Source organism: Emys orbicularis, chromosome 7 (genome assembly GCF_028017835.1).
Source record: "Emys orbicularis isolate rEmyOrb1 chromosome 7, rEmyOrb1.hap1, whole genome shotgun sequence".
Classification (NCBI taxonomy): Eukaryota; Metazoa; Chordata; order Testudines; family Emydidae; genus Emys; species Emys orbicularis.
In genome coordinates this window covers 17,963,205-18,107,383 of record NC_088689.1, presented here as the reverse complement: position 1 = coordinate 18,107,383, position 144,179 = coordinate 17,963,205, and positions in this window count along the sequence as shown.

Here is a 144,179-nt window from a genome sequence, read left to right as displayed (position 1 = left end):
CAATAACAGAGAAACTGGGGTTCCCACACCAGCCAAAGTAACCACTTTCAGTTGTTGTCCCAGGCTAGGCGGGTGGGTGTGCCTATGCAAACAAGATCAGCCTTTGAAGTTCTTTTCCACCCTCGCCATAATTCACCACCAGATGTCAGGGTAGAACTTATCCTGACTCTGCTTACATCCAGATTGGGAATTGAGGCACAGACTTACTGAAGAAATTCATTGCCAAGCCAGGAACTAAACCTAGAACTCCTAAGCCTCAGGCCAGCACCTTAGTTACACAACAATCCTTCCTTCTTGCCTCACTGCACTCATGGAAGTAGAAGGGATGACAGGCCCCCTGGGGATTTGGCTTGGCTTGTATTAAGTGACTATGGCCATTTATAGTTCAACTTTTCTTTTGATCTGGAAATCACTTTTCTGCTTAGAATTAGTGTCATTAAGTATGCTGGGCTCAGTGAGAGCTAAAGGGCAAACCTATTCTGTTTAATATTATTCAGACAGTCAGCTGTAGCTATATCTATTTTAAACTGAACGTAAAGGTATGAGGTCGACAGCAGAACACATCATGCTATTCCAACATGAAGTACACACAGTTCTGCTAGCCCCAACTCCTCAACTTTCTTTCCCACAAACTGCACCTTGTCTGATTTTATGCCTCATCAGTCCCCAAGGCTTTTTGCACTGAATTCATCTTGTAGGATTTCTCAGCTGCAAAACTACTCTCCTGATATGACAAGGATTGCTATCTGGATCGCAAGAGCTATTAACTCCAACCAAAAGTTCTGTATTCCCCATTTAGCTTTCTTTGCCTATTGTCTTTGACAACTTTATTCATTGGCAAATTGACAGCGTTTCCACAATAAACTTCTCTGCTAAAATTCCTCGCACAGCCTAAACTGCAACCACACAGATCCCTGCAATCCAGAGATAATATTGTCCTGAAGACTGCATTACTGAATTTAAATGGGGATGCTATTGTTCTACTGAAAATGGGTTTAACAGGCACAAACAGCTCTGTGGTCCTGTCTTTTCCACTTCACAAGTGATTTGCTGTTGCATCATATGCAACGGACAGTTCAAAATACCAATTATGAAAGGAATGTCATCTTCAGTTTTTCAGAGCCCTCATCAATCTATGGGTGCCTCTGTTGTATAATACAATTGCGATGTTAGCTTTCAGCACTAGCATCACAATCGATACAATGCACGCTCCTTATCTCTTTGCTAATGGCCCCAGTAGCAGATGCTCCTGAGTGGAAGCCCCAAACTGCATCCAAGCACAAGAGAGCAGTGCACCCAATCCAGCGACCAAACTGTCTAGTGTCAATAGTATCCCCTATCCCCTTGCAACTGGATTTTGCTCCCACAATTGGCTCTGTTTCAACCCAACTGGCTCTTGCTCCCTCCAGCATTGGCTAAAGGGAGGCTGGGATTTTTAAATTCAGTTTTAAAAAAGAAGGCTGGATTGACCACCCTAATTGCGAACATAGGTTTGTATAGTACCTCACAAAATGAGATGCTACTTCTGATTGAAGCCACTGGGCATAGCTCTAATATAAATATAAGAATAACTGAGTCTCCAATCCCCTGGGCCCTAGACTCAGCTGGTGACTGCCCTTCTGTTGGATTAAAGCAAGATAACTAACTCCCACGGTAGGACCAGCATGCAAGTCCTAAAATGCACAACTTATGGAGGATAATGGTTATACAAGGCAAAGCTATTCTGGGTAAATGTGTACTCTTACTTTTACCTGTAGCACTTCACCTTCAATAGGAAAACATATCCACCTCTTCAGGTTGCCTGAACAACACTATAATTGTTGACTTGCTTAATCATCAACTTCCTAAACTTGAATGGACTAACTGGCCTCAGCAAAACCCCATCAGCGCAAGGGGTGCAAATTGCAATTCCCTTTGCAAGAGGGGAGAAGGAATTCACCTTCACTGGTGCCTTCCCTGGGGGTACTGCCAGAAGAGGGGAGATCTACCTGAAATACTGCATTCTTTGGATGGCCTGGCCATGTCCTTTCCCCAGCTAGCATTGATCAATGATTGGCTGTCTCTGGGTCCTGGAGGAATAGGAGTTGCAGGTGGTATTATTATTATTTATTTATGTGTTCGTGCACATGCTTATCCCCCTCTTTCTCTGGGGCCCAGTGCTAGCACAGACACATACAGCCTGCATGTGGACTGGGATGGGCAAAGCACTCCCTCTAATGAAAAAGATGCACAGCCCCACGGTGTGAATTGCTGTGGGCACTAAAGTGTCCCACTGTAACTATCCCATGTAGATCCTGCTAGTGCAAACTAAAAGGTACCTTAAAGGTACATGTAGGCAAGCCCTATATCCATCTGTTGTCTCATGCCTTATACCTGGATTGTAAGTCCCTTGGGGCAGGGACTGTCTTTTTGTTCTGTGTTTGTACAGCACCCAACACAATGGGGTCCTGGTCCATGATAAATAAATAATAATAATAATAAGTTAATGTTAGTTAGGCAACTAGTAAACAAATTTTGAAAAAGTGTTGACCTACACCTTTGTCCTCAAGTGTTACTGGGAACCAAATATCCATCACGATCTGCTTCTGATAAACTAGAAAGCGGCAGTGCTCTCATTACTGCACCTGGAATGTGACAGGGAGAAAATGGACCAAGAGGGAGAAATCTTCATCCTTGCCAACATTTGCAAACAAAAAACCCCCAAACAACGAGTGGATTCTATTTCATATAACCGTGCAGACACTTTGCCTGTGTGTCTCATTCACAACCACTCCATGCATGCATTCCATACATTGCAATTTGCATTCATTCCACACCAACTTTCACTCCATCCTGGCTTTCCACCCACACACTCAATACGCCCATATGCCTCCTCCATCACCTACTCCCATTCATTCCCGACTCACCCATCCACTCATTACACACACACACACACACACACACACACACACACACACACACACACACACACACACTCTGTGAATACATATAGACACTCTGTACACTTATCCCACACCCACCCATTCTGCATGCACCCATACTCACTCCACACACCCATCACCCCAGGTGCTGTTCAGCAATCACCATCAGCAAGTCAACCCCTAAGCTACACAAGGGAAGGGAAAGCACTGCCATAAGCCCTACCCTTAATAAGCAAAGCCCAGGAGGATCCTAGAGTTTCCATGTGATAAGTAGAAATCATATGATCATAGGATTAGAAGGGACCACAAAGGTCGTCTAATCTAATCCCTTGCCAAGATGCAGGATTTGTTGTGTCTAAACCATCCAAGGTAGCCATGGTCCAGTCTCATGCTTTCCAATAAGCACCACTTGGTCATGCCTCCCTGCACGTGTCCATTTCTCTCCTTTGCCTGGGCAAGAAATTGCCACAGCTCTAGTCCTCATGCCACTAGCTCTTCCCAGTAACTGGTCTCTCGAGTCTTATGTTTGACTCCCCTTTCTCTGGCCAAAAAAATCACCACCCCCATAGTCCCAATTCTGCACTGTACCTTCTCATTAACACACCAGCTCAGTCTGGTTTCCCTAAAATCCCCAGCACCTACATCTCCCCTCCACCCAAACTCCTAGCTACATCAGGAAATAGTTCCCTGCTACATAGCTACTGGAGGGCTCTGGATTTTGCCAATGAGGCCCCAAGAGCCCACAAACCCAACTGTCAGGTCATTGCTGCCAAGGTCCCCTAACCTATGATCCCCTCCATGTGCCTCTCACCCCTAGTGCTTTTATGTGCTTCCACCACTCTCCCATGAACCTCTGACACACACACAGTCCCCCCTTATATACCCCTGATCCCTAACCCCCCATGTGCCAATCAGAGAGGATTTCCTCATAGACTGGGGGGATTTCCCTGTAGTCCCATAGAGTTACAGAAAACCCAAAAAGTTGGCAGATCTGAATAATTTTCCATGGTAGAGCCATCCTAATCTAAATTCTGTGTGGTAGATTGGGAATTTGAGCTGGAGTCCACTGGGTACTGAACTGAGACATCACAGTTGTTTGATTCATAAAATGGCTCAGAAAAGTAAAAGAGACTGATAATGTATTCAATAAGCTTTACCTTCCCTCACTCTGTATCTGCAGGTGTAAAAATAGCAATTTATTATTGGAAAGAAGCTTTTAAAAAAAGGAAGAGAGTCTTTCATCACAATGAGACATTTAAGCAAAGGCCAGTTTATTTCTGGGGGGGTGTTTAGGTGGCTATTAAAGATCCCATGACATTATTTGAAAGGGATAGAAGATAATCCCAGTGAGCTGGTTAACATTTCCTCATTCTGTTAATACCACCCCACAGATTAAATGAAACCAGTACAGTGTACATGAAAATGCTCTATGTTGGCTGCAGCTACAGTATGTTTGCTTACCATTTCAACTCCTGCACACTGCATCAAAAACTTTAGGGGCTTACTCCATTCTTGAGCCTAGGGCAGGAATGGAGGGGTGAGGCAAAAAGTGTCTTTAAGCCACCTTTATGTTTCCCATATTCTAGGGCCACAAAGGAGTCAGAGTCAGGAAGAGGGGGGTCAGGGAGGGCAATATCCCACATTGCCTCCTTGCAAACTCTGTGTGCTGTCTGTCTATGTTAATGCTCTCACAACACTGTGCAGGGGTGGGGAGCATATAAGCAAAGCCCAGGGGAAGCATGGAGTTTCCATGTGTTAAATGGAAGTCTCATCCTTTCCAATAAGCACCACATGGCCGTGCCTCCCTGCACTATAAACATAGCGTGCATGTGAACCCCAACAGATTTGGTCAGTTGTGTGTTTCCACTTGAGAGTGCATTTGCCCTTTCTTCAGAGCTACTCCCTCTTCAAGACTGTTGCTAGGTTTTAGGCTATGCAATATCTTGTTATTAAGACAAGTCACAATATGGGGTGGGTGGGGCAGGATTGCAACTCATGAAAAGGGCAAAAGCACTTTCTTACATTTAACCTTTACATTTGGTGGGGAAAATTCCAACAGTGTATTTATAATGACAACAAGAAGTGTAAAATAGCTTTGCTTGACCTATCCATTCTGACTCAGAATATTGTAAGCAGATCCTCATCTAGCATAAACTGTCATAGTTCCATTGAAGTCATTCCCACCCCACGCCACAGGGCCGGATGAGCAGGGCAGAAACCCTGGGCCCCAACTTCTCGGGGGCAGTAAACTTTTTTTCCCCCTGCTGATTAGTTGGCATGTTTTTTTTTTGTTTGTTTGGGGGTTTTTTTGTTTGGTTTAGTTTTTGGCTTGGCTGCTTCGAGGGTGGGGGAGAGGCACCAAAAACATTTTCCACCCTGGCAAGGAAAATGGGTTAGGGTCTCATCTGTCACCCCACTCCACATTGTGACTTTTATGGTCTTTTGTGACTTTTATGGAGTTCTGACAAGTTACACCAGCTGAGGATCTGCACCTTTGTACAGAAGTCTAGTGCACAGTGTGTTTTCATATGGACCCAATCCACCAAGGCAGCAAAACTACCTCAACAAACACAAACTCTCATGTAACGATTAGTGGGGCAGTGTACGGTACTTACTGCCCTCTGAATGCCATGATGTTTACTTTTAAGAGATTAGCAACATTTTGTAAATGAGAATGAGCTGCTTTAGAGGTGTTACATAGTCTAGTAGCAAGAGTCAATTTGACACCTACAAATAGCTTAAGGGTTCTTTTCTTAAGTTGTGTGTTAAAGTTGTTTAGGATCAATGTGTTGCTTGAGAAAGATGCTATATCGACAGGCCTAGTAGTTGAACCTGTAAGCTTCCCTACTCTGCCCTGCTAATATGGCTCAGGTTTGTTCTGGAAGGTCTATTTTTTAGAATGAGAAAGTAATTCAGTTAGATTTCAGCATACACAGAGCAACAGATACTCACAGCAAATATGGGGCACATTGCTAGAATCAGCTATATACTATGGATCTTCAAATAGGGGTCCAGTTTAAAACCTTGGGTCAGGGTAATTTACAAACTAATGGCCTCATCCAAAGCCCAATTAAGTCAATGAAAAGACTCCTATTTTATTCAATCGTCTGTGAAACAGGTTCTAAATGTTCTTCAAGGAGCAAATCATTGGGAACCACTTGCAATAAATATGTATTCTAAATCATGAATCCTTTCAGAGGAGGGACAGCAGCAGTGAAGAAAAGAACAGGTGAAAGATTAGCTCAAAAAAATCACCTGGCAGACCATAGAGATGGGACAACCCAAAATATCCTTACATTCTTGCCCTTTAGAGAGCCAAGTTGGTCAGGTAATATTTTGTACTGCACCAACTTATGTTGGTGAGAGAGACAAGCTTTCAAGATTACACAGAGCTCTTCTTCAGATCTGGGGAATGTACTCGGGGGGTCACAGCTACATGCAAGGTGGAACAAATTGTTTAGCATAAGTAGTGAACACATATTTCAAGGGACAATTCAAGGTGAAGTACCTCACCCACCTTGTCTAATGATGGAGTCCGCTTGATCAGTGGGGAACCACAGATAGGAAAATTTCTGTCATAAATTAATCTATCTCAATGCTTCAGGCAAAATTATGGTTGGTGGGAAAGAATATCCATATGGGTGAAATTAGAGCTATTTCGCACCATCAAGAAAACATATGCTGTTAGGTCACTGATTGACACTGATGAGGTTTTGTTGCAAAGTAGATGACTTTGGCAGCATTTTAATCACATCTGTTATCCACGGGTATAAATGTTTAGTCTAACAAATCATATCCGATAGCTGTGTGAATGTTTCCTGAAAGTCTTCATTAACTGATGACATTACGCTAATGGTAAAATAATGGCCTGTGCAGGACTAATGCTTTTTTTTTTTTTCTGTAATGCAATAACCCAAGTATGGGGTATTTTGGATCATTTCTGTATTTCATTTAAATAGTTTCTAAAACTGTTTTGATTCTACTAGTCTTTTAATTCCCCAGAACTTCCAGCTGAAATGATACTGCTGTAAGTTGCCCTTTGCCACAGGCAGTATATTGCCCTTTGGTAAATAGCCTTTTTTGATGGCATTTATGATGGCAGAGCTAGTTCACTGAGTCTCAATTATCTACAAGCCTTAGAAGTTATAGTGAAATGGGACCTACTAGGTGAAGCTGAGCTGCCAGCAGTCCTGCCTTAGTTAAGAGAGTCCTCCTGGGTGCTTAATACTCATCCCATAAATGACTCAGCCAATGCCCTAAAGCTGTAGGCAGCTCCTACTGCCCCTTAGGAAGCCTGACTCAAGCTACTCAAGGGGCAGGCGCAAGCCAAGGAGCAGAGTTGCTTAAGCTGCTAATTGTTTTCCTGGAGGGGAGGAAGCTGCTGCTATAGAGCAGCTCCACTCCAAATTTCCATCAGGCCTTACCTGGAGCAAGACCAGCTGACCTCTCCTCTAGCCTGCTCAAACCTGGCAACTCTCCTTCCCCTTCTCCCAGTCCTCTGACAACCTAGCAAACCGCCTATTCCTTCTTACAGACTCAGCAACCCACAGTAGGCCCTTTCAGTCCTCCTACCCCAGCTCGCACACACACACACCCGCCTTCCCCAGGCTCTCTCTCAAATACACCAAACCCCCTAAGAATGGATCCTCACTGAGATTTCCTTCTACCATTTTCTCCATCCTACTGGTTTTCCCCATCTGGCCTAAACTTAATATCTCTTTATTCTGCATGTCCAGATTTGGCTTGCTGTAGGCTCAATTTGTCTTCATGAGGGGGTTTCCACCAAAATTCTTCCTTTCTAGTGCTGAGGAAATAGCCCTACCCTTGGTTTGACTAACAGTGAACCTCTAATATTAGACTCAGTAATTAATGAATAGAGCCAGAGAGCACAAAATGAGTAAATTGGTTCCATTTTTGATACAATGCATAAACAACATCAATTGGGTGTAGCACCCTTCACAAGAGTCCCAGAACACTGTACAATTAAATACTAAAATAATCAGTAATTAAAAACAGCTAAAAGCAGCAGCAGCAGACTTATGTTTCTTAAATCTTGACACAGACTGAACACTTTGAATGCTAATAGGAAGTGTCTTCTTTAATTACACAAGGTTACTTACTTAAATTAAGTAACCAGATGATCCAGAAGCTAATGAGGATCTGATGAGAGAAAATCCATTAGGTGTACTGGGCTGTATGCAGTCAAACCCTGAAATATAAGAATTTTTAAACAAATGCAGACTCTTGTATAAACAACTAATGAAGGATTACAGAAGCATATTTAAGACTTGCTTCATTTGTGCAATATGGAGCTAAGTCCCTACTCACTCAGAACTCCCAATGGGCTAAATTCTACTCTCAGTCACATCAGTGTAAAGTTGACTGGTACATGTACAGCTGAGGGCAGAAGTTTCCCATTGACTTAAGTGGGAGTTTTGCCTGAGTGAAGACTGAATGAACCTAACTGTAGGGAAATAGGTGCTTTCTGCTGGTCAGCTTTTGTTTATTCTTTTGCACATGTTTAAGATAGGTGTCATGTTCTGTTGGAAATATATAAGAATTTCCTCTTGTAGATTTCCTATAGAAGTATTAACTTTTCCAAACACGTACTGCACATACTGAAAACGAAGCTCGTTCTTTACATTCCAATTACAGATGTGGCTGAAGAATATGAACTATTTTACATCGTGTCTCAACACAATTATAACTAATTAATCCTCTGTATAGGGTCACTGAATGTCATTCTTTCCCATTTTGCCTGAATGGTAGAAGGACAAAACCAACTTTCTCCAAATCCACACCTTCTTTCCCTCCCTCTGCCATTAGAAATCCAGCTCTTGCCTAAATAACAACAATCATCCTCCCTCATATTATTCTATTTTTCCCCACAGAAGATTTCTCTCTGTAATTTGGGTAAGTGTATGTGTTGATTTGATCTTTGGTACATTTTTCCTTGAGTCTCCTTGTTAGTTCCTAAAGGCATTTTCTGATTTTCTTTCATCTGTCACCACCTCTTTGATCTTGGGGACTCTTCCTTTCTCTCTTTTGAAGCTTATAAGCTAGTTTTAGCATTAACTCTGGAACTGTGAAGGACGGTACGGATTAAAGCTGTGAAGTGTTAGCTGAGACCGCACTGTAATGTAAAACATAACATCTAAACAAAACAAAATTACAGTGCAGAAAGGGGCATCTAAGTAGTGGAGACACAAATTACTCCAAATACTGAGCTTTCTTTGCTCTAAAACAGACAAAACAGGAGCCCTTGCAGCCAAAATTTTTAACTCAATGTCTCTTCTTTTATGCGGGCTGCCTTCTACAGAAAGTTGAGCCTTAAATAACTTTCAGAAAAAATGTCTTTTGAAGAAGATTATTTTTTTTCTTGGTAGCAAACGATTAGGCGCTGAGAGCTTTGTCTGATGAGAAAAATTGCAAACTTAGTGGACTTCTTCATATGTTTGAAATCTTCCCAGGAAATGATCCCTTTGAGGTTGGAAATTTGCATTCCATTAGAAATTCCATTTCAGGCAAAGGCATTTGAGTGATGAAGAGTCATCGATTGGGACACAGTGTGGCTGGAGCAATGAGGTCAAGAGACTGCATGAGGATTTGAAATAGAGGAACAGAACTGAAAGAAAAGAGACAGGGACAGAAAAGAGGCTGGGGAAGATACAGAAACAACAGATTGGTGGAAAGGAGATGGATGCTAGGAGGAAGGCACCACAAAAGCAGAGATAGAGAGAAAGAGAATTTTGGGGAGCAAGAGTATTTTAGGAAGAATCAGAACTGAAGGCTTGGTAAAACGGTAAAGAGCTAGAAACTCCATGAAGTCCACTAAGGGAGTTGTACTCAACATTTTCCATACCAGCCCTCCCCCTCTTCCAACAGAAAAATGGTTGTTGTGACCCCCTGAAATTTATTGGGGCTGTGATCCTCAGGTGTAAGCACCATTTACTGGGGATTTTGCTTAGCAAATCTGTTTTATGTGGAAGGTGTTCAGATACTACAGTAATGGGTGACAGTATAAATCCCTGAGAGAGAGAGAGGGAGGGAGGAATAGGTCCTGGCAGAAGACAAGGAGAGAAATTTCTTTAACAACAATCTGGAGTCTGAAAAGAGGATTTGACATTGAGCAAGGCACAGAGGCGATGGAGGGCTTGGTGGAGAGATGAAAGTGCAAAGAGAGAGCTTGGCAGCTGAAACTGTAGTATTAAATCTTTAAATATGAATCGTAACCAACTGAGGACTACTATAGAATGAGGAAAGACCTGGTAGCAGAGAAAGAAATGGGGTTCTGAGGTAAAGGGGCTTGGTAGCAAGACAGAGAACCTGGTAGCAGAGTACCAAATGGGGTGTGAGGTCAGGGGAATAGATGGGTTTGAGGATAATGGTGTGAGGGAGAAAGTTGGAGACAGTGACCAGGGATATATTCTGAAATTATTCAAACCCTGGATATTGAAGCCCAGTGTGAGGAAGAATGAACTCAACTAGCACTCCTACACTTTAGACTGTGACACCTTAGGGTGGGAATTGTGCCCAAGATTTTCAAAAATGTCCAGTGACTTTGGGTGTCTCTGTTTTGAGTTGCCCACTTGAGATGCCTTAAAAGGGCCTGATTTTCAGACAATGGGCACTCAGCAATTTTGGAAGATAAGTCCCTTTTAAGGTGTTTCGTGTTGAACACCCCAAAAACTGCAGCACTCAAAATTTTGTGTACCTTCTGAAAATCCTGGTAAATGTATTTCCTTTTCAGTCTGGAAATTTCCTGGTTCTCTGTGGGTGCTGCCTAAAATAAATAATAACCATACATTGTGTAGTAGACCAGTTAGTTTTTGTAGAATGTCAGAGCCCATTTGTGCAGGGGTGCTGTGTGTCCACAGCTCCCATTAACTTCCATTAGAGTTGTGTGCACTCATCATCTTTGAAAATCAGGCCCTAAGCTTTCTTATAAATAAAGGTTCTTATGATATAAGCTTCTGAATATGACCCAGTGAAATATTATCTTTCTGAATCTGTAGGTGGACGGAACAACCGCTGTATCAGTTTTAAGTTGACTCTGAAGCCTAATGCTGTCACTTTAAATAATAAATGTCAACATTGTTAACTGTTTCACTGTTCACCATTTTAGCAGAAAAATCTGGTATGTTGTTGTTATGCAAGGTGAGGAGGGACTTGGAGCTGTGTCTGGCAAAGAGATCTTTGCCTCTCCAGAATTTGTGGTTCCTTTTCCCCTGCCTCTGTCTCCAGAGGGGGGGAGGAAGGCACCTGTTAGAGTGATATCATGTAGAACTCTGAATAAGCAGGGCTTGGTGGCTGCATTACCGCATAGCCACCTGCCTTGAAATACATGCCCTTCACTCTGCAGATTTTCAATTGTTTCCAAATGAGCTTCACTTTTATACAGCCTGAAAAAATCTATATTTCGAGTTGCACACAGAGAAGTTAGTTATCTCTGAGATTCCGTAATAAATCGCCTTAGTTAATAACTTTTTTCACAAAAATTATAGTCCTCATTTTTAATGCCGTTATGACTATGATTATGTGCATGAGCATGACTATGTGCTCTGTTTACCTCATCGTAAGCCACAAAGATTTGCAAATATTTAATAATTTGTAAAGCTATTTTGACTGTGATAAACAGGACTTTTTATCATCTTTTTATGGTTGGCAGAATAAAAGAAAGTAACTCTTTTTAAGGGCTCTGCAGACTAATATGCTAATATGTGTTTCTGAGTATGCCCAGACTGCAAACAAATAATGTAGCCACACTAAAGACAATGACAAACCTGACAATAAGGCAAGGTAACAGTTTGAAAAATACTTAAAGAAACAAGAAAATAAAGGATTTGAATAAACATGGCATTACATTCTGGAACACGATGAATATTTAAAATAAGATGTTATAGCAAAATCAATATTGATTACTCAGTACACATATAGAGGAGTAAAACTTTTTAAGATCCTAGAAAATTCAGAACAGTATTCACCCAACTATAAATAAATTACTAGAGTTCATTCACTCAGAACGTTACTGAAGGATTCTTATGGATTTTGAAGTCCCCAAAATATCATTTGTATTTGTATTAATACATAATTACACCAATTCAGTGCTCATAGAAAGCACTGGATTCAGGGTGTGTCTACACTTTGAGCTGCAGATGTAAATTCCAGTTCAAGGAGACATACCTGTGCTAGCAGTGATCAAGCTAGTGTACTAAAAATAGACCATAGCGGCCATAGCATGAGCGGAGGGAGGGGCTAGCTGTGTCAGTCCAAGATACTAGGCACATACTCGGTTGGCTAGCTCCTCCTGCCACTTGAGCTACTATGGGTACACTCTACTTTGGGCTTGCTAGTTTGATCACAGCTAGCATGGGTATGTCTCCTCAAGGTGAAATTTACACCTCCTCTCAAAACATAGATATAACCTAAGACTTTGGACGTCAGAGTCCTCTGGCCACACAGTACGGGTACAGGGACAGCACCATCAATAACAATGAAAGCTTACCTACAGCCCAACTCTGATACGCCTTAGCTCTCATCTAGAGGAACCACCTACAAGTGAGAAAGTAGTTCAGCTTCCATGACATATTCCACTCTCGGTCTCTCTGCTGAGTCTGCTATGAGGTGCTACTGTGGTGGTAGGAGTTTATTTGTGTGTGTATGTTTATGTAATAAAGAGTAATCTACAGGATCTCTGGATATGAGATTGAACTTTGTTTCCTGGCATGAGTTATTTGACATGGATCAGAGATACAAAAAGTTAATACTTGTACCAGGAATCAATATCTGCTGACTCCAGCCTCCGTAGGCTACTGTTGCATTGTGTTGTGGATCTCTGTTGTGAAGGAGCTGGACTGAGACCAGAAAACAGGCCTCCAACTGGTGGTGACTAACAAAGTGTTTTTTTCACATGACATTTGGGGAAAGTCACATGATGCTTGGCACATTTTCATAAAATCACAGGTATTGTCTCAATGAATGGTCTATTATTTCCCCTCTGTCTATCTCCACCCCTCGATCGGTTGTGATGTTGCATAAATTGGTGGGAGTCTCCTCTGTAAATCCATCAATCCTAAACTCTCCCCATCTGAGAGGGTCTTCAGGGCCTCTGGTGCCGCAGGCTGTTACCCGAAATTGGGCCAGCTAGTAAGCTTAGGGAGGACTAATAACCCATCAGAGTTTGGCAGAAAGCAGCACATTTATTATACTGATAGTTAAGCTCAAAAGAAGCGGTGGAGGGGGTCACACTCATACTCACATACTCACACTCCCAGGACAGGCATGGCACTGGAGATGTCAGGATCCTTCAAGGTAAGTGTCCTACAGTGCAGCGATGGATGGTGCGATGAAGGTAAGTCTTCCCAAGGCACGATGAAATGCAATGCAGCAAACCACTGGCCAGGCGGTCCGGGCGAAGGGCCTTCACGGGAGGTACAATCTTGTGAGTGCACTCCTGAGCACATGGCCCCTTCCCCTTTTAAGGGCCTGCTCCTCATGGCCTGCGACTACGATGACTTGGCCACATCTAGTTGGTCACACTCCATCTCGGGCAGTGTCCATGCATTGGGTATGTGATCGCTGCCTAATCAGAGTCCCAGACACCTTGTCTACCTGGGAGCTCTTCTGATCTTCCAGCTGCTCAAGCAGCCCATTCATCCCACAAGCATTCCAGGAGGGTGGGGGAGGGCCACTTCACAGGTATTCACAGAGGGAGAGGAGACAAAAAGGGGGGGGGGGAAGGTATAACAGACCTTTTGAACATACAGGTTATACAGAGCATACAGATCACTGCTGCTCCTATAACACTCCACCCCTTGATCTATGATCATTACAGTAGTTGTTGTTGTAGGGCACAGGTGATCTATTGCAAACAAACCAAACAATCATAACCAGATGAATATAACTAAAACCATTACAATGGTTTACAATGGTAAACACCAGATATAACAAACACAAATGCAAACATTCATAATAATTGGGAATACAATAAAACCACCACCATACATTACAATAATTGGGTACATTGACGAACAAAATGAGGCCCAAGTTTGATGCTGCAATAGCCATCATACAATAAAAGTCAACCCTAACCCTTAAGTACACACAACAAATAAGATTTGTAGGAGTACCACAGTTGTTATGCAAGGTTAAACTGATTTGGAAGATACATAGTAACAGAGAAGTTGGTGAAATTCCTAATACTTAAACTAACATCTAGTTGCTAAAATGTTGCAGAATCCCCTATTACTAACAGTTGTTCTCAAGAGGTCTTGGGGGGGGGAGGGGGGGGAACGGACAAATCCAAGACCTGAAAGACAGGGCCCTACAATCACCGACCAAGGTCAAAAATCCCACAAGGGGGTGATAATGCATGTTACAGGTTATGGGGGCCCATGAACTACCCTTCAGGGCTTGGGGAAGTAGAACCAGGGTGCATAAAGGAAAGTGTGGAATTAAAAATACAAGAAAATGTAACTAACAATACAAATGTATCAATAACAAAACTCAACAACAAAATGATTATTAGAGAACCTAACAAAAAATAAACCTGACACACTGGGGACCAAAGTCTTTTGGACAGAGGTGGATGTGATTGATAATTTGGTTGGAGATGGGGGAAGTAGAGAGAGGAAAAGGCATTTACTCTTTCTAGTGTAGTATCTCCTCTCTCTCTGGACCCAATGCTAGCACAGGACAGCCACCAGAGACAGACACAGAGCATGTAACACAGAACATGCAACACAGACTTTGTCGCGACACTATAACCATGGTATTTCTGTAACTCTTCTGCTGGTACCTTCTCTCCTGATGTTCCAGTTCGGAGGCCGAAAGATAGAAGCTTAAAAACAAATTAGTACAGTGCCCCCACCGCAGCAGACCCTGCTCGTTTGAGCTGTCCGTGGTGTACCCATTTTCTGTCTGGAGTTTTATCTATCATATACACTGTTGCTCCTGCCCTGTTCACCTCGGTATAGGGTACCTGCTGTACGTGGACTGGGAGACTTTGGGCGATCAGCCTCAATTCCTCCGGAGGCAGGGCTATTTGAGCTATGGTCGGGGGTACCTGCCCTCCTGCTGTGGCAGCCACACCCCAGCCACACAAGCATGCCAGGAGAACCATTCTCTCTATGAACCGGACGGGGTCTTCCCCAGGCGCAGCAGCCACTGAGACAAACTCTGCCAACAACACGCACGGCCCCACGGCAACATATCAAAGATATTATTGTGTGCGGCATGACCGGCTTGCTACTGAGCCGCCCCTGATAAATCTCCTCCCAACCCGGACGCGGCTTTTAACACCTGTCGGGTCTCAGCTAGGTTCAGTCCCAGATCCAAACACAGGATCACCATATCCCGGGTCCATCCACTGAACCCGGAGCATGAGGGGCCACCCAGGGTTTTTGCTAACTCTATTGCTTGCGCGGGGGTCAACTCAATTTCTGCCACAGTGTGTCCAGTACTTGGGGCTGCCCTGCCTCCTGCAGGCGCAGGCCCATAGTTTCGGACCACCCTCCGGACCGCCACAACACAGTGTCTGGGATCCAGCCATCCAGATATGGGGATCTGGATCATACCAGATCCCCATCCTAATCATCATATGGTCCCACACACCCCTGGGCTTTCACCCCAATGGTGGCAACCCAGGCTGAATAAGCCCCCCAGACCCTGTTCTCCCAGGCGGACCACTCCAGGACCAGATCCTTCAGGCAGGTAACTGCCTGGCTCAGAGCGGCGTTCTCTACTTCCACCCGCTCCCGCTCCTTCTCTGCTGCCGCCACCTGTACTGCGGCTACAGAGAGGGAAGACGCCTGGGCGCTAGCAGTCAGAGCCTGCGCCTTCCACATATCCCGTTCCTTCTCCAACTCATTACATCGGCCCTTGAGTGAGTCTATTTCAGTGGCGAGCTGACTCTTTGCCGCCTGCCATTGCCAGCCTGCTTGCCACAGCAGCCAGGTGGCTGCACGATCCAGTACCGCCTTGTCGGGACCATATATAAGTACATATTTATCCAACATGATCTCTAGTTTAGGAATTGTACTCCCAGGTGGAACCGCCCATTTCTTTTGGAGCCCTTTTAACAACACCCTGGGCGGCGGCGGCGGTGCTTCCCAAGGGCGGGTTGTCTTCTTGCTCGGGCTGCTTTGCCTTTTTCTTCCCCTTGCCCCACAGTGGCATACTTAGCAGCGGTGTCCTTTTCTCCCTGCAGTGGGTTGCTAGCCTACAACTTTTTCACGCAGGCTTGAGCTGGACCCGCTCAAGAAGCTATTAGGGGGCACCAGGGTACCCCTACTCTTGGGTCAAATCCTCCACTAAGCTGCCTGCATTCTCCACCAGTAATGTTACCCAGAAATTGGGCCAGCTAGTAAGCTTAGGGAGGATTAATGACCCACCAGAGTTTGGCAGAAAGCAGCACGTTTATTATACTGATAACTAAGCTGAAAAGAAGGGAGGGAGGGGGTCACACTCACACTCACATACTCATGCTCCCAGGACAGGCACGGTCTGGAGATGTCAGGATCCTTCAAGGTAAGTGTCCCACAGTGCAGTGATGGACGGTGTGATGAAGGTAAGTCTTCCTGAGGCACGATGAAATGCAACACGGCGAACTACTGACCAGGCGGTCCGGGCGAAGGGCCTTCACGGGAGGTACAATCTTGTGAATGCACTGCTGAGCACATGGCCCCTTCCCCTTTTAAGGACCCGCTCCTCATGGCCTGCAACTAGAGATGACTTGGCCACGTCTGGTTGGTCACTCTCCACCTCGGGCAGTGTCCATGCATTGGGCATGTGATCGCTGCCTAATCAGAGTCCCAGACACCTTGTCTACCTGGGAGCTCTTCTGATCTTCCAGCTGCTCAAGCAGCCCATTCATCCCACAAGCATTCCAGGAGGGTGGGGGAGGGCCACTTCACAGGTATTCAAACAGGGAGAGGAGACAAAAAGGGGGCGGGGGGGAAGGTGTAACAGACCTTTTGAACATACAGGTTATACAGAGCATACAGATCACTGCTGCTCCTACAACACAGGCTTGCTTTTCTCCCTCTTTCCCAAAGTCCTTGTCTGTAACCTGAGGATGAGGAATCAAGAATTCACTGTTGTCCTGTGGCCATTTTGACCCAGCTATGCTGGCATAAAAGGGCCACAGTACGGATGTAAGCTCTACTTTGGGAATTCCCCATTGCAAGGGATCTCGACACCCAAAGAAGAACAGATTTTGTCATCTGTGTGCTGCCTCCCAGGTGCAAGGGGCATTGTGGGGCAGAGCAAAGATTGGGTGAGGGCTGGCCAGAGGATGGAGTGGGCAGATCAGGTACAAGAAGGGACATGGCTGGCACAGACCTGTATCCCAGTGATTCCACAGTCATGAAGAGTCCACTGGGGTCATGAAGAATAGATGCAAGTTAGGGATGCTTTCAAGGCTATCCTAAACTATTCTGGGGGCTGCACTGGCCACCTCTGAGTAGGGGAGACACAAACTGTCTCTTCCTTCTATGGCTCAGATTTTCACATTCTCGGTAGCCCTCCCCTCCCCTTTGCTTCTCGTTTTGTTTAAATAGTCAGAAATCAACATTTTGATTACAAACTCCATATAAATTTTGAATTTTGAAACTTTATAGCTGGCCAAAACACAGGGGGAATACAGTCATGAAAATGTTGTATTCTACATCCTCTCCCTTTTTTGGATAAAATTTGAAATGTCAATGAAAAAAATTCCCCCTCCTCACTGCACATCTGTCTTCCCCATTCCAGGTACAGGGAAAAGTCCTGAACCAGGCAATGACCGGGATTTGATTAGATGCTGAAAAGGCTGCATGGCTAGCCAGGAGCTGCAGGGAAGCTGGAGTCAGAAAAGATTCCAAAGGAACTATATGCAGAGCTGCATCTGGAACAGGCTGAGACAACTGGACATTACAGCTGGGTACAGGTCTGTGTGGGACTTATGGGGGAGCCGCAGTAGCTGGGCAGGGAGCCAGTGCAGAGGGGACCCAATGAGAGACATTAACTGTGCCTAGCTTGGCAACCCATAAGCAGCGCTGCATAGAGATTTTGGGGCCTCCATGGCAAAGTCTGAAACCAAGGCCCCCCAACCCTTCCCAAAAAATTACCAATGGTGCAAAACACTCGGGGGTGTGTGTGGGGGGGGGTGTGTGTCTTGGAGAGCAAGCACACTCTGCACTCACCCATCAGCAGCAGCTCCTGTCCCATGGGGCTGGGCCTAACTCCCTGCTCCAGGAGTTGCAACCTGGCACACGGGGTCACAGCACTATTTAGGTTTCATAGAATCATAGAATATCAGGGCTGGAAGGAACCTCAGGAAGTCATCTAGTCCAACCCCCTGCTCAAAGCAGGACCAATCCCCATCTAAATCATCCTAGCCAGGGTTTTGTCAAGCCAGGCCTTAAAAACCTCTAAGAAAGGAGATTCCACCACCTCCCTAGGTAACCCATTCCAGTGCTTCACCACCCTCCTAGTGAAAACGTTTTTCCTAATATCCAACCTAAACCTCTCCCACTGCAACTTGAGACCATTACTCCTTGTTCTGTAATCTGGTACCACTGAGAACAGTCTAGATCCATCAGGTAGTTGTAATTGAAAGCAGCTATCAAATCCCCCCTCATTCTTCTCTTCTGCAGACTAAACAATCCCAGTTCCCTCAGCCTCTCCTCATAAGTCATGTGCTCCAGCACCCTAATAATTTTTGTTGCCCTCCGCTGGACTCTTTCCAATTTTTCCACATCCTTCTTGTAGTGTGGGGCCCAAAACTGGTCACAGTACTCCAGATGAAGCCTCACCAATGGCGAATAGAGGGGAAAGATCACGTCCCTTGATCTGCTGGCAATGCTCTTACTTATACAGCCCAAAATGCCGTTAGCCTTCTTGGCAACAAGGGCACACTATTGATTCATATCCAGCTTCTCATCCACTGTAACCCCTAGGTCCTTTTCTGCAGAACTGCTGCCTAGCCACTTGGTCCCTAGTCTGTAGCAATCCATGAGATTCTTCCGTCCGAAGTGCAGGCCCAGCCAACCCTCAGTCAGTATGAAGGGGCGGCCAGGTCAATGTGTAACAGGTCACATTGCCACTCAGTTTGGGAGCCATCTCAAATGGGGGCTCAGGACAAACTGCCCCTTTTTCTCCCCTGGGCAACCCTGCCTACGAGCTCCTATTATTTATTTATTTATTTATTTATTTATTTTTGAATAAAGACTGGACTGGAGAGGGCATTCCAGGCACTAGGCCCAAAGAGCCCTGGCTTTTGATTGGACTGTGCCAGGGGTCTAAACATTTACTGCTATTGCTCACTTTGAAGTGTAACTGTTTAAACCTCGGTCCTAGGGAATTTTCAACCTTTCCCTTTCTTGAAAGCCCTAGTAAAAAAAACCCTCTCCCTTAGCCATGTGTTGTGTTGCCAACCCTCCAGGATTGTCCTGGAGTCTCCAGGAATTAAAGATTAATCTTTAATTAAAGATAATGTCATGTGATGAAACCTCCAGGAATTCATCCAACCAAAGTTGGCAACCTTATCCATGTGTCTGAGGTGTTTACTGGGACCCACTAGGGCTAGTGCCTACAAGGTCTAACTGCTGAAGCACCTGCCATGCTTGCTTCTGAGTCACAGTACACCTGGCTCGCTACTAGCACCTTAGGGGTTTGGTGTTTCCCATTACTAAGCAGCCCTCGTGTTTACAGTTTTCCTAACTCTTATTAATTTGCTGGGCTAGAATATTTACCTCAATACAGCTTCCTGTCGGTAACTGGAACTGTTGACATGTTACAGTCCAAACTGGGGAGAATTTGTTGAACACAAAGGTCAGCCTGAAAGGGCAGCTGTCGGCTTTCAGTGAGGCATACCATTAGTGGCATCTTTCAAGCAAGCTGAATGGCGTGAGTGGTTTTGCTGCAGATTTGTAATTTTAACAGAATATTGTCAGTATCAGAGTCCTGCTGAGGTGAGTGTTAGCTCTTATGAGATTAGATTTTTTTCCCCCCTGGTACTGCCACTGACTTGCTGTATGACCCTTGGCAAGTTGGTCCTCTCTTTGTCTCTTTTTTTCTCTTTGTAAAATGGTCTCCAATAGATAATGGACTCTAGATAATGTCACTAGTTCTCTGAAAACGTCACCTCAGTGCGCAGAAGCAGGCAAAAAAGCTTACAGAATGTTAGGAACTATTAGGAAAGGGATCGAAAGAAAATAAGGGAGAAAATACCATAATGTCATGGATCATAAATGGTGCTTCCATACCTTGAATACTATGGCCAGTCTGGTTGCCCCATTTCAAAACAGATATAGTGGGACTGGAAAATGTTCTTAGAAGGGCAACAAAGATGATCAAGGGTGTGGAACAGCTTCTATAGAAGTAGAAACTAAAAAGATTAAGGCTGTTCAGCTTAGAAAAGAGATGACTAAGGGGGGATATGATGCAGATCTATAAAATCATGAATGGTGTGGAAAAAATGAAAAGAGGAGTATTATTTACCCTTTTCCACAATAGCCAAGGAAATTAATGGACAGCAGATTTAATAAAAAGAAGGGGAGGGGCTTTTCACACTTTGCACAATTAACCTGTGGAATTCATTGCCATGGGATGTTGTGAAGGCCAAAGGTATAACTGGGTTTAAAAAAAAAATAGATACATTTCTCGAAGATAGGGCCATCAATGGCTATTAGCCAAGATAATCAGGGATGCAACCCCATGCTCAGGGTGAGCTCTAAACCTCTGACTGCCAGAAGTCAGGTGAGGAAGACAGGGGTGGATCACTCCAACTGCCCTATTCTGGACACTTGTCTGAATCTCTGTTACTGTCCACTGTTGGACACAGGACACTGGGCTAGATGGGCCATTGGTCTGATCCAGAATGGCAGTTCTTATGTGATAACACTTAACTATGTTACCACGGTCTTAATTCTTTCCTAGATAGTATATAAACTCTGCTGAGATCCTCAGATGGATAGTAGCATAGGAGTGTAAATGTTAAAGAAAAAACACAGTGTAATATAAAAGATATTCTACAGCTAATGAGAAAAAAAAGCAAGTATTGAAAAGGTTTTTTAAAGGGTCTGCCATACAATAACAGTTAAACAGAAAGCTGCTAATTTGACACTGTCATGAGAATGCTTAGGACTGAGAACATTCAGTTCCTACATGGAACAACTGAAAACTTCAGTTTCCAAGTTGTTTTAAGATAAATCCCAAAATGTGACATTTAAAAGCGTTTTCGGTTAATTTAAGAGCTGGCAACAGAAACACTGAAAAACAAATTCAATGCACAGTAAAGCAAGTTTGTATCTGTCTCCTTATCAGTCCCATGATATTGAGCCTCCTAATGGGAAGGAATATTCTGTACCTTTCAGATGGCAACTCCTTCTAAGACAGTCAACAGTCCCTTATGCCGAATGGTGAAACTGACACTGTGGTGGGACTTTCAAAAACTCACTTCTCAACATACCTACCGTACTTACCCTGTTATTTAGCTCCCTGATGTATAACAAATCAATGCAGAGTTCCTGTCTATAGTGCTTGATTCACATCTGTGAACCTAATTCCTAACCACATGTGAGTGGCACCCTTCCCATATGGAAGAGAAGGGAACCAGCTGCTTTCACAACAGGATCCCATTCCCAGGACCCCAAACACTGTGCCTATGGGGGTAGGATCCCTGTAAGGAGAGTGAGTGATGCTTTCTTGGGTGGGAGCAGGGCCGGGGATAAGGATGAATGTCATTTTCCTTCTAGCCCTGTGGATCTTCCTGGGAAAAGGTAATGTGGCCTGAGATCTTTCCTGAGTAGCACACTTTGCAGTGGGCATTTCCCTTTAAGGAGAGTCCCCACAGCAGGCTGCCAGAATGTGTCCATGGTAGCACACCAACATTGGACCCATGCTGCCAGGGATTGCTGGCAGTCATGGCAGCCAAAGGCACAGCAGCACTGTGAAGATGGCCCTCATCTCCTGTGAATCCCCTGGGATCTCACTGATTCCTCCAAAGTTGGGGATCCGTTCACAACTCATTTGGGCGGGGGAGGAGCAAATACCTCTGATTAAATGATAGGGAAGGGACTATGTGAGGCGATCCTGAGGGAGATCTCTTCCCCAAGTCCCCTCCCATGGGTTTTATCACAGGAGGGGAAAATCTGACCCATAGCCTTATTCATTATTTAGCTTGAATGGCTGCCTGCCTTCTTTTCACTGATTTTTCTGTAATCTTTAAAGAATGTGGTACACGCACAGCACTCGCTAGGGACAGAGTGAGGTTTTTGTATCGGCAGCTGATTTGGGAGTTAGGAGATAGGTACATCATACCAGCAGTAGTGGGTGGGAACCTTCCCCCTGCAGAGGACAGAGGCTGTCAGAGAGCCCCTGAAAATATTTGGCTAGGTTTCAGTTTGCTTGAGCTGTGGGATTAATGTTATCATGACACAATGATAACACACAATGCATAAAGAGGAACCAGTGTCATTTGGGGATATAGATAAGGAGCTTCATAAAAAGGCCCAATCCTGCTTCTACTGAAATCAGAGGCCAAGTTTCCATTGGCTTTATTGGAACCAGATCAGGATTTGATATGTGATTTTCTTTTTAAATGATCAGTTTGATTTGAGATTGTCCCAAACCAATCCCCTAGCTTTTGGGGCTGTCTGAAATCCAACCTTGGATCTGGATTCTTGCAATACCTTTATCATGGACTGAACCAACATCCCAGTTCTGAATTTCTCATGGTATGAGCCCATTGCTAATTTTTATGTAAATAAATTGCCCTCTCTTCATTCAGCTGGTCAGTTTTACAGCAGCCATTTCATTTCATAAACTCCAGGATTTATCCCTAATTGTAAAATACATTATATTGGAACGAAATTTGTCATGTATAAAGCTAATGAGGTAAAAGCAATACATTCCCCCAATCTGTTAATATCCTCAATAACTACTGTATTTTTCTGAGGGTGAAGAGGTAAATGAAAATCAAAGAAGGAACAAGGGAATGTAAGGAGAAAGCTTGAGGGAAAAGAGGTCAGGATTGACAGAGAAAAGCAAAAGAAAGATAGAGGTGATAGAGGAAAAGGAGTTAGAGTGATAAAGTAGAGGTGGAAGGTGAAAGAGGAAAAATTGGCATGTTCAAGGGAGGAAGGGAAAAGATTTAATAGAGAATGGAGAGGAAAAAGGGACGGAAACTAGAATGAAGGACTAAAAATGACCATAAAGTTACATTAAATAAGTGAGAGAAAATACTCGATGGAAAAAAATAAACTAAAGAGAGGAAAATCACAAAAGAAATCAAATGTATTTGAAAGATAATGAAAAGGAGAAGATAAAATAACAGAAAATTTACATAAAACCAACATTTGCCTGAGGGAAAAAATTAGACTCCTAAAAAAGACAGAGTCAAAAATCAGCAAGCATAGAAAGAAAAAAAATTAGAATGAAGGCAGAGAGAAAGAACAGAAAATAAACAGTGTAAGTTACATTTTCATTTTGGAATAGGAAAATGTGTTTACAATATTCAAGGTGTTTTTAGAGTTTAAAACAATTAAAACAAACCTACTTTTCACCAATTTCCATAACAAATTAGAAACATCCTGTGGGCAACCTTTTCCCAGTCACTCGCAGATTAAATAATCCTCAACTCCTGTTGTGAAAGGATCTTGTGTTTCAAAGTTGCTTGTCTACTTTCAGATGATACCATTTTTCACTGTCTTAGTGCCTGGTTAATTGAATTCCAAGCTCTCCAAAATCTAGAGTCCGCTTCTCCACTGCTCTCATTGATATCAGTGTGCCGTTTGTGCAAAGATTGATGGTAAAATATGGCTCAGATTCAACTGTTACAGCATGCACATTTCATCCCCCATTGCTGTGATGCTCTGGTTTGCTGCAGATCTTGCTCCAACATTTTCAATTAGGCTAATAACCTGCAAACACTACAATATATGCCTAATTTTCTTCTCATGTGAATTTATAGAATAATAGCCTAAACAGGCTTTGGTCCTCACTTACACTGATGCAAATTGGGAGTAATTCCATTGGAGTTACATTAATGTAAAACAAATGAAAGGGACAGTCTTTACTCACATGAGTAAGGCTATATGCAATTAGCGCTTGAATGGCACAAAGTGGCAAGACCAGGGGAAGAGAATCTGGCCCAATATTTTATGTATAGGATTGGAAAGTATATTCTTGATTTTTAGTGTATACCAATGGCGGATTCAGAAATGCAATTATAATTATTTATTAACTGATTTACTAGATAGAATTGACAGCAAAAGAGTCCACTAGTTGCTTTATAGCTGCAACATTTAATGGACCAAATTCATCCCTGGTGTAACTCAGAGCTACATCTTCTGTTCAGGCCCTCATGGTATCCTGCCTCAACTGCAGCAACATCCACCTCTCTGACCTCCCAGCTGTGCACACGTCGCTCTTCAGAGGAGATATTTTGGGCTAGCAGATAAATAATAGCATGAATAAAGCAAAGGCTACATCTACACTGCACACTACTGGCAGTGGCATGTAGGATATGTGTAGCTATACGCCACAGTGAAAAGCAGGCTGCATCCACACTGTAGTGCATGCATCAGTGAAAGGCTCTGGCATGGAGAGGCAGGAGGAAAAGGTTACACTGTGACGGGGAAAGACTCCAGCAAATGGGGTGGCAGCAGGACAGTACGCTGCTAAAAACAGCAGTGTAGATGTGGGAGGCACTGCTAGGGCATGTAGAGAGCTATGTAGTGTACATACCCTAAGGGTTCTGGCATGTTTACTTGCCTAAGCAGTGCCTCACCATCTACACTGCTAATTATACCCATGCTAACTAAGAGGGCATGCTGGGTATGTGTTCTACACATCATTGTAAGGTGTGTGCAGTGTAAAAGTACCCAAAGACAATCCACACACACAGTGTTATTGCTGTCTCTCTGGGTTTACGTGCTCAGAAACCAGGAAATTCATAAATATGTCTAGAACATTTTCCTTGGGCAATATAGACAATATGATACCGTACTGGGAAGACAGAAAACCAAGGGTGATCATAGGCCCAGTGGGATGAATTAATGACTGTATTTGAACCTTTACTCTGCCTTTCATTTCCTGGAAATTGTGGGATGACACCTACAAATAGGCTTTTAAAATATTCAACTAGAACTTTTGCTGGCTTATTCTCTAGGGACTATTACTCTCTACCTCAGGGAGGCTCATTTAGTCTGGCAGATTCAGTTCCTGATGGTGACCTCAGAGATCTTCTTCCTCTCTTTGTTCACAGGATCTACACAAATGGAGCTGTTCACGGGTGAGGTGGTTTTAGTGGAACACAAGTCTCTTACTCTAACTCTGTTTCCATTTAAAAATGGTCTGGATGAAACTCTGGAAAATATACAGCCTTCAAGGAGCAATCCACTCTGGAGCAGGGAGACAGACTAGATTACCAACTAGGCTCTAACCATCCCTGACTGGCAGTAGCCCTTCTCTGACTCTAGCCTATCCACAGTTCTAGCTTCACACCTCCCAGTGTAGTGATCAGGGAATGTGAACTTTTACATTTTTGAAAGTTTGTTGAACTTGCATCACCTGGGTGAGCAGATTTTCAGTATATCGCCCACTTGCTCTCTTCAGTTCCCTACTCAATATCAAACTTCTATAGTTCCTTAACTTACGTGGCACATTGGCTTACATAGTCATAGACTTGACTGGTTCCCCCTCAGCCATTTGGCTCTGTAAAGTTGTCACTTGCTTCAAGTTATTTTAATTTTTAATTGCATTTGAAGATTTCCTTTAAAAATATGCCTTGGCTATGGCAGGTGGGTTTATTTAAATATCTAACTGTTGTGTTTATTATTTCCTATTAGCTGTGCAGCAAAATATGCTTTTCAAATAGGATTATGCCAGACTGGATCAGATTAGGTATCCTGCAGGGGCCTTCACACTTCTTAAACTATACAGCAAATGCCAAATCCAACCTTGTGTTACAGCCTTGTAGGATTTCTAAAATGTTATATGAGTGCTGCTCACAAAATGGCATATTTCTATGGTCCATTTTCTATGCAATTAGGCTTTTTCTAATGATGATGGGCTTTCATTCTAAAGCAAAGTGATTATTTTAATTCTGTGGTACCAGCACATATCACTACCACTTGTCTGAACATCTTTTCTCTTTCTGGCTTACAGACAAATGCTTAGCCCCTATATGGGCAGAATCCAACAACACACACATTTAACTACAGAGAAGGATAATGCCTGAGACAAATGAATGCCCAGTTTCACTATATCACTTTGTGCTTGTTTGAATAACCATTCTCATATCACTGCCTGGTACCCCTGCACTGTCATTTAACAACTAAAACAACAACAAACAATCCTTTGTTTGTTTTTTAGTGGCTTCTCTACAGAAACTAATTATCTTATAATGCAGGTGATAAAGATCCTATGCTGAGGAGTTTGTTGGGTTATTTAAAAAACTTTTTATTACAGCAAAATTACAATAAAACATTTGCATCCTACATCATGAATTAGTTATTCAGGGGGAGCTTAATAGTCAAAGTCCCTGACTAAGTATTCTGGCTTGCTGGCTGGGGACCCCTCCTCCTCCTCCTCTGAGTATACTAGTATGCTAGAAAGGATGACCGACCACATTTCCAAATACCTATCCAAATTGTCGGAGAATAACAGAGTTCTCACTTTTTGTTTGGGTACAGCAAATCAGATACTTTATTTTCTTTCTTTCTATCAATTGCATAGAGGGAGAGAGCTAAGCAGGTCTCTCAACAGGTAAACAATTACAGCATGCATTTATACCTTTTGTTACAGACAATAATGAGCAACAGCTGCATTTTGTTTATACATAGGTCATTCTGATATCTTGTTTTGCTCACTAATGTAGACTCTTAGTCTACATTCCATATTATCTACACATTATCTACACAAGGTCGCAACAACTTCTCACACAGTTCTTTCCCACTCGCCTCACACATTCCTCGCTTCTACAAATCTCGCATTATTAGGGTTACAGTTAGCCTAACTCTTGCTAACGAACTGTCATGCATTGCAATCCCCTTCCTGTCAGTTCTTTCTCTGCTTCCACAACCCCCCCTTTTGTACTACTAGTACAACAAACATTTTCAAATCTCTATTTGCATTAAATCTCGGAATTCAGATTCTACATCAGATGCTTCAACCTTAGGGGTTTTGATTGGATGTAATGACAATGCATGATGAGCATGGTCATGAAAGGTATTACTATTATTACGTCCTTTACTACAACAACAACATACTCCTGCACTAGCTAACAACAACACAAGCAATAACATTCCCATAGCGATAATATGATGGGGTTGTTGTACAATCTTAGTCATATAACACAATACATCATACTTAGTACATAAGGTGGATACTCTATAAGCTGTATGAAAGGCATACTTTTTAACTTGATATATATTTTGAAGCATGTGAATTTGCCCTTGTACTTCAGAGATTTTCTGAACCTCTGGTAACAGTGAAAGCAAATTTTGAAATCGATCAGGTACTAAACTAGTCCAATTAAAGGGTATCTTGAACCTAAGGACTACATGCAAAATTCTATCTGCAGGCCAGTAAATAATATGATTGCCTGCAGTGGTAATGAGATTAAAATGTATGTCTTGCAATGTGGTGGCTTTAAAATACACACAGCTATCATTAGCTTGAAAAAATAAGTGTCCTGTCAGGGTAGTTCCTTGTCCCCTACCCTCCCAGCAAACGTAGTCATGAAGAGTAACAACTTCTCCTGGCTTCAGTTTACGGATACACTGAAGCTGTGGGGGTTGTAACGGCCAAAATGTCCATTGACTCCCTAACCCCATCCAAATGTCAGATGTAATCCCGGAGCACTGACTAAAAATCGATTGGGCATACCAGGAGGTCTAATTTCCCAGATATCTCGGTGAATTACCCAATCCCACATGCATCCTCCCCATGGACCCAGCAGGATTCGGTATGTGGGAGCCCACACCCCCCCCCCCCAACCGGTCCATATGCTTGGAAGGAGCACTGAGAATGTCTGCACTTCCACCCAGAAAGTCTCCAAGTATGTCTCCATGGCCACAGATCAGATGGTACTCCTGATGTGTCTGTAAGGGCAGTGGGCCAAGCCTGATGCTCTAGATCATTCCGAATGGCCATTAGCTGGTCATTCAGGAAATCCTGAATTTCTGAACATGCTAGATCCCACTGCAATGCCTTCCCAGCCTCAGTGATATTCAATACCATCTCTGTCAGCAACTTCTGGGTCATTGAACTAAGGGCGGAAATAACATGTAACTCACCAACTCCAGCCTGTACCTGGGTTAGTTGTACTCCAGAAACAAGGCCAATGGCCTTCTCTAGTTGCCCCAATTTCTCATCATGTTCTTGGTTCTTAAAAATATTCCAAACTGCTGCTGCACTATTGGCCCCATCCCAAAGGGATCCGGTCAAGTCTCTCTTTTTTTCTAGAGGAAATAACCCAAGCCCTCTGTTGTGCTAATCTAATGGCAGCCCTCTTTGAACAATTTGGGTATGTAGAGGTAATCTGGAAACTGGATAAGGGCAATGAAAATTTAACAGTCCCTAGTGTAGTGTTAATCACAGTCCATTGATATCCTAATACATTTCTCTTTGGTGTAGTACTATGCCACACCTGTTGGTTGAACACCTTTATGTACTTCCGGGAGGCATTGATATTAATTGCAATAAGGTACAGGTCACATTATTAGTCACTGGAATAATTTCTATGCAGGTAAAATTTCCAGTGGCAAAACAAACTCTGGGTATTCGTTTAATTGTTCGCTAATTGGGTGACCAAATAACAATAAGGGCCTCTCTCATTTAACACAGTGCAAATTCCAGGAACATTCGCTATAGAACCCATCAATTGTAATTACAGCTGCTTGGGGTTCACTGGTAGTGATATCATATACTTTTATCTCCACTGATCCATTCAATTGTTCGCTTATATGGGATATCCTGAACCTTAAAAATATATTTTTTCAAACAATATTTAAATAAATTACTAAAGTGTGAAGTCCTTAGTCATTGGTTTTATCAAATATATGGCATTGTCTGTATTTGGATGTGTTACAGGGGTAATAGTGTAATGGAGGAGATGGCAGGGGCAATGGCAACAAAGTGCCTTTGGTACTTATCATTTAAAATCCAATTAGGGAGGGCAAAAAAAGGCTGAAGGACTTATCCAAAACACAGGGCGCAGCCTGTAGAATAAACCCCAAAATCCAATCAATACCACGTTCCCAAGGATGGGTCCCACAAGTTTCTTCCTGCCAGTGTATAATTCTTTGTTTCTTCACCAGGGTCAGTTCTTAATGTCTCTTGTAGTCAGGAATCCCTGGACTTTGTGTTTTCAATGAAGCAAGTGTTCCTTCTTCTCTTTTCCTGAAACAGTGTGGTTTAGCATCATACAGGGGAGAGGTTACTAGCATATCACCCTGTAATGGTTTTGCTTCTTCTAGGAAAATCCAAAGGCACAGTAGGTCTGTCAGTGGACAAGGGAGAGGTTACTAGCACTTCACCTTGTCTTTTTTTTTTCTTTTTTCTTTTTTCTTTTTCCTGCTGTCCAGAAGACACAGCAGAGCTAGAAGGAGAAATAGGCTTATCATCAGTCGGAGAGTCCTCCCGAGGTGGAGGGGTCTTTTTACAGTGAGAAGCATGGGTCCAGGCAAATAGTCCTTGGCACTTCACAGCGGTGTTGGTGGTTAACAGGACTTGGAAAGGGCCTTTCCAGCATGGAGCCAAAGCAGTCTTTCGTTGATGGACTTTACGTAGACTCAGTCTCCTTGTTTCGATGAATGGCAGGGCTGCTAGGGTCTTTGGGTAGCACTTCTTTTATCTGTGAGAAAAGAAACCTAACACATTTCATTAATGCCTGGCAGTGTTTTGCAGATCTCATAGTTGTTTGGGCACATTCAGGCCCCCCTTTTCTTGGCTGTCAGCCAAGTCTTAGCTGTGGGTAGTATCCTTGGATGGGGCCAGCGTCTTATCTTTGGACTGAGCTTGCTAGCTATTTTTTTCCCTCAGTTAACTCATTCTGTTCTTTTTCCTTCTCCCCTTCTTGGCTTCTTTTAACCTACAAAGGAAACTTCCACTCTTCACTCATACACCTTTTCCCAACAATGAACACATACACATTGCCATTATACAGTACATTAGTCTTATTATTCAATGTATGCCATGTACACCCTTCCAGTAAAATAACTTTATTACAGAGCTTTGGAGCAACAAACCAGGACAAGCACACCCACTTTTGAGGAATCCACTCGGTACAACCTCTGGTGTCCAATAGCTTTCCTCCCTCCCCAGCCCTCTGGCTAGAAATCTGAGGTAGCCGGAAGGATCCCATGGGCAATATGGGGAGTGGGTTAACCTTTCATGTCCTTGCTTCCAAAGACTGTTGGTATGCAAATTTTAACAACAATTTTTTCAATAAAAAAAAAAATCTGGCCAATGAAGTTTCTTTTTCTTACTTATACTAAAGTCTAATACATTTGCTTATCACATTTTCCTGATTTATCCAAACACTTTGTATTCCAAGTTGAATAAAACAAGTATCTGCTTTTTGATTTAACCCTTCTATTTAATTTTGAACTAGACTGTCTTATGAAAATATTAAACCCAACAATTCTGGCCACAAGACAAACACCACAAGACAGGACAAAGAACACAAAAATAATTCCTATTGTACCAGTAAATGCATGGTACATTGAATGCTGTTCAGCTGGCATCCGTTTTCTCTGATGATCTGAAAGACAAAAGAACAGAGGTCTACCCCTTCTGGGTAGTCAGTCATTGCTTAATATATTTCCTTTATATACACATACTCTTGTTGATTTTAGACAAAACAGAGGAATTACCCCATATTTCCTTGTATTTATTTCATAGGCAGCCCAGGTTTCAGTGGCTTCTACCTTATTAGTTAGAAAATTGCTTTAATACAGATGCTTTCTGGCTTGCTTCCAGATCCAAAGCTATCCACAGCTTAAAGATTCTTACTTAAAAAGGGTCACAATTAACTTCCCCAGACTTTTGATTGCCTTTTACTTCAAACTCCTGCTTTCAAACACCCAGTGATCTGAAAGAGACAACACAACCTATATTGGTAGGTTTGCATTTCTTTTACCTCTGCTACAATATACACTGCACATGTTCTGGGGGAAATGCACATCCTATCCACAATTCAATTTCCACAACACTAGCCACATCAATTTCTACACAAGGTGTAACTGTTTCTTTTGTGCTTACAAAATCTCTATGCACCCCTAGTAAAGTGACAGCTCGACCACACAGAGCCAGGGGCACTGTCCTTCTCTCTCTTTTTACCAGATCTTTTATCTGCTATTTTGTTACCCAAAAACAAATTCAAATTTTTTATTCTCCTGGCTTTGACTACCCTGCTGCAGCCACAACCTTTGGTCTTTAGTTAAAACATTTTAAATCTTGTAAAGCATTAAGTCACCTTAAGGATTAAATGCTAAATACCATATTAAACAACACTAGTTTCCTTTGTCTGGCAAAAGTATTCTCGGTTTTTTCAAGTTCAAACAATACCAATTCATCTCAAACTTATAAAACACAGATCCCACAAAAACCAATAATCTACTTGTCCCGGTGCCTGGTTTTCCAGTACCAGGCGCAAGGGAGTTAAGTAAATCGGAATGTAAAAAGATTCGGGCCAATCAGTGCCCAGGGCTGGCCAATCCTGGGTGCAAAGCTGCAACAAGCGTCTCTTCCACATTCTTTCCTGAACACCGGGTAAAGGCCATTTACTTAACATATAATTTAAAGGGCTATCCTTAGAGGGTTTTACCAGAGACCCACCCATCTGCCTGCTGACACTCTAACAGAGAATTACACAGAGAACAGAGGGAATTATGGCCTATTAGGATCCTATTACAGGAATTTCTACTAATACTGACCGCTACAGGGGACGGGACAGAAGGATCCCAATTCAACCTCAGAGCTTCATCGCACGCGATGGCTTCCACTCTGAGGAATTACGAATGAGAGGCTCAGTTCCGTCCACACACCTAACGCCCAAATGTATAAGACAGAAATTCATTAACCGGAGTTGCCAGTAACTGTCACCGAAATATCGGGTCCACCTAGCTGAGAGCCAATAACAGCCAGACAGGGATAAGGAAGAGTTGCTTTATTCAGCAGAAGAAAGGAGAGCCTTGCACCTTGGTACAAAGACTCTGTCTTACACACATTTTACCATTCCAATTATTATCCTGGGGATTTGAAATCCCCATGCTTATAATTACTTACTTCTTTCCTTCCACTATGCCCTCAAAGTTTCCAACCTGTTCTCCAATCTCTCTATCTATTGCCTGCCCGCTTGGGCCCGATCCTGCTTTTCTCGCTGAACCGTCCCTTCCATGGGCACCGGCTTTTTCACTACCAATTTAGATAGGAGGGTGGGCTTCTCAACTAGCCCCCACCCTTCCTCGTCTCTTCTCTTAAACATTCTTACTCACAAGGCTACCCGAGTCCTCCCTCGTGAGGCTTGCCACTTGGGCAAAACGCATGGCCCATTGGCGTTTAACTATTCAATTTTCTCTTGTGGCAAACACACTGCTGTTACAGCATATGCAAACACAAATGGTTAAATTCTGACAAGTCCCTGAAGGACCGGTACTTGCTTAACCAGTGCTTCCTTTTCTGCCTGGAAGTCCTGTCTCAAGGCTTGCAACTTGCCCTGGGCTTAGGTTTGAGTTGCTGCCTGGTTCATGATCTATGCTCTTAATTGCTCAATTCTAGTTATCAAGTACACAACTCTTCCCTTTTCTCCAACTTCTCTATTGCCCAGTCCTGCTACGACTCGGGTAGATCCACCTGACACCCTTCCCGGTCAACCGGGGTGGAGAGAGGAATGCTAAATCCCTCTCCGGTTCTCAGACTTACTGCGGCTGAGAGTAGGCACACTTTCATACTCACACACGTACGTCCAGACTGGCCACGTCTGTGTATAACGTTCAGAGAAGGTGCTGTGCAATCTCCAACTTGCTTCCTCTCTTGGGAGGGCAGTTCTTTTACACCCTGAGGTCTCCTGGGGCATCTTTTCAGTGATTCCAGTCCAGGCCGGCTGCCTGTGGCTTCTTCAGCGTCCCCAAACCACGCCGGCTCCAGAGTCGCAAAGGCAGACTGTTGGATCTCACTGGACAGTTAAGCTTTGCAAATGTAATCTCAGCACTGTAACTTGTATTGCCTTTGGTTTGACTATGTCTATATTTTTTCACAGCCAGCTGGGGCCGAAAGCAGTTCTTCTTTGTACTTAGCCTGGTCTGCCTTGATTCTTGACCTTGAACGCAGATTAACTTTCTCTTTATCTCTGGACCAAGCTGAATTTCAGATTAACCCGTTCCTTTCCTCAATAGACAAATTGCTCCCATTGTGGGTCAGAGGCTTTTTGGTGATTAAAAGCTCCTCTGAGATGTATGATCTTATCTAGATTGAAGGTACCTTCTAGTGGGCATTGTTTAGATGAATTTTCACGCGTGTAATTATTCCAATTCTCTAAATACCTGCAGGTTTTAGGACCATAATGTACGTACATGAAATAAGCTGGGGTACCCTTAGGGGGTGAGAGGGAATCCTTAGACTGTCAGTGGCTCACACGGAGAGGAAAAGGGGAGGGAAGATGGGTTCACACACTCCTAGACCCAGGTAGCCTCCTCGCCGGACGATGCCAGGCCGAGTTAGCCCACCGTGGGTCGGATCTCCTAAAAGATCCTCTAGTTACCGGGCTTGCGTTAGAGTAGTTCTGGTCACAAGCCAAAAGACTTCGCAGAGTACTCTGGGCGTCTTCCGGTAACACTCAATTCACACTGGTGTACACACACACACACACACACCAAGGCCTTATTCCAGGTACTATTCCCAAGTACCTCCAGGTACTATTCCCAAGTACCTCGATGCATCACTCGAGGCGGTAAAAACCCCTCCTGAGGCGGTAACAACCCCTCAACACCGGTGCATACCTATGCAGCTCGCATATGCATACAGGGGGCGGCAACAATTCCCCTAAGCCGCTCAGCATCTGACCTTGCTGCACAGTCAATAAGTTCGGATGGCGTGAGACCAACAGGGACAGACGGCCCCACGGACAGTCCTCCTCCGACACCCCAATAGAGATTTCAAAAGGTCTCCTACCTCTATTGTGGCGCCATGGGGTTCGAAGGGGAACGATCCGTAGCAGCTGCCGGTGCCTCTGCGGGCGTTGCCATCCCGGACGAGCCCCCAAATTGTCGGAGAATAACAGAGTTCTCACTTTTCTTGTTTGGGTACAGCAAATCAGATACTTTATTTTTTTATTTTTTTTATTAATTGCATAGAGGGAGAGAGCTAAGCAGGTCTCTTAACAGGTAAACAATTACAGCATGCATTTATACCTTTTGTTACAGACAATAATGAGCAACAGCTGCATTTTGTTTATACATAGGTCATTCTGATATCTTGTTTTGCTCACTAATGTAGACTCTTAGTCTACATTCCATATTATCTACACATTATCTACACAAGGTCGCAACAACTTCTCACACAGTTCTTTCCCACTCGCCTCACACATTCCTCGCTTCTACAAATCTCGCATTATTAGGGTTACAGTTAGCCTAACTCTTGCTAACGAACTGTCATGCATTGCAATCCCCTTCCTGTCAGTTCTTTCTCTGCTTCCACACAGCAAATGCCAAATCCAACCTTGTGTTACAGCCTTGTAGGATTTCTAAAATGTTATATGAGTGCTGCTCACAAAATGGCATATTTCTATGGTCCATTTTCTATGCAATTAGGCTTTTTCTAATGATGATGGGCTTTCATTCTAAAGCAAAGTGATTATTTTAATTCTGTGGTACCAGCACATATCACTACCACTTGTCTGAACATCTTTTCTCTTTCTGGCTTACAGACAAATGCTTAGCCCCTATATGGGCAGAATCCAACAACACACACATTTAACTACAGAGAAGGATAATGCCTGAGACAAATGAATGCCCAGTTTCACTATATCACTTTGTGCTTGTTTGAATAACCATTCTCATATCACTGCCTGGTACCCCTGCACTGTCATTTAACAACTAAAACAACAACAAACAATCCTTTGTTTGTTTTTTAGTGGCTTCTCCACAGAAACAAATTATCTTATAATGCAGGTGATAAAGATCCTATGCTGAGGAGTTTGTTGGGTTATTTAAAAAACTTTTTATTACAGCAAAATTACAATAAAACATTTGCATCCTACATCATGAATTAGTTATTCAGGGGGAGCTTAATAGTCAAAGTCCCTGACTAAGTATTCTGGCTTGCTGGCTGGGGACCCCTCCTCCTCCTCCTCTGAGTATACTAGTATGCTAGAAAGGATGACCGACCACATTTCCAAATACCTATCCTCTTTTTGCCACTTCTGTTGCATATGTACTTGGTGTGAAAGCTTTTGCATTACAAGGACAGTCCATATTTTACTATACCACAATTCCATAGGAGGAGGGCATCACCCATTTCTAATAATGCACAAGCTGCTTTTTAATTGCAAAGAGATCCTTCTTTACAACTATCGATCCAGCCAAATATTATATCGTTTGTCTTTACAGCTATTTGACTCACAACATTTCTCATGACTCACTCCCACTTTAAATGGCCATCATTGTACTTCAGGGTAGAAGTACTGAAGTAGGAGCTTTCTTGTCATTTACTTCTCTTCAATCTTGCTAACTCAGACCTACTGCATGGCATTGCGATCATGCCAGGCTATCAGAAAAGTGTATAGTCATATACCCGTCCTTGGAATGTAATGGAATTAAAACTTTTGGTTCTAAAACAGGCATATTTGTACACTTCTTTCGCCAGTACGGCCTTAATCCATTGAGTTCCAGTTATTAAATATTCCAGTCAGGGAGGCTGCAAACACTGAGCTTCCGACCCCAATTTCCCTAGAAAACCTGCTACTAATTATGAATAATTCCTTGCAGTGTTTATTTGCCCAGGTTGCCACCCAAAGTAAATCTCATTCTGCAAATATCAGATTGTCATCTTCATCAAGCTGCCACTTAGAATCTGTTACTTTATTTGACAAAAATAAAATGCTTTCCATCCGGCCTAGGAAGGAAACAATTATCCTGCGATCCTCTGCGACTGCTGTTGACAGCAATGCACATTTCATTATTGTTTGTCATCTCCTGTCTCTAGTACATAAACAGGCAAAGTGTTTCTCAGGGGTATATCTATTTCAACTTGTGTTGTTATATTGACAGGCTCAAATTAGTTCTTGATGCGGATTAGCATAAAACCTGGCATTACTCTTCCTCATCGCTAAAAATGAAAATTAATTGAAGAAAGAGGCGGGGCTGGATTTAAACACTTCTCCTTTAAAAACTGTAGTGAGGAACGCAGTGAGGATTTAGATAATTGACTCATAGTTTATCCAGACCCTCAGTGTGGAAGGAGGAAGTGTGGAAGCGGATAGAAGCTGAGGGGTGATAGCAAAGAGGGAGATAATTTAGCAATCAATATTGGTGGGCATCAACAGCAGAAAGCCAGTTTGTCCCAGCAATAGTGGGGAGTTCTGGCAACAGAAAGAGGTGGAAGTGGAAGGGGTAGTAAAGTGGACAAGAGTTAAGGTGGCTGAAAAGGTTTGAATAAAATGAAATCTGACCTACACCTTTGGGGAAAAAATTGTTTGAACCTTTTAAAGATTTGAAAATGTTCATTTCAAGAGGGGAAGAAGGATTTTCTTGTCAGTAAGGGTATTTCTACACTGGAGTTGGAGCTCTAATTTCAGGAAGACATACCCACACTAGCTCTGATCATGCTAGTGTGCTAAAAATAGAAGTGTATCTGCAGCAGTGTGAGCTAGCTGCCGGTGAAAGTATCTATTATCCCACACTGGGTTATACTCGGGGCATTTAGCCCACCCCGCTGCTCATGCCACTGTGGCTATTGTTCTATTTTTATTATGCTAGCTTGATCAAAGTTAGTGTACACAATCTACCCACGCTGGAAATTACACTAGTGTAATGTACCCTTTAGCAAAGGACTATGAGTTAAGAGATCTGCATTCAGTTCCCGACCCTGCCACGAACTTCTTGTTTGTCCTTGGACAAGTCATTATGCCAAAATTTTCAAATGTCAGTGTCCAAAGTTAGGCCATTTACTTAGGTGCTTCATTTTCAGAGGTGATAACTGCCCCCACCCTCTACTGAGACCAAGAGTCACTTGAGGCCGGCACAGGGAATGAGAATTGTCTTCAGTTGCTCATTAGACAAAAAAAGCAGAGACCTCTGCCTACTTGAGACACATTCCTCAACTAAGGGGATTATGAACTGAGCTGTATAAAGCCCTATAGCTTCAATTTGTAAGGGTTCATGGAAGTCCTGTTTTGATTTGCATGGATTTGCAATCTCTGAATTTTATTAAACTTTAGTATGTGAACAGATCCACAAAACTTGAAGTAAAATTTAGCTAGAATTACCAAATTCAGATCCCTGTTTCAGACTAACTTTTGTCTTGCTACATACAGAATATTGCCTGTCGATAACACTGGTCTACAATTTTTGAGAAGTCGTCTGCTTCAGAGATAAAATGTGCTATTTATTATGTATTTTGATGTGCTGAATTCAAATATGACAATTAAAACAACTGATTGGCTACTGTTTCTAAGATATTTAAGTTTTTACATTTTATGTCTATGTATATTGTGTAGATAGTAGAGTTTTAATCATAAATTGTAAACCTAGGTCTTTTCATGTGTTTATGGTTGCTTTACATGATAATATTTCACCTATCCTGTTTATGTAACACTTTAAAAATCAGCAAAAGGGTTATATAAATAAAATTTATTATGAAACAAAAGGCAAAAAACTATTCTGTACATAGTTTAGTCCTATTCAGTGTCTACTCGGTGCTTCCTGGCTTGTCTCTTGTATTCATTAAATGGAGCATCTCTTGTCACTGTCCAGCAATAGTCTGCAAGCATTGATGGGCTCCATTTGCCCTGATAGTGTTTCTCCATTGTTGCAATGTCCTGGTGAAATCGCTCGCCGTGCTCGTGGCTCACTGCTCCGCAGTTCGGTGGAAAAAAATCTAGATGAGAGTGCAAAAAATTTATCTTTAGTGACATGTTGCAACCAAGGCTTTTGTATGCCTTGAGGAGGTTTTCCACCAACAACCTGTAGTTGTCTGCCTTGTTGTTTCCGAGAAAATTTATTGCCACTAACTGGAAGGCTTTCCATGCCGTCTTTTCCTTGCCACGCAGTGCATGGTGAAATGCATCATCTCGAAGAAGTTCACGAATCTGAGGACCAACAAAGACACCTTCCTTTATCTTAGCTTCACTTAACCTTGGAAATTTTCCACGGAGGTACTTGAAAGCTGCTTGTGTTTTGTCAATGGCCTTGACAAAGTTCTTCATCAGACCCAGCTTGATGTGTAAAGGTGGTAACAAAATCTTCCTTGATTCAAGAAGTGGTGGATGCTGAACACTTTTCCTCCCAGGCTCCACTGACTGTCGGAGTGGCCAATCTTTCTTGATGTAGTGGGAATCTCTTGCACGACTATCCCATTCGCAGAGAAAACAGCAGTACTTTGTGTATCCAGTCTGCAGACCAAGCAAGAGAGCAACAACCTTCAAATCGCCACAAAGCTGCCACTGGTGTTGGTCATAGTTTATGCACCTCAAAAGTTGTTTCATGTTGTCATAGGTTTCCTTCATATGGACTGCATGACCAACTGGAATTGATGGCAAAACATTGCCATTATGCAGTAAAACAGCTTTAAGACTCGTCTTCGATGAATCAATGAAAAGTCTCCACTCATCTGGATCGTGAACGATGTTGAGGGCTGCCATCACACCATCGATGTTGTTGCAGGCTACAAGATCACCTTCCATGAAGAAGAATGGGACAAGATCCTTTTGACGGTCACGGAACATGGAAACCCTAACATCACCTGCCAGGAGATTCCACTGCTGTAGTCTGGAGTCCAACAACTCTTGGGTAGTTCCAAATCCCTGACAAGGTCATTCAGTTCACCTTGTGTTATGAGGTGTGGTTCAGAGGAGGAGGATGGGAGAAAATGTGGGTCCTGTGACATTGATGGTTCAGGACCAGAAGTTTCATCCTCTTCCTCTTCCTCGTCTGACTCAAGTGAGAATGATTCTGGTGCATCAGGAACCGGCAGTCCTTCTCCGTGGGGTACTGGGCGTATAGCTGATGGAATGTTTGGATAATGCACAGTCCACTTTTTCTTCTTTGACACACCTTTCCCAACTGGAGGCACCATGCAGAAGTAACAATTGCTGGTATGATCTGTTGGCTGTCTCCAAATCATTGGCACTGCAAAAGGCATAGATTTCCTTTTCCTGTTCAACCACTGGCGAAGATTTGTTGCACAAGTGTTGCAGCATATGTGTGGGGCCCACCTCTTGTCCTGATCTCCAATTTTGCAGCCAAAATAAAGGTGATAGGCTTTCTTAACCATAGTGGTTATACTGCGCTTTTGTGATGCAAAAGTCACTTCACCACAAACATAGCAGAAGTTATCTGCACTGTTCACACAAGTACGAGGCATCTCTGCTCACTTTGGCTAAACAGAAATGTGTCCCTTTGCAAAATCAAACACTGACAAATAAGAGAGCACGACACTGTATGATTTCTAGAGCTGATATAGGGCAATTTGTTCAGCAGAGTGATGTAAGCTTCGTTATGATTGCATCATCCATGACTTCTAGGAATAACACGATGCAATTCATATCATGTATGCCGCAATACCAGCTTCAGATTGCATCATTCATTGTTTTGCCTAAAAAGCAAGTACTGTCCAAACCCAGTCATATATTTATTCATAGATCCAGTCAAAGATGTATTTTAGTCATTTCTGGTTTAAATTGAGATCCCTTCCCTTTATAACTCACTTATCCTCCGCCATTCCCAAGTCAAGGGTCGTATATACTGACCCAATAGCATATCTTGAAAACTAGAGCCAATCAACAATTTTAAGCATCGTTTTCGTTCTCAGTGACCCAGAATTAGTAAAGTTTGACTACATTTATTTCAGAAGCATTTTGGCTGTAGAGCAGTGTAATGACTAGGCAGTTGATAGGCCATAATGCACACACCTTTAGTCTATGCAAAATCATGTTCATGATGTCTCAGGGCTGGTCCACACTACCCGCCTAATTCGGCGGGTAGAGATCGATCTTCTGGGATCGATTTATCGCATCTCATCTGGACGCGATAGATCGATTCCAGAAGCGCTCCCCCGTCGACTGCGGAACTCCTGCTCGCCGAGAGGAGGAAGCGCTGTCGACGGGGGAGCCTGCCTGCGCCGCGTGGACCCGAAGTAAGTACTTTTAGTTCGATATAGGAAACGTCGACTTCAGCTACGCTATTCTCGTAGCTGAAGTTACGTTTCCTATATCCGATCCCCCGCCCCAGTGTGGACCAAGCCTTAGTCTCACTCAATTCCACCCTTACCCATTGGTTGTTTCATCCATCGGTTACATCTTTGCATTAACAAAGGCTGCAAGCTTTGTGAGGGGGCCACCCTCACTCAGCAGAGAGATGGCTAACAAGCTCTTGTGGGTTTAGCCAGCACTAACCAGACACATCTGTATGGAGTGCTCTACCTGGAGGGAGGAAGCTTAAAAAGGGAAAGCCCCTCACAGGAAGGGGTGGTGACTAGGGGAAGACTGCTGTGACTTGATGACAGCTGGCTACAGGGATAGATCAACAAAGCAGTAGACAGTTGTAGACTCTGCTGTCCCTGAGCTGTATGGACCAGATATAAAGCAGGAGTTACCAAAAGGAGGGGCTGGAGACAGACCCTACTCTGAACAAGGCCACTAGAGCCTGCAGATAAGCCAAACCCTGAAGGGGTGGCAGAGACTGAGCACTTTTGTCTTTCTTGTTTACTCTTATTCTCCCTCTGCCCCAGGGCGGGAGAGGGGAAGGAACATTTTTGTTTGGAGAATCTGTTGTATTCACAAGCAGGGCAAGGAGTGTGTAAGCAGCCTGAATTGTGGTCTGGTGGGGAGCTGGATCACTTGATCGTTACCCATTCTGTTCATTGCCTCTGAAGCACCTGGCATTGACCACTGTTGGAAGACAGGATACAGGGCTAGATGGACCTTTGGTCTGACCCAGAATGGCCGTTCTTATGTTCTTATGTTCTTGGTGGGGACTGATGGGGACCCTGACCCACCACAGCTCTTCAGGGCATGGACTGTCTTTTTACTACATGTCAGTTCAGCGCGGTGCCTGGCACAATGTGATCATAGTTACTAATTGGTGCTATTAAGTGTTACTGAAAAAGAAATAGTATCTATTTTTGAGTAAAAATATGTGAATGCACTGAATTTGCATGGCTTCCACCTGAAACTTTAGATTGGGTCTGGTGTGTGCTTGTTGAACTTTGGAGAACTCAGGCCAAGTTTTGGGTTTTTAATAAAAAAAACAGTTTCGGGTTTCAAAAAAATATTATGAGACTGATTTTGTTTGGTCTACTTTTTCATGCCATAAAACATAACCTATTGAATGCGGTTGGAAGAACAGGGCGTTTCTGTATTCAGAGTAACTTTCCATAACAGATATTGCATAAAAAGATTTAAATAAATCTTGGAACAGTGAAGATTTTTTCATTGTTAGTTTCATTAAATTGCTAAACCTCTTAAGGTTTTTCTAATCATAGTTCCCAGAATTCAGCTAGCATTGCATTTCTTATTTTAAATACATTCAGACAGTCTGTCTTATTCCAAGAGTGCAAAAACAGAGAAGTCTCCTAATGTGTAAGTATTCTGATAGCTTTAATTACATAGTCACTTTCACCCACCCACACCCCCCAGGATCACTGTCTCATTCACTGCTCAGGATGGACTGTGCTCTGGGAATAAATGAGGATTGTGTAGTGAGTGAAGCTATTGTCTTCAAGATACCTGCCTCATTGGCATGTGTTGGGTGAATGAGGCAGGGAGCTGCAGGGAGAGAAAAGATGATCCTATGGTTAAGGCAGTTTAATGCTGCTCTGAAGAAATATCTTTTATCCCTGCTTCTGCCACAGAGTTTCTGTGAGATGCTGGACAAATCACGTAAAAAAAAATTCTCACAGATGGACACTGTGTTCTAACTTGAGACACCAGGGGTTTGATTTGCAGAACTGCTGAGCATTCCCAACTGCAGTTGAGATCAATGGGAATTGTGCTATGAAATGCTATATAAATTGTCTCACATATGGCACCCAAAATTAGTTGACACTTGACAACTTTGGCTTTAATTTCTCTGCATCTGCTCCCCATGTGTAAAATGGGGATTAATGCTAGCACATTACCTCACCTCATCGCGGTGCTGTGAAGAGAAATTCAGTAATGTTTGTAAAGATCTGAGAAACTATGAGGAGAGCACCACTGAAAAGCCCACAAGGAAATGCATGATTCTTAATTAGTGCAGGGCTTGGATGGCATGCAATAAATAATGCATGAGGTCACACACAGAATGGGAGAATGAAAAGAAAGACTGAGTAAGCTACCCATTCCGTGAGCACTGTCCATTGAGTGCACTGAATGAAGTAAGGAGTCCTGTGGAAAAAAATCGAAGGAGTTCACATAATTATAGTGTATCATAATGCATACACACAAGGGGGCTGAATTAAAGTTGCGTGGGCGACCTTCATTCGGGCATTTCCTAACTTTCGAGTGCTTGACTTGCAGCCTTAATCTTCTTTTAATGGAGGTTTTTGGGGATGTGGTGTGTATGTGTGTGTCTACACACGTATATATTTATCTATATTTTTCTGCATGCATGCACACATTTATGTGCACATAGACTTACCCCCGTTATACTATTAGTGATGCTTAAGTGTGTGTAAATCATTCTCCAAAGATGAAAGGCTCTGCAAACAGCTGGAGCAATGATAGTCCAGCAATCGAGCAGGAAATCTTTCAGTGAACATTTGCACACTAGTCACACCACTCTGTCTCCCTCAAAATTAACTAGAAAATGCATGAGTGATAAATGCCAGTCACAGCAGGTGCAGCTTTAAGCTACTCGATTGGAACAGAAAGCCTACAGCAAAAGGAATATGAAATATATTACACACTGTTTCTGAGCTTTTTTCTAATTCATTGCATGATGATTTTTATAAATATCCCTATTCGGTGGCATGCTATATATTATCAGCTAAACAAAACAACCAGAGTCATTCTTCCTACTTCACTTTTCCTGAATAACTACAGTTACAACTTCAGGTGGGGAGGATTTTTTTTAAGTGCAATCCTTTTTCATCCATTTGTACAGAAGCGCTGCCTGAAGTATTTTGTCCCATCTCCCTGTTCTTTCCTTAGGCAAAGAAGCCTAATTTTTATGTTAATGTTATCTTGATGTTTTCATTTGACATCACAACACGTAATATGGACAAAGACATTATTAAATTGGGCTTTAGCATATCACTTAGGCTAGGTCTACACTGGGGGTGGGATCGATTTAAGCTACGCACATTCAGCTACGCTATTCGACGTATCCTATTCGACTTACCCCGCTGTGAGGATGGTGGCAAATCAACCGCCACGGCTCCCCCATCGACAGCGCTTACTCCTCCTGATGAGGTGGGAGTACACGCGTCGATTCGGGGATCGATTTATCCGTCTAGATGAGACGCGATAAATCGATCCCTGAGAGATCGATTTCTACCCGCTGATCCGGGCAGGTAGTGTAGACTAGCCCTAAGGCTGGGTGTGAGAGAGGAAGAGTGAGTGAGGGAGCTGCCTGCAAGAGACCTGAAGCAGGCTTGCTAACTGAGCTAGCCAGAGACACGTGATGCGGGGCGGGAACGGGAACAGCAAGCAGCTGGTTCCTTATAAGAGCTGGAGCAGTTGTCTGGAGAGCTGAGGAGTTGGTTCTGAGCAAGACAGCTGCAAGCCACATGCAGCTTCTTAAGTAAGAGCCATGCTTTGGAGCAGATTTGGGGGACTCTGGGTTTTGTTTTTTGAGTTATTGTCTGAATAAACCCGGACCCCTATAAGGGTGACAACTGCACAAGCAAGCATGTGGAGTTTCTGTACAGAAAAGGACCAGGAAGGGAACAGGCACAGAGGGCAGGGCAGAGCAGAGGCACCCTGGCCACAAGGGAGTGCAAAGTCCAGCCAACTCCTTTAAACTGGGGTTTTCAGAAGAGTCGAAGTCAAGTGCCCAAATTCCACCTATCATTTATCACTTTCTATTTTTAATTGGGTGTTTGTTTGTTTTTTTGGTCAGTTTAATCACCTGGTGGCATTTTTACAAAAAATCAAAATGTCATTTTAGCATATTTCTTATTGTGAAAATGGAAAACTATAAATGACATAAACTGACACTTGATTTTTAAAAAATCACAAAACATTTTTAAAAACTTGAGAAAAAATTCTCTGCCAACAAAGGGAAGTTTCAATGGGGAAAAAAGTTGGAAACATTTTACAAAGCTCTAATGGTTGGGCCATAATAGCTGTATAATGACCTGTACTTCAGAATCACCAAATTATAGTAATTAGACATAGGAAGTCACACTACCCACCAGTGCAGTTTTTTCTTTTATATTATATTTTCCAGTGCTGTGGTAACACAAAGGGACCTTTAACTCTGCCATGCCTGGGTTTTAAATGTATCCAAGGATGGGACTTCCACTGATTTCCTAGGCTATTCCTTCATCGTATAAGCCTTATTGTTAGAATGATTTTCTAGCTATTTGCCCTTTTTCCTTCTCTAAATTTCATACAGTTTTTCTGGTTCTATACTCTTACATCAGGCTAAATATTTCCCTCCACACTGGTATTTACATCCTTCCGATATTTGTAAAGGTTGACAGGTCACTAAGCTTATCTCCACCTATTTAGTTCTCTTAATCTTTCTTGTTAAGCCAATTGTTTTTGATAATGGCAGGTTCAAAAAATGCTGTTTTACATTCAGGTACCAGGCACTGAAATCCTCTTCTTAGGAAGGACAAAAGTCTGTGCCATAGCTTGTACTGCTTAATGCCAGAACATTTTTACGTGAGTGATCAAGTGATATTCTTGACATGTCGTATCTTGATGGTCTCATTACTATTGGTGTGAGCCATTAAATACAGTTTTTCCCCCTCTGCAGCTGAAGTTTGTGGACTGCTCATAGAATCATTTGGGTGGGAAATGACTGCTCGTGAAGCACACTGCAACCACCTGTAGTGCTCGTTGGTGTGTCTTGGATATTGTAATGATCAGTGCAGACAGCACCTCCAATATGTGGTGCTGTATCTTTATCTTAGCGTTAAGTTGTCTTGCCTTGCTATGTTGTTAACTTCATCCTAGCTATTCAAAACCAAGACAAGTCCTGTCTGTATGTGCTGGCATTGGTACTTGCAATATCCCAACAAATCCTTTTATTTCTATAAGCAAGTATTGCAACTGGATGCACACATATTTTTCCTTTTTCTTGGCATCTTGTGCCGGACACATTTGTGTCTGGCTTGGACTTCTAAACTATGCTGAACTCAAGGTCCCAGACCCATCCTGTCTATTAATTGCTATTGGATTTGCCCTTGAACAAATTGATGAGCTCAGTTGGTGCACATTGATGACTTTTGGAAATTGCAAATTAAGTGAGGGAAACCAAGTATTTGGCTACAGCACTGGAGTGTCTGATTATATGGAGGGCCTATTGTCCATATTTGCTGTGTTGTGGAATGCATAGTATACACAGACCACAGTCCCCTGCAGTGGCTTGCTATGAAACCCAAACCAGAAGGATGCCTGTGGAGATGGATTCACAAACTGTCCAATATACATTCACATTTCTTCATAAACCTGGAAAGCAAAACATGGTTGTGGATGCTCCTTCACTGGGGGAGGGCACTGAGAATAGACTCCGACTGGTCTTGGGACAACATCTGGGAAGAACAGTCTAAGGACCTGAGTTCCCTGTAGTGCACCAACAGGTCTACTGAAGGAGACCCAGATGGGGGAGGTTGAATGTATTGATCTGGCTACCAACTTACTGGTGCATGATGGTTGTTGCAAGATTGTCTTGCCAGCAAGCTTACAGAGAACAGTATGTTTTTTGGCTGGGCATGGCTACAGACATTATGGACTGGGTATCTTCCTGTCTTTCCTGAAAATAAAGGAAAGCACCATCAAGGAGATCCAGAACTCCTTTAGGGGAAATGCCCCAACCTAGTAAGACCTGGGAGTTCATATAGGTTGAGTTGAAAAGGCCCACTATCAGAAACACCAGTTGAAACTCAGTATTTGTAGGTAGCATATGACACCTTCTTGAAGTATGTGGTGCTGCAGTCATTGAAGGATAAAATTGCTGAGACAGTTATAGATTCATTGATGAAACATGTAGAATTGCATTTTGACCCACCAACCCACATCTGTAACGATCAGGGGAAGGTTATTACATGAGGTTTGCTGACATCTCCAGATAACCAAGATAAAGTCCAGTGTCGCTCACCTGGTGAGTAATGGGGAGTTGAAAGAGTAAACTGTTCCACTGGTTCTGTGTTTAGTCTTGGTCAGTGAACACCCATGAGACCAATAGATGGTGCTGTATCTTTATTTTAGTGTCAAGTTACTTTGATTGATATTATGTTGTCTTGATTGTGGGAGAGGGGGTAGTGCTATGAAAAAGTTAATTCCTGCCTGTGTGCGCTGGAGTTGTTACTTGCAGTGTCCCAATAAATCCTTTGATGTCTATATGTAAGCATTATAATATGTAGGGTCCAGGCCTCAGTTACTATAAACTGGCATGGCTCCATTGAAGTCAACAGAGCTACACTGATTTGCACCACCAGAGGATGTGGCTGTAATGTATGCATGTTACCTTCAAGAAAAATCATCTTTCCCAAAACAATGAACCAGGAGAATGACAGTTAGTACTGAATTTTGCAGCTTTAAATTTCCCATTTATTGCTAGTTCCTTATGTGACAGGGTCAGGCCAGATGGCTACAGGAGAGTGATAGAAGGCAGATATATTAGCCCCAGATTAAGTAGGTCTCTTTTCCCTGGGTAAGGTAACAGGGAAGGTTCCAGAACAATCAGGAACTTTCTGGAAACAATTAAGGCAGACAGGCTGATTAGAACACCTGCAGCCAATCAAGAAGCTGCTAGAATCAATTAAGGCAGACTAATCAGGGCACCTGGGTTTTAAAAAGGAGCTCACTTCAGCTTGTGGTGTGGGTGTAAGGAGCTGGGAGTGAGAGGACGTGCTGCTGGAGGACTGAGGAGTATAAGCATTAACAGACACCAAGAAGAAGGTCCTGTGGTGAGGATAAAGAAGGTGTTGGGAGGAGGCCATGGGTAAGTAGCCCAGGGAATTGTAGCTGTTGTGCAGCTGTTCCAGGAGGCACTCTAGACAGCTGCAGTCCACAGGGCCCTGGGCTGGAACCCGGAGCAGAGGGCGGAACCGGGTTCCCCCCAAACTTCCCAATTGACCTGGACTGTGGGTTCTACCAGAGGGGAAGATCTCTGGGCTGTTCCCCAACCCACATGGTGAATCTCTGAGGCAAGAAAATCCGCCAATAAGCACAGGACCCACCAAGATAGAGAAGGAACTTTGTCACACTTAATATTTCTCATTTGCCTAATGAAAATAAACTATCTAGACAACCTGTAATGCCTGTGTTCTGACAGAGACTTTTGTTCAGAGGGTATGCAGCTACTTCCACATGTTGATATTTTTAAATCCAGAATTAATTACATTAATTCCTATTCAAACAAGCATACACAGAATAAAGCAAAAGCAGGTTGTTTTCCTGTGAAGTGCCTGAAGATGTTTGTTAACTAAATACATGATGAGCCATGATGAGCTAAATACATGATGAGCCAAGACTATTTTTGCTCTTTAGAATGTCTCCTAAATATTTAGGAGCAGATTGTGCTAATTAAAACATACCCACCTAGCAGGGAGAATGTACCTACGTAGGGTGCAGAATATGGCCTTAGGTACACTGATCCCACTTCATGCAAAGTGGATGTGGGGCTTCATCCTCTGGTTTTGTGTACCTCTGGAGTAGCAAAAAGGGGGCAGCCCCCAGAGTTCCCTTCTTCCACTGTGCACTCACAGAAGAGACATGTTGACCCTAACCGTTAATGGCCAGAACTAAACACAGATGGCTCTGCACATTATTAACTAGGGAATTATGTCCCTGATCCCCATCCTCCATTCTAGAGGCAGCAATGATGAGAGCTCCCCTCATAGATACAAAAAGATGGAAAAGAACTCAGCTATACATCTCCTCTGACCTAACTTCATGTGATAAGGCTTTCATTGTTTCCTGTGGGAGGATAGTCCCTGTGTATTACTATTGGGGAAAATTGTCCTGCTCTTCAGCTTTCTATTTGCACAGTGTCATAGGCAGTATAAATACTTGCCTCCACTGAACTTTCTGATTTATTGCATTTGCCTGCTCTTTCAGGACTTGAGCCTGCAAAGTGCTGAGCCCACTACCCCTTCAGTAGGACGAGGCATCTGTGTAAAGACATGTACACGATTAAGTGCTACTCCTGAGGGCATTCTGTGCCACAAAAATAAAAATTCTGCACACAATATTTTAAAATTCTGCAAATTTTATTTGTCAATAAATAAATAAATAAATGCAGAGGCTCCAGCATGGCACTGAGGAGCACAGGCCCCGGGCTGCACAGAGGTGGGACATGGACTCAGTGGTGAGTCTGAACCCAACCCTGATGCAACGCAAGGACTGGGTCTGCCCCAGAAACACCCCAAGGCTCTGCCCCTATGTGTCAGGTGCACCAGGTGTGGGCAAGCAGGCTCAGCAAGGCAGGATCCAACTGTGGAGGGGCTTAGTGTGGGGGGGATCCAGGTGTAGGTTGAGAGGGTTCTGTGTGGGGCAATCTGGGTGTAGGCGGCTCAGTGGGGGATCCGGGTGTGTGTTTGGGGGGATCTGGATGCACAGGGGCTTCTTGGGGGGTTCTGGGTGCAACGGTAATGGGATTCTGCAGGGGGGTCCAGGTGAAGGTGGTTGGGCTCAGCAGGGGGACCTGGGTGTGTGGGGGATAGAGCTTGGCAGGGCGGTCTCGGTTTGGGGGACTTAGTGGGGGGTCCAGATGCTGGGGCAGTGGGGCTCAGTGGGATGGGGATCCAGGTGCAGCTGGTTGGGTCTCGGTGGGATGGGGGTGCAGGTGGTTCATGGGGGTGGTCCAGGGGCAGAGGAAGTGGGGCTCATCGGGGGGATTCTGAGTGTGTATGGTGGCGGTGAGGCTCAGCGAGAGGGTCTGGGTATGAAGGGGTCTGAATGCACGGGGATTGAGCAGATGGGGGAGTAGCTCCCTGTACAGGGATCGCCCTGCAGCTGAGAAGCGATGAGTGCAGGGTGGGAGGGAAGTTTGCATAGCTTCCTGCAGCTGGGGGAGAAATCTTGGCATGTGTCTGACCCGGCCCCAGATGCCGTGCAGGGGAAGAGGAAGTCCTGTCCTCCCCAGCCCAGCTAGGACTAGCAGCTGAGCCTGGTGCAGGGTAGAAGCCACCAGCTGGGTCTTCTCCAGTCCTGCCCTACAGTGATTTACCTCTCTACTGGCTGCCCAGGGCACCTGAAACATAGTGCTGGGGAGGGTCACATGACTGATCTTGTGCCTTCCCTTTGCTTCCTTGTCCGAAAGTCATTTTTCTGTGGGGAAGCAAAGAAATCTGTGGGGGACATAAATTCTGCACATGTGCAGTGGCGCAGAATTCCCCCAGGAGTAAAGTGCTCTGCTGTACCAGGACTGAGCCCTTGATGCAATATAGGCACCTCTCTACTTCCTTAGGCTTCCAGGTAGCGTGATGCTGAAAAGTCAGGAATATTCTGCATACTCCAGCTCCCTGTTGCCCCAGAAGCATCTCTGTACCGCATCAGATATGTCAGGTGATGTTGCTGCACTTGAGAGGGTCAAAGTTTTCTCACAGAGACACAGATCAGTCCCCATCCAACTCACTGAATGTAGGAAAGCTTGATCTGTGCCTACCTGCATTATGCCCCACTCTACCATTGTATATGCTGTTCGTAAGCTTTATATTCACTAATAAATAGCAACAATTAAAGGACTTTATAAAAGGAACAGGAAGAGTGACAGACATATGAATGAGCTAAATCCAAGTGTCCCTTCCCATTCTTTGATTCAGTTAAACATTGCATTGACCCAGGAAGCATGGTAAGAATATTAGTTAGAAATAATTTGGGCACTGGAATTCTGCATTATGCAAGTCCCACATTGTACAGCCGGGTTCTTAGGCACTAGTCATGCGGGTAGGACCAGCATACAGAGTATGTTTGGCATTTTCTGTTCTCAGTATCCCTCATAATGGCCCTGACATTTTAGGTGCTGTGCATACTCATCTCTCATTGACTTCACTGACAGTGAAGTCCACTAAGCACCTGACAGTCCTGGACCCAATGTGCTTTTATCATGCACTTATCAGTGCTATTATTTTTGCATAAACGCACTGGAGCAGCTGCAGCTCTCAGACATCAATTACTAATTAAAAATGTTTACTCCACTTTCCAATGTCTTATTTAACAAGCCTCGCCAGACCTCAGTCATATATAATGTTATCACTAACCATTGCCAACAAACATCAATTAAAAGGAAATGTTTTAACACAGAGAAACAAGTACCAGACCCTAATCTCAGTTGTAATGTACACATAATTATGCATACTGCTGAAAAAATCCACTAACATCCAGATATGTGAATAGATTGCCTTTCTGATACAGGACGCATCAATACTCACCAAGCATTTCAGGGTAGACTGACTCCTGAGTGGCTGTGCGAATGAAAATCAACTATCTTTTTTTATTCTCCCCTCAGAGTGTGTGGATAACTTTCATTCTTATTATTGAGAGTGACAGATGCAGAATATGCTACTAGTGGGCAAATGAAGTGGGTTGTAGCCCACGAAAGCTTATGCTCTAATAAATTTGTTAGTCTCTAAGGTGCCACAAGTACTCCTGTTCTTTTTGCGGATACAGACTAACACGGCTGCTACTCTGAAACCACAATTTGAGGCTCTAATTGCCTATGCACCATATAAGCCCACAAAATTGTACTTAAGTCTTGTGTTGATCTTCTGTGTAAAGGCAATTTTACCCATTCCAAGTGGGGAGAATTGATCCCTTGGGGTTCAGGTCCCATTCAGAAAATAAAAATGGTCTTGTGGTTAAGGCATTGGAGTGGGACATAGGAGATCTGTATTTAGTTCCTTCCTTTGATACAAATTTCCTGTGTGATCTTGGGCAATTCACTTAATCTCTCTCTGACTCTGTCCCCTTTCTGTTACATGGGGATACTAGTAGGGACCACCTTTTACTATTGGTTGAAACCTCATGGTGCAACTGTAATATAAATAATATCTGAATCCCACCTATCTTAAACTCACCAATGCCCAAAGTTGGGGTATAACTTTCAACATGGATTGTTTACTTTGAAGAGTCTCCTTTCAACCAAATCCCGGATTAAATGAATTATTTCCATGGGTGTTGTATTAGGAATGCTGGGGTTATGCTGGGTACAAACACCAGATATATGGTATAGCAAAGTAAGGTGAATGTTTGAAAACGATTTTCAGTAATCAATCAATTAAAAGGTGCAACAGCAAAGAAAAACATATAACAGTTCGACAAGTTCCCCAAGTGTTTTCTGCTAAAGCCATTTGTTCGTTAGGATTTAAGTATGATTGTTGTTGAAAAGGACTGGTATGCAACAGACACATTTGCTTTAGCTCCAACTTAAAGCATGGCTGAATTCATTGAAGATGATGGCCTCAGCAATGAGAAACTTACTAGAAGAGCATGAGCATTTCTACTGTAAAATTCATTTTATCCTGCTCGCTGCAATTTGTCTCAGTGCCTGTATGAAGAAGTTAATCAATAGTTTACTCTTGTTTTGTAACCTCAGCACTGAAGTGAGCTTTGCAAATGCAAAAAGCTCTGTGGTCATAAAACTGCAGAAAAAGACTGATTTATTTTGTTAGTTGGAGAATATATTGAATTATACTAAAGTTTCAAGCCTGCATATTTCCTACTGTAACAGGGAACATTACAATTAACTACAGTGGATTAATGCTCTCTCTCGCTCTCTCTCGCTCTCTCACACACACACACACACACACACACACACACACACACACACACACACACACACACACACACACACACACACACACTGAAACCTGCACTATTGGCCCCTCAGTCAGGCAGTTCCCTGTCTTAAACCAATGAGCCAGACTCAATGGATTGTGCACAGGGAAGTGTCCTTTATATTTCCCTGTGCCTGTGAAATCCTTCTGCTGCATAGCACATTTCCCCCAAAGCTGTGCATGTAATTTATGTGAGAATTGGCTTTGGTAAGAAGTCCATAAACGCCACCTCCAGTTCTGTGAAAAAACAATCAACCAAATTACAATGAACTATAAGGTCCAAGAACATTTTGCTGGGGCTAATTTAAAGACATGGGGGTCATATTCATCCAAGCTTTATGCCAGCTTCTGTTGGAGAAACTCCTGGCAAATGGTCCCCAAGGTGTTCTGAAAGGAGATGGATTGGTACAGTGGCAGGAAGTGGCCTCAACTCTGCCAGAGGGACAACAGTGAGAGTGGCACTGTCCAGGGAGGTGGAACTATCTCACTGTTGTCCCTCTGGCAGAGTTGTAGCCAGTTTCTGCCCCTGTACCAATCCATCTCCTTGGGGGCCATTTGCCAGGCTTTATGCAGCAGAAGCTGGCATAAAGCCTGGGTGAATATGACTCTCCCACCCCAATGTCTTTAAATAAGTTTGAGCAAAATGTTCTTGGACCTTATAATTCACTGTAGTTTGGGTGTTTGTTTGTTTTTTACAGTACTGGAGGTGGTATTTATGGACTTCTTACCAAGGCCAATTCTAACATAAATTAAATGGACATATCACCAATGTCATTCGCTCTTTTATTTATGGGGAAATTTTCCAAGGCACCCAGGGCAAATCCTATGGATTTCAGTGCCTAACTCCCACTGGAGCCTTGGAAAACCTCCCCCTTATTGCTTAATTATGTTTATGAAAAACAAACTGAATTGTTAAGTTATTTTGGGCTCTCACAAACAATCAAGGGATCTTGCAGCAGGTGACAGAGTCCTAAGAGATGACATGGCATGTCTAGAACAGACGGAAGAAATATTGAGTGTCCTCCCCAGTCAAAGACAATCAATTCAGGAAAGCAAAAGGTCACAATTAATACAATCACTTATGTCACAGCTTGTCAGGTAGGAAGGCTATTGGTTTATATCCGGCCATTAGGCTGTTATTTTTGTAACAAAAATACATATGGCCTTCTAATTTCTAAGTGGTTAAAATAATGGCAGCCCAAGTATAGTTTATTATGACATGTGGATATAGTACCTGGTGCATTGAAGCCCTGATCCGAAATTGGGGATCTGTAGGTGCCACCTATACAGAAATCATACTGCAAATAATAATTTAAATATGGTTTTTATCTAAAAACTGTAGGGCTGGATGGTGGCTAGGGATATGACCTCTAGGCAATTAATAAAAAATATTTCATTTTAAAATTTGAGCAAATACTTGTACAGATTTATTTTTCATTCTTTGCCCAGAACTAGTGGTATTGCTCTTGGCAATGCTATGAATTCGCAGTGCAGCAATCTGGTATGCTCAGGAGTACTTAGGTATTTTAGGAGACAATTCAATGATTTTCTACAAAGGGTAATGTTTTCCAGTCCATGTTCATGTTGGTGTTTTATTATTTTAGCAAAACATCCTTTTAATAGTGTAAAAAGTCATTGCTTCATCCAATACTGAGTATTGATAGGATCATAAATGTGGAGATTTAGTTTAATCTCAGGAAGGCATTACTAAATAACATTCACATTTTATTGCATGAAAAGAAGGGAAAATAAACAAATGAACAATACAAAATAAATGACTCAAGAGGTTCCATAAAAAACTGCTCAGGTTATAACTTGTTCTTGTGCAGTTAGTTGCTGGTGAACTGAAAATATCCCATATCACATTTCTTTTCTATATAAAAGTTCAGCACTAGAAACTAGGAATGAACATTTATTTGGTCACATGCATTCTTCTAAAGCTCTTAGCTGACTTGCCCATTTTAACATACAAGTTTGTCTCTTCAGTTCTAGTCAGGACATACAAAAGGCCCTCTCAGGAAAAGAACACAGATGCAACTACAAGATCAGAGTTCTCCTGTGAATCACAAACCCAATTCCTTGGCGTGTTCTTATGATGGTGTGTACAAACCCCACACTGGGGCTTGAAGGGGTAAAAGGAGTAAGGACAATACTGGGCCCAGCTAGCCCTGTCCCTCCAGGCCTCCAGAGCAAGCTGCAGCTGGAGACAAAGCTTAAAAGAGAGTCATTCAGCTCAGAAGGAGGAAGACCTGGTCTGTCTGAGGGCTGGACTGGCTTGGCTGGGGGCTGCACTGGCTGGGGGAGAGTTAGTAGAGCCCTGGAAGGCTGGCTGACTGCTCTTGCTGAGCTATACTTTTTGGGGAGATGGAAGATATAATGGAGAATATTGACACGAATCTAGAAAAAATGATGGTGGAGATAGCAGAGGAGAACGTTGGTCACAGGTTAGGAAAAAGAAGAGGGCGGACATGCCAGAGCTAGAAGAAGAAACAGGTAGAAAGACAGGAAAGAGTAAAGAGAAACATTTAAATGTAATAATAATAAAATCATTAGTCCAGGATGTGAAGCCAGGGGCTATAAACCCTCGGAAAGTGACAGAATGGATTAAAAAAAAGCACTGGAGATGTAGAGAGAGCTAGAAGGCTGCAAGGAGGAGATCTATTAATTGAATGTAAAAGCAAGGAACAAGTAGGGAAATTATTAAAGATTAAATTGTTAAGAAAAGTGAAAGTAAGCTGCCATCTGCTGAAGCATCTGCTGGAAATAAAAGGAGGTTGTACGACTGAAGATGAAGTAAAGCAAGGCCTAGAGGAAGATGAGGTACTATATGCTAAGTGGCTAATTAGGAAGAGGAGGGGAAAGAAAGCCATTAACAGCTGTGCTAGAAGCATTCAAAGGAGAAACCTTCCAGCGAGGGTACCAATAAAATACCAGATTTTTTTGGACAGAACCATATATCCCACCCCCAGTGAGGTACTATAGATGCCAAAGGTTTGGGCATGTGGCAAATAGATGCAGTAAATATGGAGGGGAGCACTCTTATGACCGTTGTGTGGAAGGGACAGAATTAAAGTGTAGCAACTGTGGAGGAAAGCACAGTGCAGCATAGGGGGGTGGTATAGCAGCAAAGCAAGCAAGAGATACAAAAGTTACAACTAACATCATATGTGAAAGCTACTAGGAGACATCTCAGATCAAAAGGTGAAGAGGAAAGGAAACTCGGTAAGGAATAAGAGATAGATATGCAACAGAATAAATGAAAGGATATAATGAATGATACAGGGGAAAATAGAAGAAGATGGATTATGTATAGAGAAAGAGAGATTTATAGCATTTATGACTGAAGTAATAAGCTGCACATCACAGGGAAAAAATAAAATGAAAATTATGGTTAAAGCAGCAGAAAAGTACCTATGCGTTAGCTATTTATCAGTAGAATGACTCCATGCTTTAAGTGAAGGAAATGCTTTAAATGAAGGCTAACGAGAACGGTACTAATTATTTACTGTTGGAGTGCACATAGCCTAATAGCACATGTACAGGAAATAAAGAAAAATATCCTTGATAAGAATACTAAACCTGATATCACTGATATACCAGAAACACAGTTAATAAGAAAACTAGATTTCATAATCTTAGGATATAGCATCTATAGGCAAGACAAAGAAGTGGGGAGGGGGAATTCGTTCATTAAGGAAAATAAATTATCTTGAAATTGAGGCAAAGAAACTTAATATAGTGTATATAGCATTATCAATATTCCAATGCAGAATAAATCTGTATCTTTGAGAATATATAATGTTTACAACCACTGTGGAAAACCAGAGATTAAGGATCTCACAGATAGTTGAAGACGCAACAGGCCCATATATTATATATGGAGTTCTAAACAGCCATAACAGACTGTGAGGAAGTAGAAAAAATTATAAGAATGATAAATGTCTAGAACAATTCATTGATGAAAATAATTTATAATACTGAATTATGGTACACCCACTAGGTATAATGCAGCCAGTGGAAAGCTCTCCTGTCTAGACTTTGGAATTCTGTCAAGTAATATAGCAAGCAAATGCAGCTGGAAAGTCTATAAAGAGGAGGGAAGGGGAAGTGATCACTTCCCAGTACCGATAGTTTATTATGGTAAAGGCAATGTTGAGGATGGAGGAAGGCCCCCCTACTTGAATATGGATATGAAAAAAGCACACTGGGAACTTTTTAGAAGCAAATGTAATGAAAATATTAACAGATAATGTATAAGTGATGACTCTGAGGAGTTTAGTAGCAATATAATTAAGGGAATCATGATGGTAGCAAAATTAGCTATATCTGCAATATAATATCACCCTAAAGGTACACACCCTGTACCATGGTAGAATGAGGAATGTAAAAAAGCAGTTAAAGAAAGGAACAAGGCATATAAAGAAATCAAAAAATACAATGAATAGTGAGGACTTAATGAAATATAAAAGAAAAAAGGCAATTGCCCAAAGGGCTATTAAAAAGGGGGGGGGAACTGGAGAAAGTGTTATGGGAAAATAAATAAAGATACTAAAATATCAGAGGTATGTAGGCAGATTGGGAAAATTAAGGGAATACAGAGTAAGAGCAACTCTATACCAGGCCTCATTGGAGAAGGCCAAGGAATAAAACGCTCAAATGAAGAAAAAATGGAAGTCCTAGCAGAAATATTCCACAGTGTTAGTAATGACGAAAATCAGAGTGTAGAAATCTGCACAAGGGAAACATATTTAAGAGAATCACGAGAGTTGGAAGATTTGAGAGGATGAGGATATGATATTAAAGGAAACTTTCACTATGAGGGAACTTCAAAAAGCTATAGATAAAGTAAAAAAAACATCTGGATGAAGGGAGTCTGAAAATATTACCAAAACTTAAAACAGAGCTACCAGGGTAGTGGACACATGTGGTTGTAGTCCCAAGGTGGAAACCAGGGAAGCTGTGAATGAGACCTGATGTATACAGGCCAATTCCCCTTACATCATGTATGGGTAAAGCCATGGAAAGACTGGTGACTGAAAGATTAACACCATGTCTAGACAAAAATAGACTTATATACAATGTGCAAAGTGAGTTCAGGAGGGGAAGGAGTACAGTTGACCATATAGGCACAAAAAGGTATGAGAAATGAAAAATATATGATGTTAGCTTTCCTAGATATTGAAAAAGCATATGATACATTATAGAGAGAGCTTATTGCATAAAATAGCATCCATGGGTATGAAGGAAGTATATATAGGTGGAAAAGGATTTCTTAAGTAAAAGAACTATGCAGGTCTGAGTAGGGAAAGCATATTCTAGCATAGATAAAATTATAAATGGCACTCCACAGGTGAGTGTCATCACCCCTACCTTATTCAATGTAATGATAAATGATCTCACAAAAGGATGAGTGCAGAAATAGGCATATCCTTGTTTGTAGATGATTGTGCCATATGGGCTAAAAACAGAAACAGAGAACAGAGAAGTGAATTAATGAAGCAATTAGGGAAAGTGTGGAATGGGGAAACGTGGAGAATTGAATTTTCAATTCCCAAAACTAAAGGAATGATATTCATTACAAGGAAAATTTAAAAAGATTTTAAGCTGTGACTTTATGAACAAATAGGTATAGTTAAAAGCTACACATTCCTGGGTGTGACATTTAATAGCAAACTAACATGGAAGGATCACATTGAAAATATTGTAGATAAATGTAAAGATAAACTCAATCTACTTTAAAGTATTTCTGGAATCACCTTGGGTGCAGATAAGAAAGCAATGGTAATGCTTTTTAGAGCATTAATGAGACCAAACATTGAATATGGATGCCAAGTATTAGTTTGTTTTTGATGCTGAACTAAAGGCAGCTAGACTCAATACAAGGCCAGGCATTACACACTGCATGTGGTACCTTCATCACATCAGCTTTGTGTGTAATACAGATAACGCTACATTTCACCTGCAGCTAAGAATGAAGTTATTGGACTTAACTTTCCCCCTGAAAGTTATTGGAAACAGGAAAGATGGAAACACTAAACAAATGTATGAGGAATACTGGGAATTCAGTGAACAAAATGAAGGGCAGGGGAAAAAAACCCAGAAATGCCTCATGTCAATAGGATTAAAGTATGGACAAAAGAATTAAGAGGGAAAAAAGAAATGATTTATGGGAAAATGCATTATGGCTGGAAAATCATGCCCTTTTGATACAAATGTGAACCTATATAATGAAAAGGGGGAAAGGAGAGCTAAATGGATTAAATTAAATGTGATAAATGGGGCAAACCCTGCCAAATATTTACAGATGGGTCTAAAGACGGGGGAAAAATGGAAGAGTGAGACAGCATTCTGTGTCCCAGCACTTGGAATAAAGAAATTCATAAGACTACAAAATTGTGTAGCTGTTATGATGGTGAACTAACTGGAATCATATTGGTGTTATACTGGAGATGTGACCTAGCCCTACTGTCATCTTGTCAGATTCTCTATCGGGACTACTGGCTATCAAAAATGGGAATTCAGATAGTAGAAATGATATAATTAATGAAATATTATTACTAACAACAGAATTGGCACAGATGGGAGTAAACCTTGAAATAGCATGGATCCCAGCACATTGAAATAGCAGAGATAGCTGGAAATAAGGTGGCTGACAAAGTAGCAAAAAAATGCTGTCAACAATGAAAAAAATGACTTAGAGATCCCTCTAAGTAAACAGGAATCTAAAAATCTAATTACAAATGAACTAACATAGGAGTGGCAAGAAGTATGGACAAAAGAAACAAGGAGAAAAATATTTCATGAAGTATGCCCTAGAATTGAAAATGTTGACATACTGCAAGAACCTGAGAGGAGGAGGGAGGTAGCTCTACTCTGAATACGTACTGGATACTGTGGCTCAAATGCTAACTTGGCCTTAATTATCAAACACAAAATTGGGCTTGTGAGTCATGCAAGGTCAAAGACACTGAGTGTAAAACAGATAGGAGGATTTTATATGAAAAACTCAGACACATAAAAGTGACAAAAGTTTACACTAAAATACCTAGCAAGAGCATCAGGAAAATGAGGCACCATTAAAAAAGCAATACTACAGTTTTAAAAAAATACTGAGAAGAGAGAAAGATTGTAACTATATATCATGAGATCCGGCACCTGGCAGTCATAGACTCAGAATGTGAGTCTGCGACGCCATTAAATACAACAAGAAGGGGGGAAGGTTGGGGAGGAAGACAGAGCTACCCTGAGGGGGGCTTCTGAACAAGTGCCGAAGAAGCCTCACTGTGAGGAAGACGACTACCTGCTGAGCTCAGTTGGGGCTGAAGGTTTAGCTGTCTTTTCTTTTGCTATCTTATATTGGACTTGGAGCCTTTGCGGTAGAAGGATGGTAGGAAGTGGCCCAGGGAGGCAGCTCCAGGGCATTCCAGAGAACCTGACATTGTTGTCTCTTATAGGGCCCTGGGTCAGAGCTTGGTGGAGTGGCAGGGCCTGGACTCCCCTACCAACTGAAGAAGGGGCATAAGCCGCATTTCTACTCTACCCCCCTCTAGTAAAGAAAGAGTAAGGATGTTTAGAAACCCTGAGATGAGGATAAGCCACATACCAGATTTAGGAACTGGAGTGAAGGCCTTTCATCTTGGGAGGTGAGAGACTGGACATTGGGTGTGCTAACCTCTAGGCCGCCTGCCCTCTGAGTACTCTACTATAGTTCTATAGACATATTCTTAGGCTTTCAGAGAGACTCTGACCTAACAAAGGTCCCAATTCAACAATTGTTTTTGCTAGCAGGCATCCAGTTGCAGGATTGGGAGCCATATTACAAAACTGCAAAGATTTGGAACCCCCAAAGGATGCTTGTTCAAACATCTTGTGTCTGAAGTTGGTCCGGAAATCTCAGGAGAACAGGTTCTCTTGTGTGACTTCCAGTACATTCTGCTTCTAACCAGGAAAGATGTACCACAAGAGAGATTATCTGGATATGGTTTAGAAAAACATTCAAATCTGCACAGAGTTATCTCAACCAAAACTACAAACCTTTTGTCCACCACTTAAAATAATCCAAGGCCCATTGTAATACTATCATGGGACAGCCACAGTACATTCTGGCTGCCTCGACTTTTAGGCAACCACTGCTATTGACCTCAATCAATAAACCCCCCACTCCCTACACACACACTTTGCTGAGATGAAGGTAAGGTTGTAGACATGTATCAGTGAGTTGCATGAATGTTACCTTTCAGGAATTTTAAACAAACATATTAGAAACTCAAGAAATTCATAATGAAGGTTACATTTACCCAAACATTTGAAACTACAGAAATTCTGTCATGGTAGGCCAAAACGCCTTAACTCTGCCCCTCAGAAAGAGCATTGATAAAAGCTGAAACTTAGACTTAATTGGGTCTTGTTTTCCAGACACAAAATAACTGCCCACAACTTTCCATTTTTACGATCTTTAGAATAGTTTATAACTCATCTCTTGTTAGCTCAAATTTCTCCTTCAGCTTTCTGCAATTTTGTGCCATAGCTTCTAATCTTCTCAGTTGCAAGCACTGCAGCTTTAAGTCACATCCAATATCTGCTGATTCCAGTATGCATAATGAGCAAGTCCAAAGCTCGTTTTCATATAAAGAAAATAGAAATCTTTGAGAAATTTCTGGGGTAAAAAATCAGTGGGAGCTTTTTCTCCAGATCTGTGGAATTTATGTGGAGAGAAGGTAAACTTTATTCCGCTTGGCTCTTACACATAAAACAAAAGCCTGGCTGTTCAAAATGATTTATTAGCTTATTAAATTTAACTGCCTTTGCTGTTGCTTAGACCATGTTTTATAGAAAACTCACAGATCCCTGTAAAATGTGCTGCGGGAGGCCAGTGGTTTTTAGCTGGCAGCCATGTAAACAGCACATTTACCCAGTTTTTTTGAAATATTAATTGGTTTCTTTGTTTTGTTTTAGAAAATAAAATATCAGCTTGTTCCTAACTAGTGTAACGTAAGTACAGCTCAGGAGAAAAACAAAGAACTCTTATCATCTTCATGCTGTGCATATATACAATTAAAACTAAATCTACATTATTTCTTACCATGTCAGAATTATAGCCTTTCTACAAGGTGATGCACACCCAGTCTTTTACAAGGAAACAGAAGGCTATAATGTCAACCTTGTTTTGGAATATGCCAAGGCTGTTCAAGGCAAATTTAAAGAGACCTAAAATATTTTAATAAAAAAATGCAACTCATCCAGAACTTATCCTGTTCAGGGCTGAGACATTTTCATAAGGAGAGACTGATGCTGTCCGTTAGAATGGACGTTATGTCCCAGGCTCGGCAGATGTTTCTGTCCATGTGGAGTCCCTTTGATTTTAGTGTGAAGAAGGATAGTTGTCCATTGCCATGCTATGCATTCTCTCCATTAAGCATGAGCAAATGTGACTGCAGTACAATACTACTGCAACAACTACACTTAAAGTGATTGTCTCTATCCCTGCTATGTCCTCCAAGCAGTTCAGCAGCTGTTGGAATTATTAATAATATTTGTAACTAATATTAATGAGAAACCACCAAAGACCAATTTAACCATAATTCTTTTATTAAGTCCAAAGTCCAAATGGTATTTATATAGTTGCTCTAGATGTGTCTAACAGTCTAAAGATAAGTAGTCAGTATACCCAATACAGTAATAAAGTATTCATAAGCATGTGATCAATACTTACAAACAGGCCAGACCTAGGGAAAACCATCTCATCCTGGTGTGCGCCAACATGATCAGGTGGAGTCTGACAAAAAACCTTCCAATTCACAACTCTTTTTATACCCTTCAACAAACAAATGATGTCATAGCCAATTACCACTTTAGCTAACAACTTATTTGAGACAGTTCACCCTAATTATTAATTTTAATCCAAATAAGATGTACAACCTCCTTTGCCCCCAAGGTCTTTCCTCCTTATTTCTTCCACTCCTTCCTGCTGACCAACAGCTTTTTCGGTGCATCTCGTTTCATGTAGGAGATAACACTGGGAAGGTCCATGTTGGCTCCTTTTAAGACAGATTCTTTTTCTTACTGAAATCATTTGCAGTCAACTCCTATCGGTCAGAGGCCTTGTTTTTAGAAACTTCCCCTTATCTCATTAGTTATTCTTTGAAACCGACATCCTCCCTACTTCATTCCTTTTGGCTTTAACTCATTATTTTCAAGGCCTTCCTTCTACTTACTAGTGTGGGCCTTTCTTTACAACACATATCTACAGTATTTCCTTAACCAAAGGTAAACTAACTCTAATTCTTTAATTTATCCTGCAGCCGCATCTCGTGATAAACAGAGCAGAGTGTTACTTGTAGGGCTACACTTAAAGTGATGATCACGTCAGCATGATTAGTACTGTCTCTGCTGCACACCCTAGTCCAGGGGTCGGCAACGTTTGGCACGCGACTCGCCAGGGTAAGCACCCTGGTGGGCCGGGCCAGTTTATTTACCTGCTGACGCGGCAGGTTCGGACGATCGCGGCCCCCACTGGCCGCGGTTTGCCGTCCTGGGCCAATGGGGGCAGCGAGAAGCGGCGCGGGCGAGGGAAGTGCTGGCCACGGCTTCCCGCTGCCCCCATTGGCCCGGGACGGCAAACCGCGGCGAGTGGGGGCCGCGATCGACCGAACCTGCCGTGTCAGCAGGTAAATAAACTGGCCCGGCCCGCCAGGGTGCTTACCCTGGTGAGCCGCGTGCCAAACGTTGCCGACCCCTGCCCTAGTCTATGTTTGGAATGGGTCTAGAGTGTTGTAAAAGGTGAGCTTTTGTTAACTAGCCACCACCTCCTGGATTCTATTATTCAGAAGAGGGAGGAAGGGAAGTTCTAACCTAATCTAATAGAGTAATTCTAGCTAGCTAGCTTAGGGTTTTATACTACGGCCCATCACTGTTATATCTGAGCACCTTCCATGCAAAATGGATAGCAGCAGTGAAATTCCTATGAATTTAACAGAGCAAACTCCTCCCTTTTGCCAAGATGGCTGGCACTGAGTGATTGCTTGTTTCTTGAACATGCACTGCGTCAATGTATGATAAATTAAATGGGGGAATGCTCTCTTTGTCAATATTTCCCTTAGTGTCACTCTCAGTAGTAGCCCTGTGGTCGCTGTAGCATTTTATAGTTTTCAGAAACAGGTCCAGTTTGCATGTGGTGGGGCACAGACTCATGCCTGTGCTTTGAGCACCTACTCTTATGAGTGGAAAGAAGAGTGGATTTAATCTCCAGCTCTCTTTCCATGGAGCCAGAACATTTGCCTTGGAGGCACTCGGTCTTTTCTGCACAGTGTCATAATAACTCTTCACATGGGGTGGGATTTAAGTCAAAAACTAAGTTTAGGCAGTCAGGTTACTTAAATAGCTCTTAGTCCAGAATGGATCTGCTGGCCAATACTTCAATGGGATGGCAGAGATGCAACTGAGAGCAGAATTTGGCACTTCATTAAGAGAACTATTGTTTAGATCTGGTAGAATCCAGAAAAAAATGTGGGAAATCCACAGAAAGAAATTAAATTCTTGAGTCCATAGATTCCACACATTCATATTGCCCCTGATTATAACCAGGAACACAAAGCTATCTGATGGTAAAATATTGGTGGCAAAGTACCCAGTCTACATAAATGTAGGTCTAAATTATCTATGTTTTCTTAGTAATTTATGCTACTCCTAATCCATTTCCCCAACTCTGTAATCACCGCACAGCTGTGGGCTAACAAGAAAATATAATATCTACACTACATTTAGGAGGAGAACTTACATCTGTGTCTACCACTTCCTCTTACTTACTATGAGAGTATGTCTTCACTGAACAGTTAGCCTGGGCTCTTACCTGAGTTTTATCCTGACCCACTACCATCCCCCCCCAAAAAATATCTGACCTGGGTTTGGAGGTGCTTTAAGCTCAGGCTAGTTTACTTGGCTGAACATGTGAGTTAGAGCCAGGGGTCCACTGCCATTCAGACTGGAACTAGCCCTTTTTGCAGTAAGGACACAGGCTAAATCACTCAAGTGCTGATAGTGCATCAAGGCTTTGCCCACAATTTTCCCCAAAGAACTGTCAGGTTCTCCTGCAATTGATACAACTGACTGGGAAAGAAGGGACTGTGGGATATGACCCTAGACAAATATGTGTGAGTGCAGAAATAATGAGGACCCAGTAACACAGATAGGGTTTTGCAGCGGGGATGCTAGCTCCCGAGCAAGGCTAACCCAGGTGGTCAGACCAGGGTGATAATTACCCAGGTTAACTGTGCAATGAAGACCTACCCTAACAGACTGTTACAGTTAAGATTGCTACATGTCCAGAATTCCACAGAGCATTTTTGCATGTCCTGCATCCTTAAAAAACGTTAGTTTTTTTTTTAAAGCATTGAACTTAATTTGCATAAAGAACTCCTCCTATGAGCATCACAACATTGTGAAAGATTTGTCATGTCATTGTAAAATTGTAATGTTGTGTTGCGATGCCATCTTACAGTGTCATGGGCTATGGCAAAACCTAAGACAAACCTAACCTACAAGACAAATCTCAAAAACTTCAGACTTATTTTGACCAAGTTTGAAGGGCTTTTTTTTCTTGTAATGTTTCCTACTGACTCATTTGAAGGTTCTGCTCACATGGATGTTTCTTAAACAAATGTACATAAGACAAATTCCATGCACAGAATTCATCCAAATATCTTCTCTTTTTAATTGCTTTCACATAGAGCGATCCTTTGTTGTTCGTTGCTTTACAAAGATTAGTACTCTCTGATCTCTTAGTATCTTTGTCTTTACGTATACCTTGTTTTATTTACTTTAAACCCAGGAGTTCAATGAGCTCCTTAACTCAGGTTCCCTCTCGTTACTTTGCATGAAATACTGACTGTATTGAAGTTAATGGCAAAACTTTAATTGAAAAAAAAATAGCTTTTTTTGGAAGGTTTGTATTCACAGAAGCAGCTTCTTGCAATATTATTTATTTACATATATCATTGCTTTTTGCCTGTTAATGAAAAATTGCCTACTGACAGGAGTGTTTTGATGCTTTGTTACTTGCTTCATTATTAACTGTGGCAATACTAAACACTTTAGGGTAGTCATAATTTTTCCAAAATGGAGGGCACTGATGCAGAGTGGTGCAGACTTGTCTCCTGCAGCTAGCTATCTAGTAGGTCTTATTTGTCTTAAGTCATGCCAGCAGTTCTTCAGTGTCTTGCTTTTGCCTACAGCATTCATCTTCATGGTTCGACTGTATTTTATTTTTAGTGTTGGTACAGATTCATTTTGACTCCAATGCCATATTCAAACAAATGTGGGCCATATTGTCCCCTGATGATTATTTCCATGCAGGAGACAGGAAAATACTGAAATTTGCCATCTCCAATTTTTCTTCTCATTTGTCCAACAGAGATTCATTTGTAGTGTTTGTTCCAACCCAACCCACTTTGGAAGGAGCAAAATCCTGAAAATCAGCATATCTTCTGAAATCTATACAGATCTGGGGGAAGCCGCACAGAGGGCCTATGCCTCTGGAATAGCTCTTGGCTCTTTCTGGTTCACTACAGCACCTTGACAGCAACTCCTGCAGAACCCAAACTGCCAAGGGCTCCTCAAGGCCCACCACAGGTTCACATAATGTATCTTATAAACATAAAATACTGTGTCTAGAAGGAGGAACATTGTAGGAGGAACTTTTCTGATTGTAATCTGTAGCAATCTATTTCACTGGCAATGATAATGAAAAATTTCTTCCTAGAGTGAGAAGTAGTTCTTGATTTTCAACTAGCATTAGATATGTTCAAAAAGATGTTCAACAAGCTTTACATGTCTTTAACATCACTCAGTCAATTTGCAAATTGGAATGGGAGCATTATTCAATCATCTCTAAAGGTCCTTTTGATTTCCCTGAAACTGTTGACTTTCACAGAAACCCATCAAGAATTTCCTAAAAATATTTTGTTTATTCTTCCCTAACCCTGCCCTGTCTGAATAATAGATAATCTTAATGTTGAATTCCTCACCTTTAGGGCAGGGCCGGCTCTAGGATTTTTGCCGCCCAAAGCAAAAACAATTTTGCCCCCCCCCCCCGTTTTTTAATTACCCCACCCCCGGACCCGCCTCAACTCCGCCCCTTCCCCAAATCCCCAGCCCTGCCTCCTCCCCCCAGGCTCTCAAGCCTAGGAGGGAGGGAGGGGGAGAAGCGGCGCCCGCGCCGCGGCCACTTGGAGTCTCCCCCTCCCTCCCAGGCTCTCAAGCCTGGGAGGGAGGGGGAGCAGCGGCGCGCGAAACAGCTGTTTCGCGTGCTGGGGCCGCTCGGGATCTCCCCCTCCCTCCCAGGTTTGAGAGCCTGGGAGGGAGGGCGAGTAGCGGCGTGCGAATCAGCTGTTTCGCGCGCCGTGGCGCGCGAGCGGCAGCAGCAGCGGAGGTGAGCTAGGGCGGCCGGGGCACATTTTTAGGGGCGGCATTCTGGCACCGGCCATGCCGCCCCTAAAAATGTGCTGCCCCAAGCACCAGCTTGTTTTGCTGGTGCCTAGAGCCGGCCCTGCTTTAGGGGAAGCTGATACAAACTCTCTATGCCAGTATTATTTTGACAGTAATAAGTTCTCAGTCCACTTGTCATCACCAACGAGCTGTGAGTGATTTGTATACAATTCCCTTCTGTTATCTAGTGCTCAGTTTTGGTCCTGTTGGATTCAATGGAAAATTTTGCAGTTGACTTGGGTGTTATCAGGTTTTGGTTCATAGAGCTTTAAAATAAAGAGCTAAATGCAAGAACCCTACATTTTATCAGTGTTGCCAAATAAATGAGTGTCCTATGTCCCCATATCAATAGTGGGATGTCCCAAGGTTGTTTGCCTGCCTGATATGGAATTTTTGATCAATTAACTTCTCCTAGCAGCCACCAAGCCTGAGTGCAGCCTAAATTTATTTTCTTTAAACACTTTCCTCCTCCCCTCCTTTCATCAGTCTAGCAAAATTATGTTTCCCCCCCCCACCCCATGGCTATAGCAGTGGTACACTTCTTTCAAACAGCTCTAACCACAGGTAATATTTGAGTGGGTTGTTCTAACTATAAATGAGAGGCAATTGGAGAGTCTCCGGGCTTGTCTTCACTACTGTGCTACATCAGCGCTGCTGAATTGATGTATCTAGTGAAGACGCACTACGTCGATGGGAGAGCGCTCTCCTGTTGACGTAATTACTCCACCTCAATGAGAGGCAGAAGCTATGTGGGCAGGAGAGTGTGATGTAGACACTGCCTTAAGTTGGTGTAACTTATGTCTCTCAGGATGGGGGTGATTTTTTTTCAGACCCTTGAGTGACGTAAGTTACGTAAGTTACAGCGACTTAAGCGACTTAAGCGGTAGTGTAGACAAATCCTCAGTGGTGATTTATGCATCACATATTCAGCTGAATTATCATCTTGTATTTGTACATGGCTTTCAATGTCCAAAAATCACAATGAGCTTTACAACCTGTATTCACAGAGAGCTCACTGAAATACAGACAGTTCTGGGTGGAGCTGCACAACAGTTTGGGGCAGGAGATTAAGAATAATACTGTTGTTCCTTTGGCCCAAGTAGTTGATCAGCATTCAGGACCTTGAGTGGGTTGTTACCATCCTAATGGAAAAAGTCAGGTCTATCCTTGGTGTAATCTTGCTTATCTATTTCCTTAAACACAGAAGCAACAAAATACAGCAGGGAGTTTCCTTGCTGAGCAATCCCCAAGTCTGCCACTCCAGTGTATTCTGTGCCCAAGAAGCCTTTTTCTGTTGCTTCCTTTCAGGGTCATACTCTCAACTCTTTCAGCTGACTTTCTGCCTCCCACTCACAACTGATACTCTAGCTGTTATACTTATTAGAAGCACACGGGATCTTTAGAGGGGAGAAGGCAAAAACGCCGCATTTATTGAGAATACAGCAGTTAGCATATGCTTTTCAAACACACACACACACACACACACCATGCACACACACAGAGTCCTGCCAGTTGATGTTTATAGTTACCAGTCCAGAGTCTGGATCAATCTAGTGGCCAGCCAGATTGGTCACAGAGGGGAGCTGGGCTCTCTTGGTCACGATCTGATGCTCCTGGAGTAGTGGCAAGACGAACCCAAAGTCCCGTGGCAAAGCACCCTGTTCTTATAGTCCTTTTTCTCTGTTGAAGTCTATGGATTTTGCTGTGTCAGTTTATGACCTGTTATTCCTTAATTGGTGGTCTCTTTTGATGTAAACATTCCAATACACCTCCAAGAGGGTCATCCTGTCCTTGTTTCAATTTAATCAATTGTCTTTAGGGGTGCCAGCCTTACCTCAGGGTCGTCAATCTGCCCTTCCTTCATTATGGATACGCATTGATGGTTCTCTGGTGTCGTTAAGTCTCTTCACTCCTTCTTCCTTGACCATCTGGCTATAACAATGGCCTTCACACCTTATCTTTTCCTGATGCATACATTCCTCATTCACACAAACAGTCTTTTACAGAGACCTTTGAGAGCAAAAGACATTATAAATCAGGCCTTCCTAAATCTTATAATCAAAAGAATTCACACTGGGGCCAGGCCTTCAACGTTCCTCTAATCTCCTTAACATTAGACACAATACAAGATCCTGTCTCTTACTTGCTAAACCTTAAAACAAAGAAATGTATATTTAACTAGAGCTCCTAATTTGTAACGCATATAGGAAACATTATAACTTATCCTAAAACAAAAGGGTGACCGTAATCAGTCATAAGGATTGTTCTGGTCTGTCCCTGCCTAGGGTCAGTACAGACACTGGCAGTCTGTCAGATGCATTTCTACCAATGTCCCAGAGGGTCATTCCTTTCTGCTATTCAAAAAGGGTGGCTGACAGGATGAAATCAAATCATACATTAATTCTCATAGTACAATTATAAAATCCTGTCCCTACATATCCCCCTTTTGACACTAAGATTATTAATCGCCAGTGTCACTTCTTATTTAGTCCACATAATAGAAAATACTGGGCGGTGATTTGGGCCTGTGGCTCTAGCTTTGCATACATTTGTTTTATCCAACAGCACATTCCAAACATAGCCCCTACATTTGCAGCTAGGAAAAACCCTCAGTTCACACAACTTAGTTCTGACTTGCCATGAGACATAGGCCTTGGCTACACTTGCAGCTGTACAGCGTTGTGAGGTAAACCTGTCTTCATACAGCTGAGTAGGGAAAAGCGCTGCAGTCTGTCCACACTGACAGCTGCCAGCGCAGTGGTGTGGCCACACTTGCAACATTTGCAGCTGTGTTGGGAGCGGTGCATTATGGGCAGTTATCCCAGCATTCATGTGGCTGCAACGTGCTTTTCAAAACGGGGTGGGGGGGTGTGTGGATTGTGACAGGGAGTGTGGGGGGAGAGAGAGTGCTTTTTGGAGCATGTCAGATCTCTATTTTGCAAGTTCCAAACTCCTGGCCCCCTGCTCATTCATTTACTCACTCAAAGCAAGCTGCAAACTGTTTGCTTTTCTCTGTGGTACGAGCTTTGAAACCGGCACTTCCGCATTCCTGCAGCCGGTCACAACAATGGAGAGGATTGGCCACTCGACAAGGTGATTAGTACAGCGCTGCAAGCATTTACACTCACACCCATGAGTCGTAGCCACTCCACTGCAGCTGTTATTCCTCTCGGAGATGTGAAGTACCTGCAGCGGTGTACCCAGGGAGATACAGCACTGTGAGTGCCCTGCCAGTGTGGACGGGGAGTGAGTTACAGCACTGGGGGAGGCTTTACAGCGCTGTAACTTGCAAGTGTAGCCAAGGCCTTAGTGCCCCAGGAGGTAACCCCCTAAACCTTCAGCTGTTTATTACATAAAGGGGCTCGATTGATACTTCTGTTGATCCTGAAGGAGTGCTTGGCACACCTAATGTTTAATGAGGCATTACAGAGATCTGTGATTGTCTTTGGATCCAAGAGTCTCTTGATGGCAGCCATTAACACTTTTCAATACAACAACGATACACCCAACTGAAACACCAAGTAAAATATTAGGTGGGTAGAATGCAATTACCCAAATTGGCCAATATGGGCAGTACACATCTGCTGGGAACAGTGGGTAGTTACACGTTTGCTAGCCCACGCTGAAGTGCTTACTGCCATGGACTTCACTGCTTCAGTACCTAAGCTATTGAGATTAAGGCTAGCTCGGGTATGTCTGCACAAACTGGAATGTATGGCATGTAGATATACCCTCAGAAACAAGAGTGCCACCTACTGAATCACCAGCACCACTTCCTGCACCAGCACCATGGTGGCCTTTGGAGGTCACCCACACCCACCCAGGGCCCAGCGCTGTTTAGCTTGTGCTCAGTGGTTAAAGCAGACTGAAACAGGAGGGGGAGCTCTCACCATCCCAGACAAGGAGGAGTTGGAGTTGTGGGCAACTGCTCCTTACCCAAACCAGGGAAGGGGAGCTCCTCTCTGCTTTCAGCAAAGGAGGGGGATCTGTGTTCCCCTCCTCCTAAACTACCCCTTCTCTACCCCCTTACTTTACTCTCTGCTTGTGCTGTAATACCAACAGAGGCCACAAGCTGATGTGACTGCAGGCCATGAATGCTTACTTCAAAATAATGCAAATATACAATATTCTATTCACCTATCTTAAAACTGTAAAAGTGCCCATTTTAGGGGTCTGAGCCTGGAACTGCTTAGGCATTTAACTTTACACAAACAAGCAGTGACATTGACTTCCTTAGCTTTGCTCAAAAGTTTCTCATATGCATACACCTTTGCAGGATCAGGCCTGGAACAGAAGCTGTATTTATCTGAATATACATTATTTCACAATCCAAAATTTTGGCAACAAGATGATAGGTGAATGAAATGAGAAACATCTGTTAGTACACAAAGAACCCAGATGAGAATGTGCATTGATCAGTTCTTTGTATTGCAAATACAAGCGGAAGTCCAGGAAAGCACTTAAGCATTGAAGTCAATGTGCTTCCTTCAACATAAATGTTCTTAAGCACTTTCCTGAACCTGGGCCACATTCAAGAAAGACACACAACTGGAAATGGCCACTACAGTCCCTCTGGCTTGTTTGCCAGAGTACGAGTCCTTGGCTGGTATTTAAACCAAATTATGTATACCCCTCAACCACTAACAAAATCTAGACATTACAGGTTTAATATCTCAGCATTTGGACGTGTGGTCTCCCGACATAGTTGCTATAATAAACCATCCACCTGGCCCAGATTGTTTATTTATTAAATCTTAATTTGTAATTGTTTTAGAATTAGAAGTAAAACTCGATGTACTGGGAACTTTGGAAGGATTTCCATTTTCACTGGCACTAACAGGTATACAGGGGTTCCAGGGCTGCCCTTGAAACAGAAAGGCTTACAGTCAGTTCATTTGATCTAAATCTACATGTGTGTGTTCAGGTATTATGTTCAAATACAGAGTTAATTTTTCTACTGTGCTTTGACTTGGTGATTATAGAGAAAAGAAAATAACCAGCAAATTGGACAGCTCTTTCAAAGACACGCTTAGAGCTGTTGATATTGAACAGAATTGGGCATTTCTAAAGCACAATGGGAAACCATATTAAACACTTGGAAACAAGGATTTTTGTATTTGAAATTGATTTGTCAGAGAAGAAATATGTTAGTGCGAAAGGAAATGGATACACAGAGATTGCAAAGGAGCTGAACAGTAAATAGGCTGCAAATGAGCTTCTGTCTCCATCTAATCCAAAAGACTCCTTAACATCATTTTCAGGAAGTCAGATTGTGTCGATTCCTAATCTCGATCAAGATTGCCTCAGGCTTCTACTGGAGTTGAAAAACATCTTAATGTTAATGATGAATTGAACTTACTGAAATAATGTAATAGTGTCTCAATAGCACTGAATATTAACATACTCTATGAAAATATTATGTTTTGAAATCAGTGAGCACAATTCTACAATATGTTATACCAGTTTTATGCAGTGGAGCAAGAAGGACCTAGTGGAGGCCTGGTAGAGACAAGGGTACCTTGGAAGGAGCAGTACTGGAAAAGGGCAGGCTGAGCTGGGGAGCTCTGGCCAGGCGACCTCCCAGGCTGAGGCCTTGCAGCAAAGGCCTGAGGAGGTAACTGAGGGCGAGAAACCGGCGGAAGGAGGATGCTCCTGAACTGCATGAGCTAATTCCCGGACTAACCAGCAGAAGGCGCTGCGCCGTTGAATGCCTCGCCTTGCTACAATGCACAGCAAGAATGCTGCTGCTGTGGATTTCATCACCCTTGGGAATAAAACAAAATTTGAAGGGTGCAAAAGGAAACAGGACAAAATGTGCTGCCAAAATTCTGCAAAAGTAGCACAGAGTTCTAGTGAATATGATTCAGTGTGAAGCCAAAAACAGACCAGAATCTGAAGCCAGAAAACGCCGTTGGCTTGGTCTGGCAATACTAGCCTGCCAAGTTGTAATTAACAATACTAGTTGTATTCCATATAAACATCATCATGTCCTATGTCTTCAGGCTCCCTGAGCTCTCCCCAAAGAAGCCATTCAACAACTGCTATGTGAGGTCACTTTTCTGTGCCATGTAAGTGGCATTGCAAATTGACAAGAACCATCCGCCCTGAGGTGTGTGAAGTATTTTCTTTTAGAGGTACGAGAGAGATGCCACAGCATAGACAGCCATTTTGCATGAAGAGATTTTAATAAACCTGCTTGTAATAATTTTTGTTCTAAAAATCTTGATTTCTTCCTTGGTGGAATTCTGGTGACACAAAATCCAGCATATTTCATTAAGTTCTAAAAAGTATACTGTTATCAGTTGCTGTGGGATTGTGCTACACTGACTTTCCAAATGAAAAGTAGTGTGAGGAGAGCTTTTTGCTCCACTAAAAAATCAGGAAAGTGTTGAATTGTAGGTAGCATTCTTATGGATTGCTCCATACCTCCATACTTGCCAATCTCATTTCTGCCTGCCTGCTAGTGAGTTATTTGTATAAGGCTCCCTTGTGCAGGCTTATAGGGCCAAATCTAATGCCTGTTTAATTCTATGGGGGTTTCAGTGGGCACGGGTTCAGATCTTTGGGTCTTGATTGCCCTCACACAGGAAGCCTTCCTCAATACCTGTTACTTATCGCTTAGATTGTAAGCTCTTTCATAGAAACATAGGACTGGAAGGGACCTCAAGAGGTCATGCAGTCAAGTCCCCTGCACTCATGGCAGGACTATCTATTATCTAGACCATTCCTGAGAGGTATTTGTCTAACATGCTCTTAAAAATCTCCAATGATGGAGATTCCACATCCTCCCTAGGCAATTTATTCCAGTGTTTAACCACCCTGACAGTTAACAAGTTTTGCCTAATGTCAAACCAAACCTCCCTTGCTGCAATTTAAGCCCATTGCTTCTTGTCCTATCTTTGGGTCAGGAACTTTTTGTACAGCGCCTAGCACAATATGACTATCATAATACAGATAATTAATAATAATCACTAAGTCCTTTCCATTTGTCTGACGATGAGTTACTGGAGACTTGACCAAGTAATTAATCTCTGATCTGCCAGATCCAACATGGGTCTCTTCACCTTGTTGCAAGTAGATAAAAGGGGGAGGGGAAGGCAACAACAACAAAAATGCTATAAAAAGCATACATTCAAAAATAACGTAAGTTAGCCTGAGAGCAAAAGAGATCACGAGGAAGGCCCTAAGAGTTCAAAGCCCAATGGTGCTATACAACATCCTTAATACAAGCCAAAAAAGCATATCAGATTATAAAAGCATGTTTCTGTCTATTAGTTATGAAATGTAACAGGTCCATTTTAATTCCTGCACCCCTCAGAGACCTTGTTTGCTAAGTTTTTAATATTTTTTAGCGTGATTGTAGGTCTTGTGCTAATTAAAATGTCATGAATTTTTACGTGCTATAAGTAGATAAAGAGCAGTCAGACAAGGACTATGTAATTATGAAACTTTATGGACATTAGACCTTAAACCTGAAGTATGCTTTTCCTTTAACTTTCTAATTGAGTGCTTCTAAAGTTACGATGGTTAGTCATAAAATGTGACATTATGCTTAGAGTTCTATGGACTGTGGTGACAAATGGGGGTGATGGTTTGTCTGGATTCATCACTTCCTAGGGAAGTTAATGTGGGGAGGACAAAAGTTGAAGTCATTAGAGATGAAGTTCCTGTACCAAAATGACTATAGTTGTTGCCTAGGGAACTTGCTGGAACATTGGCAGTGTTTTGGTGGCAATAAAAATGTGTATATATAATGGATATTAAGATAATAGCAAGATGTTCTCTCTTCCAATTAAATATATTTATCAGGGAACTTTTAGTTCCCGTAGAGCTTATGAGCAATGTCCGAACTGTAACTAGCACGGCATTTATTAGCATTCATGTCATGCATCAGAGATCGGCAACCTTCAGCATGCGGCCCATCAGGATAATCTGATTGCAGGACGCGAGACATTTTGCTGACATTGACTGTCCGCAGGCACGGCCCCCAGCAGCTCCCACTGGCCACGGTTCGCTGTTCCCGGCCAATGGGAGCTGCAGGAAGTGGTGGCCAGCACGTCCCTGTGGCCCGCGCCACATCCCGAAGCTCCCATTAGCCAGAAACGGTGAACCGCTGCCACTGGGAGCTGCAGGGGGCCGTGCCTGCAGACTGTCAATATAAACAAAATGTCTCGCGGCCCATCCACGGATTGCCCTGATGGGCTGCGTGCCGAAGGTTGCCGACTCCTGTCATACATGAACTAGACTCCAAAGCTCTGTTTGTAGAAAGGAGCCCTGATCTTGGGTTGCATCCTAGCTGTGGTCAGCACAGCTCCGGGAAGTGGGAACAAAGTGGTAATAAGTGACCTTTACATTGCCTTGATCCTGAGACTGGCCCGCCAAATAAAGTAGAACAGCCTATCTATACCTATCTCATAGAACTGGAAGGGACCTTGAAAGGTCATCAAGTCCAGCCCCCTGCCTTCACTAGCAGGACCAAGTACTGATTTTGCCCTCTACGTCAGGCTAATTGCTAACTATCTCAATGGCTGTGCTGTCAGGTGGGGATCAGTGGGGTATAGCTAATCCTCAGCCACGACCTTTTCCCTCAGGAAAGCCTCCTGCACCAGGCGTTGACATAGGAGATGCTACCATGGCTCTAAACCAGTGATACTCAGGCTGAGGCTGAGAAGCCACAAGTGACTTTTTAATGTATCTCCTGAGGCTCTTTGCAGCACATGCTATTAAAACACTGCGATTTAATTATTAACCAATCTAAGTTATTAACCCATCAGGATGCTTTTACTATGTTATTAACCAATTGTAGAATACTTGGTCAGTCATGTTGCTGTGAGAATAATATGTAAGAAATATATATATATATAAAAATAGTAAATGAAACAATGAATTCACACGACTGGCTCTTTTGGGTAATGTTGATCGCTAATTTGGCTCCTGAACCACTGCTCTACACCATCTGAGTCTTCCCCTACACAAGGGGGGGGGGGCTCCGCCTGTGGCTAGATCCACAGTCTTTCTGACAGCTTTGTGCTGCTAGGGCAGAGCAAAGCAGCTGGAGTGTAGGCCAGGATGTGATACGAGGTCTCTTATTTCTAAGTCCACAACACAAAGCAGCTTTCCTGGGGTGGAAACTTTCGGTTTTTTAGGAAGAGTCAAGGTGTGAGACTATCAATATTTAAAGCTATCTTGCCCATAGACTGAATGTTATTTTTAAAGCTGAGATGAATAAGCTCTTCCTGGCACGGACTGTCTTCATATGTGTTTGTACAGCATCTCACACAGCAGGGCTACACTCCTGACTGAGGTTTCTTGGCACTGCAGCAATATAAATATGAAGTAATAACAGCATTGGGGAAACCCTTCATAATCTGCCTTTATACTCCCTTCCCCCGGACCGTGCTGTTCCTCACTGGAGGCGCAGCCCAGAATTTAGCCTTATTTCCTTAGGTCTTATAAGACTTGCTCCTTAGATCTTATAAGAAATGCTCTATATTTCCATTAATTTTATTAGTGGGTAAAATGATGAGGGGTATGAACCGCTGTTTCCTGAACTAAAACTGCTGTTTAAAAGAATGCACTTAAGAGTTTTATTGGTGATAGTAATTCAGCTGAAAGTCTCATGCTTTATCACCACTGATTTTTTCCCCCCAGTGGCAGAGCTTCTGGCAAAGAATGACTCTAGAATGCCTGCTGTTGATCATAAACTTTAACAGTTAAATGTAGAACAACCCCTGCCCCCCAAATCCAGGTACATTGTTTTAAATGTGTGTTTCAGGCTTGACACAGTATTATTATTATTTGCCTTATAGAGTAGGGACTCATTGTACCAGATGCTATACAATTGTAATAGACAAGCATAGATGAGAAGGACAAAGAGTAGTAGAAAATGATTTATATACCCATTTTACAGCTGGAGAAGTGAAACACAGAGAGATTGTGACCTCTCCTAAATCCTAGTCCAGTCCCTTAATCACAAGACCGTTCTTAGAAGCAGATATATAATTTGTGCTTAGATGTGTTTGCTTAAGTTACCCCTCGTTCTCTGCACTATTCTGTGCTTTATTTTGCTAATATACAAGAGCTGTGCTAGAGGTTGAGACTGATGGAACACACCGTTATTAATAAGTTTTGTGGTGATGGTGTTTGTGCTGTGAAAGCCTGACTGAAAAGAAAAAACACCATTCACTATTTCAAAAAGGTGTAAAGTATTTTGAACTAAATTAGTAAATCAGATTCTCTGGAAAAGCTTCTTACATCTGTGGCAATACCCCAGTGGAAAGTATTTTCCCCAATGACTAGCTTGTGAACTAAGGAAAGAATGAAATATGGAGCTAGTTGGAAATGAGATCTAATTGACTGTACATCTCCTGAGCCTCTACAAAGTGCTTGAAAGATAAAAAGTGTTGCCAGCAGCTTACAGCAAGAGACATTCATTTGCAACGTGAACTTGTTAAACCTTGTTCTATCAACCAGAAGAACAAAGCTGACCTGCCACTAGATTTATACTTAAAATGCATTTTACAAGGGAGGAAAAACACACTCACACATGGGGAGGGGGGGATCAACTGGGTTGAGCTTACTGAAAGGAGGACTACCAGTAATTCAACAGATTGGATTTTATTTTTAAGTGTATCATCTGAATTCAGTCTGAATATTACCTGCCTGAACAACAGCACACACAGTCACAGAAAGGTGTTGGGGGCGGAAGGCATTTGTAGAATTTGTGCTGAGTTTTCTTTTTTAAGATTTGCCACACAAAAAAAAGAGAATTTCTTTGTGGTTTTCCTTTAGGTCCCAATCCTGTGCTCACATCCATGCAGGTAGACTCCACTGACTTCACCAGACAGCTGCATGGCACAGAGGTCCATTCACACAGATACCATTGCAAGATCACGATCATAAGTGAGGCAGTAGAAATTGAGCTGAAAGAATCAGTAGAAGTCTATTTGAAGGGACAAGTAGAAATCCCACAGGGCCAGCCATATGATCCACATTTCCCTTGGAGTCAAATGAGCTCAAGCTAAAAGCAAAATTCATCAGAAACTCTAAGGCCCCAAGCATGCAACTGACTTCAGATGGGCATTCCCGTGTACCCACAGGGAGCCCCCTCCTGCAGGTAACCTCATGTACTGTCACTTGAAGAACTGGGGTCCAAATCTTGGCTGGTGCTGGGCCAAAAAGCATGTGAAACTACTTTGTTTGATACAACTTGCAAGAGAAACCAGACACCTGTCCTTATTCACTCAAAACAGAACCCAAGTACCTTGAAACTCAGATCAGGTTCACCAAAATTAGAGATGTGATAGCAGTTAACACTTTCAAAATCTGGCATTGGGGCTCATTTTTTAAAATCTTGGCCTTCGGTTTTAGGGAGAAAAAAAATACCTGAAATCATGTAAACAGTGATCTGGAGTAGTTCAGTATCATTTTATAAAGCTCTTCAAATATCTTGGCGCTTAAAAGGCCTGATTTAGGGATGCCTACGGCTGCTGTGTGGGTTCCCAACTTCTGATAGTTGGGTCGCTTTTGCTTAGGTGACCAAATATTAATTTAGCAGCCTAATTTTGCAGATCCAGGCTTGACAATATTGGCCTGCCACTTTGGCAGGGCTTTTCAATGGCACCTAAGACAGCTAGGCACCTAAGTCCCATTTTATTTCCAGCCTTTACTTTTACATTTTATTGTAATCATCATGTGATAGCCTCTATAGACAGTGACACTGGTCTGTGACGAACAGAAAAGCACTAAACTCACAGGCTTAAATTACTGCATTATTATGAGAGAGAAAAGTATATTCTTCTTCAAATGGCACACTGACTCCTTTAATGCAGGGTAGTTCCTATCCTATATAGACTGACCTTTATCAGGTCTGTGGGTAAAGAAAGCACTCAGTGTCACTGCTGTGTATCATTCTGATACTCTCAAGTAACAATGATTTCTGCCATTCCTTGGTCATCAAGGTTTGAACTTCTGTATGTTTGAGGGTTTAATTAGCCGACTGTGAGTCAATTGTTTTAAGTTACTTCTAATAGTAAATATGACAATATTGGTGATAATTCTCTAAAAAAGGTAATTTAAATAAAAATTAACTGCTTGTGATTGGTGCCAGATAGAGACCCCTAGAAACGGAAGTCCTCCATCTCCCTACAAAACAGGTAAAAATAGACAGCACCAGTGCTAAATTCCCCAACACCATATCTTCAGCTGTCATCTCCAGTGGGGGAGAGTATAGTTTAGTATTCTTAGCAATTCAGTCTTTGGTCTCTGAGGCAATTCATTCCCATTCTGATGATGATGGTGGTCTTTGTGAGGAAGGGACCCAACCACTATGAACTGGACTGAGACAATTCAAATATTGGTACAGATGGTGTAACTGGAGTGGACCGTGATTGAATTTTGAGTCTATGGGCTTGTCTAAATGAACACTTAGCTTACAGCAAGCCAGGATGTAAATCTACAGTGTACTAGTTTGCTGCACACTAACTGGCCATGTGGACACTGCTACCGCACATTAAAAGTTCAGTAGTGTGTTTTGATGTACTACCTTTTCAGACATCTCCCCTTTCCAATCACCTGAGCCATCCCCCTATTCCTGTTGTAATTTAGCCCCAAATATTAATTTTACTGATATAATCATTTTTCCATTCTTCACATTAAGATTGATAATCAGACAACACTACTCAGAGTGCTATAAGCAGCTATTCATTTTTCACCACCCTCCTCATTATAATTTAAAGGTCATTACAGAAAGAATCAGTTTCTCCTATTTTCTATCCTTGATTAATTTTTTTTGACACGAGTGGATTAATCTGGTACCTGTTTGCTCTTGTTCAATTTTCTTTCTAACATAGGAACAAGAATTATACAGTGAAAAAAGGCTGGCCTTGTAGATTCAATAGAGCTCATTCTCATAAGAGAAAATAGAATGAAAAGGAATTAACTAATCCTTCTGGCCACCTTCATTGCAATGTCCTGGTTAAATGCTCTGATCTGAGTAAATGAAACTGTCTCTGTATAAAATAAACACAAATTGTTATTAGAAATTAAAGGCCAGATCCTCCTTTGGTGTAAATCAATGTAACACAGCTCCTATTGATGCATCTATGCTGATTTACTCCAGCTAAGGATCTGCCTTAAATGCTAGTTCTATTAACTCCAGTTTATAAAAGCAAATAGATATTGTCCCCTTATGAAAATCAAGATCCGTTTTTAAAATAAAAAACCTGCACTTTTAAAGTCCAAGCTGTACATTTAAAATAAAAATACTTTGGGTTTAGTTGAAAAAAAAACTATAAATTCAGGTGAATTCTATCTTGTCATGAAGATGGGAGAGTTCTGCTATTAAACTGTCTTCTCATAAAGGCCATTCAATCCTCATCAGTCTAAGGAGAAAAGCTGACATTGTATGCAGACAGAGTAGCCTTTACCTTCTGAAAGTAATAAAAACAGATAACTTGACATTTTCCAAAGATATTCAGCTGCTACAAGGTGTTGAAAAAAGATGCATTTGAAATGCTAGCGGCTAGCCTCTTGTTTAGTGTAATCTATTATCAATTTAAGCTAGATACATTTTCACTGCATTATTGTCTTCTCTTTTGTCTCGGTCTGTATTTTAAGATACAGGTATGTTAAAATAAGTCCCTGTTAACATAAAGGTTAAAAAAAGTCAAGCATTAACATATTTAATTTCCTAGGAATGTCTTTATTATTTCACCATAAGCGTTTGGAACCAGGTGCAGATTAACATCAACCATTCTTGTAATGAACAGTATCTAATTAGAACAGGTTGTTTTTGATGAAGATAATGACTCCTGAAAATTCATCATTTTTAGACAATGAAAATAAATTGCAGAAAACTCTGAAATGCCTGCAATGCAGACATCCAGACAAGATGGATGGGACTTAATTTAATTTGTTTGCTAAGGGACTGACCCTGCAAAGAGCTATGTGCCCTCTATTCTCATTGAAATCAGTGGGAGTTGATGGCACTCCGCTCCTTCCAGGTGTCACTCAGAAAGCTTGCAGGATCAAACCCAATAAAACAAAATTAGGTTGGTTAAATGGCTGCAAGTTTCAACTGCTTTTTTACATATTAGCTTTGCGTTTAGTGTGGATAATACTGAAAAGCACAGATCCATACAGGCTAGGCGAGGCCCTGGCATCTGAGAGACTATGAGATGTTCCTCACTTGGGTTTAGGCTGAAAAATGAAGTATTGGCTTGTAGTGTCTGGCCACGGAAGCAATCACCCCACTGTGATCTGTTCATGGGGGAAATAATTCTCTTTAGATGTGGCCTTCCCATGCAAAAGGTGATGAGGCTTCAGCCACCTCTTACTGAACTGTCTCCACTTTCCTGGAGCCCTCTGTAGAGTTCTGAATCTATGCATGGGAAAGGGGTGGGTATAGAGCAGCAGGAGAGGGCATTGTCCCCGTACCCTGCCCTTTGCAAAAAATTCAGGCAACAGGTGTCTCCTCTGCCATGTCTAGGAGCTCCCTTCCATGGGAGTGCTGGGGCAGCTGCCTGCTCAGCTGCTCAGCAGCCCCAGAGCAATCATTCCTATGTGAAGAGCAAACTGCTGGGGCTGTGTTGGGAGGGGGAACTCCTTGTCTATTCCCTTCTTCCTTTGACCTTTTCCATGATTTTAGTAAGTTTTACATTTCTTTTTTCCTTTTCTTTTCCCCCTTTCTCCAGTTCAAAGCAAGCTGGATTCTACTACTCTTGACATTTTTTTCTCTCTGTCCTGTTACAACTACAGCTACTTCTCATCTGCCTTTGCCTTTTGCTCTGACACTCAGGGATGGGGACACTCATAAATCACTTAGCCTTTGCTCATTTCCATTTTGTGGGATTTGCTACCAGCTTTCTCTCCTTAGGAACTCAGCCCTGTGGTACGTGGACACAACTCCCATTGACTCTGGTGGACATTAAGCCTTCATGACACCCACTTACCCCCTTTTGTCCCACAAAAAGGGTGCTCATGATTATACTACAAACAATAGAAATGCAGAAACCTTGAGAAAGGAGGATATTAAAAGGGTCTCTGGGACACTCTCTCCCTCTTCTCCTAATGGCTGCCAGTCATACAAGGGTCACATGAAGACAAGTGTCATAAGTCCTCTATGAACTTTAAGTTTTATGCCTTCTACGGTTCCCAACTTTTTTCAGTGTTAACAGAAAAAATTCCATGGATTACCCTGGAAAAAGCTGCTATTCATTACTAAGGACCCAAATACAGTTGCCTTGACATGGTTCAGTGAGGCTTCACAGCTAGATTGTAGAGATGGTCTGACAGGGGTTCTGAGTCAGGAATTGACTCAGAACCCTGTCATTCAAATCCCCACCAACAAGGGTTAATTGGGACCTATATAAAGGATCAATTAACAAGTAGGGCCACAGTTGAAGGGCTAATTAGAGGAAGAAGCAACCACAGCAGCTGGGATCAGATAAATAGAGAAGAAGGAAGCCCACAAAGGGAAGCAGGCCAGGCCAGGCCAGGCCAGGCCAGGCTACGCTACGCTACCACCACTACCACCTTTCTCCCTAGCAGTAAGAGGGGGAACTGACTGGGACTTGTAAATATGTTTATAGTACTACAGGCAACAGCCTGCTAGAATACTATAATAAAGTGGTGGTGAAGGTGGCCTAGAATGAGTGTGGTTTGTCCGCAAGGTGTGTGAGACTCACAGGGGACCACCCCATGACAGATGGGCACTGGGTACGAGATAAGAAACACAATTTAGAAAGATTAAAGGTCATACCTTTGATTATTAAACAGTAATAAGTCACCAAGAGCAGATGGTATTCACCCAAGAGTTCTGAAGGAACTCAAATGCGAAATCGCAGAACTACTAACTGTGGTTTGTAACCTGTCATTTAAATCAGCTTCTTCACCAAATGACTGGAGGATAGCTAATGTGACACCAATTTTTAAAAAGGGCTTCAGAGGTAATCCCAGCAGTTACAGGCTGGTAAGCCTGACTTCAGTACCAGACAAACTGGTTGAAACTATAGTAAAGAACAGCATTGTCAGACACATAGATGAACATCATTTGTTGGGGAAGAGTCAACATGGTTTTTGTAAAGGGAAATCATGCCTCACCAATCTACTAGAATTCTTTGAGGGGGGTCAACAAGCATGTGGACAAGGGAGATCCAGTGGATATAGTGTTCTTAAATTTTTAGAAAGCCTTTGACAAGGTCCCTCACCAAAGGCTCTTAAGCAAAATAAGCAGTCATGGGATAAGAGGAAAGGTTCTCTCATGGATCGGTAACAAATTAAAAGATAGGAAACAAAGGGTAGGAATACATGGTCAGTTTTCAGAATCGAGAGACGTAAATAGTGGTGTCCCCCAGGGGTCTGTACTGGGACCAGTACTATTCAACATATTCATAAATGATCTGGAAAAAAGGAGTAAACAGTGAGGTGGCAAAATTTGCAGATGATACAAAACTACTCAAGAAAGTTAAAGTTAAAGCAGACTGCGAAGAGCTACAAAGGGATCTCACAAAACTGGGTGACTGGGCAACAAAATGGCAGATGAAATTCAATGTTGATAAATGCAAAGTAATGCACATTGGAAAACATAATCCTAACTATACATATAAAATGATGGGGTCTAAATTAGCTGTTACCACTCAAGAAAGAGATCTTGGAGTCATTATGGATAGTTCTCTGAAAACATCCACTCAATGTGCAGCAGCAGTCAAAAAAACTATCATTAAGACTCTTTAAGAAAGGCATAGATAATAAGACAGAAAATATCATATTGCCGCTATATAAATCCATGGTACGCCCACAACTTGAATACTGCATGCATATGTGGTTGCCTCATCTCAAAAAAGATATATTGGAATTGGAAAAGGTTCAGAAAAGGGCAACAAAAATGATTAGGGTATGGAACAGCTTCTGTATGAGGAGAGATTAGTAAGATTGTGACTTTTCAGCTTGGAAAAGAGATGGGGGGATATGATAGAGGTCTATAAAATCATGACTGGTGTGGAGAAAGTAAATAAGGAAGTCTTATTTACTCCTTCTTATAACACAAGAACTAGGGGTCACAAAATGAAATTAATAGGCAGCAGGTTTAAAACAAAAAAAAGGAAGTATTTTTTCACGCAACACACAGTCAACCTGTGGAACTCTTTGCCAGAGGATGTTGTGAAGGCCAAAACTATAACAGGGTTCAAAAAAGAACTAGATACATTCATGGATGATAGGTTCATCAATGGCTATTAGCCAGGATGGGCAGAGGTGTCCCTAGCCTCTGTTTGCTGGAAGCTGGGAATGAGCAACGGGGATGGATCACTTGATGATTACCTATTCTGTTCATTCCCTCTGGGGCATCTGGCACTGGCCAATGTCAGAAGACAGGATACTGGACTAGATGGACTTTTGGTCTGATCCAGTATGGTTATTCGTATGTTCTTATGTTTTTATACCTGACCTCTCACAATTTTGAATAATAAAAATACATTATAGTTTCGCTATATTTCTAAGTACATCACATAAGGATCATTTGGCAAAGATACAGCAGTTGTCTGGGTAAAGAAACTGTGAATTAAGCTCATTTCTTTTGGCCAGACATCTATGATTTCCTGTTGCTCTTAGACTATTGTAAAAGACACGCTCCCAATTAAAGGAATTCCTCTTCGCGCTCCAGTGCTGGAAATGTGTATTTAGATAGTCAAAGACCCAAAGAGCTTATAATCTGCTACTCTGTGTACAGCCCCTAGCACAATGGAGGTCCCCCTCTTGGTTAGTCCTTAGCCACTATCATAATAAGTACTAATAATGGTGTCCTCTATTGAATAAATAATAGGCTTGGGACTTGCTTTTCAGTGATAGGACTTTTTTTGTATACATAGAGAAAGGAAGGAAAGGAATTCAAGAACCGTGCACCATAAGAATAATACTAAGTATCTAATATGATTGTATGAACATGTCTTAATGAATCTGGACTAGTTGAAGTGTACTAATTTCTGTATCGCTAACTGCCTGACACTTTAGCTAATATTTTGACTTCAATGTTCATTGAAGAGACAAGATGATAGGAGGTGCATGACTCAACATCTTTTGTCTCTTCCTCTGGGCTTTATTAAAGTAACTTTGGCCTCAAGAGAATAGAGCTTTTGCTATTTAACTCAAGCATCATTAAACATTTTAAGAATAATCTAATCAAATGGTGTGTTAAGCGTTTTCAGAAACTCCCTGATCAAGCCATCCAGATCAGACAATTTACAATACATATGGAGAGCTGCTAGATTTCATTCACTACCTCTCTGATGTGAGGAAGGGCAGCTATTTTAACCTATTTCTAAGGTTAATATCCTTAGAAACAAGGTCAGGATGATTCAAGCGGGGAAAGCACTGTGATTTGGCCATTTTGGACACCCAGGCTGATGTCTCATACAAAGATTTCTATAAGTCTGAAAACACTTTATTGATTCCCTAGGCTTACTCCTGACTCCTTTGTTATTCCTGACAGCTGCAATAGTGGCAGCCCTGTTGCTGGATTTAATTAACCTGGCAGAATGTCTGCTGGGCCTCTCCTTCCACAGACAGAGCCTTGGTTTACTACAGAAAGGCTGAAATACTAAGAAGATGATGCTATGAACTGTCAAGGCTGAAGTTAACTGCCATATATTTTTTTAAAAATCATACAGTACTAGCCCAGCCAATACCCAGAAACACTCGGGGCTGAATGCCCCAAAGCAGTTAGGTGTCTAAATCCCTGTTTTAGGCACCTAAATCCCAGTTTTGGAACCATTGCAATGCACAAAACTTCTGCTGAATGCCTACAGGCATTACTCACTGCTTACATTTTTGCAATGAAAAATTACCTAGGTGCCAATGTTTCTGCCTCTGTGTGCTGCTGCCTCCCTGTGGGCATCTGAATGTTTATCTTCCTGCCTCAGTCCCAGAGCTATTCACAAACCAGGGGAAGACAGTTGTTCGGCTGCCTAAGTCACATGCAAGACCCGATCCCCTAGGTGTGCTCAAAGGCTGCTTACCAGATCAGCCCCCTATAGGCAAGTTTACAAGACAGCCAGGAGGGAAGGGGGATGAGGCCAACTCCCCTCATAACTTTTAGCCCACTGGGTTAGGAAACTTATCTGAGATGTGGGAGATCCACCAATTCAAACCTGCCATCTACCTGAGTGGGAGAAGGGATTTGAACACAGATTTGGCCCCTGTCAGGTGAGAGCTCTAACCATTGGTCTGTAGGATACTCTACTGTGAAACTCCCTCAGTCTCTCCTGTTGAAGCTGTTCCACTGTGAATAAATGACTAAAGAGTGATTGGAGCAGGGGGACTGGATCCTGAGTCTCTGATAACCTGAGTGCTCTAACTCATAGGTTATAGGGCCAGTCTCATATTTGTGCATTCTGTTCCGCCCCCCTCCCCCCAACTGTGTGTGTGTCTGTGTGTGAGTGTGAGAGAGAGCACATGTGCACAACCATGATAGCAGCTCTAACCACCAGGCAATAGAACACTTCCCCTCAGCATCTAGCTAGAAGGACATAAGGCGTCTAACTCCAAAAAGGGGTTCCCAGCTGTGAAACAAGCAGAGATCAGTGCCTCCTTGCAGCCTGGACTTAGGCACCTATCTTAGTGAGAAGGGCACACTCTCTGGTTGTCATCTCCCATTGGCTAGATTAGGTGGTTCCCCATCTATCATGCTGGCTTGTGTGAAACCCTTTCTAAGGCGCCTATCTCTCCCCATTCATTGTATAGAAGCTTAGATGCCTACCTCAGGCTTTGCATAATGCAGTTATATTTCCAGGCGCTTAACTCCTTTTGTCCATTCAGTCCTAGATCCATAAACAGTCAGTCACTCATCTCTGGCTAAGATTCCTGGGTTTTGTCTGATGAAGTCCAGGGTAAGTCTTTGGCCAGTGAGAGCTTTTTTCCCATTTTAGGAGATGGAGTTGGAGACATTAGAGCTATATCACTTGATATTCTGGGTGCTTAAACAATTGAGTATTGATACCTTCCCTTTCCTTAGCGTGAACATAAACACTTAACGATGCCTAGGGAAATTTTATGGCAGGGTGAATAGAATGTGAGGAAACATTTTATTGCAGGGAAGAAGAAAGTGCACACACCAAACAGATTAAAATTAGAAGAGAAATTTCTATATTTCATTAGCTGTGCTCTGCTTAAAGGTTTTTAATACACGTAGACCTTGCCTACATTTGCTGTAGCATAGAGGGTACATGTAGCTACACACCACAGTGAAAAGCAAGCTAGGTCACACTTTGTGGTGTGAAGATACACGGGGCACAGAAAAGCTCTGGCAGGGAGGAGGCAGTGGGGAAAGGCTCTTGCAGCATCCTGTGGCAGGGAAAGGCTCCAACTGTGACGAGCCTTTTCCCATTGCCTCTCACCTGACAGAGGTTCTCGCCACTGCCAGAGCCTTTCACTGCGGGGGGGAGGGAAAGGCTCCTGCAAAATGGAGGCAGGGGGACACTATGCTGCTAAAAATATCAGCATAGACAGGGGAGGCACTACTTGGGCATGTAGAGAGCCATGTAGGGTACATAACCTAAGGGTTCAGGCATGTCTTTACTCTATGCACATAAGAAAGGTCTCCGCATCTACACTGCTATTTATATCTATGCTATCTGGATGGCTCAGTGTCTAGTTGGCAGCTAGTATCAAGCGGAGTACCCCAGGGGTTGGTCCTGGGGCCAGTTTTGTTCAACATCTTCATTAATGATCTGGATGATGGGATGGATTGCACCCTCAGCAAGTTCACGGATGACACTAAGCTAGGTGGGAGAGGTAGATATGCTGGAGGGTAGGGATAGGGTCCAGAGTGACCTAGAAAAATTGGACGATTGGGCCAAAAGAAATCTGATGAGGTTCAACAAGGACAAGTGCAGAGTCCTGCACTTAGGACAGACGAATCCCATGCACTGCTACAGGTTGGGGACCAACTGGCTAAGCAGCAGTTCTGCAGAAAAGGACCTGGGGATTATAGTGGACGAGAAGCTGGATATGAGTCAAAAGTGTGCCCTTGTTGCCAAGAAGGCTAATGGCATTTTGGGCTGCATTAGTAGGAGCATTGCCAGCAGATTGCCCTCTATTCGGCACTGGTGAGGCCACATCTGGAGTATTGCGTCCAGTTTTGTGCCCCCCACTACAGAAAGGATGTGGACAAATTGGAGAGAGTCCAGCAGAGGGCAACGAAAAGGGTTAGGGGGCTGGGACACAATTTATGAGGAGAGGCTGAGGGAACTGGGCTTATTTAGTCTGCAGAAGAGAAGAGTGAGAGGGGATTTGATAGCAGCCTTCAACTACCTGAAGGGGGGTTCCAAAGAGGATCGAGCTAGGCTGTTCTGTGTGGTAGTAGATGACAGAACAAGGAGCAATGGTTTCAAGTTGCAGTGGGGGAGGTCTAGGTTGGATATTAGAAAACACTATTACACTAGGAGGGTGGTGAAGCACTGGAATGGGTTACCTGGGGAGGTGGTGGAATCTCCATCCTCAGAGGTTTTTAAGGCCTGGCTTGACAAAGCCCTGGCTAGGATGATTTAGTTGGGATTGGTCCTGCTTTGAGCAGAGGGTTGGACTAGATGACCTCCTGAGGTCTCTTCCAACCCTAATCTTCTATGATTCTATGCAAGGTCTGTACTCTGCATGCCACTGTAAGTGTGGACATCTCTTTAATTAATGAGGAGTTAAAAATAATAAAAGCTCCTGATTTTCAGAGCGGCCCAGGAAAATTTATTAAGAAAAAATATATTTTACATCAGTATTTAGTCACATCCTGGAAATAATGCTTTCATTTCTAACTTTGCCACAGTACCCCACAGCATCCAACGCTGGCTTCAGTGGGAGGTAAGACTGGCCAGAGACAAGCACTTAGTGTTGACGGAGCTCTGTAATGAGCCCAGAGGCTTGTTACACTATGTATGTCCTAAGGCAGTGGTTTGCAAACTTTTCCATTAATGGAATCTGTCCTTGCCCCCTCCCATGTTACTTCACAGCCAAGACTTTCTCAGCAGTGGGCTGCTTCTACCTTGCAGCCAGGCTGCACTGATAGGGCAGGGCCAATACCACCCCCTCAGACCCGCCCCCCTCAGGTTTTCAGGGTGGGGAAAGGCACATGTGACAGTCTCTGGGTACAGAGCCTGTGCTGGGCACAGAGGCTGCCGGGAGCAGAAATTGGTGCGGCATACTGACCCACAGGCTGGGTGGTCCACTGAGGTGAGTCTGAAGGTGGAGCTGGGCTGGATGTGGAGCTAGCAGCAGAGTGGAGCTTGGGCTGAAGGTGGTGCAGAACAGGGGATGCAGGATGGGCCAGGGTTAGAGCCAGAGCTTGTCTGGGAGTGAAGGGGATCTGGGACTGGGGGTGGAGCAGGACTAGAGGCTGAATGGCGCTGGGGCAGAGTGGATCTGGGGCCTGGAGGGGGAGCTGGGCTGGAAGCATGGCACTTCTGCCCCACTCCCAAGGGGGCAGGCTCAGGCCCCGCCATGCAGGGCTGGCACAAGCTGTCTGGAGTCGCCACTCGCCCCCCGCCTCCCCCCAACATTACTCTGTGCCTCTCTAAGGTTGCGTGCCCCACAGTTTGCATGCCACTGTCCTAAGGAATGGTGCAGCATTCATCTTCATGCCAGGGATGCTGGATCTTACACTGGAGCACTGTAGTCTTGCGATCAAGCCCATTATTCACCCCAAATAGTTTGACCAACTCTTATCATAGAAAATAATCTCTACTGTACTGTCTATATCAATACCTTCTAAACATTCTGGGAAGCCAGTACATTTTGGTGCTGATTTACCATCCTCTAAAATCTGAAGATGGCAGAATCTTGTGAAATTACTAACTGCAGGGAGATAAGTTATTTGCTACGCTCTAAGGAGTGAATAGCATCACTGTGAGTTGATATAAATCCTATGGTACTAGGGTATTCTACAGGTTATGCAAGTTCAGAAAGACCACAGCAACCTTTTTCACAACTCTGCATAAATCTTTTCACAGGTGGCAGCAAACTCATGATCCTTCTGAACTACAGACAAAGCACACTTAGATATTTCAAGAACAGAAGCAAGTGGTAACTGAGTCTGGAACTGGAATGTTATCCAAAGCTGGGGAAATAAACAATGTTTTTAAAAATTGAAATATATAATTATCACTTATGGGGAGTAAGTATTTTACCACTACTAGCATGCAAATGCAGTAAGCTATATATTTAGCCACATGAGCATCTGTTACTGTCTGCATTGGTATCAAATTAATAAGGAGGCATTCAGTGCATCTGGTTCTGAACATTGTCCAAAACCACTTAATTCTAAATGTAATCTCCTATGGATAAACTCAGAGAAGATACATTTATTGATTTGCCATTTAAAAAACTTTTGAATTTAATGGTTTATAACACAAGAAGAAACAATTGTGTCTTATCAGACACAAATGTAAATCAACTTAGTTCCATTGACTTCTGTGGAGCTAATCCAATTAACACCAGCTAGTATGCAACTGATAGATGAAAAAAATCCACCTAAAATTATAGTTGAATGCCGTTCCTAGGAAGAATTTTATTGTCAGCAAAACTGCTGAAGAGTTAGCATTTGTGGGAGGGGGATGGGTAGACACAAAGAAAATCAGGTCAGAAAGTAACTGTTCACAAAGAGGAAGTACAGGAGGATTGTAATCAGGATAGCATTTGTCAAGCTATTTAATCAGTCTGAAAGTGCCAGAGAAGAAGGCCATATGGTATGTACCTAGCACAGTGGCACTGAAAACAGAGATTGTACATATAACAAAAGCTCATCAGTGGCACAATACAAAGTGTAGGAGGATGAATGATTGATTACATTTCAAGAGTGTGCTGGAGATGTAAGGGGTTGTCAAAATTGTGCAAAGATGGATGGGAAAAAAACCTAATCACTTACTGTACATTGTTGATAGAGGAGGGCGGCATTCATGCAAATGATAATGAAGGGTCAAATGCCACATGAAGTGGGGAGAATGACAAAAACACTATTTGCAGTCATCATCTTCATATGGCCAATGTAAAGGTAGAGCAACAACTATAATTTTACATTCAGATGGTTACGCCAGATAATTGCGTCAGGAGTAGCAGAGTGTATTGCTGTGATGCCTCCTTCATATTTGTCAATCGGGCATTGAGTTGTTATATGTTCCATGGTCTGTTCTGGGTGATTACAGTTGCACACTGGAGAGTCTTTAAATTTTCCATTTGTGCAGCAACTATCCAGATCTGCCATGATTTGTGCAGATGCGGTTTAGGGTTGCACAGGAGCTTCATGGGAGATTAAAGCCAGGGATCTTCTGTATCGGGTCTTTCATGAGGAGTTTGTTTGTAACTTCTTGTGAACGCCATTCGGCTCTCCAAGCTTCATCAGAGTTGAAGTTGCATTGGCAAAGGTTAAATGCGTAGGTCCAAAAGGGCTTACGCAACTTCAAGTGGTGGTGAGAGACATTGTTACGGTCCTGGTGGATGGGGAGACATTTGTTTTCCATGATCTTCTGTCATTCCCGAAGTGTTGTGGCATCGCAGTGAATAGGTGAGGGAGCAATGTGTGACAGCACCAGCAGCCAAGTTAAAGTCACCATCTTATAGGGCTGGGATTGGTGCACTTGGGAGCACTGGCTTTGGCCATTTCGAATTAGGGGCTTTATACATGTTGGTAATGTGTAGCTCCCCTATCTTGATGGTGGTGGTGTAGGTTGCTTCTTCTTCTGTTGGGAGGGAAGACATCAAGATCCGTAATGGTGTTCTTCACATATTTTGGAAGATATTGGCTAGTCATGAGGTTGTAACCATGGATACAGTAATGGCTAGCCAGTTGGTCATTAGAGACATGGGTTTCTTGGAGCATAAGAATGTCAATGTTATGTGTCTTCAACATGTTCGTGGGATACTTGTACTTTGCCTGGGAAAGTCCGTCAATGTTGAGTTGGAGGATCCTTGTTCCAGAACCTGTCTGGTGTATTGCTTAGCCCTGAAGAGGGCCATTTGGTCGCTTGAGTTGTTGCTCTGAAGATTGGGAGATGGTTGATCAATGTTCAGTCGCCAGGTCGATGGCATTAGCTGTGATTTCTCACTTAACAGAGTGGGCCATGTGAAGGCTGCCATTTTCCAATGTTTGCAGTTGGACTAGCTGGGGAAACTAAATGTCTCATGGCACATTTTAACAGCAAGACTCATTCATATATAGACTTAGATCACCTACCATAGGTTCATTTCAAACACCCTTTGTAGAAGATAAATAACTTGGGTCTGGGAGAACATGCAAAAACCACCCTCCATGTCAAACTGGACACAGAGTCATCAGAATAATCTTGATTGAAAAAAAGCAATGAATATGCGAGAAACTATTCAGTCCTACCCCAGTCTATAGCCTCATTTTATAAATCTATGCAGCAGTTCTGTAAGATCAAACTGCTAGTGTTTCTGGCAGTTCCCCCTCTCCCACCAATAGGTATGTGAAAAATACATTGGCTGTGACAGTTCACAAAGACTCTGCTGCAGTACTCTCATCTCCACATGATATTTCCCTACATTGTATACACTTCATGTGAGATCAGATTGGGCAGCCAAGTGTACTGTGTGTTAAACTTACTGGTATAAAAACGTTTGATACTGTGAGAGAACCAAAAACATAGTCCCCATAAATCTGAGAGTTATAGTTCTGTACTATACCGAGAATTGCTTTGTAATGAGGGTGCAACGGGATACACAAACAATACTTTATAGCATATTAAAGCTCTGGTTATCCCACTAAAGGAAACATAGTGTCCTCAGCCAGGCTGTTGTGTCTACCTAGTTAGAGATAGCGCAGTTGGGCTTGAACATATGTAAATACACAAAATCAAGTAAGGAGTGTGGTGCTGTATTTGAGTCAAACCACATCACCTAACGAGATAGCACCATCAACAGTATGTATGTGATGTGATCCCATTCACATATACTTTCTGAGACCAGCATGGGTTTTGCACTCCTATATTAATATTATACTGCCTTAGGATTGGTGGGTTTGTTTTATTTTCATCTGACACAGAGTAGATGGTTGCCAGTTTTTTCCCCCTCAGTAACTGTTGAGGAGGATTGAAAGAATTGCGATTCAAATTAGACCAACACTACCCCTCACCTGTCTACCCCAAAAAATACACAGGGAGATATGTTTCAGAGTAGAAGCCGTGTTAGTCTGTATCCGCAAAAAGAACAGGAGTACTTGTGGCATCTTAGAGACTATGGAAATCACAGGAAAAAAATGAGTCAGGTGGGTTTTTTTCTTCCTCAAACAGGTACACTTAAAAGAAAATAAGTATCTGCCTAGAAGTGCTTTATTATTCTCACTAGTGTAACTTCTATGGGGCCTCAGGATAATTTTTTGAAGTTGTTTCAAGAAGCCAGAGAGGAGGAAGAAGAGAAAACAAGAGATCTCACTAGAATGTTGCAAATTTGATGCATGTAGGTGCTTTCCCACTCACCTGCACTGCAGTACTGGAAGTTCTTTTGTTTTTCAGAGTTGATATGAAACAAAATATTAATGACAGCTCGTTCGTCTAGGCAACAGGAGCTTTTGCTTTTTTGCTTTTACCGGTCTCTCTCTCCCCCACACATCTTACTTGAGGCCTGGGGATGGACTTTTAAGAAATTAACTTAACATCAAAGGGAAACTGAAAAACAGCATTCCCATCAGTGAACAGCATGCTGAGAATTTTGTGCTCAGACTGTCTGCCTGCCCTGCGGGGCTTACAAGGACAGATTTTGTTTGTTTAGTTTTTCAAGATATTAAGCAGGGGAAAGAGAACTCTGAAAGCAAGAATCCCCACGCGTGTGCATTGTAAGGCTGCTGTTTGCTGTGGTTTAATTGCATAGCTAAGAAAACAAAGCCAGATCTAATTGTGGAGCGAACACCTACAGTACGAAATGGCCAGAAAATGTAAACGGATGCAGATATGACGATGATTGTGACTAGAACAAGGCAAATTGTATTTTTCAATATTATTCATTAATTTCAATTAATTCAGGGACATTATTCGAGATGATGTCACAAATTCCAAATCACAATTTGATCCATGCTGGCATCCTTTTTTTTGTTTGCAAATTTCTGCCAACAGCCACATGACTGGATTCTGTTTAGGGAGGAGTTTGGGATATTCGTGAATGAACATGCAAAGGAATTTGCGCCAGAGCTCAGCAAGTTTATATGTATTGTTTATGCATGCTTGAGAGGGAACGTGTTATTTATTTATTGATTGCTGTTTAAATAATAGCTTTAAAAAAGACACCTATTGAAGGCTTTAGGTGCCCTAATACCCTTAACAATAGAGTTAAATCTCAGCAGCTTGCAGCACTTCAACAGAAACTCAGCCAGCCTCCTATAAAAACTCCTTTCCAACCCTCCATCACTGTGGGAAGCATGCCCTCTGCCCTTTCCAACAACCCCCTCAAACAAATGTCTTTTGCTGAAGGTCCAGCAAATTCGGACTAGTTTGGACCAAGGTACGGAACAAGTTCCAAAGTCCTGGAGCCCTCACAGAAAATGCCCTGCCAGCCAAGCCCTCTCTTTTTAAAATTAGGGATCCAGCTTGAGCACCACTATGGACCACAGTTGTGGCAGTATCACACAGGGAGAGAGGTGATCCCTCAGGCCATGAGAGAACAAGAGAAGAGGAAAGCCAATAATTTTCAAAGAAACAACCGAGTGATCCCCCATCATGAGCAGTGAAGAGGCCTAGGAGGAGAGAATGGTGGAGTAGGCATATGTAGGCAAAATATGGATCAATGTGTCTGTTGCGTTGTGAGATCCACTCTTTTGGACAACTGCCCTTTGGAACCGCACATGGCAATTACATGGCCACCAGCCAGTATTCCACTGAAGAGCTGCTTACAGAGAGGAGGACCCTGACCCCAACCCCAACCCCAACGCCTGTATCAAAGAGACATGGGGGACTATCATTGAGATTGGCTAGTCAGGAAGAAGGAAGGCAGCCACAATTGCCACAATAGTTACTTGATGTGAGCGTGGTCACAGAACACTGAATGCAAAGTCTGCTTATCGACCGATACATCTGACTTGTATTTCAACTTTTTCCTCATCTTCAGTAAGGACGAAATAAAACTATTTCTAAATCTGGGGTCCAGATACATAGTCAAATATAATGCTCTTTCTTGTGTAATCACTATCTCCTGCCATATCTCTCTCCCTAAATTAATTCCACCCTCCTCCTGAGAGGTTCAGTGCCCCAATAATTTCTTCAGGCGTTCTTCTTGGTTATAAAGATTAGTTTATTAAATCAGAGAGCATTTCCTATACCATATGACCAGCAATACAATCTGACTAGCTAATTCCAAATACTGAAGGAGTTCTCACTATGAACAATTTGCAAAACACCCATAGGCTTAAAGTTTGTTTCTAAAAGTTATTCAAACAACCATGAATACAGAACAAATCTGCAAAAATCACTATCTATTTACAGATTACTAGCAGGAAAAGGACCAAACCCAACAAGTAATTTATCTGCAGCAAATACTTTAACTAGCTGTAAGAGTAACATATTAGAAATGGGGTTTATTGTAGAATCAATAAGTACCAAGTGGCTTTTTGAGTAGAGAATTTAATAAAAACAAATTGTTGGGAGATAAATCCCCATTTTCCAAATAAGAAAATGAGAACGCAGCCCACACCAATTGCTGTGCAAAGCTAGCCTTTTGAAGTGTCATTTGTCAGACATTTCAATCTACGGAGCACATTCGAGCCAGGAGTGTACATCAAGGGAAGCAACTTGCTTTTTAAAATGGCATCTTTTAAAACTTGCTTTACTTGTAAAGCTATTTTTTCCCTAATGAAATACACAAAATACTGGAAGTGCAGTTATATTCTAAAGAATGATGGTAAACAAAGAAATTGTGAGATTTTTAGATTCACATTCTCTTTTGGTTACTGTCTGGTCAGATTTGTTCAGTTCTTAATTTGAAACCCATATTTTCCAATTGCCAGCTCTGCTAGGATCCAACTTTCTGCCTATTGTGCCATCACAAGTAACAAATTCTGTAATCAGAACTTAGCTGGCAATGTTACTGGAGATGTGAGAGACAAGAAGAGCTCCAGCTCACTCTTCCCATAGCCATTTTGCTCTGTGAGGATAAACTGCAGCAAGAATTTCTTTTCACCACTAGAACAAACAGATATCAGGCATGCAAGGGGTAGATGTGTTGAATAAGAAGGTACCATTTAGCCATTTATTTGATTATGACATTCACAAGCTAGGCCTTAATGTATCTGTGCAAATAATGCTTACATTTATATTCAGTGAAATCAGAATTGTGATTCTGCCTTCACCTGAGAGCTTTCTCCCTTGATACACACCTGAAATCTGGATTTTTTTCCACACACATGGAGCACTCACAGTCTTGCAGTCTGAATAGCTTATATTTTCGATCACAGGAAAGAAAGGAACAAAAGCTGTCTCCATGACAGAGAGCACACAGTGCATATGAGTCTCCTAAAGCAGTCTATGCTTAGCTGAAAACAAATTGGCTGCCAGTCTTTGCAGACCTAAGAGTCCTTAGCAATTTAAAGGTGCAGTACACAGTACACAGACAATAGAAAAGGCATAAATTGTATCATTTAATATTCCACAAAACTGAGAAAGACCTGTCACTCCCCAAACACTAATTACCACAAGGTCATTTGTTAATGGCAGTTCAGAATTTCTGCCTAACCAGTCCCAGTTAGAAACAGTGGAGCAAACAGAGACAGTTCATGGGGCTACAAAGAGAGTGAGGGACTAACCAGGAATGATTAACCTGAGTCATCGATACACTTCCTGAAATGAGTCAAGCTGGGTTAATCTATTTGTGACTGATTCTTCCCTTATAAACTGGTCTCCAAGTGCACCAAGAGAGGGACATGTTCGGTTTTGGAGTAAATAAGGAATTTTGTTTTGCAGTGTCCAAGAGCTGAAGGTCTTTTGTTAGGAGGAGGCAAGGTTTCCATTATCTCCTAAAAGGTACTATGGACTGTGTTGTAACTATTTAGGTACAGCATGATAGCTCACAGGTCATTCCCATAAGGAGTAGTGGCATATTTAAAGAGCCAAATATATTTTCTAAATGTCTTCTCTATGTAGCCTACTAGGATATTAAAAGCTTAAATTTTTTGAAGAAAATTAAAGTGATGGCTGGACTGTCATTTATTTTGGGACAAGGTCCTGTCTGACACCGTCAGAACATTATGTTCCCCTGAGATAATCTGATATGGATGGGTGCCTTGTCAACCACAATTTGGGGGTTAAATGCGGGAATAATTGGGTGAAATCTATAGTCTGTGTTATGCAAGAGGTCAGACTAAATGATCACGAGTATCCATTTTGCCCCTAAAAGTTATGAACCACCCCACAGGGAGGAATTACCACAATCTAGATAGCACTCAGGGACAGTGTGGGCACGGAGGGCAAAACAAACTGGAAGAGAGGTGTAATATCTCAACCACACTTTGAGTGTGATTAAAATCTGAGTCCCCTTCTCCATCCTCTTGCCCTGCTCCCTATTTCTGTAGCATTAGCAAGTTCAGTTGTATGGGCCTTAGTTAAGAATTCCCTAGTGACATTGGCTTCTTTGTCTGCACTTGTAGTGGTATGAGAGTACTTTCAGAAGAAGTGGCATGCTCATATCTATTTGGTGTGATGCATAGCTAGTGAGAGTGAGGAGCTGAGAACATGTCAACATTCTTATGGAACAATTCTGCGTACTGAATAATTCAGCTAGCAAAAATACAAACACACACACCAAACAATATAGAAATGAGCCCAACTGTGATCATGTCTTTCTTATCCATGGATGTCGTTATTCTGTACCTATCACTGTGCAATCCTCAAAAGTATTTAGGGTCCTAACTTCCACTGAAATCAACGGAATTTAGAAGCCAAATTTGAGGTTTTGGGCCAAAGTGTCTCACATCCTGTCAGCCTCTCCTGCTGAAGCTGCTGGCTATTTCTTCAAGCTCCACAGACAACCCCAAAGGATGGCAGGGGTGATGTCAGCACTTCCCTTATCTGGGTGAATGACCCTTTTGGTGGTGGGAGCAAGGCTGGTGTAGGAAGGTGCCATTTACATTTTCCTGCAATAGCTTTGGTTAATCTGGTCTCAGTCCTCCGAAGCACAAAGAAATAACAATGATATCCAGAAATAACTTACTAGATAAAACACAGTTGAAGGTATAGTCAAGTTGTTAGGAGGTCCCATCAAAGTGACTATATAATGAATTACTAGCCATTTGCAAATGGTTCTGTATTACTTGTAAATATGAAGGCTGCTTCAGGGCTTGAATAGACGTGTACATTTTACTCAAGAATCTAGGGAGCCCCACTCTGAGAATATGACCAAAAAAAGGGAATACAGATTTAGGAGAGTCTTTTAAAGAGAGACTCCTTCCATTAATAACAGATAGAAGAGGAAAACTTCATTCCAGCTATGGAGGTTCTTCTATCTATAGAAGCCAGAAAGAAGGGACCACTGTGATCATCTAGTCTGACATCCTGAATAATACAAACCGTAGGTCTTCCCTGAATTAATTCCTGCTTTAACATGAGCTTCTCTCTAAGGGCTGGTCTACACTAGGGGGGGGGATTGATCTAAGATACGCAACTTCAGCTACGAGAATAGCGTAGCTGAAGTCGACGTATCTTAGATCGACTTACCTCGCATCCTCATGGCGCGGGATCGATGGCCGCGGCTCCCCCATCAACTCCGCTTCCGCCTCTCGCCCTGGTGGAGTTCCGGAGTCGACGGGGAGTGCGTTCGGGGATCGATTTATCGCGTCTAGACGAGACGCGATAAATCGATCCCCGATAGATCAATTACTATCCGCCAATCCGGCGGTTAGTGAAGACGTACCCTTAGAAAAGCATCCTCTCTTGATATAAAAATTGTCACTGAAGGAGAACCCATCACAGTGCTTGGTAAATTGTTAGAATGGTTAATTACCCTCACTGTTAAAAATGTACACCTTATTGCCAGTCTGAATTTGTCTAGCTTCAACTTCCAGCCATTGAAGTTAGATCAGTGGTTCTCAAACTTTTGTACTGGTGACCCCTTTCACATAGCAAGCCTCTGAGTGTGACCCCCCCCCTTATCAATTAAAAACACTTTTTGATATACTTAACACCATTATTAATGCTGGAAGCAAAGCGGGGCTTGGGGTGGAGGCTGACAGCTTGCGACCCCCTGAGGGGTCCCGACCCCCAGTTTGAGAACCCCTGAGTAAGATCTTGTTAAATCTATTTATCTGTCAAGTATTTCATACCGCTACCCACCACAGTAATATGTGAGCATAAAATCAATAGCAATAGCAAAGTCCCTACTGGACTATGTAGAGTCTCTGGCACATCTCCCTTTACAGGGTTTAGAACTCTGCTGGGAGCACGTCTTCACTCCTATTAATAAAACAAAAAAGTTCTAGGGCTCAAAGACATATATTGGGAAACCATCTGAGTGATGTTATATAGCAAGCAAAACATTTTCTGAAATTTCCAGTTAACGCACAGCTAGTAACTAATAGAGCAAAAAGTTAATTGCTCAGGACCTGACCGCAGGCAGGATTTTTCATTATTGATATGTTGGAGACATGATTAGTACATTGCCCTCATTTTTTCTAACACAAATCTTGTCACTGCCATGTCATTGCGCCTTTATTGCCATGGTAATTGTTAAAAAGACACAGACAAGGGACAAGAAAATCAAGGGGCATTAATCACGCAGTCTTATTATTTGACATGATAAATCCTTACCAAGTTGCAGATTGATTTTTCTTTCCTGGAAATGTAGAATTTGGCAGGGTTGACAGGCTTTAGGTAAAAGAGGGCAAGGTATACAGTAAACAGTGTTTATATTAAGGGAATACAAAATAATAGCTATTATAATTCAATTATTTACTCCAGTTTCTTTCCCTCCAGACCTCACTGAAGCTGCTATCAGCAAAGTCTTTAATGAGCCCTTCCTAGATAAAATTCAAGGCTCCATCCTCATCCCCGTTAATCTTTCTCCTCCTTTCGACACTGAGGATCACTCCATCCTCCTGGACAGGCTGGCATCCCATGGCTATTTTGATCCCATCCTTTCCTGTTTTCCTTCCTGCCTCTCTCTCCTGGTGCTTCTCTTTTGGTGATCAATCTTTGCCCCACTCCCCCTCTCTTCAGAGACTGGATAGCCCAAAGAATTGATAGTGAGAGATGGCATTTTAGATCAGTGGGTCATAGCCAGATACGGTAACTGAAAATGTTTGCCATTTGACATCTGTTTGGTGACCTGTGTGAAATGAGTTGCTGGGCTCAGTCCCGGGTCTAATGGACAAGTCTCGGCATCACTTCTCACTCCCAAAGTGGTTATTCCAGGTGAAGGACTGAGGCACATCGACAGACTGGTTGGGGAGCTGTTTACTGCCACTGCACCTGTTCAGTGGGTAAATAAAGCATTTCTGTTTTCCTTGCCCACAGTACTGCATCTTTCTTGAGCTACAAAGTAATCTTCACTACCATTATCCTTTTCCATTAAGTGAGTGCAGGTGACTACTTTGATAAATTACTCTACAACATTTATCACATTGTGTCCCGAGGGAAAATAATCTTCTCCATCGTTTTTTTTTTTCTTTTCCTGAGTTATTTTACTGAATGAAATGATGCCATGTAAATATTTGTTGAATATTTGCAATTATACAGTAATTTGAATATCATTAACCTGGAAATGGGACACATTTTGAAGTAACTCATAATATCTTGTACATCCCTCTTCAAGATTGTAGTTGTTTATCTTCATCTGAATAGCCTCTAAAGCCTGTCAGCTACAAATGCTGTCTGATCTGTCGTGGCAGCTAGTATAGGAAGCAGTTTGGGTTTACCTGTTGACTTAGCTATCTAAAACCAACTCTAACATAAATATAGTTACATTAAGATGTGCTATGCCAACCACCTACTGTGGATGGCTAGTAATCAACATCATCCCACAACCCTCTGGCATTTGCATGGATGTGCGGGAATGGGGTGATGCAAGGAGCATCCCCCCAACCACCACTTTGTGCAGCTCATGTAAGAACCAGTCACAATGGCGGACTCCACAATGGAGGGAAGGCCTTTATGGTACAAGACCGAGAAGAGGATGATGCAGGAGTATGAACCTTTCCCTCTGATGTACTAGCCTGCAGCTTGGGTTATGCACACTGGCAGAAGCAAGCTGCTTCTCCATGTGCAGTGAAGCAAAATCTCTTCCAGTGCTTCCTCTGCAATTGTGTGTTCCTGCTTAGGACAGTGCCAATCAGGTTTGGCCCTATATTAGCAGTGAACACAATGTCACAACATAAGCTGCTTGGGTACCTTGCAGATGGCTGATGTATTATAGGAGAAAACAAACTCATTTGCAGGAATTGCATAGCATCTGGTAAGAAAGTCAACCGATCTGGCAAAACAAGAAATGGAATGACTCCACACTACTCTCAAATCATTGTTCCCTTTAGACTCAAACTCAACTCAGTATTTCTTTAGGTTGTGAAATGGTGGGAACAGTGTCTTATGATTTCTTGTGTTGTCAGGACCAACACTGCTTGATAATTTGAAGCAATTTTTTGTTTAGAATTTGACATGAATGTGCAAAATGTCTCAGTTGACTTGAATCTGCATTTTTCAGCAAAACTAATTTTTTTGTTCAAAATACTTCATCCAACTCGACTGTTTATAACTAAAAATGACCAGAGAACAAATTCCAGTTTTACTTCAATTTTAGTAAAAAAAAAAAAAAAAAAAAGGAAAATCAAAATAAAAACTAATTTAATTTATTTTTACTCTTTTGGTTTTCTGAATTTGTCTTCTTTTCGGTTCAACTAGTGAACAAAAAAACATCAGTTATTCGCACAGTTCTAAATCACAGGCAGAGAAAATAGTGTATTACCTTTGTTGTCTCATAAGACATCTTTTGGAGCAGGTTAATGATTTGTGTCTGTGTCATTGTTGCTGGGCAGATGCACAGTTAGCACTCAACACTCAGAAGTTTCTGGAATGGTATGTGGTAATTTTGGGTATGCACAATAGATTCCCTGTAGCTGGACTCAGACTTCTTGAGGGCTAGTAGTCAGAGCAGATGCTTTACAAAAGGCCATCTCTACTGAAGTGCACAGCGAAGAAGCACTGAGTTACTGGAGGTACTGTGTTTTCAGTAAGATATGAAACCAAGGCCCCGACCACCTGTGATCATGAATTTTTGGAAGATTAGAGATGTTGGCCCTAATCTTCTTGCCAAATGCCAGTTTAGATAATTACATTCTGCATATGCAATATTTCCTGTAGTTTTAGTTGGATATGATCTTCTTCTTTACTTTCCATCCTAAATTGCAATATATTTTTGTGCATTGTTAAACAGATGATGTGTTCTACAAAAAAGTTGGCTGCATTTTATTTGTGGTTGAAGTAATTCCTATACCATACACATGCGCACAAATACCCTATATATTATTTAAGAGTTTTAGGATCCTCTAGGGTGAAAGATGCTTCATAAATATTAGATCTTAATATAAACAGATTGTGTGATGCAGTGCACTATGTGTTTGGTGCCCCTTGATATAGCTCCCACCATCTTGGCACACCTTGCTCAAAAGCTTGTGACCAACAAGAATTGGTCCGCCAGGAGTTAGAAGGGTCAGGAGTGAGCAGAAGCCAACCAGGGCCCAGCAAGCAAGATAAAACGGGCTTGCTGCCTCCTTCAAGTGTGCATTTCTGAATTAAGCTGGGACAGTGGCCACCCTATCTTAAGTTGAAAGCAGGGCCTGGCCTGATTCACTCATTCTATCAAAACAATGCAGTCAGACTCTTGTTTTACTTTGTGGAAGGTAAGCCCAGGTAACCAGTAGATTATAATTTGTACAATTTAAAGTGAGTTTGCTATGTGAGACACTCCACTTGTCCAGGCAAACTTGCAACAGACAAACATTTATTTACTAGTTACTTCATATGTTACAGATGCAACATGTTTTCAGACTAGCCCACAAATACCAACTTGGTATCCTTTAATTATTGCAGGCAAACTAAGCTCACAACTGGAAGGAGTGAATGAATAATATGGAATAATTTGTATGTAAAATTTTGTCTAAAGTACACCAAGGTAGCAGCTTGTAAAAATGAAAAAAAGTAAAAGGTAATATAACAGCTGTAAGTCAGAATAAAGCTAAATTCATAACATCTGAAGCAAATAAGTTTAGATTTGAATTTCAATGTATCTGATTATGGGAAAATAACTCCATTCCAAAGAGTGATCTAACTGAAATTTCAAAATGCATCTGTTCCTTTGATATTTAACCTGAGTTGCCCAAATCAAGTGAGCAATTACTTTCTAGATGTTATTTCCTTTGATTAATGTTGTCTAGCCTTTTCACTTAGGCATGTGTGTAATTAAAAAATATTTAATGATTCTAGGTGATGCTGCAAAGTACAGTCTCTTCATTTAGGCTTCATAATGTTCATGTTAAATAAACAAAACAAAAAACCACCCTACCGATTATTAAAACATAAGAGGAAAGTCCAGAGGGAAAACAAACAAAGAAGCTACGTACTGTATCTCTAAACCCCCAATATATTGTTTATAAATCTCGTGTAATATATTCTGTTACTTCAGTAGACTATATGGAACAAACGGTGTTCCAGAAGAACGCCACTCTGCTCCTTGAAATTGCCTTGTGCTTGTGCAAACGCCAGTTAAAGCATAAAGTCCTCACTGATTTGTGCCCGTATATGAGTCTGTATGCGCACAATGAGGTTTTTCATATGTGAACTGGAGTCTGTATACACTCTTCTTATAGGTTTCAGAGTAGCAGCTGTGTTAGTCTGTATCCGCAAAAAGAACAGGAGTACTTGTGGCACCTTAGAGACTAACAAATTTATTAGAGCATAAGCTTTTGTGGGCTACAGCCCACTTCTTCGGATGCATAGAATGGAACATATATTGAGGAGATATATATACACACATACAGAGAGCATGAACAGGTGGGAGTTGGCCTCTCAGAGTTGGTAAGACAACTCCCACCTTTTCATGCTCTCTGTATGTGTATATATATATCTCCTCAATATATGTTCCATTCTATGCATCCGAAGAAGTGGGCTGTAGCCCACAAAAGCTTATGCTCTAATAAATTTGTTAGTCTCTAAGGTGCCACAAGTACTCCTACTCTTCTTATAATGCTGTGTAAGTGGAGAGGAAAACTGAGCCCACATGTTTTTATTCTCATTAAGGTTCAGTACTCTGAGCTACTGAAACTAATCTGCTGGATACCCCTCTTCCTGCAAGAATGCACTAAAGAGGGGGGGGAAATGCACATTAAGTTTATACTGGGAGGAGCAGGGAACCCAGTAGGGGGTTCTTTGACTCATAGTGGCCAGAAAGAGGACACATCTTGGGGCAGAGAGGATATAGAACAGAAGCTGGTAGACAGAATGTTGGAATGTGGGGGAGGGGTAGACAGGGCTCTGCTGGCCGAGAAATCCAGGTACTAGCTAGCACCTAATGCACCGCCACTGGTTGAGCTCAGTAGAGTTGAAAGAGTGTGGGGAGAGGAGGCTAGCTTAGAGCACGGTAATATTGTAATTATATATGGAAAAGACATTTATAAATTTTCTTACATTTAAGAGATTTTTTAATTTGTTATTCCTTGCTTATTTGTGTAAATGAATACAATTTCATGGGTGCTCTTTTTCTTTCTCTTCTACTATGTGTTTATATTAGTTAGGTAGTTGTCCATATCTTGACCGGACAATTGCAAGACACAGAGGAGTTGGAAATACTTGTCCTTTTACATAGAAATACATAAGTACTATTTCTGCAGCATATTTATACTAGCACTTATTGTGTAATGGTGTACTTGGTACTTAGTCTTAAATCCTATTTAACAGTACACTGCCCTGGACCCCAGAGATGATACCAAGATCAGGCTTGTGAGACTAAGGATTTAAGACTCTCCTTCCTGGGAAGGAAACTACACCTAAGGCTTGTAGGGAGATTAGCTTAGTACCCTCTTTGTGGACTTCCCTTAGAGGCAAGGTCTGGAAATCCCCTACCTTTTAAAAAGTGACTTGTGGGACCTCTGGCTAGGGTTTTTGCACCTTTCTTCCCTGGAAGCCCTAAGAAAGATTCTCCCTTTAAGTGTGTGTGTTGTGTAGGAGCCCAACACAAGCTAACACCCATGAAGCCCAGTGCTTGGACAGCCTAAATGTATGAGGTTGATGTACTACAATGTTCACAGTGACAGCCTAAAGGAATTTAGTTAAGTACTGAACACATCCTGTGGGTGTTAAGATCCCTCAAGTCCCATTGGCTCCATGGGGACTGACATTTCTCACAAGAAAAGGGGCTAAATGAAGAAAAATAAATGCCCACAAAACACACAAACTATCTAGGAAAGTTCATCGTAAAACATATGGAATTGGCAAATTCTGTAAATACTAAACCACAAGCTTTAAAAATCCCTGATGCAGCTTTCTTTTTGAGGAAAATTCAAGTCTAAATCTTTTTCTGGCCATGATCAAAGTTTGTGTCCTGTTGGCAGATGGGGAAGAGCTGTTGTGGGGAGGGAGAGATTACTAAGCCATCTACGGCAAGAAGTGCAAGCCCCAACATTTGAATCTGGATCTGAAGTTCAGGGGCGTTTGGTTCTAGAGTTTGGTCACTTCTCTATCACAGGAGTGAGGAGATGATACAGGCAAAACAAGAGTGAGATTTTTCAAAACGCCTCAGCAATAGCCGAGCTCCAGTGCTGTTGACATTAGTAAGAGTTTTACCATAACATTCAGTGGTCACGTCGTTAGACCCAATGCAAAGTACTTTTGAAAATCCACCCTTCAGGTGAGGAGAAAGGCAGAGCATCAGGGACAGGAGATGAAACCATGACGGACAGCAGAGGCCAAGTGTGAAGGGATTGTAGCTTTTATAGTACTGATGGGTTGGTGTTACCAATGGTATCTCAAACCACAGTGACCTGTGCCAAAAGTTGGAGCTTCCTAACTACAGTATCAGGGTAAGCAGGCTGAGAACCACCATTAGAAATATCCGTAGGTTTTGAAATTCTAGGAACACACAAGGAAAAGTGACCACAAGTAATACACTCACACGCTATCCAATATCCTTTTATTAACAATTTCATTATTCGGATGAACAATGCCACAACTATTAAAACAGATGCAGAGACAGAAACAACCCAGGATTAGAATTCAAACTGATCTGGACAAACTGTAGAAATGGTCTGAAATAAATAGGATGAAATTCAATAAAGACAAATGCGAGTACTCCACTTAGGAAGGAACAATCAATTGCACACATACAAAATGTGAAATGACTGCCTAGGAAGGAGTACTGCAGAAAAGGATCTAGGGGTTATAGTGGATCACAAACTAAATATGAGTCAACAGTGTAACACTGTTGCAAAAAAAAAAAAAAAAAAAGCGCAAACATTATTCTGAGATGTTTCAACAGGAGTGTTGTAAGCAAGATACTAGAAGTAATTCTTCCACTCTAACTCCACATTGATAAGGCCTCAACTGGAATATTGTGTCCAGTTCTGGGCTCCACATTTCAGGAAAGATGTGGACAAACTGGAGAAAGTCCAGAGGAGAGCAACAAAAATATTTAAAGGTGTAGAAAACATGACATATAAGGGAAGATTGAAAAAAATTGGGTTTGTTTAGTCTGGAGAAGAGAAGACTGAGAGGGGATGTGATAACAGTTTTCAGGTAAATAAAAGGTTGTTACAAGGAGGATGGTGAAAATTGTTCTCCTTAACCTCTGAGGATAGGACAAGGAGCAATGGGCTTAAATTGCAGCAAGGGAGGTTTAGGTTGGACATTATGAAAAACTTCCTAACTGTCAGGGTAGTTAAGCGCTGGAACAAATAGCCTAGGGAGGTTGTGGAATCTCCATCACTGGAGATTTTTAAGGAAAAGTTTGATAAACACCTGTCAGGAATGGTCTAGTTATTATTTAGTCCTTCCTTGAGTGCAGGGGACTGGTCTAGATGAACTGTTAAGGTCCCTTTCAGTCCTACACTTCTATGATTCTATGCCCGCTATGCTCATGCATGAAAGTATCAACCACTTTTCCCTTATTTGCACTTCCACACCCCATGACTTTTAGGGTGAACCATTTCTCATGGGCGATCTTCTTGGTTCCCCCTGATTCTCACTAACAGCTATATCAATGAGTTACCATAGCAATTTGAAATTATTACAGAATCCCTCAATATGTTACTATCGGGCATCTTACGGCATTTTCCAGTTTATTGCTGCATAGTTTCCAGAACATCAGCACTTAATATCTTTTATTTTAATCTTACACTTTACTGATACAGGGTTCTCTCTCAGTCAGCTAGTCATGCCAAGCTGTTTCAGGGGCCTGTGGCCTTTTATAGCCAAGGTACATATCTTATAGACCTAAAACCTATAGGCCTTGTGTTTCAGCCTTTTCTTACTTATATGCCCAATACACTCAGTGATACATACTTACTATTCCTATATACCTATATATTACCCATATCTTTGATTACACAATAGGGTTGACTCATTGCTAGCACCTCCTTGTGGCTCTCTCCCTATTGAGTACCTTCCACCAACAGTCACCCTGGGCCTGCAGTAGCCAACCCCTTCCTAAGCTCTCCAGCCAGGTCACTTTAAAGTTTCTCTTCTTCTCAGGTAGTTAAACAAAAACGAGGGGCAATAACACAAATAAACGGAGTTCACAGTAATAGAGTGGAATGGTTTGTTCTCAACTTGAGTCATCCTCTTGTCCTCCCTTTCCTTGAGAGTGGGGGGACATCAGATAGCTGGGGAGCTCCTGCTTTCAACCAGTCCTCTCTTCAGGAACTGAGCCCCACCAGCCTGTTCTCCTCCCTGGTCTTCCATCAACTGAGCTGGAAGTGTCCCTTTGAAGCTCCTCCCTCCATGCCTGACACTTCTCACAGGTAGGGTGTAGCCACCTGAACACATATTTGCTCGTTAACCCCACGTTGTCCAGTGTGAGGGTTGTATACCCCATCACACCAAGGCAGGAAAGGTCATAAATACTAACAATGAACTAGCTAGTGTGCTTTGTTACCCTACATGATACTATATTATATACATTCAAATTATACATTAAAAGTAGGGATTTTATCTTTTGATTCTGGTGATTGTAATGCATCACTCGAGCTTCCCTTTCCTCATACTGCTAGTATCTCTAAATAGATTTACAGGCCTTTTATGAACTGTTTGGAATGTATAATTCTTTGCACCATATTTTTTTTTAAGTGTATAAAATAATGGCTTTATTTAATCTTAAATAAAAAATGCTCATTTGGGAGTCTTGGTGTTTATGACTAGTCTTAGACTAGAGCTTCTCCATCGTGATTCTGTCAGATTATCTGCTGCTGCTGCAGTAAGAGTCATTTGAGGTACTCGTTTTACACTGGTGTAACTGCAAGACTTTACTGGAATTTACTCCAGATTGATGCTGGTATAGATGAGAGCACAGTCAGACCCCATTTCTTTTATTTCTATATCCCCATCAGCTAGAGTTTTATTGCTTTCTCGGGGCCTGACAAACGAAATCAGTGAAATAGCTGAATTTCAATCTAGAGATGGGGGAAGCATCTGGAAGAACGGAAATACTGCTGTGAAGAACAGATCGCCTAATGCAATTGAACTGACTCTGAATGCCATTTGATGGTGATGCTTTCAGGACCAACATGGCACCCATCTAATGTCCTATGGATTGTACCCACCAGCAGGTAAAGTATTATGTCAATACTCACAATAGTCTGGCACATTATTCCCAGCCCATCTGTCCTGTACTGGGAAGCAGAATGCGTTGGAAATGTGGTTCAAAGAATGACACTTTATGCAATGGGAGAGTAGATGTTAGGATCACCAAAAAGGAAGTCACAGGAGGCCTTAGCTTTTCACGGAAGACTAGAACTGAGAGAATAATTGAGAATTATTAATGTATCTGAATAATTTGGCTTTTTTGGATCCAGTCTCCTCATTTATAAATGTATGTATTATTCAATGAACCGATTTTCAAATTATTTACTAGATGGAAGGCAAATAATAAAAACAATAAAAAAGACAATGTTGAATTGCAACAAATCACCAGTAAAGGCCATAATGTGTTATTTCCATTCCCTCATTAGATGAGCATGTCAACACTTCCAGCTTGAGTTCTTGTATGTATGAATTTAAAATTTAAAATTGATATCTGGCTATTCATACACAGAAGTTTGCAATTCACTGTTCACAGATATTTTTGCTAATAATACTCACTCCGGAATGTTTTTAGAAAGCCTTGGACAATTTCATTTAAATATAAAATAGCAATAATTTTTTGAGAGGGGCATTATTTTTTATTCTGACAGAGTGGTGTGTCAAATTAAATAAAAATAATTTTTTTTTTCAGTGTCTATGGCTTTGTTTGCTAAAAGGATCGTTTCATTTTGCAAAGTGACAGTCTGGTTATTTCTAACACAGGTGGTCTAGATAATACGCCTGGTCTTGCAAAGACAGCCTAGGAGAAGAAAGCTCCTTGGGGCAGAGACCATCTTTTTGTTCATGGTATGTACATATAACACCGACAGACCCTGGTTGTCAGTAGGCAGGATCGAACCAGGGACCTCTGGAGCTTAAAGCATGAACCTCTACTGCATGAGCTAAAAGCCAAACTGACTGTTAGCTAAGGCTGTAGAGCAGACTCATTTTCTCTCTAAGTGGTCTCGGTGCCACTAGCTGGGACAGAACACCACACCCACAAGCTTTGTGGGTTACATACAGTGCCAAGCACAATGGGATTTTGATCCATGACTGGGGGTCCTAGGCACTACCACAATACAAATGGTTGTTAATAATAATCCATATATTGGATGTTATTTGGGCTCTTCTAGTAGAGGTGGGATTGGTGTCCAAACCTACATCATGTTCGTGTTTATTAGCCATGCAGTAACTGTAGCAGGCAAGTTGGCATTCACCATAGGTGAACCCCCTGAGTTCTTCTAAAATAAATAATGTTTTTCCCTATGAGTGTCCTCCACCAGAGAACCTTAGGCCTGGTGCAAACAAACAGAAAAATCTTGTAAAAAAGTTCAGACAAACAAAAAGTTCCAGGTTTCTTCTTCCACAGGAATTTGTTGGGGTTCCAGACCCACACCAGAGATCCAGTGCCACACAAGAAAGTAGAGGAGATGTAGCGTTCTCCTGTAGCAGGTTAAATCTCCAATACACACAATACTCACTCTCTCTCTCTCTCTCACTAATACTCCAGATGGTTCATCAGAGCTTGACACATTAGCAAACACCTCCCTGCTGCTCTAGTTACTCATGACAAAAATGTCACCTCTATCCAAGACAGAATAATTTGCTCCATCAGTCTTATAATTTGAGCAAATGTAATTAGTACAAATTATTTCTCTGCTTTGAGCATAGGGAAAATCCAGGTCCCTTGAACAAGTGTCAGCTTAGCATTATTGCATTCTGCCATTCATATCAGGCTGTCAAATACATTTTCTGCATTGTCATTTTCTCTACATCATCTGGTTTAGTGGTTTTGTGGTGACAGACAGCTCTCATTGTTTAGCCTGAAGGATGTATAGCTCCTGGATGTGCTCATGTAATCTATTGCATGCCCGCTGCACAAAAATATGAAATGAAACAATAGATGATTAAGGTTCTGCTAGAACTGCCTACTTTCCTCCTGCTGCCCTTTCAATAAATCCCATTTACAACTCGTTCTAGTGGGAGCAACCATTTGTAACGTCCAAAAGACATTTTCATTAACTAGGCTCTAAGCCTCTGAGGCTTTTCCCAGAAGTGATAACTGCATTCAAACTGGAGATAATTTTGGAAAGTTTTGATGTGTGCAGTCCTTATCTGAAGCCCAGGCTGTGTGTGTGGCATTAATTTGTTATCAATCACTGAATCTGAGTGACTTTCAGTTTGCTTTCAGCTTTGTGTCTGCATAATAAAAAAAAAAAAAAAGAGAGGGAGACAACAGACCAATTGAATTCTTCACCCCAGGGCAAACATTAAAACACACACAAGGTTTTGCTCACTTCACTTTCTTTAAAACTTTCCTGCCATCAACACGCCTAGCACAGGTAACACCGGTTTGGAGAGTAGAAGGATGTAAAATTTTGAATGGAGATTTTTAAAAGATTTCATTGGGAGTGTTCCAGAGAGAATTTAATGGATGGGTGGTGGTTGCTGAGATTGTGGTGGAAATCTATGAGGGAGCTTAAGTTATCCATCCAGGGGATGAAAATATTATCGATGTATCTCAAGTATATCATTGGTTTTGTGGTGCATTTGTCCAGAAATTCTTCTTCAAGGTGGCCCATGAAGTCCAGGATATACACCTTAACACACTCAAAATCTACTTCGCCAGAGAAGTAGATTGCATCATGGAATACCCCAAGAGACCCTGCTTCAATACAGAAATAAAAACCCCTCTGACCGCACACCCCTAGTTGTCACCTACCACCCCATTCTGGAACACATATAGGGTATCATCAAACTACAACCCATACTCAATGGGGACCCCATCTGGAAAGAAATCTTTCCTGAACCCCCTCTTCTGGCCTTCAAAAAATCCCCCAACATCACCAACCTCATTATCAGAAGCAAGTTCCCCCAGACCAGGACACACCAACTCAAAGTGGCAACAGACCTTGCCAGAACAACAGATACAAAACCTGCAGACATATCTCCAATGCTACAATTATCAACGCCCTTCACAACATACCTTTCAAAATCCATAGGTCCCACACATGCCTATCACAACATGTGATGTACCTCATTCAGTGCACTAAATGCCCCAATAACAACTATGTGGCTGTGACAGTCTATATGTCTATACTATTATGGTCGCCACTTTTACAAGACTATGATACATTTTGTACAGAGTATGCCTTGTGAGGTATCATTTGAAAAGTTATAATCTGCTGAATATCATTATCCTGTTTATATATATATATATATATAGCGACACTATATGTGAAGTTGTAAGATTCTACTGTATGATTGTTACTGAAATATGTTGTAATTCTGGGTAACACCACAAGACAGTTTTTCAGAGACAAAGACACACTAGAAGCCTAGACAGATGTTAAAGGGTCATCACCTACTTAAGCGGCTATCCTCCAGTGGGGAGGGCAGATGTAAACAAGAAATTTATGTTTAATCCAAGGGAAGATTCAAACCTCATGTCCACAATGGACTGCGTGTCACCATGACTCAGCAAGGATGTTTCTGTCACAAGAAATTGAACTATAAAGAAGGAGGAAAACATTTCACTTCACCTCTCTCCCCCTCCATGTCTGCTCATGACATCAAGGACTCTCAAAGAGCTGAACTAAGGGGGAGTGCTCCCAGGCTGAAAGGTGACCCAGCCTATGAAATTTACATGCAGTGTATGGTGAGGGAAAACCTTTGCTTTTAAGTTCACTTAACTTGTTAAGTTAATACCTAACTTGCACATTATTCTTTTGTTTTCTTTTGTAACCAATCCTGACTTTATGCATCCTCACTTGTAATCACTTAAAATCTATCTTTCTGTAGTTAATAAACTTATCTTATTGTTTCATCTTAACCATTGTGTTTGGATTAGAGTGTGTAGGAAACTTTATTTGGGAAAAGAAGACTGGTGCATATATCATTTTCCTTTGATAATTGACAGACTTTCTATGAGCTCGTATTGCTGGCCAGTACAAGACGAACATTTCTGGAGAAAAGTCTTGGACTTGAGAATCTGCTGGTGTCGTCCTGTATGTAATTCATGGCTGGATGGCTAAGCATTCACGTAACATAGCTGGGAGTGATTTTACATGCTAGAGGCTGTGTGTGAACAGGCCAACAGTGGACGTTCTTACAGCAAAGCACTGTAAAAGGCACCCCAGGCTAGATAATTAAGGGGATATAGCTGTTCAACAGTCCAGATTGTACCCCAGGAAATGTCACAGTGGGCGAAACCAGACAATCACTACGCTCTCGAATGAACTCACACAGGAAAATGATAAAAGAAAAACACCACATCATCTCTGGGTGAGCACCTTTCATAAAGTGATCACTGTATATCTGACCTATCAGTCCTCTTCCTCAAAAGAAACCTGCACAACACTAGCCTGGAATATTAAATTCAGATAATTGCTAAGACACTCAAAATCATGATAAAGACACTGGATTTATGGCTTATTACAACCATCTGTAACCGACTAACTTTTTGTCCTATAACCACAGGGGTGCTAATGGGCCACTTCACCTTGAATGGTCCCTTAGCAGATATCTGCTAACTACATATGCTAAACTCTCTGTTTGATCTTCTATTTAGCTGTGATATCCTGAGTACTTTCCCCAGATCCGAAGAAGAGCTTTGTGTGGCTTGAAGGCTTGTCTCTCTCACCAACAGAAGTTGATCCAATAAAAGTTATTACCTCATCCATCTTGTCTCTTTACTAAAGCAGTGCCGCTTGTGTCTGTACAGTGGTCTGCCATTATTTCCATTAAAGACATGTATAGTGTTAGGCTATGTCTACAGCATGAACCTGTGCTGCTGTAAGGTCTCCTGTGTAGCCATTCTTTGCCGGCAGGAGAGAGCTCTCCTGCTGGCATAATTAAACCACTCCCAACATGCGGCAATAACAATGTCGGCAGGAGAGCCTCTTCTGCCAACATAGTGCTCTCCAGACCAGCACTTTCTGTCAGTGAAACTAATGTCGGTCAGGGGTGTGTTTTTCACACCCCTGATGGACAAAATTTTTACCGACAAAAGTTCTAGTGTAGACAAAGCCAGAGTCTTTCAAAGAATTACTTTTAAGCAATGTTGGAGGGGAGAGATGGAAAGTTCAGGTACGTGTATTGGAACATGGTGTAAAAGTATTACTACATTTACAATCCAGGAATCTAAACATTCTGGACTATTGTGTTCTATTACCTTTTATAATTCTTCAGTGAGTATGTAGCTGGAAATAGGCTTTTAGCACAAATCTAACTTCATAATTTTACTCTATCATTCAGGAAAAAAATAAAAGTTATTCATATTTAATTAGGAAGGATATACCATATTTTCTGATAAAGAACAAAATAGAATAATGTCATAAGTGAAAGAACCTCCAGAAATGCATTTTAAATATCTTTCTCTCAGAACTATTATTTTTAAGTTAAAATTAAGGTTGGATGGGATGTTCACACTGAAAGAGAATGCCAGGGAAAACTTGGGAAACAGTAGGAATCTGTGTAAGTACCAGGATATGCACCAGGATTTATCTGCATAGATTTCCAAAAGTGGGCCTTTGCCAGTAAATTAGTATAATCTTCCTTCACAGACACAAACAGAAATCTTGATTCTCCTCTAAACAGGTTTAAATCAGGAGCAGATCAATGTATATCAATGGTATTACATTGATTTTACACCAATGTAGATGAGAGTAAGGCTCACAGAATTTAAGAGATCAGATCCATTCTTTCTCCAAATCAAATTTATTTTCTAAGGATTTCTACTTGGCCTTTTTTGTCAATATTAAGTTTGATAAATTTGCAGGATGACATTTTGTATTTAGTGAACATTTAGAAACAAACAATGTTCTTGAATTTCTTCCCATTATGTTTGTGTACATGTTGTTTTCTATATAAGGGTTGTGCTTAGTCAAATTTCTAAACTCAGCAGTTATGAGTCACTCTGGAACTTCCTTGAGGTTCAGTAACCAATGTCTCTCATTCTTGCCTCTAGAACTTGCCTTTGACACTCAGGGTATGTCTTCACTACCGGATGGATCAGCGGGCAGCGATCGATCCAGCGGGGATCGATTTATCGCATCTAGACTAGACATGATCAATCGATCCCCAAGCGCTCTCCCGTAGACTCCTGTACTCCAGCTCGGCAAGAGGCGCAGGCAGAGTCAACAGGGGAGTGGCAGCAGTCGACTCACCGTAGTGAAGACACCGTGGTAAGTAGATCTAAGTACGTCGACTTCAGCTTTGTTATTCACATAGCTGAAGTTACGTAACTTGGATCAATTTCCCCCCGTAGTGTAGACCAGGCCTCAGTGGGGGACTCAGGTGACCTAGTGGGCCAAAACCTTCTCTCTTGTTGGACCTTGTATCACTTGCCTGCCAGTCAGAACTCCATCTCCTATTCCTGCTCCCCACTATTCCATCTGATTCTCAAATCACTGGGCTGTGGTACAGATTGCATTCTCAGTTGGTCTTTGTATCTACCTACTAGTTTCCCCATAGCTTCTCCCTAGCTCCCACTGAATGGGCTAGGAAGTGAGGAGATGGAGAGAAAAGTGTAACTTAGAAAGTTGGGGAGAGGTGATGTCAGCATGCCAGCGTGTGCATGCAGGTGTAGGTGGGATATCCAGTCTTTACTGGAGAAGGAGCTGGATGGGTCCCCAAGCTGGATGGGTCATACTTTTCATAGCCTTCTTTGCTGTTGCAAAACATGAAAATATGATTGTCATACCTGTTTCTAGAACACAGCCAACCCAAGAGAATAATGATGTTGTTGCATAGGACAGGGCTCTCAGAATGTTAGGACCACCATTCGTCTGTAGTTGACTGCCATAAAGGAATATACAGATTTTTCTGTTAATGCACATCAAGGCTTTCTTGGGATTTGGTCTGCATCCCCTCCCGCATCGGAGTTTAGAGTTTTTGGATGTGGGGTTTTGGTTCAGCCCATTATAAAGACATATGAGCAAACCTTAAAATATGGATCCCGAACCAGGTTTGGATTACAGCCACAGTCCCAAAGTTGGGGTCTTCAGAACTACTTAGTCTTTGGTCCTGAAAATCCTTATGTATATTAGGGAGCACTTGTATCCCATTGCTAGAGAGGGGGTTATGCAAGAGTACACACAACAAGAACTAGTCCCCCACACTGAGTGTCTAGTTCGCTGTGTTCCAGTTCCTTTACTCTCAGGAACACAGAGGAAAAAGAAATGTAGTATGGGGAAAGAATGGGCATGCTTAAGGAATCATGGGTTTAAGTGCAATCCTCAGCATGCCAATAAGTCTTGTAGGTGCACACTCCCTTCTTTGCCAAAGGCTTGCTATTATGCAGAAGTAACTTGATGCCCGCACAGCAGCACTCTCAACAGATTCCCCTGTTCTCTGCTCTGATTGTCACTTATTTGCTGTGCTTATAAATGCATTGTCCATGATCAACCCATCTGTGAGCACAGTATGTCTGTTGGTCAATAACTGTAGGTAATTGAAAGTCATCTGCTCTGACAATACATTTGATAATATACCAGGAGCTATATCTTCATAGGGCAAAATCCTTCTCCCAATTACCTCCGTGCAACCCTATGACCCCACCAAATGACAGTATAAATGAGAGCAAACTTTGTCCTATGTTGTGTAGGTAGAATGGTGAAAGCTTTAGTGAAGTCATAAAAGTTGTAACACAAGGAGATAAGAGAATCTCCATGAGGAAGTTTAAGTATATGAAATTCAGATGGATAAAGAGGAATTTGAAAAAAATCCTCTATTTATTACTTACCTTCACATCCAGCAGTTACTTAGGAAACTGGCCATTCCAAATATTTCATTAATGGAAGAGCTGTAAATTTTATTCCTTATAGGTTTACAGAGTATGAATGTTTACTAGAAGGACTGTATAACTCTGCCTTGCTTCTTAACAATCGAATGCATTAATATTTACTAATATATGTATATGAGTCCTCAAGAAAGAAGAGGAGCATATCATCCAGTCCATCAGTTGTTAAACTTTAACATTCTAGCAGGTGTGTTTCCTGGGGAAGTGAAAGTAAACAACATTCTTCTTGAAAGCAGACAGAACATCTCATAAGCAGGCTGTAACAAAGTGGCAGGAATCTTTCTTTGCCCTGACAGCAGGATTTGGAGCTCTGCAGAGAGAGGCAGGTTAATTACTTATGATTTAGCAGATGTGGCTCATTCCACTCCGTGCTGAATATAAGGAAGGCATGAATAAATCTCTAGGGAGAAGAAAGTAGAGGTTGAGATGGACAGACTGACTGAGGAAGGTAGGGCCTGGGACAGATGGATGGATGGATCAACTGACCATCCAAAAGGGAAAGGAACTCTAGAATACCAGGTCTAGAATACATTTTCTGTTCCCTATGTTGCAGTATTAAGATGTGCACATGTGCAAAATTTTATGTGCCTAATTTATGCACACATTTGATATGTGAAAACACACAAGTCAAGTGCATAATTGGTCTTTTTTGCATGTAAATAACCTATCTGTATGTACATTTATAATATTTTCTAGTATAAACTAAAACTGAGATTATTGAAAATAATGGGAATTAGCAGCCTGTACTCCCTAGGTGGCTTTGAAAGTCTCACCCCCAGGAACACACAATTTTGCATACATACACTCTTAAAATCTGGCCCTGTGGTGCCAGGGTTCATGTTCCTGGGGCCCATTTATGCAAGGTGCTGAGCACTCAGTCTTTGAGCCAGCAAGGCACTTAAGTGCATGAAATGGAAAGAGCTCTCTGCACCTCCGTAGGGGAAAATGGGAAAAGTCATCCTCATTTACATGAATTCTGAAATTGTTTACCCATAGTTCAGCATATTGTCTTTTGTTGCTTAAATTGGAATGTTCTGATTGTTTAAATAATAGATTTTGTTTCTGTAATTGTATTCATGAAAAGGCACAGAGATTGTACAAGACATACCCTGGAGTAAGAGGGTCACCCTGAATTTACAGATGGTAGACTCTGGCTTGGAAATGGGATTCAAGCTTAACATGGAGAGGGAAAAGGGCTTGTTCTTAGAGATCAGCAGCTCTACCCCAGGAGCAGGGACTCTGTCAAAGGGTCTTGTTTTGCTCAAGTAAAATGTAATTGTAATTTGACATAACCAAGGACTCCTGAGTGCTTTGGAGTGGGGAAAAGAACCCCAGCCACCTAGAGAGTTGACCAGGCAGGTTTTATTTTCATTTCCCAGTGCTAAGTAGGAGTATGGCTCTGAGTTGGGCTTCAACTATAGTATTATTTATTTTAGGAAAGGACCATTAGATAGATGGACCCTATTCCTTGTGCTCCCACTGGCAACCTGGTAGAAGGGTTACATTAATTTTCAGTATGTGATTAGTCCTGTTGACCTCTGTGGGACTAGTAATTACATGCTTGAAGTTAACTTGGAGCCAGAGCGCTCAGTACTTGCCAGAATCAAGAACTTGCTGAGTGGCTTGTTGCCTTACTAATGGATTCACACTTAAAAACTGTATCTTGCCATTGGGTTTTACACTAAACTCCCAATTAATTTAGTGGGAGTTCCACACACTGAGCAGTAGCCCTGAGAGAGTTACTGACAGTGAAAGCTGGTTGGAAATTCTCCAGTGGAACAGTTTTCTGTGGAAGACTGCAGATTAGTTTAAATCCAAATGTTTTACAGAGATGGACCTTCGTTGAAATCCAACAAACATAACCCAGACAGGCCTCTGATAGAGCAAGCAGATTTTTGTCTGAAACCTACCTGATTTCCTGCCTGCTCATCCGCCCAACTCCCGCGCAGCCTGCCAGTTGGTGAGCCTGGGCTTCCAAGCTCCCAGCTCTTCAGCAGCCACTTGGGGGAATTCCAATTTTGAAATGATCAACATGAACTCTTTTGATACAACATTTTGGTGGGGATTCTTTTTCATGGAGAATTTTGAAATTTGGGGGGTTTGTTCCAAATCAGGGGAAAAAATGAAATTCCAAAGTCCTCCATGAAACAGAATTACCCCTCTCCACACAGCACTACTGAAAATCAGACCTCTGAATCTTTAACTCAAACTCACTGACCCCCCCCCAATCTATTTTCCAACGGAGAATTCCTTTTCAGTTATTTAGATACAGGAGAACACCTGATGTTTTATTAGGAGTCTTCAGCTGAATTTTAAAATAACTGCTCATATCCAAACAGGGGCGGCTCTATGTAATTTGCCACCCCAAGCACGGCAGTCAGGCCGATTCGGCGGCGTGTCTGTGGGTGATCTGCTGGTCCCGCGTTCGGCATGCTTGCCGCCAAATTGCCCCCGAAGCCACGGGACCAGCGGACCTCCCGCAGGCATGCCGCTGAAGGCTGCCTGACTGCCGCCCTCACAGCAACTGGAGGCCGCCCCCCGTGGCTTGCCGCCCCCCAGGAGCCGCCCCTGTATCCAAAAACACTTGAACCTCTACTGCAATCCACATTCAGTGTCTTGATTGGTTTCCAATACCTCTGAGTCAACTTCTGTATTCTTTTCATGGCCTTGACTATGTCTTTGGAGGTGGAGCAGAGATATTCTATCACTAGAAGTGCAATGATTTATCCTTACTCCCGCTGTACGTGAAGGGGGCAAAAAGAAAGAACTTTGCATCTCACTTGAAAATGGAGCAGACATTCTTCATATTGCTCCTATAATATATTAAATTCTTTTTTTAATTTGCTTTGTGTTTAAAGTTAGTATTTTGTCTTATTAATGAACAATTACTGCTAAATTTGTCATGTTTAATAGTGCCAGTGATTTAAAAAGGCTTATAGAGTGTACATACAACGAAGAAGCTCTCGTTAGATCATTTGGCTATGCATTATTTATACTATATATTTCATTCTGCTTGTCCATGGTAAAAATTGTGATTGCCTTCCTCTAGTATTAACAGGGGTTTAAGCTTTAAGAGACCTAATTTAAAATCTGGAGAATACTTTTTCTTCAGAATTATTTCTATAAATCTACAGAATAAATCTTCAGTCTGTTTTACAGTATCACATGGCGGGATATATATTTTTGATTATTTGGAAAGTGCTCATAAGTTACTGTCCTTAGTGTATGATCTTTCATGATAAAATACCAGGGAAATCTAAAACTATATCACTATTCCTTCGGATCTACCAGATCATGAGTTTCAATATGGAAATTGCACATCAAAGTTGGAAACTTTTGTCTGTGTTTGGCCTTCATTTGTGTTTTTATTCAGGCCCTGATCCTGCAAGCTCATAACCTGCATGGAATCCCGCCCCACCCCGCCTATGAGTCTTAGATTGCAAGCTCTTAGGTGCAGGCACCATGACATGCTTTTCTGAGGTACATAGCAAATAGCGTCCTTGAAAATAAATAGTCCATAATCCAATTTTTTCTAAAATTCCCCAATTCTGTTTATCTGCTTTTTCCCTTTAAATTGTTCCCTCTGCCTGAGAGATTCAAGTAGCTTCTTCAAACCTTACTCCTGGGTATAAAAGTACGCTCAGCCAATAAGGGAACAGAACCAATACCATACATGCTCACATTTTAATTATCACAATGAATTTTTCATAATCTAGCCATAAAGTAAAAGAATTATCAAGAACATGTTTTATAACTAATACATTCAAGGTAATCCCAATCTGGTCACAAACAGAACATTCCACAAGCAGAAAAAGTAGCTGAATTCACCAGGTAAATTTGTTGTGATTTATTTCCTTAGCAGTAATCAGAGACTTATTTTATAGGCTGCCACCATGCCTGCTGTAAGACATCCTCCGCCCTCACCACCCCACATACCATTAGGGATAACAGCTTTTTCCGGCAATATAACCTGTTCTGTTATTTTCGTACAACCAAAATCCAGAAACTAGTCACAAAGGCCCAGATCCTCAAAGGTATTTAGGCACTTAACTCATTGAAATGAATGTATCGGAGTTAGGCAGCTAAATATCTTTGAGGATCCAGGCCAAAATGACTTTTGTTATGAAAAAAAATCTTTGGAAACAAAGTGGGAAAGGTAGCAACACTGGTACAGGCTAATCTGGGGCCAAAAATGCGGGGGGCGGGGGGAAACAAAGTTCACATAATGGGTTGATTCCTGCAGTTCTCACTGCAGCAAAACTTCCAGTGAACCGTGATTTTTATTTAATTTATTTATTGGGAAAGGACTGAGGAACTATGTCCCAAGTGTGAAGTTTTTGCACATCCTCCTTGTTAACTGCTGTTGAGGCAGGGGTTGGCAAACTTTTTGGGCCGAGGGTCACATCTGGGTGGGGAAATTGTATGCAGGGCCGGGGCAGGCGGTTGGGGTGCAGGAGGGAGTGTGGGAGGGGGTACGGTGTGCAGAAATGACAGGTTTCAGAGTAGCAGCCGTGTTAGTCTGTATCCGCAAAAAGAACAGGAGTACTTGTGGCACCTTAGAGACTAACAAATTTATTAGAGCGTAAGCTTTCGTGGGCTACAACCCACTTCATCCGAAGAAGTGGGTTGTAGCCCACGAAAGCTTATGCTCTAATAAATTTGTTAGTCTCTCTGGTGTGCAGAAAGGGGCTCAGGGCAAGGGATTGGGGCAGAGGAGTGGTGTGGGAATGTATGAGGGGGCTCAGGGAAGGGGGTTGGGGTGCAGAAGGGGTTCGGGATGTACGAGGGGGCTCAGGGCAGGGAGTTGGGGTGCAAGAGGGGTGCGAGGTGCAGGCAGGGGGCTTAGGACAGGGAGTCAAGGGGTGGGGTGCAAGAGAGGTTCGGGCTCCGTCCCAGTGCCGCTTACCTAAAGCAGCTCCGTGGTGGCAGCGGTGCACACTGGGGCCAGAGCAGGCTCCCTGCATGCCTGTCCTGTCCCCGGCCCCGCACCGCTCCAGGAAGTGCTGTGGCCTCTGGGAGAGGGTGGGCAGAGGGCTCCGCCTGTGCTGCCCTTGCCACGCCTCCAGGTACCTCCCCAAAGCTCCCATTGGCTGTGGCTCCCCATTCCCGGCCAATGGGAGCTGTGGGGGGCGGTGCCTGGAGGCAAGGGCAACGCACGGAACCCTCTGCCCGGGGACCACAGGACATGGTGCCGGCCGCTTCTGAGAGCGGCACGGAGCCCACAGCAGGCAATCCCGTGGGACGGATCCAAAGCCCTGAGGGCCGATCCGGCCTGCGGGCCATAGTTTGCCCACCCCTGTGTTAAGGCAATGAGCCTCATCAGTAATTAAAGCCACAAAAATGCTATTTTGTGTTGCTTATTTCCCCACTTGAAAAAAAAATTTGTTCTCTTATAAATTGCTACCACCCATCAGGTATTTGGAGACATTTTATAGGAAATAACTATTTGCTATTATATTTTGTGAAAAATAAATAGTAGGATCCTATGTACATTTTATAGCAAGAGACCAAAACTTTATCAATGTAGTCATGGTTGTCTTGGAGCAAATTCCAAAGTTGATTGAAAATAACATCTAAAACTGGTTAATTACCATATTTAAGAAGGCCTTTATATGGCTTGGTCAACACTTAAAATTTAGGTTGACAAAGCTATGGTGTTCCGGGATGTGAAATTCACACCCAGAGTGACATAGCTGTGCTGACCTAATCCCATGTGTAGATGCAGGTAGGTCAACAAAAGAATGCTACCATCACTCAGGGAGATGGTGTCCCTACAGCAATGGAAAACCCACTTTTGTAGGCTGAGTCTGCACAAGGGGATTATGTCAGCATAACTATGGCACTGTGGTTATGTTGTGATAGTCCCATTAGTGTAGTCATGGCCATAGTGTCTGACCACCTCAAATTCTGATGCATTTATCCCCACAACACCCCTGTAAGAAAGGGCAGTGCTATTATCCCCATTTGAGAGAGGGTTGAGCAGTCAGGGTTCAGGAAAGGACATAACACTTGTGATTAAGTCTTGGCCTTGACCATCTTTATCAAAAATGGTTTTCAGCAAAATCTAAAGATAAGAGATGTCTTCCTAGATTTGACCACTGCTTATGACACGGTCCGGTGCAGAGGCCTTCAGTGTAAACTCTCTTGAGTTGCCCTATGTTGGCTAGTTGAAGTAGTAGAGCTCTTCTTCCAAAATAGGCGGTTCAGAGTACACACGGGTGACCTTGCAGTTCCTGGAAGTGTCAGATTAACAGTCTTCCTCAAGGTTCAGTTCTTTTTCACCAATATTGTTCACTGTGTACATCAACAACTTGCCAGCAAGACTCTCACACAAGTTTATGTATGCTGATGACATCTGCTGCAACTGTCAAGCGCAGTCCTTCTCAGAAATTGGCGAGGTCCTGAAAGATGTTATGAAGCTCATGGCAGACTACTGTAGTTGCTGGCACCTGCAGCTGAGCTTTTCCAATACGGTTTCTAACATATTTCATCCGCATAATGCAAACACAAGTCACAAGTTAAATATTTTCTTAAATGGTCAATGCCGGCAACGTGACCCAAACCCGGTTAACCTCGGTGTGACATTGGACAGGTCACTGACATACTGCAACCATTTGAAGAAGACAGCAGCCAAAGTTAGCACTTGGAGCAACTTCCTCAGAAAACTGGCTAGCTCAACCTGCGGTGCGAGTGCCCCAACTCTTAGAATATCAGCTCTTGCTCTCTGCTATTCAATAGCAGAGTAGTGTGCTCCTGTCCTGTCCCCCATTTCACATGAGGATGGTTAATGGAGATTTTAATAAAGCTATATATTATTGCCAGGATTTTACTTGCAAATCTGTTGCCATGGATGCCAATATTTAGTAACATAACAGCACCCCATATTCGCTGTGAGGGGGCTGTCCTCATGATCCTGGCCAAGATCCGTGAGAACAGTGACTTGCTCTGTACTCAAAACTCTTCAACAACCTGCCAGTTCACTTGTTTTCTAGATGCCCTTTATGGTCACTTAGGCCACCACAGGACATGACGGTGGAATCTTATTGGCATAACGCATGGTCAGCAATGACAGTCATTAATCACTCTCATCACCGACCCAATCATCTGCTCACTAGGTTTTGACCTGCCAAGTCACCTGTGGTCATCTCTGAACCAGTTTCAAATAGGACAAGGCAATTGTGCAGCCAATCTCTTCAAATGGGGTTTTTCTAACGATCTGCGATGTAGATGTGGTCAACTTCAGACTGGGTCACATATCTTTGAGAAGTGCCTGCTAACTTACTTTGATGGTGGGCTACTGGCTCTTCACCTGTCTAATGATGATGCTATGAAATGGCTGGGCACACTGTGCATATGCTGAGAGATGGGGGGGGGAATGAGACACAGAGAAGCTGAGGCCCAGAACCATGAAAAGATGTTGCAATGCTGAGTGTTGTGGCATCTAACTTTTAGACATTCAGAAATGACAGAAGCAACACTGTGATCCCCAAAGCCTAATTAGGCACTGAATGGTGAGAGATGAGCACCTTATATTAAAATACGAGTTGTGCATTTATTTGTAGAACAAAAAAACATTACTTTTTTTTTTTTAATATAGCGCTTTTATCCAAAGCACTTTACAATAGTTAGCTAGCAGTACAAACCACATTTGGAAAGATCAATAAGTGGTCTACTGAGACCCTCAGCAATTTTCAAGTGGTCTGTGAAAAAAAATGTTTGAGAACCACTGTTTTAAATTATTTTACTCTACCTCCCTTCTATTTACTGGTTTATTTCCTCCTTCGCTCTGGATAGACGGCATAGGTCAGCAGCAAATTTCTGTCCCTTCAGAACAAGGAGTAAGCAGGAAGAAAACGGTCTCTGAGGGTACATCTACATTTGCACTAAGAGGTGTGATTCCAAGCTCGTGTAGACATACCTGGGCTAGCTGTGCTTGAGCTAGTGTCTAAAAATAGTGTGTCTGTGGTGGCATGGTTGCTGTTCGGACTTGCTGCCCCGAGTACAATCCCACCTGACCCCCGGTTAAGTACTTGGATAGCTAGCCTGAGACGCCGCCCCTGCTGTAGTGGATGTGCTGTTATTTTTAGGTGGTAGCTCAAGCACAGCTCTCAGCTCAAATGCAGACATACCCTTAGGTACAGTGCTTCCTTGGGCACCACCCCCTGGCTCAGGACTGTGCCTAAAGGACAATCTGGCCCTAAAGGTTTTGCACACGCCATATTTGGTATTAACTACATGACTACACCACTCTAATCACAGCTGTAACTGTATTTATGAAAATGTTATAATTTTATTAAAAACCCACTGAAATATAAATGAATGGAACAGCTAAAGCGATTCTCCAGTGGCTTTAGAAGACACAAATGTATTAATGCATCTTTGTTCAATATACATGAAATGACAAATTAATTTTATATTGAAAATTAAACTTCTGTTTAGATATAATCGCCTTTCCTGTATTGTTTTCCCAAGAAAGACCTAGAGAAAATATTTGCACATTGCCTAGAAGAAGAAAATCATTAGCTGGTTTATTAGCAAACTCTTTGTGTGGTGAGAAATATCATATTGTTGCCCAGGAGATGATTATATAGAAAAACAAAGCAGATTTGTCAAGACCTTTTTTGAATGGTTCATGTACTTCCCCCACTTTTTTTTTGCATCCCTTTATATTTTTCTACTGTATTCCTCAGTTATAACTCCATTGAAATACAAATAAACAATAAAGTATCCTTTCTAAGTATCAAACATTTAAGAATGAAATAATTTAAAAGAGCACTGAAAAATATTCTCTTCCAGGTCACCTGAGGGCAACCCACATCAAATTACTCATTATTTGTACTGCAGTAGTGCCCAGAGGCCTCAAGATGGGGGCCTCATAGTATTCTGTGCTATACAGACACATAGTAATAGACAGTTCTGTCCTGAAGATCTTTCAATCTAAGCAAACAAATGGTTAAAGGGAGTATTATGATCTTCCTTTTACAGGTAGGGAACTGAGATACAGCGTATTAAGGTCCAGATTTTCAAAGGTATTTAGGCTCCTAAAGAGGCAGATGGTGCTTTTGAAAAAAATCTCACTAGGCATTTTAGGAGCCCATCTGCATCTTTAGGAGGCTACGTACCTTTAAAAATCCAGCCCTCAGTGCCCTGGCCAAGGTCACACAGGAAGTCTGTGGCAGACCCAGGAAATGAACCCCAGTGCTTTAACCACAAGATCCTTCTTCCATTCAAAGGAGATAGTCCCACTCTGGAGAAAGGAAGGGAAAGAAAAGAGTCAACAAAAGATTCTCAAACAAGTTAACAAGCATCCAAATTGCACAATTTCTTGTTGGCATAAAAGATCTTCTATCTGATAATGAAAATCTTCTGTCCATGTCCAGAGGATTCTTATCAAGTGCCCTGCTCCCACACCTCTGGTTAGTAGGAGTCTTCCAATTACAAAGAGTAAATCCAGGCCTGCTGAAGCACATTATATTCACAGTTTAATCTGAGCAAGCTTTCTCATCTAGCCATTTTTGGGCAGAGAGCCCCCAGGGAAGTTTCTTCTTTATCAGAGTCTATACTGATGGTCTTGAGGAGGTAAATTAAGTTTTCTGGAAAGTAGTTTTTTTTTTTTTTTTTTTTTTTTTTAAACCAGTTGTTATGGATTAGTCATTCAGGTGCTATGAGAAAGATTTACCACTGTTCCAAGGCATTTTAAATTCACTCAGAATTACTTTAACTACACCCGAGAAGACCGGAAATTTCTAATAACTTGTATCCATAAACAGAAACTTTATTTAAAAGGGGCTAGGGTTAAGTATAGGATCTCCCACCAGAACTCTTAAAAAGAAATGCCAAGTTAAGGCACTCCTCTTAACTATTCCATAGGTCTGACATAGCACATTTCTACTGACAATGGTAGACTCCGCAACTTCCAAGGGAATTTCCTTCTGTCTCCATCATATAAGGAAACACACAACACTAATCTCCCTCACATCATAATGCAACTCCTTGACAACCTCTGCACTCTTGTCAACACTGAATCCTTGCTATCTGTTTGTGTGGGGTGGGGAAGGATCAGGTGACCTGGATGTGCCTTTGGGTGATGTTTTTTCTAAACCTAATGGCAGAGAAGTAAATAGCACTGGCAAATTTCAATTTTTGGCAGAAATTTGACCACCAAAATATTTTTGCCAAAAACTGAAAGATTTTTATTTGGAAATACTGCCCCACTGCCTCATAGAAGTTGTATTTTGAGTACCTCATTCTCTCCCTTGTCAGACTATATCTCCCATAATGCAGTTTTACTTCACTGGGACTTAAAACACTTGCTTAAAGGTATAAGCAGGTGCTAAAGGACCCTTCTCCAATAACACTAATACCTAACTCTTATAAAGTGCTTTTTATCAGTTGAGCTAAAAGCACTCTACCAAAGAGGTAAGTATCATAATCAGGGCCTAATTCAGACAGCTGGTTTACTTAAAGTGTGAATAGGAAGTTTCTGTTAGGATAAGATTAAGAAAACATAAAATAAAACTAGATGGATATTATTGAATATTAAGAATTTCCCAAGTCATATGTTAATATGGCTAGGATTTTTCAGAACGGCAGATGGATAGCAAGGGATAAGCCAACTCTCCACAACGACACAGTGCAGCACCAAGCAAGGAAACCATATACATGTGTGTTGATAAAATGGCCTGACATTTTTAAAAACCCATCGCGGGAACCTGCCCTAATCCACCTTCTCCCCGGCGTCATTCTTCCCCCCACCCTGTACTCCGGCTCACGCCATTCATCTACCACTATCATCCATCACAGACCACATACCTCTTCTCTAGAGCTCTTGCCATCTACAGTAGCTTTCCTGAATCTCTCCACCTCATCCACTCTCCATCTCTTTTCAAATCCCTATGAAAAAAAAAACAAAAAAAAACCCACTGTCTTTTCTCCTCCTCCCCCCATGCCTCCTAAAACCTCTCTCCTTCTGTGTTTGTTATTTAACTCTTTAATTACATTGTTTATTTCTGTAAGTATTCTGGGTCACAGAATGCATGAAAGACAATACAAAATACAGTTCCATTCTATGACACAACCTTGAATCTTGAAGAAATAAATGACATGTATAAGTCAAGACAGATAGCAGTCCAGGAGACCCCCGGAGAAGCTCTTGTGTAACTGGGTGGTTGGGTAAGAGTAATATTTCTCAAGCTTTTCCATGCCACAAACCCTAGGATTCCCCTTCCCACATACCAATATGGAAAAGGCAGGGTGGTTGTGATTCCCTGACATCTCTTCTTGACCCACCTCTCCCTCCCCATCCCCCTGGCCCCTAAGCTGAGAACCCCTGAAACAGAGGCTCTTGTCACTGAGGAAGAGGAGTCTATAAAAGAGGGTTTAGCAGCTGTGAGTGGAGCCTGCATGTTTTTCCACTAAGTGGCATATGTAGAGGCCAAAACGTTTCAGCAGCTGGAGATGTGGATCCAGGGCACTTTTCACAAATAAATTAGGTCAGGAGCCAGGGTTCCCAGATCCATCCTCTAGAGATCATTCTGCCACTACTACATGTTCGGAGTCTTATTGAAGTCGCTTTATTGAAAACTATAGCTCAAATTACTTCCAAAGTACAATGCAGTGCTTATGTACCAGAGATAACTCACTTTTTCCCCCTTTCGGTAATGATGTATTCCAGTAACTTTTAATAATCAAGAGCCTATTTTTCCCCTAACTATAATAAATAATTTCACCCTCAATATGATGATTTTATGCTTCAGGGTGCAAACGCATAAGTGTAACTGTAACACTTAACTGGCTACACAGCTATAAAAATTAGGTCTACCTTTGAAGCGTTACACTTCCCAAAATAGATTCAATCGAAATGGTAGTTAATTTCATGAACTTATCCTATGGGAGCATTGAAGAATGGTTCAGCTTTCTCACAGAAAAAGCTTCATGAGCATATTTGAGCTGCTTAGATACACCCAATGCTTACACTTTTTATTCAAATCACTGAAGATTAATAAGCAAGTTTCAGACAGTAAATTGTTTCTATTACATTATCTGTTACTGACTATACGGTTCATGTAATGCCAAAGATCTAGACTCGCTTTCACTGAATTTACCTTTTTGACTTCAGCAATCGCAGAAGCAGTTAATCAAAATAAGTTAAACTTGGACACCAGGGAATAATTTGGGGATAAGAATGAAAGAGTAAGCATTGTATTAAAAACAAACAAACCTGAGTTAGTAGAGTTATTTGTCTGTTTGTGGAAATTAATGGGACTTTGCTTAATAATAACTAAGGTACCAGGCAGAAAATTTTCTTCTGCTGTATGTGTGTCAATTATATTTACTGATATCTTAACAAGCAGTAGGGGCTTCTTGAATTTATTTGGTATTTGCTTTTTAAAAAAACCCATAAACCACTTAAACTTGATTCAGAGTCTTTTCAGTCTTTAGGACTGAAAATCCCAAGTACAGCAGGTTCTAGGTACTCTTCTTCACAGGTGGATTCAGGAAGCATACGTGGCTCTGACCCAGTGCTGGCGAGAGGGTCCATGAATCCCCCAGGGCCCTAATCCTACAAGCTCCTCCACCCATGCAGAGCCCTGTGACAAGGTGGAGTCCCACCGTATTCATTGCAGTACTGTCTGGTCAAAGAGGCTCAACTGCATGGAGCAACGTGTAGTGTCCAGACCCAATTTGGATGTATGGTAGCCCCTGGAGTTACCATGGTAACTGGGGAGCATCACTGGTAAGAAAGGGAGCCAGCACTGCCATTAGGGTGACCAGTTAGCAAATGTGAAAAATCGGGATGGGGCTGAGGGGTAATAGGTGCCTATATAAGAAAAATCCCCAGATATTGGGACTGTCCCTATAAAAATCAGGACATCTGGCCACCACGCATATGTTTGTAAGGGAAGGGCCCTTTGCTCTGCAACCCAAATGGTCTTCTAGGATTGATAGATTGAAGTCCTGAGAAAAGCCTTATGATAGAAGTAGGAGCAAAATGAAAACAGACTAGCTACTGCTGCTCTGAGGAAAGAGAATGTTTCATAAAAGGGTTAGAAGCAAACAGTGCTGCAGCTATTGCTTGCAAGAGTAATCAGGGATTTATCAAAACTCTTAGCTTTAATGCACAAAGAGAAAGAGAAAATAAAGACATAGGCCTGGATCCACAAAAGGGATTGAGGCATTGCACCTAGAAAATCACAGGAACAATGCTCTGATCCACAAAGCCTGAATTACACATATAGGCCCTCTATACAATGAATGGGTAGAAAAAGGTGCCTTAAAATGCAATCTACAAAGCCAGCCACCTGGAGCTACTTAAACTAGTAGCCAATGGGAGATGCTGACAAGAGTCATGTGTGCTAAACTCTAAGTTTGGTGCCTAAGCTCAGGCTGCAGGGAGGCACCTATCTCTGCTTGTGGGGAAAACAGGCATTCAGCCATCTTAGACATGTGCAGGGCCTGTATGGCGCCATACAAAATAGCCAAGGGTCAGGTGAAAGGAAGAGACCAAGCCTTCAACCTAGTGGTTAGGGCACTCATCTGGGCTTTGGAAGACCTTTGATTCAAGTCCGCTGTCTTCTGATGAGAAGGGATTTGAACAGGGAACTGCCAGCTCTCAGGTGTGTGCCTTGTGGTTATGGAATGTTCTGATTGAAGTTGTTCCACTATAATTAAATATTAATTAGGCCACAGAGAGTGTAAACAACGCTATACCTAGTGGTTTAGCTGCACTCAAGTGGCAGATTCCTGTTCAAATCCTTTCTCTCCCGGGGGGGCGAGGAAGAGGGAGGGGAAGGTGGTACTTGAAGTGGGGGGGGGGTTCACACATCCTGGGTGAGTTCCTTATCTCCTAGGCTAAAGGTGATAAGGGGACTCTTCCTCTCCCACCATGGCTGTCTTCGGTGTAGTTGGGGGCCTCTCAGTACACCTCCCACATTGAGCCCCATACATGACCTAGGTAGTAACGCACCCATCTTCCCCCAGTTCATGAACCGGTCTGGAGCTTAGTTGGGAGATAAGAGTCTGTATGCCCAGAAGGAGGGAGCAGCAGATATGCCCAGAGGAAGCAACACAGGCACCAAGGGAACTTTTACTGCAAACACTTAGGCACTGAGCAAGTTTAGATGCCTACAGGAATAAGTGGCAGCTAAGCAGAAGTTTTGTGGATCACAGTGGTACCTAAAAATGGGACTTCAGTGCCCAAGTACCTTTGGGGATGCTACCCATTGTGATTAGCTGAGAAGTATTGGGATAAACATGCTGGTGAGTCTAGGAAGGAGGAAAAGAAGAAATTCAGAGACACCTATGACAATCTGAAGAAGTGACCTGTTCAAATAACCAGATTCAAGAACTCAAAGGGCTCAAAACAACTACCATCAAAGTCTCATTGAGGGAAGGAAATTGCAGAGTGATATCTAGGAAGGAACAGACCAGAGAATAGGCAGGTAAGGATTTATTTGTGTGTTTTCTCCTTCTCTCTCTGATAGGACCTGGACAGGAAAAACCCTGATGTTAGAAGGGCAAGAGAGAAGAACCTACTCAAGTCTCGCTCATTAAAATAAGTCACTCTATTTCCCTGAGTAGCAATCTGCTAACAGACTCCATGTAGCAAAAGGTGTAGGTGACCAGATGAGAGCCAAACCACTGAGAAGCATGTAATAAAATAAATGGATATAAATATTTCTGGTATATACAAAGCCTGTGTACATTTGTGTAACTAGCCAAATAATGTCAAATATAAGTTCTGCATAAATCCCACTCAGTTTTGGTTTTTTTGTTTGTTTGTTTTTACCTTTAGCATCTGTGTGATGGATTGACTTTGTGCCTCTGCTCCTGCTTAGGGAAAACATATAAATACTTCAGAGTCCAAGTCTGGCTAACACTGAGCCCAGTCACCAGTTAACTCCACACAACATGCAGGTCTTTCTGCTTCAACCCTCTGTTTATTAACTCACTATGCTGAGGAATGCAAGCATTAATTGAAACACCAGGTGCACACTCTAATTCCTACCTGTAGTTAATTATCCACCTGCATTCATTCAAGGGCCTGCCTACAAATTAAAGTGAGCCAACTCACTCTGAAATTAGATTATGATAGAAAGGAATAGATTCAGTAGAGCAGAGTTAAAAAAAAACACAAATTATTGAATGACTGGGGGGGGGAAGAGCTAGAAGTACAGATGAATTGCTGAGGAAAGAGCTAAACTTTCTTTGAGGAAAAAGTAGTAGATATGGTAAAAGAAATGAGACCTAGTTTGTTTAGGAGGAAGAGATCTGGAGATCAAAGCATTTTGTAGAAGTTGCCTGAATGATCATGAGAGTCAATTAAGAAGAAAAATGGGAAGCATACCCCAAACTTAAGTACAAAAATCTACTGCAACATTTCTGGACCTAGGATGATTTGCAATTAATCTAAATTAGACAAATTTAGAACTTGTAGATATCTCAAGACTCTGTCCTGTGAGGTGTTTCATTTGCAGTTTAAGAGCATTGCTTCTTGTGCTCTACATAGTTACTGCATTAGGTGTTTCATCAGAAGGGTGTCAACCTGTGCCCATGCCTCAGTGATTTCAGTGGGTGTCTGCACGCACACAAGCAATTTGTAAGATTGGGAAGTAGAAAGCAATTTGTTTTGCTTTCTGCTTTACATATGTTCATAATCTGGTACTGAAAGCTAGTGGAGTGGGTCTGCGGGCTCAGCGCTGGAGGAAAAATAAGTCTTGTGGGGGGTGGTCCTGCACCATTGACGTCAATGAGAGCAGTATTAGTTCTTGAGCACATTTTCCTCCTCTATCTATTCTTAAGGTTTCAAGTGCAGTGGTTGCAACAAGTGAATCAAAAGTGTGAACTGAAAACAGACTGTAGTCTCATGACAATTAAGTGTGGGGTTCTCCTTTCTAAAAAGGCCTTCGCTACTTCAAACTCTGAAGTAGATTCATTGCCAGAGACCAAGAGGTCACTGGGGGCCAAATCTAGTGCAGAGGGATCAGGCAGATTATCTTGATCTCACACAGACCCCTTGGAATCTATCAGATTCTGTGTCCTCTTCTGTGAGGCTGTGGGACAGGCTCAGTGCCCTGACTCTCTCCTTGCGGGGGGGGATCATAAGTCTTCTTCCTCTGAGATCCCTTCTGCAGGTTTTTCCACAGGAGAGCACAATCTGTTTTATGGTTTTCAATATTCTCACTGATCACTTGATTGAGCTTTCAATCCTTACCACAGTTCTGAATGAGTATTCTGTCCTGAACACCAATGTGAGCCCTGAGCAGAAAAGGACCTCATCAGAACTAGTGAGCAAATAACCAGATTCAAGGATCCAATAACAATGCAACTCCAAAATCATGAATACTGAAGTGTCTCACCAAAAATCCTGTTTAATTTTTAGTATTAAAGCAAACATCACTGTAAAATAAAGACCATGGCTTTAACACTAGGCACTGACTGGCTAATTGCTGTAGAGAACCCTGATTTATTAATAGAAAGTCAATTTTAAATCTACACAAACTGTGAAATTTATCTAGATTCAGGTTAGTTTTAAAAAAAATCCTTCCTGAGACAATATTGAATGAAATAGCTAAACATTGAAAACCTCTGTCTGTGGCTATGGCTGCTCTTGATTTGAAGATGAAATACCATGTTACTAGCTGTCTTGTGGGCATCTTCTTCAAGAAGACAAAGAACTGCTTAATTTACAACAAAATCTGTGTTGATGTGCCTTTTTTTATTATTATTCAGCTCAGATCACCCTGTAGAAATACACTTAATTTTGATCCTTTTCTCTGGTCTATACTTCTCTGGTCTTCTTAAACAAGTTACTGGACTGTAAAGAGACTTCCCCTCAAAGCTCTAGTGTCTTATTTTCACCATTTTCCATTGATACTTATCTTTTATTTTTTCTAATAGCTTATTTTCAATGTTGCTGGTTATCCCTTTTCACAAGTTACTGTGTGATGTAGGAAAATAATATATATATATATATATATATATATATATATATATATATATATATATATATATATATATATATATATAGGATGAGTATTTTTTTTTCTGTAAAGAGAACCAGGGAAGCATAGAAGCAAAACCAAACTCTTCACAGAGTTCTTTGCATAGTGGCTTTAAAGACAGATATGCAGTGTGATCTTTACCTTTTGGACTGTACGATCTCTGGAATGGGTATTGTCTATATTTTGTGTATTGGACAGCATATTACCAGAGCTTAACAAATATTGAGTAATAATACTAAGCAGACCTTAGTGTCAGTTTTCACACCTACTCTCTGATATGCCATGCTTCTGTTGTAATAAATAATAATCATTCAGTATATATGCAGCAGTATTATGGGGTAATGGTTATAGAGCCAATATTTTCATCTCATTTTACTTTTGGACTTGTTGTAAATTGTTGAAAGTATTTGTTCCATCAAAGCAGTCGTTCTCTCTCTTACCAGCTCATTCAGGCCCTGGTCAGGAGAGCACGTAAACACATACTTGACTAACTGTGCATGTCAGTAGTCCCACTGATTAGAAGTTAGATTTAAGCACTTGTACATTTGCAGTACTGGGGCCTCACACTGAGAGATTTAATAAAAATTAGTGTGTTGCACACAGAATTCAGCAAAACTGGCAATATAAAAATGTGGTGATTATTAGCAGAAAATAACTAAAAAATGACTTTGCCATAGGAAAGAGACCTCATTTTATTCCCTCAGTGCAACAAAATAAATCCTCTATTCTTTAGCTTCTGCAGAAAAGCAAGCCTGCTTCCTACTTTTATGTGTCTGCTAGACACATCACTGGGAAATAATGCAAGCAAGGCCTGAAGTGGTGACACAGTCATTCGTTTTTTCTTGGTAGGTAGACAGTGTTTTGCTGATTGTGTAACCCTGCTGTATACATAAATAACAATAATACTCTATAAACAGAGAATGACTTGAATCTTTTAAACCTTAGCAATCTCTCTCTTTTAACATCCTTTACCAGAAAAAATGCACTCTGATTTCAATGGGATGAAGAAATGGGCATGGTATAGTCTCCATAGTGAGAAGTTCTGAACAGAGGCAACAAGTTTGAAGGTATTAAAACTGTTCAATTAATCAACTAAATTATAAACAGTCCTTAGAGTTCATTAAAGGGGAACAGTGTCAAGTGGGTTAGACTCTGAATTTAGATTATGTAAAAAGAGGTTTTAGAAAATAAATTAATGTAATACTTTGGGATTTTTAAGTGAAAACAGTATTTTCTGAGGTTCAGGTGTATATTGGAGCTGGTTGGGAAATAATATTTTTTCCCTATGAAAATAGTTGCTGAAAACTGAAACATTTTCAGGTTTTTGATTTTTTTTTACCAGACCGCCTCCCCTCATTTGACATACATTTTTAACAGTGAAAGTAATTAATCATTAGAACAATTTACTAATGCTTGTGATTAATTCTCCATCAATGGCAATTTTTAAATCAAGATTGGATGTTTTTCTAAAAAATATGCTCAAGGGGAAATTCTATGGCCTGTGTTATACAGGAGGTCAGATTAGGTGATCACAATGGTCCTCTAGGCCCTTGAATCTGTAAATATATGAATCTAAGATTACTCACATAGTTAACTTGTAATTTCTTCATTTTTTTTAATCAATGTCACTGTGTCCAAACAGTATAGAAACACTTCTATGAGTGCCCTGCAAAGCCAGAAAATCAGATGGAGCTCTTGACTGCAAGAGAATATCTAAGCATCTTTGGTGTTGATACAGATGAATAAAATTAACATGTAAGTGCTATTGATCATTGTAGGTAAGAATTGGCTATGTTTGGCGTGGAGGAGTGCTCCAAAAAATTGCTTTTTGGGCCCACATAAATGGGTAAGGCCAGTTCTAAGTGCCCCGTCGGTAGTGCTGAGGTTCTAAAATGACACCATGCCTAGAGTATGCATGTTTGGTGGTCAGGCACTACAATGAAAATAACCAGTTGATGGAGTCCTCTATCTTGTGCTTTAATTTACTGTGTTGTCTGCACATATCTCCAGTCAAGACTCCAGCCTCATGGACTGAAGGCAAACACTTTACCAAGTGAGCCAAAATGGAGGCTAGACTGCAAGGTAGTTAGATCAGTACGCTGTGGTGAAAGTTACACTTTGAAATGGGCCCAAACGAGAACTTGGAATTATTGTTATTTATATTACATTAATATCTCAACTGTGGTAGGTACTGTGCAGACATAATAAATGCAAACGCCTTTAGAATTTCAGGCAGCTTGGATCCAAAACCTCAGATTCAACCCGTCCCTGAGGGTTTTGTCCTGGGCCTATGGAAAACTAGAAAAAAGGGGCCTGTCTTTCAGTTCTGGGAGCTGATCGAGTGTTCAGATCAATGCAAGTGAACACCGGTGTCTGTGTTATAAGTGATCTAGTGGTCCCTTCTGGCTTTAAATTTTATGACTCTATATAGAGTCCCAGTAATTTCAGTAGGGCTGGTGTACATCCATCTGAAACAACATTTGAAAACCTGTTCTCCTAGACTGCAACCCAAACTACTGCAGACCTCATGAGAACAGCCTACAAGAATGTGAAACAGAGTACAAGCTAACAGATTTATTTGGGCATAAACTTTATTTGGACATAAGTGGGTAAAAACCCCAACTTCTTCAGATGCATGGACTCCATGCATCTGAAAAAGTGGGGTTTTTTACCCACAAAAGCTTATGCCCAAATAAATCTGTTATTCTTTAAGGTGCCACCGGACTCCTCGTTGTTTTTTTGGATACAGACTAACACAGCTACCCCTCTGATAGAGTACAAGCTCTGATTTGGATTCAGATCCTAACACTTACCTGACCTGGATTAAATAACCTCCATCTTGTCTTGTTCCTACTTATGGTTCCTGCATGCTTACGGTGGTGGTGGTGGAGAATTCCCCATCTTGGAGGCACTGGAATATCTCTGAATTGATTCATCCTGATGCCGGTGTATATTATTTGAAATGTACTGCTGAATATTTTATACACATAACTGAGCTCATTTTTACAAGTAAGCTCTTTGTCCATCTATTGGGTTTTAAATATTTAATCAAATTATCTGAAACAAAGCAAAAGTCTATTTTAAGATGACATAGAGTTCAGGTTAGCCTCAGGCTGAAGAAATTCAGAAAGCCGCCTAGGTTTTCAGACTTGTACATTTTTTAACTTCATATTTCCCATTATCTTTAATGGGAGTTTCATGACTTAACCTTCCTTTTTTTTCCCCCCAGCCCAGGCCTTCAGAGTCAATTTGAAAATGGAAGGCTTTGAGTAAAATATTATTCACTCCTTAATAAAAAGGTATTAAAAGGCTTAAGGTACGCAACTTAATACTATATATCTTTTAAGAATAAGGCAATTGAAGATCAAATAAAGGGGATGTTAAAACTCCGATTAGATCCAGCTATAGTATTCACATCACAAATTTGATAGGCAATTTGCATTTTTTCCTCATAAAATAATTAATGATTTGGAGAGACTGACTTTTGAGGATAGATTAAAAACATCTACTGCTTGGGTAAATGGTGACCAAGGAGAAGAGAAAATCCAGACCCAGATCCAAACTTTCCCAAAGTTGCTGAATATTCAGAGTTGTTGGTGTTTTGGTTTGGTCTAAATCCCATTGTTCAGGAGCAATGGGCAGGGTTATGCATGTGTATCAGGGTCATGAGGGAGACTGCCCAAGTACACCACTTATTCTAGTGTTTAAATGTGGAGGTGCAGAAAATGTTTACACAGTTGTCCTCATCTATCTGAGATGAGAAGAGAACGAAAGTTGAGGTCAATGATAAGTTAGGGGAAGAAATAGCTAGCATAATACAAGGGATTACTTGGGTGAACTAGGAGTAATTGGGTGAAATAAAACATCAATAAATTTAAAATAAACGTTAGAAAAAAAATCCTAAACAGTGGAATCTTTCAGATTGTAGAGCAGTCTCCCACGGAAAGTAGTGGAACCTCCATACTGGTAAGGAGATTGATTGCATTGGATAGTTTAAGTATTTTCCATTTCTAATTCCTATTATATTCTATAAAATGTATTGCTTCTTCAATTTTTTAATAGCCTATAATTTGTAGGTACATCCATTTGCTTTGTGCAAAGGTCCACATTTGCAAGTCCAAAAGAGATAATTGTATATGCTGTAACTGCCTGTTTATGGGCACAAGGAGGCAAAATTATCCATTTAGTATGGGCAGTTGTGGGTTTTTGCCTCAGCACAGGGACATACTTATGCATCCAATAAATACTGCAGGTGCTCATTGAATGCTATTGAAAAACTGGCCTTCGGAGTCTTGTGTGCTTTTTTCATTGTTGAGTATATTCTTGTATAATATTACGGTAGTTTTTGTTTACTTTTATCCAACCATTATAACTTGAGACAATCTCGACCAGATTCATAGCTGATACAAATCATCATAGCTCCATCGAACTCAATAGAGCTATGCTAACTTTCTCCAGTTGAGGACTTGGCCCATTTACAATACCCTCCCACCTGAGAGTACCTTTGCCAGTCATGAAATCAAACAGGTAGGTATAAGGATTCTGGGCTATACTTATATATTATTCTTATATTCGTTCTAGTTTTTTGATGCAATTGATTTTTGTATTTACTGCAAAAAGAAGCTGCTAGTAACCAGAAACATAATGTATTTGTGCCTTAAAACATATTCATTCTGTTAATACAGACTTCTGATAGGCAGGAACAGAATACATTTTTTATTTGGAATTCAGTCACTTTTAAGAAGCAGTATGGAGACAACATTTGGACTACAGATTCCTTTGTTAAACATTACAAAACCTTTTTCGGTAAGGCTTTTACATCAACTTCTCCCCATCCAACTTATTATAAAAGCACACAACCTCATAATTATCATCACTACCTAGTGTGACAGTTATACCCTAATTGCAACTTAATTAAACCTTGTATACTGCATCCCCGGGTGAATCTGATTATCCTAATGATCAACTAAAGTTCAGACTAATCCAAAACAGTGTTCACCAGGCTTCTGTTATCACTGTTACAGTTCCTAGTAAGTTGATACCTTTCTAAGTGTTATCAAAATCATATAAAACGTCTCCTAGTAAATATTCCTCCTCCTTGTTGCTGCTTTAAAAAACAATAATCAAATGAACACTTTTAAAAGATATGAATATGGGATTCTGCTGATTATTCTATGAGATGAGCTTATTGAGGTAATATAATTGGTTTTTAAGCTTAATGAGATTAGTAACAATATTTTCAGTCCCTTCAGTGGGAGCCAGACCACAGTCCATAGTGTGATAGCCCATGGTCTATGGCAGTAAATAGCACCGCAGGATTTTGTGTGTCTGAGTGCAATTCTCCTGCTGCTGTATTTGAAACCTAGATTCCAAATTGCCTGGTATTTTACCCAGCTCAGAGCTGCCTTTGAACTTCCACCAATGTTCCATTCTTGACCTGCCAGCAGGTACTTCTGTTGAACAACAGCAAATGTATCTTCTCCTTGCTCCATCTCACCTGCAGAGCTTCCCCCTCACTTTCATCTCCCTCTTTCAGTAAGGGAGAATCCAAGGGAAAAAGTCTGATACTGTGACAGCAGTTGGCAGTTGCCAGTTTAGCAACAAGTAGAATAATGAGCTTCAGCACCCTACTCCAAGCTCCATAATAATCAAATGGAATAAATTCTGCCTATTGTTTCAATCTCTCATATTAGGGCAGTTGTGACTGTAAACTGCAGCAAACAAAAAGAATGAGACAAGAAGGACACCCATTAAGTATTTTATATTCAGAATGTACTTCATGAAGTGTTACACTACGTACATTAGCAATCATTTGCATATAAATAGTTGATATAGTGAATATTTTTTCTGTTGGGGTTGGTGGTTTGCTTGGCTATGATTATTCAGCTTCCTCAATATATGTGGCTGCAAAGTTCTGAGCATGCAGTCCAGTCTTATTCACAGTGCAATGAGAGGTAACATGTCTTCTTTGCTTGACTACCCTGGTAGCAATATTAAGGATAACTTGTAACATGGTTGGACTGGCTGATTGGAGATTTTCTCACAGCTCTCTGTTGTACAATCCCTAATAACTGAGGTGACAGTTAGACAGTTTTAGTCAATAAGAACATTTTTCAGTATGTTTGTTGCAAATGAGATTAATGAGCTTGTCTTTCCTGCAGTTGTTGGCTTGTTGCAGATTCTTTCCCTTCATTTCCTTATTGGCAAGGACAGCGATGGTGCCCATTAAGGTTCCCCATAATTACTAGATAATGCAAACACCTCTTTCTGATCAGATGTAAGTTAGCCCTGTGGATTGGCAGTATACAATTCCCTGCTACCACTGTAGCACATTCACTTTTCTGAGACTGTTGGGAATCTGATGTTTTGTAATCAGTCTGAGTGATTTTACTCTCTTAGGACTGTTTCCAAATCATACTATCTGATTCCATTACTTCATTCTTGCTCAGTAGTAAAAGCTGTCTATCTAGTTGATCAGATGATTGATTGATTAAAAGACTGTTCTAGAAGATTGTAGTACGTGGCTACATGAGGACATTGGTTAAAGGTATATTGGAAGAATGCATTTGCCTCCTAGTGAGTCTCGGGTTATTATGCAGAGTGTTTGGCTAATTCTCCACTAGTTTGATAGAGGATATAAATAGAATGGAATATAAATATATTAAATGGTGTACAATGTACACTTTAAAATATCTTGCATTTGCAAGGCAAAGGCCTATTTATCTCCTCAACAGAAAAAAGGCCAGACACTGATGTGTGGTCCCACAAAAGCATTTAGAAAACTATCCCAGACACACTCACTGATAATTGTTGCCTCCTTTGTCTGTAATAACAGGGGGTGAGGACATGATATCTCATTTCTGGGTTTATTCCAAGACACCTGACATCTTATAGTAATAGAGCGCCATTCATCCAGAAGCAAATGAAAATATTAAGTAATGATGTGTAACAGGGGTCGGCAACCTCTGGCACGCGGCTCGCCAGGGTAAGCACCCTGGCGGGCTGGGCCAGTTTGTTTACCTGCTGCGTTGGCAGGTTCGGCCGATCGCGGCTCCCACTGGCCGCGGTTCGCTGTCCCAGGCCAATGGGGGCTGCCGGAAGCGGCGCGGGCGAGGGATGTGCAGGCCGCAGCTTCCCGCCGCCCCCATTGGCCTGGGACGGCGAACCGTGGCCAGTGGGAGCCGTGATCAGAGGCAATTATTCTTGTTAGCTATTTGAGTGAATGACATCAAGCCAGTAACTTGAGGCTGAATAGAGCATCTCTTTTAGAAAAGCAGCCAATCTGGATATACATACTCCAAATCATGATGAACTGACCACTGTGATATCCCCCAGGGTGCAATCCTGTAACCCTGGGTTCCTCACATTGCTTTGCTGTTGTAGCTCCCAACCTGGGCTGCTCAAAAACAGCTCACCAGCATGCAGGTCACACCCTGAATGTGTGTGTATAACTACAGCTCTGACCCCCGCAGCCTGTCAGCAACACTCCAGTCACACTCTGGCTTCCACCAGCCTCGGTTACTACTTGCAGGATGGCCCCAACACACTTCAAATCCCTAATTTTCTCCAAAACTTGTGTCCTGCACTATCCAGCTCTCTCCTGGGTAATTTAGATATTAAATATCTGTTGCCCCTGTAAGGAGTCAACATGCAACAGTTTGCAACTTTAACTGGAGTTACCCAAACAGTTCAGTTTAGACACAACACTTAATTAGTTTTGATTAAAAAATAAAACAAGTTTATTTAACTACAAAGAGATTTTAAGTGAGTACCAGTACAAGGTATTAAAGTCAGAAATGGTTACAAAAGAAATAAACATAACACTTTCTAGTAGCTAAAACTTAACAAGCTAGACTTTGTTCAAGGTAAAATCATTACCACATGATCCCAGCAACAGGGCTGACAAAATTCTCAGGTCAGAATCTCCCCCAAAGTCAAAAAGCTGGTTCCTTTGTCATCTTAGGTGAAAGAGAGAGAGAGACTGAGAGATTGGGAGAGATAACTTGGGGTGTTTTTGTCCCTCACTTTTATAGTCCAGTCACCCTTTGAAATGCATTTTCCTGAGAGTTACCCCTAGATAAAGTTCATTCAAGCTGTGTGGATAGGGGCATGGAGTCTCGTGGTGAAAGAGCTTACATACTGTTTGCTAAAATGCAGATCAATTTGTTCCTGCCCCCTTTTGTTACCAAAGAATGGCCACTTAACAGGTAATTGCCAATCAACTTTGATGACACCTAGCTAGAGGTGTCAGCTTGTCCTTTATCTTTGAGAAACCAGTTTACCCACTACCTAGACTTTGTCTGATAAACACATTGTAGTCATAATTTCAGCTTATGTTCATAACTCTTAATACATATTTCATACATTCAGTGTGTTATTAGTTTTTAAATGATACCTCAAAAAGATTATTACAATAATGTGTAGGGTGTGAATAAATAGCGTGCTTTCGGTCACACCCTCATTGTTTCCAATTTGATTTTTCTAACTTAACCTCTACCCATTGGCTCTTGTTATGTCTATGTCTACAAGATAAAGATCCCTTTAGTATTAGAGAGATCTTTTCCATGTGTAAGTACTTTATAGCACACGATCAAGTTATCTCTTAATCTTCTCTGTAACATCAGAGCTGAGATAGTATGATGATTGGCGCTCTATTGATGCCTAAGAAAGATAAATGTATGTTGGTGAGCATGAGCCAACTTTTCTTTTACATGATCTATGCCCTTTCTGCTGTATTTCCAGACCTTGCTGGATATAATTCAACATATTATCATTTAGGATAGAAGATTCATGGCAGCTTATGTAGGAGAAAAAGCCTTTCATGAACATATTGCTGGCAATCAAGCATATGGTTTGTCAGAATCAGCCAGGAGTTCAGATTTCATAGTTCCTTCCAAAACTGATCTAAGACCATTTGTTGATCAAGAATTAGAATCTGCATGGGCTTTGAAGATTTGTACGCATTTTATACTGACTGGAACACTGCCTAACTGCAAGGAGTGCTATTGTTATGCCTTTATAGTGCAAAATGTTGTACAGGGCTTTGCTCTTTTGCAAAAATATCATTCCCTAAAGGATGACATATTAATAACATCATTAAGGCTTTGATTGAAAATTAGAACTAATGGATGTGAATTCTGTGCCTTTGCCATATAAGAATGTCCCTCTATAGAGTGAAAGTTGCTCTAACCTATGCAATTCTGATGGGAGAAAGGGCGTGTGCAAAATGTTATTAATATCAACTCTGCAGGTTAACTGGAGAAATAGAGCATGTCTGTCAAATGTAATATACAAGCTAAAAATAAATTAGAAGTGTATAAATTATTAACAATGTTTCTTTACCAAAGACACTCTGCTAATGAAAAATAGAAATTGCTTGAGTGGGACATCGAAGGCATAACAGTGACTGCTGGGGAAGCTGCAGAAACAAAAACGCTTCTTTGTAGGAACGCTAGAATGAAACTCTGTATGAAACTCTGCTGCCTTGGTTCATAGGGTTCGATGTGAAGCTTATTTTGGTGGATCCATAATCCCTTGAGTACCCCCTTTGAATCTTTGAACACAACATCAGACTCCATTGAAATACCTGGATTTCACTTGGCTTCAGAGAAACACAATAAACTGGCTCAGCTCCTCTTAAAACTGGACCACGTTTGCTTGAAAGTTTAGACTGATCCATAGGAAAGCACTGGATCCATACACCACTGAACTCTGGAGTTGTTTGAAATCCTAGTTTGGATCCAAATTTTGCAAAAGACTCTCATCTTTCTAATGGACTGACTCAAAACCCCAGACCTAGATGTCTCTGAATGATGGGATATTTGAAACTCTGACACAAATTCCACAAGTGTTTTGATGACCTAGGGATGAATTTTACGTTTGTAGTGAAAGTCCAAGCCAAGTTTAGAGAATAACGTAAGAAAGGTGTCTGAACTCATTGGCCTCCAGAAGTATAATAAAGTCACTGGAGCAATAAAAAGTGCTGAAAGAATAATACAACATACACAACTCTTTGAGACAATGAGCCACATATTTTTGTCTTAGTTATACTAGTTGAAGTCAATGCCTTTAAAATCAATGAGCTTATACCAGGCATGAATTTGGCTCTCCATGCTTAAAAAACAGAAGAAAAAGAAAAGAAAAGAAAATCAATGTCCAATATGAATGTGTAGTTACTATGAGGTCTGTAGGAAGCACTTCTAGATGAAGAAAAACATCTTGCCATAGCTCCCATTTCCTCAGCCAAAAGAAAGCTTCCCATTATATCAGCTCACCTAGTAGCACTAGGATCCCAGCACAAGACATTGCTTTCATGAGCTTAGGGCTTGATCCACCCCACTAACCCCTCCTCCTCCCCCACCCCCACTCTCCTCATTGAATGACTTCAGTAGACACTGGATCCAGTATCATGTGAACAAACACTAAGCCCGATTCCAAACTAAGGGCTTAAAATAACTGGTTACGGCTGCATGGAGATCATCATAATATCTTTCTAACTAAGAACGGGCAAACCAGTTTGCATTCAATAAGGACTGACCCAAATCTGAACCACGTGCTTTGGGTTTTTGAATAAGTTATCTGTTCTTTATTAAAGTTAATGTGTGTGTGCTTCTAAACTTTCTGGTCTAGGCTTGGAGATGAAGCAGAAGTGCCAAAATACAGCAAGCAAGTTGTTGTTAGGGCATTTCCAGACTGACTTGGAAGAAAGGGAGGACCAAGACTAAGCACCTGATCCAAAGGCCAGTGAAGTCAATGGAAAGCTGTCCACTGACTTTCTGTAGACTTTGGATCAGGCAAAGGGAGAGAGAGTTTGAGATTCCCAGCTCAATTCATGCAAAAGTTTTGGAAATATTTTCCCCAACCCTACACTTTCTGAAGTTCATGGCAAACTCCTCTTTACTTGGTAGTAGAATCAGGTCCTACTGCTTAGTTGAATCCAACTGTTTAGGGTTTGAAGTTTACTCTTTTCTGTTTAAGGAAGCTTTTATTGATTAAAAAGTGATAGATACATGAGAACATTGTAAAGAAAAGGGTTTGCTGTCATTACAGT